This window comes from Malus domestica, chromosome 12 (assembly GCF_042453785.1).
Source record: "Malus domestica chromosome 12, GDT2T_hap1".
In the NCBI taxonomy this organism is placed as follows: domain Eukaryota; kingdom Viridiplantae; phylum Streptophyta; class Magnoliopsida; order Rosales; family Rosaceae; genus Malus; species Malus domestica.
In genome coordinates, this window is record NC_091672.1 from 26,905,079 (window position 1) to 27,026,974 (window position 121,896).

Sequence of the window (121,896 nt, forward strand, 5' to 3'; positions counted from 1 at the left end):
TGTTGGGCACGGGCCGGCCGGGCCAGGCCCAATTTTAGAGGAACCATACCTTACTTGTTTTAAATAGTAACAAGGCGGGGCGGGCTAAGTAGAGAGATTTTGAGTTTTGGAATTGGACTTAACCCGGCCCGTTTGAAACTAGCATATTCGGGGCAGGTCCACAGGTCCAACCTTTTTTTTTTAATACATCATTTTATAAAATGGCGTTACAATGTGCCACTGCACTACAGTGCACAACAACACAGATTACACTTACACTTATAGAAGTATTAAAGCACAGATTGTTGAAGCATAAATGTGCACATCAGCACATATTAATATAATCCCAAATCACTTACACTCGAGTTGTTAATATAATTCCACATCAGCACATATTAATATAATCCCACATCAGCACATATTAACAATGGTTAAATTCCCAAACTGATACTAGTTGATGCTTAATCCCAGATTTCGACCCCTTCCACCCAAATCATTTGAACAAAAGATTTAAAATTGGAACATAACAAGATTTCAAAACCCAACAAAATCTTTAAATCTAGAAAACCTTAATTTAATTTTAAATCCTAAATCCCTAAAACATAATACCTTAAAACTGAAAAGGACTGTTAGTAGAGCTCGACTGCGCTGCAAATATGAGTCTGAGTCAGATGGAGGAGATGATTGATTCGTCATTTCGAGTTGTTCGACTTCGTCGTTCGTCCCTTAGAGTTGACAGAGATAGAGACTGATTTCGAGAGAGTGAGTGAGAGAAAGACATAATAGCAACGATTTAAGGTTACATTAGAAATCAATGAGCTCCAGATCATCGATCATGATTGCATTCCCTATCCCAATTCCTTGCATGCATTCAAAAATTGAAGCCACATAAAACAAAGAAATTCGCTATAAATTGAATGAAAAAAAAAGGAGAAAGGATTTTAGTTTCCCTAGATCGAGGTCTGATGATGGCGGCGAGGAACGAAGCTGATGATGACGGCAGCAGATGAAGCTGGGACAGTGAGAACGAGTCGGGATGAGAGATCGAGTTGGGAAAAAGGAAAACTGAGTGACTCTTTTCTGAGTATATGAAAACTAAGAAGACTGAAATGAGGATAAAACCAATTATTCCTTGCTAGAAATGGGCAGGGCCGGGGGCCCGTTCCCTCCTATTTCTAGAACCGCCCCGCCCCATTTTGGGTTTCAAATTTAGGATCTGCCCCTTACCCTCCCCGACCTGCGAGTCTAGGATCAGTTTGCCCACCCCTACACTTCACCATCAGGGTGAGAAGATGATTGGTGGGAACGTGAGTGGGGTGAGGGAGGGTGGGTCGCGGGGGGTAGGTGGGTTTTGGTTTTTTTTTCTTTAATTAATTATTTTTAAACTTGTAAAATTTTTTTTGCCACGTGGCACAATTTTGATAGCTACGTTAGCTCTTAATGGATCAATGAATGGAAAATGTAACAGATGTATTATATTGAAATAAAATAGTAGGTGAGATATGAGAGTGAAAGTGTTTGAAGGTATTATATGAGATTGCAATATATCTCAAATAGTTAAAGTAATCATGTCGGCACATACAACACACCAGACGCACATATGAAACCAACACGTGTCATCTTACCCATTTTTAAAACGTAGCTGTATAATCCATTTTCCTTTATTCGGAAACAAAAATAATTATATTGTATGTGCACCCAATGGTTAGCCTCCACGTGGTTCCTTCAGCAGCAGAAGTTGCACCTCTTTATATATCCTTTGCAGTTTCCGTCAAAGCAATCGGATACTTCTTAGTTCTTGTTGTATAACCTCTCTCTGCCCTTTGTAGTTTTCTTTCTTTTGTAGTTTTCTTTCTCTTATCAAACTTGATAAGTATGGGTAGAGCAACCTTTCTCGAAATCGTCCTCGCCATCCTCTTGCCACCTCTTGGTGTCTTCCTACAGTATGAGTGTCGTGTGAGTGTTAATTTCTCTTTCGAGTCCGTACTTTATGGATGTTGTCTATCATACAAACATGTATTACATACTAAAACTGCTTGATTGTTGATAATCTGTCATATAAACACGTATTACGTACTAACACTGCTCGAATCATCATGTCAGCGAAATTCTATAGATATAACAGTCATACAGTACTCGTATAACATCGTTACCCTAATTTGTATCTTGTCTGTGTGTATGTGTGTTTTGGAACCGAATTTTAATGCAGTTATTTTTTATGAGGAATTTTGATGTTTATATGTGGTGGATTGATGATTTCAGGAGGAATTTTGGATCTGTTTGGTGCTGACACTGTTTGGTTACCTCCCTGGTATTATATACGCCATCTATATCCTCACCAAGTGATCCTTTCAATTTATGTAAGCACCAACTTTTCTCTATCGCTCAAATATTTCTTGTTTATTTTTTTGTTGTAAAAGTGTGATATAGTAGAAATAGGATAAGAGTGCTTTTGGATATGAAAATGAAAGAATACGTAGAAAGATAATAAAGTGCTTTAAAATGAAGCATCGATAATAATCTTGTTAGAGATTTCAACCGGATTTGTTTTGAATTTAGATATTTCATAAAATAAAGTATCCTGCTTAGTGATTAAGCAAATATGCCTTTCTAATTGGTTTATCAACCCTACTATGATTTAGTTCGACAAAGAAAAAGATGTGGGTCCACTTGAAAATGACCCGCAATAACTTTATATATGCCATCTATTAGTAATTTGTTATAAAGAAAAATAATGAAAATGATTTGAAAATTTTGAATTTTAATGATAAGAATAAAATAAAGGATAAAATGAATAGTATCAAAATTAAATTTTTAATGTAATAATATAATTTTTTTGTTAAAATAAAAAGTACTGGAAATTTTTTATTAAAATTCTTTCTGTTATATTCTTAACAAAGAAGGATTAATGACTCATATTAGTTTCTGATCCTTTTTATCTTTCTTATTGAGCAGGTGGTAAAGGATGTGTTCGAAGGGCGGCTATGTCTTTTTGTTTAGATATCGAGGGTTTATTTTCAACCGTTTGATGGATTGTCCTTATCTGGTGTATTCAAATGGATGGTTGATACTCCATTATGCAGTGTGTATCTACTGTCGTTGTTCATTGTTTTTTGCCTTTTTATCCTTTCATTCGATTTGAATAAATGCCTCATATTTGACTATTTCCAGCACTTGCACAATGCATTGCATTTGTTCAAAGTAAATTGCAAGCACCATCAAATAAATTGCAAACCATTAGCATTACGAAGCCAATGCTTGTTGCAAACTAAGACCTCAAAAGGTTAACTTCGATAGGACTGGTCACATTCTTCCGACGAAGTACGAAACACCATAATTTGGCTCCGTGGATTTTAATTAAGGAAAATCATCTTCGCTCTTCCCTTTTCCCCCTTCATCCATCCCTCGGTAGTAGTACAACAGAATTTATCAAAACAAAAACAATGACAAAACGTTGAAAGAGAAATAACGAATGTAAAAATCATTGTCCTTTATTTAACGCCAGCTTTAAAAACGAGATATTTTCAACACCATCTTTGAAAATGAGATATTTTGCATACATATCATATCATATCAGCTAATGCAAGCCAACAAAAACGTCGGTTTCCTGTATTGAAACCCATGTGACAATGACAATTTGACATTGTATGCTTACAACTAGAAGAGGTGTGGTTTGGTCCGGTTGCAACTTTGATGAAGATTTCCATAGTGTTCATGATGGTAAAGTTTACAGGGGTGTATTCTTTTTCATTTGTTTTTCTTGATTAATTAGACGCTAAAGAGGAACTTTCTATGGATTCTCTGATACCTTCTGCTTTTGACACAATATTTTATAATGTTGATACGAAAATTGACTTTAAACTGCGAGGTGATTGAGAGTTTATGGAGAGTTCTCTACTTTGAGAGAGTCCTCTTAACATTTCTCTTTAATGTTGGCAGAGATGTTATCCCTAAATGGATTTCAATCAATGTAATTCTCTCGCACGAAGTGCACCGCGATAAGGAAAGGCCAATTTCTACACGCATAACTGCGTAAGCGCGCTACAAGTGGCTAATGAGAATAATATTTAAGGACACAAGATACCATACTGTATCAATCAGCTGGTCTAATAAAAGTCTGTTTCATTTTTGTTTTTAATTGGGGCATGTTTCTACGTCAAATTCATTACCCCATAAATAAGATCCCATGTGTTAGCATGTGGGAAGAAGAGAGGGTCAAGTACATCCTCTCCATGAAGATTATGGTTTGGACTTTAGGATTGAAAATTCAGAGGACGGCTACATCACGTGCATAGTATGTGCATTCGGATAAGTCCCTATTGGTCGCTACACACTTAAAGCCTTCACCACCGCCGTTGTTTCAGCATGCCGCGGTATCCTACGAGCCGTTAGATTTTCATTACAGCCTGGAGGCTGGTCGGGACTCGATTTCATCCCAATGCTCGTGGGTGGCAATCAAAGTGAAAGTTTGTGTTCAAATTGTGTTCCTCCTGTTGATGCACAAAATCAGCGAAGACTTTGGTACAACAGAAAGTGTCAGGTTTTGTGACCTTCGCTTGGTTGCTTCGGTCACTAGTGAGGATAAGTACGTAAATGAATAGAGACAGAGAAGCAAACACAGGATGTACGTGGTTCACCCAGATTGGCTACGTCCACGGAGTAGAGGAGTTCTTATTAGTAGTGAAGGGCTTACACAAGTACAAAGGATCAAGCTCTCAATTTAGTGAGTTCTTGTGAATGATTTAACACAAATGGCATTAGGCAATATTGTGGGGGGATGACCCCTATTTATAGAAAAACTTGTAGCTTTGTCACATTGACATGTGTCATGTTATGATTGGTTCTTGATGTTGACACGTGCTGCGCTCTGATTGGCTTCTAATCTTGACACGTGTCGAGTAGTGATTGGCCTCCTGGTCGGAGGGGAACTCTTCTGGGTCCTTGACAGTATAGCGTTGGCCGGTGCTCGGTAGTTTCGGGATTGGTCAAGTATGGTACAAACAGTGCTCCCCTAAGTTCCCGAGTGAGGGAAACTCCTCGGTTGGGGACTTGCAAGATCCAATCCCTTGAGTAATCACGAAACTTCTAAGTACCGAAGTGTGGTCTGATCTTCATCTGCCCTTCTCTGGAAGTACCTTTCCTCCATCCGGGAATGGTGTATTTAGCTGATGTTGACGCACAAGGTAATGTATCAATTTCACTTGAAGCTTAGTTGTAGTTTCGGGCTTAGTCAAGTGTGATACAAACCCTATAGTAGGAGTCCCCCAAGTCGCCGAGCTAGGAGATCTGCCGAAAGAGGTGACAGACAAGGTAAGCAGTCAAACTTCCAAGTAAGCAACCCAGGATCAGAGGTTTGACTTCGGCTTCCGGTTGATTGTTCTCCTTCTCCTTGTCTCTCATTCAACTGCCAGGATAAGGAGAAGCAAATGGATAAGAGATGATATGAGATACTTTTGCTTTTGAAGAAGTAACTTTCCACAGGCTTATTCTTGAACTGTGCTGGAGGGTTTTCTGGTGCCCTTCAGAGTATAAGGCCGACTCAAAAATTTGAGGGTCAAAACAAGTCCATCAAATCTAGAGTATGTTCGACCTTGATGATATGGGATACTTTTGCTGTTGACGGAATAATGAATGTGGTATGGAAAGGTGTCGTGCTGTAGTGATCTGTTTCAGCTCACCGTTGAACCTTCTGCTTCAATCTTTTGCATGGCAGAAGTGGTGTGCAACCTTTGCATTTAAATGGTCCTTCAGAACATTCCTTCATAGTGACTCATCCACGCTTGGCAGCTTCAGTGTAAAGAGCCAATATCTGATCAACTGTCATGAGGTATTTGCCGGTGGAATTCGTGACCTTGACAGCAGTTGAGGATGAGTACTCGAGAGCAATGCTAAGTAAGCAACCAGGCAAAGGCTCCAGGCAGTCAGTTCCAAATTGGAGGTTTGATTTCAGGTTCCGACTGACTGCTCTCTTTCTCCTTGTCCTGCAGGTGTGGACAAGGACAAAGACAAAGACAGGGAGAAAGCATGATATGGGATACTCTTGCTTTCGACCCTGATGATATGAGATACTCTTGTTCTTGGTGTGGCTTATTTGCTGAGGCATTATCGGGGGGAAATAAAGCTGAGTATTTCGAGAGGTTATGTTGAGGGTGCCTTTTCGAATGCGAGAAAGGGTTGAGCATTTTTGCAGGTTTTTTTGTCCGTTGAGGAGGGAGGTCAATGTATATAGGGATTTCCCAATAACAAGTAGTAATGCTATTCCTTTACCCTTCTTGGTCACAGCAATGTAGTGGGAGCTGCCAGCTTCACGTGTTTTAATTTTGTCAGAGCACTTTGAAAAAGTGGTATGTGGTATCTGGAAAGCTGATGTTACGTGTGAAGATTACAGACAAGCTTTATCTAAGGAAATCTGGCTCTCGAAGTTCTGAGAGTTGTGCCTCTTCGGTTTTCGAACAAGCAATCCCGTCGAGGATCTGACTCTCGAGATTCGGAAAGCGGTGCTACTCCGGTTTTTTAGAAAGTAATTATGTTGGGAGTCTTTTCTCGAATGTGAGTAAAGGTTGGACGTTCTTGCCAACCTGTCTTGCCACAAAACACGGAGGTCGACACACATAGGGACTTTCCAGTTGTCAAGCAGTGGTGCTGTTCCTTTACCCTTATGGGTAATAGTAGGGTAGCTGGAACTTCGAAATTCTCGTGCCTAAACTTTGTCAGAGATCTTTGACAAAGTTATATGTGGTACCCGAGGAGTTGATGGTGCATATGGAGAGCGGTGATTGAACAGTAAGATTCACGTGCTTTCTACTTCACCAGAAATCTTCGACAGAGTGCCCGTAATTTCCGCAAAGCTGATTGTGCATGTGACAGGTGCTGACGAGGCTGAAAAAGCAGGTGCTTCTTCGATTTCTGAGATCGGCCCTCGTGGTCTCTGAGCAGCCCAGCTTTTGAGAAAGCAAACGCCTCTTCGATTTCTGAAGCTCCGTCCAGTGCAGATTTTTATAGAGGCTGACATTAAGTTCCACAGCACACTTGAATCTCTACCAGTAGAAGCTCATTTCTTGCACTTCTAAGATCTTGATTTGTCTGACCTCTTCCCTCTTCAACACATTTGAAAATGTCTGGACCCTCCGACCGTCGTTTTGACTTGAACCTTGGAGAAGAGACAGCCACGCCTTCTCCAGACAACATATGGCGCCCATCCTTCATATCCCCTACCGGTCCTCTTACCGTTGGGGATTCTGTGATGAAGAATGATATGACCGCTGCAGTGGTGGCCAGGAACCTTCTCACTCCCAAAGATAACAGACTACTTTCCAAACGGTCTGATGAGTTGGCTGTTAAGGACTCTTTGGCTCTTAGTGTTCAGTGTGCAGGTTCTGTGTCTAATATGGCCCAACGCCTATTTGCTAGAACCCGCCAAGTTGAATCATTGGCTGCTGAAGTGATGAGTCTCAAACAGGAGATTAGAGGGCTCAAGCATGAGAATAAGCAGTTGCACCGGCTCGCCCATGACTATGCTACAAACATGAAGAGGAAGCTTGACCAGATGAAGGAATCTGATGGTAAGGTTTTACTTGATCATCAGCGGTTTGTGGGTTTGTTCCAAAGGCATTTATTGCCTTCGTCCTCTAGGGTTGTACCTGGTAATGAAGCTTCAAATGATGAACCTCCAATGCCTCCTCCTTCTGGGGTTTTGTCAAGTACTGAGGCTCCGGATAACCACCCTCCGGTGCTTTCTCTTTCTGGGGCTCTACCGACTGCTGAGACTTCCCCTAAGCAACCTTTGTGAAGGCTCCCTTTTGTTTGTTTATTTTGACTCATGTATATGTACATATTTGTGGCTTATCGAAAATATTAATAAATAAGCTTTGCTTCATTTCAACATATTGTGTTAAATACACCAAAGCCTTCTTCATAAAGTTCTTTGAATTTTTGCTTTTGTTGAAACCTGTATTATTGAAGCTTTGTGAGTGAAGCATGTAGTTTGAGGTAATGTTCCCTTAATTTCACGAGTGAGGAAAACTTCTCGGTTGGAGACTTGAAAAATCCAAGTCACTGAGTGGTTGTGAGACTGCCGAGTATCAAGGTGCAGTAGCATATGGTGGGAGTCCCCCAAGTCTTCAGGCGAAGAGAGTTGCCGAATGAGGTGTCTCGCGTGTTACTAATTTGTCAAAGTAACGAATCCTTGTTTCGATGTCACACATTCGTATATGCTTTATCTAAAAATATTTCCAACTTTTGTGTGTTTGATGCTGCATGCTATTGACTAGACAAGATCAAGTGCAATTAGTAGCTTTTCTCTCTTTTTCATCTTTTCTTTGGTGGAATTGCTTTTCGTTTCCACTAATCAGCCTGAGTGGATGCAAGATAACACCTTTCTCTATAGCTCAGATTGCAAAGTCGTCTTCATGAAAGTTTTTCCTTATCTTGTGAACTACAACATATCCAAATTTGAGATCCATCGGAGTAGTACAACTTCAGAAATTCAAGTATGATGAGTAACTGTTCATCAATGTTCTGTTAATCCGTCAGACTTGTTGTGAGCTTCGAAACTCCATTTTCTCTTGTTCAGATCAACATACTTTCTTCATCGAAGTTGTTCCTCAGCTTGTGAACTACAACATATCCAAATTTGAGATCCCTCGGAGCAGTATAACTCCAGAAATCCAGGTATGATGAATGACTGGTTATTATTTTTCTGTCAACCCGTCAGATTTGTTGTGAGCTTCGAAACTCCATTTTATCTTGTTCAGATCGGTATGCTTTCTTCATTGAAGTTGTTCCTCAGCTCGTGAACTACAACATATCCAAATTTGAGATCCCTCGGAGCAGTATAACTCCAGAAATCCAGGTATGATGAATGACTGGTTATTATTTTTCTGTCAACCCGTTAGATTTGTTGTGAGCTTCGAAACTCCATTTTCTATTGTTCAGATCGGCATGCTTTCTTCATTGAAGTTGTTCCTCATCGTCTCTTTCATAACATATCAAAAATTCAGAATGAACTAATGGTTAAATATTTCCAGATCTTCGAAACATCACAGCAGCTTCGAAATCTGCAAGAATCCGACTGTCATGTTTGGAGCTTCAACACTTTAATTTCCGTCGCTCAAACAGAAATGGTTCCTTCTTGAAAGTTGTTCATATGCTCAAGAACTATAGGGTGTCCAAAATTCAGCTCCATTGGAGAAGAGCAGAGGTTGCAGAAATTTGATAGATGAAAGGAGGCGGAAGAGGGAGAGAGAGAAAAAGTCTCTTGGGTTGGATTTCTATTTTGGGGCAGATTCCAATTTTTGTAGCACCTTCATTATTGATGAATTGCTTGTACTTTTGTCCATTATGAAACTTGGGACTTTGGCTTGTTGTTGGATCTATTATAATATGTTTGGGAACATATATAAGTGAATAAATAAGAAGGAAAATTTTGGGCCCTTGTGGGTGTAAAACAAAAAATGTTTATGTTTACCCAAGTGTTTTTGTACAAGTTCAAGGGCATCTTGGGTTTTGTGAACAAAATTTGTTTATTTGGAGCAAGGTTTTGTGTTGAAGCTTTGTAGGTGAAGCTTTGGTGTTGAAGCTTTGTAGATGAAGCTTTCGAGGTGAAGCTTTGATGGTGAAGCTTTGTAGATGAAGCTTTCTGGGTGAAGCTTTGATGGTGAAGCTTTGTAGATGAAAGTATGTAGAGGGAGCTTTCTAGGTGAAGATTTTTTAGGTGAAGCTTTGTAGGTGAAGCTTTTTTAAGTGAAGCTTTTCGGGTGAAGTTTTTTTTTGGGTGAAGCTTTGTGGGTGAAGCTTTTTAGGTGAAGCTTTGTGGGTGAAGCTTTGGAGGTGAAGCTTTTCGGGTGAAGCTTTTTGGGTGAAGCTTTTTAGGTGAAGCTTTGTGGGTGAAGCTTTGTGGGTGAAGCTTTTCGGGTGAAGCTTTTTGGATGAAGCTGTTTTTTTTTTTTTTTTTTTTTTTTTTTGGCGCTTGACACGTTCTTCATTTGCTTGTTTTGTAATGACTGTGGAAGACGGATTGCTTTCTGATTGAGAAGGGTTCCGGCATCGCTTGCTATGAATGTAAAAGAGTGAGGGCTGAGTTGGCTAAATTACCTCTTTATTGAATTCATTGCCAAATGGCCTTCATTACATAGGATGCCGAACGGCTATAGCTCAACACTTGTACATCGTGAGTCTATTTGTAGTAGTACTTCAAGTGATCAGCGTTCCATGGATGGCCAAGGGTCTTGCCATCAGAGCTTCTAAGTGTGTAAGAGCCAGGGCGACTGATGCCAATGACTTCATACGGTCCATCCCAGTTTGGACTAAGTGTGCCTTCACTCGGGACTCTGTCGCAGAGTAATCTTTTCTTTAAGACCCAGTCTCCTATTTTGAAAGAACGAGGCTTGACCTTAGAGTCATAATAGTTGGAGATGCGCTGCTTGTAGGCGACATTCCTCAAGTGAGCTTGGTTTCTGTGTTCCTCGACTAAATCCAAGTTGAGGGTGAGTTGTTTGTCATTTTCACTTTGAATGTAGTTCTGGACTCGGAATGTTGCTTGCTCGAGCTCAACAGGGACAACCGCCTCTGTGCCAAAGGCAAGTGAGAATGGAGTTTCTCCTGTTGAAGTCCGATATGAAGTGCGATATGACCAAAGAACTTGGGGTACAAATTCTGGCCAACAGCCTTTAGCTTTGTCCAAGCTGGTTTTCAAAGTGCGCTTGATTATTTTGTTGATGGCCTCAACTTGTCCATTAGACTGGGGATGAGCTGGAGAGGCAAAGCATAAGTTGATGTTGAACTTAGAGCAGAACAACCTGAACTTCTTGTTGTCAAATTGTCGCCCATTGTCAGTGACTATCGCATTGGGAATGCCGAATCTACAAAGGATGTTCTTCCACACGAAGTCTTCTATCTTTGCCTCAGTAATGGTTGCCAAGGGTTCTACTTCGGCCCACTTTGTGAAGTAGTCCACTGCAACGACTACGTAACAGACTTTGCCCTTCCCTGCCGGCATTGGGCCGATCAAATCAAGTCCCCACTGGGCGAAGGGCCAATGGCTGATCATAGGAGTAAGAGGCTCTGGAGGGGAATGAGGAATAGTTGCATATCGTTGACATTTGTCACATGAGCGGGATACTTTGATGGCATCCTGGTGGAGTGTTGGCCAGTAATATCCTTGGCGAAAAGTCTTGTGTGCTAGGGACCGAGATCCAGCATGATCTCCACAGACTCCCTCATGTATTTCCCGAAGGACGATTTCCGCCTCGGCAGGCGTAAGACACCTTAAGTATGGCAGGCTAAAACCTCGCTTATAGAGTTGATCATTGATGATCAGGTAGCGGGTAGACTTGTATCGAATTTGCTTAGCCTGGACTTTATCATTTGGGAGGGTGCCATGAGCAAGGAAATTATAGATCGGGGTGATCCAACTATCCCCCTGTTGTAAGTTGCATACTTCTGCGGCCATGGTGCTTGGTGTTGCCAACAGTTCGACATGAATTTTTCTTCCAATCTTGTCTTCCACAGCTGAGGCGAGGCGAGCCAGGGCGTCTGCATGACTGTTTGCCGCTCGAGGAACTTGGGTGATCTGGTAGTGGAAGTGCTTGAGCAAAAGTTGTGTTTGCGCAAGATATGCTGCCATGGAGCTGTCCTTAGCATCAAAGTTGTTGGTAACCTGGTTGACCACTAATTGGGAGTCACTGAAAATATCAATTTGTTTAACCCCGAGGTGTTTGGCCAAACGTAATCCTGCTAGAAGGGCTTCATACTCGGCCTCATTGTTTGATGCCTTGAATTTGAAACGAAAAGCATACTCCATTGCTACTTTGTCGGGCGTAGTCAAGACTAGTCCCGCTCCACAGCCCTGTTGGTTGGATGAGCCATCAACATACAGACTCCATGCTGAGGTCGTTGATTCTACCTTCTGAGCTTCCGGGGGTAATGAAGCCACTGCTTCAGGTGTAGAAGCAATGTCAACCGGATATGTGAAGTCGGCAATGAAGTCTGCCACTGCTTGGCCCTTCTCAGCTGGCTTTGGTTGGTAGGAGATGTCAAACTCACCCAATGCTATCGCCCATTTGATCATTCGCCCAGACGTGTCAGGACTCTGGAGTATATGTCGAAGAGGGTGATTGGTAAGCACGATGATGGCGTGTGCTTGGAAATAAGGGCGAAGTTTCCGAGCAGACATGACCAATGCTAGAGCTAATTTCTCAATGTTGGAGTATCGTGTCTCCGCATCTTGTAGGGCCTTGCTAGCGTAGTAGACGGGCCGTTCGACACCACTGTCCATTCGAATAAGAACAGAACTGACTGCTGAAGCCGAAACCGATAGATAGATGATGAGAGTGTCACCAACTTCTGGTTTGGAGAGCAGAGGGGCTTTACTCATGTACTCTTTGAGGTTCCTGAATGCCTTGGCACATTCCTCCGTCCATGTAATGTACTTCTTATTTCCCTTGAGTGCTTTGAAGAAAGGAGCACATCTGTCTGTGGCCTTAGAAATGAACCTGGTTAAGGCTGCCACCTTGCCAGTAAGGCTCTGGATGTCCTTTGAAGTTACCGGTTCCTTCATGTCGAGGATTGCTTTGATCTTCTCAGGATTAGCTTCAATGCCTCGTTGGCTAATCATGAAACCTAAGAATTTGCCAGAGCCTACGCCGAAGGCACATTTGTTGGGGTTTAACCTCATTCGATACCTCTTCAAAATAGTGAAAGTTTCAGATAGGTTGGTGATGTGTTGGTCAGCATGTTTGCTCTTGACTAACATATCATCAACGTAAACTTCCATGCTCTTCCCAATCTGCTCGGCGAACATTGAGTTGACTAGTCTCTGATAAGTCGCTCCTGCATTCTTTAGGCCGAAAGGCATGACTTTATAGCAGTATAGTCCTCTGTCGGTAGTGAAGGCTGTGTGTTCTTGATCCGAAGGGTTCATGAGGATTTGGTTGTATCCTGAGTAAGCATCCATGAAGCTCAGGAGTTCACACCCGGCCGTAGAGTCTATAAGTCTGTCAATAAGAGGAAGAGGGAAGCTATCTTTCGGACACCCTTTGTTTAGGTCGGTGTAGTCAACACACATTCTCCACAAGACCTTTTGAAGCAAAAGACTTTCTTTGGTCGGATTTTTCTTAACAAGGACCACATTTGCTACCCATGTCGGGTAATTGACTTCGCGGACAAAGCCTATGCCTTTGAGTTTTTCAACTTCTGCTTTCATTGCCTCGTATCGTTCAGCGTCATAAGATCTTCGCTTCTGTCTCACCGGCTTGATCTTGGGGTCAATACTCAAACGATGACAGATGACATCGGGAGAGATGCCTGGCATGTCCTCGTATGACCAGGCGAAGACTTCAGTGTTCTCTTTCAAAAAAGATATCAATGCTAACCGAATGGGTGGTGACAATGTGGTGCCAATCTTCACCATGCGATCTGGATAATCTCTTGAGATAGGTACCTTCTCCAACTCTTCAGCAGGTTGGGCTTGCTGGGTAAAAGAGTCATCTCGAGGATCATCGGGTTGATTGTTGCTATCAGGAAGATCCAAGTTCGCTTCATCTAGGCTGGTCTTTGTGACTTGGTCATGTACAGACAGGGTTTCCTTGGGTCCGGGCAAGTGTTGTTGCTTAACTGAAGTGTTGTAACATGATCGTGCACTAAGCTGATCTCCTCTGATGTAGCCGTTGCCATGGGGGGTTGGAAATTTCATCAACAGCATATGCGTGGATACCATAGCCTTGAGATCATTGATGCCTGTGCGCCCAAAGATGACATTGTATGCCGTTGGGCAGTCAACCACTAGGAAGTTAGTGGTAATGGTAGCCGTGTAAGGGCCTGTACCAATAGTAAAGGGTAAATGTATGCTCCCTAAGGGTTGCACGATATCACCGGAGAAGCTTATTAGAGGAGAAATCGAGCGATCGAGCAAGTGTTCAGCTACACTGAGTGCCCTGAAAGCTTCGGCAAACATGATATTGACCGAAGCCCCTGTGTCTACGAGGATTCGTCGAACATCAAAGTTGGCTATGTGAGCCTCCACGATCAATGGGTCGTTATGAGGGTAGATGATGCCTCTTTCTTCCTCAGGGTAGAAACATATCGGATCCCAGTTAGGCTTTTGATACTTCCCTCCCCTGATGTCTTCCACGTGAAACACTTGGTGACCAGGCCTCAGAATTCGTTCACTGTTTTTCATGGCCCTATTGGAAGATTCAGATATGGGTGTGCCGCCGCTTATGGAATATATGACATTCACCTGGCGTTGGTTACGGTTATCCCTTTGAGGGTGAAGGAGGAATTGATCAATTTTTCCTTCTCGTGCCAAAACTTCAATACGATCACGGAGGATGATACATTTCTCGCTATCATGGCCGTTATGCTCATGGTAGCAACAAAACATGCCCGCGTTATTCGGGGGCGTGTAATCTGGGTGCCTCGGCTTTGGCTTTGGTATCAGGTGAGCTATGCTGGGGTAAATGGCCGCGCATGTGGCATTCAAGGGCGTGTATGTCTCATACCTTGGGGTAGGGGGTATCTTGACGCGGGTTTGACCCACTGCATTGACTGCCTGGGGGCGAGCGTTATTGTGGCGATACCTTTGGTTATCGGGATAGTGTCCCTTACTCTTTTTACTGAAATGAGAGTGGTGAGGATGGAAATCCTTCCTCTTGCCTTGAAATTGATATGTCTGTTGATTCGGCGAAGCATTATGCAAGGCATGGGGAGGTGCCACTGCTGTTTGGAAAGTCGAGGTCTTCTCATTTAGGTGAGTCTGGCTTCCACCTCCCACTTGTTGATAAATGATGGTTGTAGGGGGTTTCTCCTGATATGTCTTTGCCTCGGCGGAGGCATGGTTATAAGCCTGCGCCATCACCTCAGAGTAAGTCTTCCAAGTATTGGCATTGATCATGTATTTAAAGAAACAATCACGTAGGCCTGCCGTGAAGGCTTTGAGGGCAGTCTTGTCGTCTGCCTCGGCACACCGGGAGTATTCATGGCTGAAGCGGCCAGCATACATACGTAATGACTCGTCTGGCTTCTGGCGGATAGTGTACAGGTCATCTGCAGAGTGCAAGCGATCGGTTTGGAAAATGTGTTGGGAAACAAATAGTTTCCTCAATTCCTCAAATGAGTCTACCGTCTCAGGTGTAAGACGACAATACCAATTTAGAGCTCCGCCAGAGAGGGTGGAGGGGAAGAGAAGACATCGCTCTTCGTCGGTGTGCATCCGGTATGCCATGGTGGACTCAAAGAGGTTAAGGTGCTCAATCGGGTCCTCTTTTCCAGTATAAAGTTGCAAGCCAAGCTTTTGCTTTGTCTTTGCTTGAAGGGGGGTGTTGAGGATCCTCCTTGTAAGAGGGCCAGGCCTGGGTTGGTTCCAGTCAGGTATTTCAGCCTGACGTTCAGCCTTCAACTTGTTTACTTCCTCAAGAAGTTGTAGGACAAGGGGGTCCTGAGCGGAGTTATGTGCCACTGGAGCTTTCTTTCGTAAATCTCCATCTCCTCTTGGAATTAGGAAGGTTTGATCAAGGGCATGTGATTTTTCCCTGGACTCGCTGTACTGGCTTCCAGGGTATGTCTGTCGGAACACCTCTGAGTCCCCTGTACCCTCATGTCTCTCTAGGACTTGTTGCCCCTTCCCCAAATTGGTGGCCGGCTCGGGCCGTGGCAGGGGACCGAGTCTCTCAGAAATCCTTGGGTCATTGATCTTTGAGCTTATATGGATGGAATTCTCTCGACGTTGCTTCAGGAAATCCCGACAATCGCGAAAGACGGCTTTCGATCCTTCTGCCCCTTCAGCAAAGAGGTGTCTCCCTCCACTTCTCATGGTTCGGGTCGAAGCAACTGGGTTAAGAGAAGCCTCATGTTGATTATCAAGTCGAGGGGTAATCTGTTCCCTATCAGGGATATCTATGTCGAATGCATGTGACCCTCCATGTTGGAGGGCACCCAGTTGATGGTTGACTTCCACGGGGGCAACAAGCACGCGTGTCTGAGCTTGCCTAGCTTCGTGGAGTGTCTCGAAGAGCTTCTCATATTGCTCCTGGAGGACCTCATTCCTCATTGCTATCTTGTTGTTCTGAGCTTCCAACTCATCGACTTTAGCTTGAAGAAGAACTCGTTTTCCTTCCTTCTTTCGTTGCTTCGCACTATGTGCAAGGGGGTGTCATTCTGTGTGTTGTGGCTTCCTTCGCTTCCCATGTTGGAGAGGGATGCCTGGTCAAAAGAAAGTGTACGAATGATAGAAACCAGCTTGACACAGCTGAAGAGAGTAGGAATAAGTGTCGTTCCCACAGACGGCGCCAAATGTTGATGCACAAAATCAGCGAAGACTTTGGTACAACAGAAAGTGTCAGGTTTTGTGACCTTCGCTTGGTTGCTTCGGTCACTAGTGAGGATAAGTACGTAAATGAATAGAGACAGAGAAGCAAACACAGGATGTACGTGGTTCACCCAGATTGGCTACGTCCACGGAGTAGAGGAGTTCTTATTAGTAGTGAAGGGCTTACACAAGTACAAAGGATCAAGCTTTCAATTTAGTGAGTTCTTGTGAATGATTTAACACAAATGGCATTAGGCAATATTGTGGGGGGATGACCCCTATTTATAGAAAAACTTGTAGCTTTGTCACATTGACATGTGTCATGTTATGATTGGTTCTTGATGTTGACACGTGCTGCGCTCTAATTGGCTTCTAATCTTGACACGTGTCGAGTAGTGATTGGCCTCCTGGTCGGAGGGGAATTCTTCTGGGTCCTTGACAGTATAGCGTTGGCCGGTGCTCGGTAGTTTCGGGATTGGTCAAGTATGGTACAAACACCTCCAAATTCAATTAGACTTGAAAAAAAATTGAGTCGTGCAAAAAATTATTTTAAATTAAATTGCAACATAGTGATAAATCTTCAATTACGTGAACTAATTTATATTTTCTTTGAAACAAGCAATATTTTGGGAGGTGGACTTTTATTTTGGGACCTCCAATAAAAGAGAAAACATTCTTAACCAACTAAACTACATGCTACTTGCACCCGCACCAAATTTTAGTAGTTCAATAACGTGTTTTTTTGTCATTTATTTAAATACGGCTGCATTTGGACTTTTTTTTTTTTTTTTTCCTTTCCCAAAGGCAATTACATTCATAATTCGATCTTAATAGTCTCAAGGGCAATACAAATAAGACTCTAACATGTCGACAAATACATCATTAGGTGAATAAATTTGACAAATCTAGCACTATTGAAACAAAATATGAGTTTAAACTTAACTGTAAAGGTTAACACGTTTTACACCTCTTGGCTCGTGGTGATTTTCAAAATGGGGCATGAAGTGTCTATTTTCTCATATTACACCATAAAGTATTGAAATTATATCAATTTGTGTCTTCGATCTAATTCATTGTACGATTATTTATTAAATAGATGATGTGATGAGCTAATGATTTTTATGTGGTACCATGTAAGTCACATCTCAACCATATTGAAAAGAAACTCATCAATTTAATTGATGATTGGATATTCAAAGATATAAAACGGTGTAAGCTGATGTAATTTCAAAACCTTATAATACACAATATGAGAAACTTGGAATCTCATGGCCATTACCTCAAACGTGCTGTTAGCTCTAACTAACGGAGTAGCTAGGATTATCTATTCTCTAAATCTCATCCTTTTAGGGCTGGTTTGGTATTGATGTGCTTTGAAAAAAAGCTGCTTCTGCTGTGCTGTGAGAATAAGTAGTTGTAAAATAAAGCTGTAGAGTGTTTGGTATACTTTTTTTGTAAAAATGCTTTTGAAAAAAAAAAAAGTATTATAGTGTTTGGTAAACTTTTATGTAAAATAGATGTGAAAAAAAAGCCGATTTTTCAAAGCTGGGTTTTGCAGCTTCTTGTTTTTGGCTTTTTTTCACCCAAAACTGTGAAAAAAAAACTGAAGCTGAATGTTTACCAAACACAAAAAAGCTCCCAGCTTTTTTCAAAATCACCTCAGTACCAAACCAGGCCTTAATCTCCTTCTATTTGAAATGTCACGACTAAATCAAGTCAGCATCTTGTGTAGTTATTTATAAAGAGAAAAAGAAAAAAGTAAGATAGGAGAGGACTAGATGGATGGAATTTCCAGCTGAGAAAATCTTACGCCCTAACTATAATACACAAGAAGCACATGGGAGATTCGCACGTGCCATGTACACCCATTCCATGAATAAACTGAGCTGTATGATTCTTGCTTCTTTATTCGGATACGGATTCTACAGCAGCCCTACCGTGCTGTATGATTCTTATGGAACCCCAAAAGTAAGATTTACTTCTCTAGAAAGTTCACGTGGTTAAGGAACCGCGTAGTAAATTGTATCGCTGTGTCTCCACCAAATCTCCACGTGTCCCATCAGCACACGGAGGAGCTGTATATATATAAACCACTCACGGTTTCTGTCAATCCCACCACACACCTCCACCAGTTGCCCTACTTCTTCTTCTACCAAAACTCTCTCAATTTTCCTGCAAAAAATTGTCAGCAAATATGGCGAGCGAAGGAACATTAAACTGCGTTGACATTCTCATCGCCATCCTCTTGCCTCCTCTTGGAGTCTTCCTCAAGTTTGGTTGCCATGTTAGTGTTCTTTCTTCTGCGTCCGTTTAGTTTGTAGAGATTATACGTCACACGAACACGCACATGGTAACGCTGTTTGAATCGTTAGACCAGTAGAATTCTACGGATTTAACGGTTCGACAGTCATATTCAAGGGTTCATGGTTCTAATATACGGTGCATGTGATGTTTTTTCAGGCGGAATTCTGGATCTGTTTGTTGCTGACCATCTTTGGTTACCTCCCTGGGATTATTTATGCCATTTATGTCATCACCAAGTGATATCCAATTTCTGTAAGCACTCACTTCTCTTAATTCGCTGATAATATATCTTGTTTCGGTAGCTATTCGAGCGCTCCGTTTTTAGCCGTCTGCACTTTAAATTGATTATCTCGTATATTGTGTTATTAGTTTTCGTCCACTACTGTTTATATTCAGATTTAAATTAAAAAATTTATAATAATTTCTAACTGTACGATGTACAGAGATCCTCAAGATTCTTACAAAGAGAATCGGATCCTCGCTCAAAATCCATGAGATTAAGAGAAGGAGCGTTGTAATCCCTGACGTTTTATTCAACCGTTTGAATTTCAATAAAACAAAATTTTCTTTTAGTTTTGTTAAATAAAAAATAAATAAAAAGGAGGATAAAAGTTTAAAGAAGTATTCATCAATTTCCCCCTGAACTTGTGACTATTGGCCAATTTCCCCCTTCAATTTTAATTTTGGCCAATTTCCCTCCTTAACTCTCATAATTAGTCAATTCCCCCTCAACTCTCATAATTAGTCAATTTGCACCATACTGTTAATTTTTTAATTTGATCATAATTAAACAAGTGTGTGTAAGAAACTAAATAAGATGTATGTTAATCATTTTCCTATGTCTTTATCCTATTACAAATAGATTAAAATTTAGAATTTTACAATTTATCATGGATAGTATTATTAGTCGTAATAAATCAGTATGGGGTAATTTTATTTGATTTTTTACTATACAAAATTGATAACGAAAAGGATTCATGTGTACATTTTTGTATGTGAATACAATTTTCTTTATAAAAGTGAAAGCTAAGTTCAAGTAAATTGAGGAGAATCGAGCTTTAGTGCAAAAAATGGTTAGTCAATTCATAATTTTCGACTCCTTATTAAGAATAACCCATTTTATTGAAATAGGTCTGATCCATGAGTTTAGGATTATTATTTCTTTTTCTACATGCTTTAAACTCGATTCATAACTTTTTCTTATAATCAACCCATATCACATACTAATTGTATTATGTTTTTGTACATTTTACCCTATATTATGCATGTGAGTTTATGTTAATTTTAGTACTTTGTTGGAAGTTATTAGAAAGATTGAAAGAAAAAAAAAAGAATAGATGGAAAATTAAAAAAAATTAACAGTAGGGTGAAAATTGACTAATTATGAGAGTTGAGGGGAGAAATTGGTCAAAATTAAAGTTAAGGGGGGAAATTAGCCAATAGTCACAAGTTCAGGGAGGAATTGATGAATACCTCAAGTTTAAATGATATGATTAGGCAAACGTTCCTTTCAGTGGGCCACCGGCCCAACTATAACGGTGGGTATGGGTCCACGTGACATGACCTGCACCAACTTATTAATGCCACGTTTTTTTCCTTTGCTGGACAGGTATTAGAGATGTGAAGGACACATGTGTCATTTTGTGTTTGCAGTATTGGATTGTTTTCAGCCGTTTGATTATCTGGTGCAGCCAAGTGGATGGTTGATGTTTTCATGTAGTGATTGTTCATTTTTTGTTTTTTATTTTAATTTAATTTTCCTTCCACCTATTATCTGTCTATTGTAAAGATAGACTAATGCTATTCACATGCTCAGTCTTACTCATTTGTCAGTGTAATTTGTTTTTTATTTCGATGGTAATGTAATTTGGTTTTTCATTTCACCCAATTGGGTTACAAAGTATCTTACAGCCTGTTTGGTATCTTATTTGAAATTTTTTATTATTTCTTAAAACATTTATTAAGAATATTTCTTGAAAACAATTTTATTTAAGACTAAAAAACTTGATTGGTTTGCGATTTAAAATTTTTAAATCTTACAACTTAAACTAGACAAAGAGATCTAAAAAGAAGGGGTCGCATGAGAGGGAGAACATGAGAGGAGAAAAGAAAGTAAGAGATGATTGAAGGAAAGAGAAAGAAGAGAGGATCAGACAAGATAGGGAAGAAGAAGAGTGAGAAAAAATCGAGAGAATGAAGAGAGCGGATTTGAGAAGAGATGAAAAAGGTTTAAAAAAAAAAGGAGAGAGAAAGAAGAAAATATAGAAAGATAGATTTGGAGTGAGAGGGGAGGAGGAAGAGAAAAGAAAGAAGTGAGTTTAAGTTTAAAAACTCTAAAAATTCACTTTTTATGTTTTTAGATAATAGACTATATTTTTTTAGTTAGTTTTGAGTTCAGTTTTTGAAAATAGTCCTACCAAACAAATTTTTAAGGCCTAAAACTTGAAAATTGTTTTTGAGCTTAAAAAGTTAGATTCAAGTAAAATACAAAACAGACTCTTAGATTTCCGTATAAAATATACTTAAATTTTCCTAATTTATGGGAGTGAAATTCGAAGTTGAATTTCAGAGGGCATGCACGAGACTCTCGCTAACCGACGTAATTCACTTTTGCATTATTGGTTCATATATATTGTTTGTAGCGTCCTTGTTAAGCAAAAGGAAAGAGCCCCTACCCATCATAGCCAGGCGACATATTCTTTTAGGATGTGAAATTTGGATTTGGATCCCATTCAGATCTAAATTGTGAGTATTCTAGGAATCTTCACATCTTAATCATTTATCGTATATCGTATGGTCAGAAATTATTTGACTTTTTTATTTAAAATTAAACACAAATAATACCTAACGAAAACTGATCGCACGATGTACACTGAACAGATAAAATATAGAGATCCGTAGGATTTCCATAAAGTAGATCTGGAAAAGATCCTCTTATGTGAAATTTGTCTCTCAAATATATTTATAAATTTCGACCAAAAAAATAGATAATATAATTTATAAAAAAAATGACTTTAAAAACAAAAAACATTTTGGCCAGTGGTTCTGTTCAAGAGGAGCGTGAAGGAAGCTACCTAGCATGCAACCAATTGCATCAACACGGTGCTGATGGTCCGACCCTTATGTTTTCATTTGTACACGGACGCCACTGTGGCAATGTATACGCGTCATAAAAACTCTTCACTAATAGCGGAGGGAGAATAAAACTACAGATGCAAGTAAACGGTTTTAACAAACTGAACTACAAGCGCACTGCAACCCAAGTGTTCAATTAACTTTAATCTCCGTTTCTCCAAAATTGATTACGAGCAAAGGGATTTAACCAGTTGTATTTTCTTTTTGTATCTATCTCATCTCATCATTGGTTGAATTAAATTGAGGCAAGGAAACAAACCATGATGGATAACTAAGAATCGGATAACTAAGAATCTATCCTACTAAAGCTACTTTATATGTCACTTTCTGAGAATCCTCGGTCAAATATTACTTTGTCTAAAATCGTATTAAGAAAGACATATATGGTAAGAGCAAGGCACATGTGGTGTCTAATCCAGGAGGTTGCGTTAAAGGGGAACTTTAACAAAAAACTCTCGGTACTGTTCATTTTAACGAAAAACCACATTTTTACACTAAAAAGTCAATCCTGGTACTATTCACTTTACCCTTTATTTTGTCCTTATCGTTAAAACTCAAAGTTTTCAAGCCATTTTCATTAGTTTTCCTAAAGCAGTGAGAATCCATCAAAACTTCAACCCAACTCTTTCTCTTTTCCAAATTGACAAGTACCCTTTGTGAGAATCCAATTCCAAATTAAGATTAACAAGGCATTAACTAGTTTATTAAATCCACCAAGATAAGAAGATTACGAGCAGCAAAACAAAGTCAGCGGTTCTACACGGCCGCTAACACTGGAAAATTCCTCGCTGCATGTTTCAGCAGAGATCCTGAAAACCGCTAAAGATGGAATTTTTTTTCACGCTGTCTCTGCTTCCCGAATCTTAATTGATAAACAAACATATAAAACATGGTTCAAGTTCACTTTTAGGATCTCTAGATTAAGAGAGCGGATTTATGAAGGGAATACAATGAATGATTGAGAAGTAACGCCGCACGACGGAGTTACTTCAGCTCATATAAGCCAATACACAGCAGATATAGGGTGGTTTCAATTTACATCAACCAGTATACAATCAAACATTTGCAAACCTGCAGTTGAAGAGGGAGAGAGTACGCAAGAATACTTTAAAAGTGATTCCAATCTGTCTATCATCCTTTGAATTGCCACTCCCTACGGCACATGGGGCAATGTGCCTGAGACGTCTGTGAATTTACCCATTTTAAGATGCAATGAAGATGGAACGCATGGTTGCATGCACCCCAAACTGCGAATAGAAGATAATTTGTCGTCAAATTATATCAATAGAAATCACACGACTAACACAAAATGTGAAATGTCACAATCTGGTTGGTTCAATGCAAAAAATAACAATTCAGTTGGCCAGCTTGATACTATAATCAGGAATACAGAGGTTGACCATTAGCTTGGGAGCATATCATGGTAGTTGTGTGCTTTGCAAACCATGTGTAACATGATGTTCTATGAAACCATGTGTTAATGATGTTCTAAGGTGTCGGCACAAGATCTGATGTTAGGCATTTGAATCATATTTGGGAAGTTCAGAGTATAAAAAGAAAGAATATCCAAATGTCGATGCCTGTAAATTATCAATGAACTGTATATTCCATAATATTTTGCAACAAAGCATTGCTATGAATCGATGCCATTATATATGGAAGAATAGCAAGACCCGCATAAATCATGATAGGAAAGTGAAAAAAGGCACAACCATGTGGACACAGGCACCATGAGCTTCACTTTTCAACCAGGGCATGTTTATAGGTCAATATGAAAATCAATTTCTGGACGTGGACCTTAATAATAGAAGAAATGTAAGAATTTGGTGAAACATAAAACATGGTGCAAGGCATAAAGACGGTAATGTTAGTGACTTACTTAGTGGGCAATCATCCCCAGGGAGTTTACAATCGGGACAACAACCATCAAATGCCATCCTACAAATCCCACATGTTTCGTCTTGTGCATCCCATGTCCATGAAGCAACAGCATGCCATCTGAAGGTCCAAAAGGATAAGAATTAGAGCTCCAAAGTAGACGAAATAAACCATATCCCAGAAAAAAGGGCACATCAATGTTAGAGACAGATTCACACATGCAGGAATTGATTAATGAACAGAACAGATAGAGACGAGGTAAACAGGACATACTCTGTTTAAAACCCACAGCAGATATTTGCAAAGGTAGTTGGGTCAAGAGAAAACTGTTTCAATAAAATGCATAATGCGTCCAACGATTTCACAACAAAGATGTTTCAAGTTATAACAAGACCACACGAGCAAATGGGATTCTCAAGTTATTACGATTATTGTTATCAAAATACTCGCACCGAATAATTAAAGGGGGAACATATGCTTGAGATTCATGGCTAACTTATAAGATACTGATCTAGTGATCGACATTCGTAACATTAGACTACAATCAAGGTAGTAAAACTCTAGAGCTCATTAACTATTCGTAATTCACGACAAAAAGACAGATCATAGAAATTCAACACTGTCAAGCGGAAATTCGTTCCACCATGATTAACTGCAAAATTTTAACACCATAGAAGTGAAAGAACAAAACACTACACAAGCTGTTTCTAAAATGTATAAACTAGTAGATTTGAAAGAAACAACAGAATCGAAATTGTACCAATTCGACACTATCAAGCTGAAATTTAATCTACCATATGATTAAATGCAATAAAGTTAACAACTTGGAATAAAAAGTAGAGGAAAATAAAAAAATCCAGTTACAAATGGTATAAAGTAGTGTATTTTGAAAGAACGAACAGACAAACACAGTGAGAAGGATACGCAAAATGTTGACTTTCATCTTCTTCTCCTGCAACTGCAAAACCCCAAAACCCTATATTTCAGAGCAGTGAATTAGAATAAATCCCAAACATCCCAAATGTTCCCAGAATTTCAGGAATTTCATATTCCAAAATGTACTCACCGAACAAACTCCTCGATTCAAGCTCAACGGAGATCGCAAGCCTGAACCCTCTCGAGAATGAAATATATGGCTAATCACTGCAGAAATCGGACTCTAATCCGATTCCAGTTCCGGTTCCGGTACCCCTCTCGATATCTCTGAGTCTGAAAAACCCTAATTGGAAAAGTGAAAAGCCGCGGTCCAGTTTTGGGCGGGTTGAGAGACCAGAACTCAATTGGGCTGAATTTGAATTCATAATGTTTAACATTTTGCAAGTGGGCCCAATAGTAGAAAGGGAAGTTTTTCGAGAATACGTCATACTGGCATGTGATATTATTTGTCCAACTTTATAATACATTTGATATTAGAAAGTAGAAATTGAAATACATTATCGCATCAGAGCGATAGGTGAGCATTCATTCAAATGAGGGATGAATTTGCCACAAAGTACTACGGTCTGGTGGTATTCCTATTCACTTGGAAGTGAGAGGTCTTATGTTCGAATCTCGTGGATGACGAATTCGATACCAAATTAGATTGCCCATTGTGTGACTTAACCGAACTTCTCCTCCCCTTAGTGTAAAAATATCTATGTACTAAAAAAAATGAGGGATGAATTTTTCTTAAGATTTTTTTTTTTCATTTTTAAATGCGGAAAGGTAAAATTAGAAATTGAAACTGCCTGATATATATATAGCATATCCGTATGCATGCCAGAAAAGAGAGAGAAACAAAAATTTCTTAAAGAAGAATGAATTTTACCTTATATGTAATAATTGTCTTTTAATGAATGAATGAACCGTACAGAAAATTTTACCTTGTATGTAATAATTGTCTTTTAATAAATGAATTTCAAGATAAACTTCCATAAACCAAATGGTGGATAATATCAAATAAAAATCCAAGAAACCTATGTAAATAAACTTCTATTATGCTAATAAATCCCCGGCCTAGATTTTCACTGTAAATTTGTTAGTCACAGAAATATTAAAGGAGGTGATTTTTGCACACCTTTCTTTATTCATGACCATTAAATAAATAAATCAAATGGAAATAATGGTCATAATTAAACAGAAGTATGTGTGAGTCGAAAAAAAATGTGTACTTATCGTTTTAAAAGTATTAAATTTTTATTGAGGACAAAATCTTTCATAATTGCTTGAGTAGGCCTTGCAAAATACTATAAATAGGGTAAAGCACACCGGCTAATAGTCTAAAACCTAAATCTGCCTCTTCCTTTCATTTCCCTAGTTTCCATTTCTCTTTCTTTTGAGAAACTATGACTAGAAGGAAGCCAAAACTAGCCTTCATCGAGAACGACTCGTCGCGAAAAGCGACATTCAGGAAAAGGAGGACGGGCTTCATGAAGAAGATGTATGAAATCAATAAACTTTGTGACGTCCCAACATGTGCTATCATGTATAGTCCAGATATGCCTCAACCTGATGTCTGGCCTGATCCTTCGGAGGTGCGACGCCTCATCGAGCTGCTTAAGAACGTGCCTGAGAAGGAGCGAAACAAAAAGATGGTGACCCATGGGATGTTTCTGAAGCAGAGGATCGAAAAGGTGCAGGAGAAGCTGAACAAGTTGAAGAAAGAAAACCGAGAGAAAGAACTTCGGATGGCCATGAGCCAATGCCTCGCGGGGAAACCCTTAAATGGCTTGGACTTCACCAATTTACATGAAATGGGGTGGATGATCGACGAGAAGTTGAAGGACATTGCCGTGACTAAAAGCCGAAAGGAGAACGAGCTGGCAGATATAAATCAGCCCTTAGTTGGACAACCACCAGCGCATGCAGCATCAGCTAATGAGAACACTCAAGACGCCATACAACTGGCTCCATGGTCTGTGGGGGACGTGCTGACCTCAAAATTTGGTGATGTGGATGATCAGATAATGCCGCTTGGGGATTAGGACTACATGTTTGGTGGTGCTAGGTGGTCTAAGAACCCTTTTAATTTCTCTTAAGCTATTTAAGTAGTTTTTGTTGTTTGTTATTTCTGTTGTTTTGCTTCAGCGTTGTTTTAAGTTATTTCTAGTTTGATGCTTGCTTACCTTGGCATCAAAACCACAGGGTTCTCTTAATTTCTTGATTTTATGTACTAAAATTAATATTTTATATATGAGAGTAGTTTGGTACCTTTGGTTTGCATTATATGATTTCTCATTTCTTGTATATGAAAGATCTTAGATTTGAATATCATAGTTAACGAGTTTGAAAGCAATTTATTCCCCCCTGAATGTAAAAATTTTGTTCCCTCAAAGCTACTAAAAATCACCAAAATCTGAAATCATATGACTGTTGGATTAAATGGTAGTCATTTTTTTTATTCTTTGAAAAGCTGTATTCGTTGATTTTATTCACTACAATTAGTTGTCTTAGTTGTTTTGAGTTTCTAATTTTTTGCAAGAATAATTTATGAATGACAAATTAAAGGATAATGCTAGAGAGACTAAATTTTAAACCAAATTTGCAAACTAAATGATGTGTCACCAATAGAAAATAAGTGCGTCAATCAACACGTTAGTAATTATTCAATCATTAACAACCACATCATTTGATTTACAAAATTTGGTTTAAAAATTTGATCTCCCTAGTATTACCCTAAATTAAATATTGACGGTTTGGATCATTGAAAAAGGTTGGAAATAAATACTAAATTGTTTACCATTTAATCCACTAGTTATATGATTTTGAATTTGTGTGATTTTTTGTGGAAAGTGATCTTTGACGAAAGACTCAAAAGATTGAAATTCACTATGAAGTGGATTAAATAAGTGTGTCAAAATGTATGTATAACATATATTTCAATAAATTACATTTTGTCAAGATTATGTTCTCATACCTTGTCTTTAAAATATTGTTTCTCATGTTAGACTTTCAATAGTTAATCGGCCACATTAATTGTTGAGTGATGATGTGATAAATACATGTTACGCATATGCTAGATAATATCACATGGGTACAAAATATAATTAAAATTAGGGAGTTTTAACGAAACATTCCTGATACTGTTCATTTTTAACGAAATACCACATTTTTACCTTTCCCTGGTACTATTCACTACACATTTATTTGTCATTTTTTATTAAAACTAAAGTTTTTTTTGGACTTTTCGTTAGTTTTCCTTTAAAATTATAGTTAGGGGAACTATTATTGAAACTCCAAGAATCTAATTGTATAGAAAGTTTTTTTTTTTTTTAACAAACAATATTATCTATTTTTCATTAAAACTAAAATTTTTTTTTGGACTTTTCGTTATTTTTCCTTTAAAATTATAGTTAGGGGAACTATTATTGAAACTCCAAGAATCTAATTGTATAGAAAGTTTTTTTTTTTTTAACAAACAATATTATCTATTTTTCATTAAAACTAAAATTTTTTTTTGACTTTTCGTTAGTTTTCCTTTAAAATTATAGTTATGGGAACTATTATTGACACTCCAAGAATCTAATTGTATAGAAAGTTTTTTTTTTTTTTTGAATAAACAATATTATCTACACTACATCTGTGGGGGAGTGGGCTACGCCTCACAATAGGCTAGCAATAATGTGGTTCAAATTCTTCTTTGGCAAGCATTGAACGTAAGACCTCTCACTTACAACTGAAGAAGAATAATACTAGACTATAGTACTAATTACATAGCAAGTTGAGTGCACAATTTCCACTTAAGCTGTGTTAAAATAACAAGGAAAGAATTTAAAAACTAGAACTACAACTACCATGGACTGACCTAGTGGTTAAGAACAAATTCTAAACTCGTATTCCACACGGCACGTCTTGAATTTGATTTTTGATGAATCACACTATATTGAGAACCACGGCACCCATCCTCCAACAACAAAATCCAAGAATTAAAAATCAGAAAATAAAAAATGAAACCCACTCGCGCAGTCGTCAACGTCATCACCAACTTGAGTGGCTTCATTGTTGTTTCCCTGTCCATTTCATATTCAAATCCTGAAGCCGCCGTAGTGTTTTTGTCAGGGGTCTCCGTCTCCGTGATTAAATCCAACAAGGTTAACGCCATTGAAGAAATGAGAAGAGGAACAAAAGCTATATAATTGGTATAAATTAATTAGTGCACTCGAAACAAAGAACAGAATAACACAGTTAAAGGTCACGCAAGAAATTAGTTAAAGGTCACGCAAGAATGTTAACTTTCATCCTCTTTGTCCTGCAACTGCAAAACCCAAAACCCTACATTTCGTAGCAGTGAATTAGAATAAACTCTTCCTGGACCTTGGCACCTTACTCCAACTCAGAATGTGCCCAAAACCAGGAATTCAATTTCGAAATTGCGATTAGGTGATTCTAAAACCCTAAATCTACTTACCCGAGATGAACACCTTGTTTTGACAGGGATCGGAAGCCTGAACCCTTTCAAGACTCAAAGGTGTGGCTAATCACTGCAAAGGTCCGATCCCGTTTCCAATTCCAGTTCTAGAGACGAGTCCTAATTGTGAAATGGAAGCGCAAACACTAATTGTAAAAAGGAAGTGTTGCAAAGCACAATACTCAAATTGGGCCAGTTTCAAATTCCTTAGTTTAAATTTTGCAAGTGAGCGCAGACTCAAAACACCCCCAATGGCTGTAAGCAATTTGAATAATGTACTCAATAATATTTATGGATGAAATATTTTTGCGGGTAATACTATTACGTGGTGTTACTTAATCACTTTATGTTATGACATGTTTTAATTATTAAAAACTTTGCCTAGGTTTCTATAAAACGATTTACTGTCATATAATTTCTGTTTCTAACATAGGGACAAGTAATGTTTTTGTGACTTTGTTAGAACCCCAAATTTGTTGTGAAGCAAACGGTAACTCATCGACTTGCCAAATTTTCTTAAATGAGGAATGATTTTTTTTTCTTTCTTTTGGCATGATCGAGGTGCGCTCTAATTTAATTCAAGACACCATGTTAGATGGTTATTGTATTTGGTGTCAGGCTTCCGCCGCCTTCGGAAGTTTTTTCGATCATTAACAATTCCCCTCTCGTACCGCTTAGGTTCTTCAAAATTCAAAGCAAGCAAAAGTTACTCCTAATATTTTTTCTAGCCATGGCGAAAACTCAAGTAGCTAGGCCATTGCATTCGGAGTGGTGGTTGAGGAGAGCTCGATGGCCTACAGGTATTGTTTGGTATGCAGATGGGACGGGAAGAAACGGAGAGGGAACAAAGATGCCCTCGGATGGAAACAAGGAGGAAGAAGAATGATACGGATATGTTATAATTTTGTGTTCCACAGTTGTGGAATGAGTCATTCTAGGGGGTGAGGCGGAACAAAAATTCATCAAAAATTCGTCCCGTGGAACAGCGCGTTCCACCCGTTTTAGGCGCACAAAATGTGGGACGGAATGCCTTGTCCTACTCCGTTCCGTCCCGTCTCACGTACCAAACGGTACCATAGGTCCTGCCGCTCAAGAGTTTTTATTTTTATTTTTTACCTTAAGATGTTTTGATTTTTTACCTTGAAATACGGAAAAAGTAAAATTAGAAATTTAAGGGCTCGTTTGGATGTGCTTTTAAAATGACTGAAAGTGTTTTTAGAGAAAATATTTTTTTATTCCAAAAGCACTTAAAGTGATTTCTACAAGAAGCACCATCTATATGCTTATTCCAGGAAGTACTTTAAATGTTTTTCCAGAATTTACTTGCATTTTTATTAAGAATTGGTTCCAAAAACATTTTCACCAAAAGTGTTTTCAGTCATTTTAAAAGCACATCCAAACAAGCTCTAAGTTGTCTTGATGTATATGGTATATTCATAATATATGCCAGAAAAGAGTGACAAACAAAAAATTTCTGAAAGAAGAATGGATTAAACCTTATTAGTAAGTAATTACAAAAGATATAGAGATATAATAACTCTATTTTAACTAATGAATAAGTCATACAGGATAATCTGTGTTTTCATACATGCATCTATGTATTCAAAATTCCAGACAAACTTCCATAAAAACCAAAGGTTGGATAATATCAAACAAAAATTCATCAAAATCATGTAAATAAACTTCTATTTTGCTAATAAATCCCCAGCCTAGATTTCATATTGTGAATTTGTTAGTGGCATAAATATTAAACCCAATGTACATATATGCCAAAATAGTCTACATTAATTATTGTATATCTCATTGTAAAAGTAATAAATTTCTTTTGAGGACAAAATCTTTCATGATTGATTAAGGTTAGCCCTTGCAAAATACTATAAATAGCATATGTTGTATAGGGTTAAAGCACACCAACTAGAACCCTAAAGTCACTAAGGCTCTCCTCTTCTTTTTCCCTAGTTTCCATTTCTCTCAAATTTTTCTCTATTTTATTGGGAAAATCATGGCTGGGAGGAAGAAGGTGAAACTAGCCTACATCATCAACGACGCGTGTCGAAAAGCATCATACAATAAAAGGAAGAAGGGCTTCGTGAAGAAGATGAAGGAAATTAGTATTCTTTGTGATGTTCCAGTATGTGGTATTCTGTACAGTCAATATGAGTCTCGACCTATTGTTTGGCCCAATCCTTTAGAAGTGCAACGCCTCATCACGCAGTTCAGGAACATGCCTGAGGACGAGCGGAATAAGAAAATGGTGAACCATGAGATGTTTCTGAAGCAGAGGATCGAAAAGGAGCAAGAGAAGCTGAACAAGCTGAAGAAAGAGAACCGAGAGAAGCAAATCCGGATGCTCATGAACCAGTGCCTCGCTGGGAGACCCCTTACTGGCTTGAACTTAGACGGTTTGAATGATATGGACTGTATGATCAAGGGGAGCTTGACAGAGATTGTCACACAGATCAAGAGCCGGAAGGAGAAGGAACTGGCGGAGATGAACCAACCCCAAGTCGCACCACCACAAGTGCTTGCAGCCACAACTGATCAGAACATGCATGCAGCAATGGAAACGCAGGTGTTTGATCAAAGCAACATATACACAAAGCAGACGGTTCCATGGTTCCTTGGGGACGTGCCAAACCAACAATTCGGTTTTGTTGATGATCAGATCCCACCCCTTTGATTTCCCTCCAACTATTTATTGAGTAGTTTTTGTAATTTGTTTTGCTGTTTCTACAGTGTTTTAAGTTGTTTCCAATTTGATGCATGCTTACCTTGACATCAAAACCACAGTGTTATTATGTCTTTTAATTTCTTGAATTTTATGTAGTAAAAATTTAATTATATAAGACTCTTTTTGTATTCATATTTTTTTTAATTAGGTGTTATCCTCTAATATTTTTAATATATACTTGATAGGTTTTAAAGATTTATATATATATATATATATATATATATATATATATATATATATATATAAACATGTATGGAAGGGGGAAGATCAATGAGAAAATCAAAGAAATAACGACCAATCAACAAGCAAACAAAATTATAGGACCTATCAACCATAAGAGAAATTTTTGTAGGTACCCGACACATATACTTACATGGAGTTCCCCACTAATAAATGTTTGACACCTGTGCTACTACTCTTTAAGTGACAGGTAGGGTTATGATTTTATTAAAATACCTATTTTATCCTTATAATTTGTTGGTACCATATATTGGGCCTCGTCTTTGGGTCTCATCTTTAAGCCCATGATTTGTGTAAAAGGGAAGGGAGCCCTTATTCTATAAAAGGGACTCTCCCTCACCCTCATAAACAAGGTCTCACATCCAGAAGATCCAAAGAGTCTCATACTCAACCCTCACAACAATATAGAGGGCAGTACTCTCTCAGCCAAACAGAGAGCAAAATGGCAAGGGCTGCATCCACAGAGAGCTCCCTTGCCGATCTATTGTAATCCATACATTCATATAGTAAATGGAATCAACATCAGTGTGGACGTAGCCCAAACATTGAGGTGAACCACGATACATCTTTGTGTTCTTGTGCGTTTGTGTGATTCATGGCCGGATTTACGTTGGTCCAAGATCCTCCAGATTTTGTGCATCAACATTTGGCGCCGTATGTGGGAAACAACACAAAAATCTATGTCGGTTCTCTTTCATTTTTTCATCTCACCACCATGAAACCTTCCCAACCTTACCACTGTCCACTGTGAATCTGCACAACCCAAGAACACAGCAGCAGCATTGGAAACATGATAGGATTTGTTGGTGCAAAAGTCAATAGTCCGATCACCAAGCCCATACTATCCTAATTAGCACCGCCGTCACCAACACAAGAGGTAATCGCCAGAATGCAGGCCCTCACGTGACCCATGTGACCTGGAGCCACAGCCGCCTCATCGTCCTCCAAAGAGGAAATCTGAGCAGCACCACCACGACAGGGAACACGAGCGGGACTGAGATCGAGAACGTGAGAGGGAGCACGACCACCATGACCATGAGGAGGATCATCACTGCCAGAAACAACACCGTTCTGAGTCCTCATCGGCCAAACCTTCCGCCCAAACGACAGCATCGGCGAAACCTGCCTCCTCTACAGCATCAGCTGTTATGGCAGAAGCGGCGGCTGTAGCGGAGGATACTAAATCGTCGGCTTATCACCATCACAAGGTGTCGTCGTCAGCGCCACCCTGGAGTTCCCGTCTACCGCTACGTCTTGTCGGCGAGAAACTTATTTTTCAAGAACGTGTTCTCGGTAAATGACAGAGGATCATCGTTAGCGGCTACTCGGTTTGAATTAAATGAGCTCGCGAAGGAATACGACGTTGAATTGGACGATGTCCTTACCGTTTTGGGGTATGTGTACAGCGGGAAGCTTAGGTTATTGCCTAAGGCATTTACATCGGCGTGGACGACGCTTGCGCTCATGTCGCTTGTCGACCGGTGGTTGATTTCATGGTGGAGATTCTGTATGCTTCTGCAACTTTTCAAATCTCCAAATTGGTCTCACTTTACAGGTTTATGTTACCACGTTCGGTTAACACTTGTTACCGCGGCTCAAATGGTCCAATCAGCCAGCTGAACTCCGGCGATGGGAGAGAATCTCCGGGAGAATGCTCCTCTTCCAGATTCGGATCCCGAGTTGACTCTCATCGTCTCCAAGTCACCGTCATCCTTCCCCATTACTCTCGACGTTTCTAAGGAGCTTCAGCTTCGTTGTTTGCATGCAGCTTTGTTTTGATGCTCTTTTGATGTTGTTGATGCTCCCGAGGTTGCTGCAATATAAAAAAATATATAAAAGAAAACAGCCATTTGTAGGTGGAGAAAAAGGAAAAAGATGTCTGTAGGTGGAGAAAAAGGAAAAGGATGTCTGGAGTTGGAGAAAAAGAAAAAGGATGTCTGGAGGTGGAGAAAAGGGAAGAGAAGGAAGCGGAAAACACGATTACGACTGGTCACATGCGCTGCTATCTTCACTGTCTGGCGGAAAACCAGGAAGAAGATAAGTTTTCTATTATTAATTATATTATTATTCCTATATTGTCTGTCAAAAATAAAAAAATAAAGAAAACTTTACTTTTCCTTTTCAGAAAACATCATTATGTTTTCATCATTTATTTAATATTTTATTGTTATTATATTATGATATTTGTTAACATATTGCCTAGTGACATATATTTAACCAAATTACTTATACAATATTTATTCATGGCCTAGAGTATTATGAATGCCATTAAACTATGTCACTTATACAACATGTGATTTACCACACAACAGAATAAATTATTTATTTATAGAAGGCACGTAGTACAATATTTTACCTTGACAAACTTTGTCAATTTGATTTATTCGTTATACGGTCATACTTATACTGTCATTTATTGTCAGGAATTATTAAGCAACTAGATCCACTGATCAACATTGTTGCTGATTAAAAGAACCCAATATGCAAACCTGACAAGCGGACCCGAATCATGTTGAGAATTAACTTATACTGAGTGCATGTCGACATAAAGTAAATACTTGCAATGAGGAATACCACGAGCCGAGCTGCCTCGCAGCGAGCATAGCCTCTAGTCGAGCAGCCTCGCAACGAGCATCGCCTCCAGCTGAGCAACTGCCTCGCCGCGAGCATAGCCTCTAGCCGAGCAGCCTCGCAACGAGCATCGCCTCCAGCCGAGCAGTCTCGTAACGTGTGATACATCTAGCCGAGCATTGCTTTATGTTGAGCATTGCCTTGTGTTGAGTATTGGTTCAAGACATCTAGTCACTTCAACCCACACATGGATTGGATTTGAAGTCTCCAGCCAAAAGACTCTCTTGACTGAAGACTTGGAGGATTCCTGTTGGTACCATATATTGGGCCTCATCCCTAAGCCCATGATTTGTGTTAAAGGGGAGGGGGCCCTTATTCTATAAAAGGGACTCTCCTTCACCCTTATGAACAAGGTCTCACATCCAGAAGATCCAAAGAGTCTCATACTCAACCCTCACAACAATATAGAGGGCAATACTCTCTCAGCCAAACAGAGAGCAAAATGGCAAGGGCTGCATCCACAGAGAGCTCCATTGTCGATCTATTGTAATCCATATATTCATATAGTAAATGGAATCAACATCAGTGTGAATGTAGCATAAATGTTAGGGTGAACCACGATACATCTTTGTGTTCTTGTGCGTTTGTGTGATTCACGGCCGGATTTACGTTGGTCGAAGATCCTCCGGATTTTGTGCATCAACATATTTATTTTTAGAAAATAATTAAAAAAGAAATAAGAGGATGAGATTCTTCTGTTCCATTCGCCGTCACGTCCATCCCCCGACCCATCCCCTACATCCCCTCACCTCTCTCTCTTTCTCTCTCCCTTTCTTTCTTTCTCCTTCTCTCTCTCTCTCTTCCCTTTTTATTTCTTATGCGGCAGAAAAAGAAATAAGAGGATGAGATTCTTCCATTCCGTCTGCCGTCACGTTTATCCCCACCATCCCCCTGATCCATCCCCTCACATCTCTCCCTACCCCTCTTTCTTTCTTTCTCTCTCTCTCTCTTCCCTTTTTATTTATTCTGTGCTAGAAAAAGAACACAAAGAATGTCAGCGACCTCCGCGGCTGATAGATCTGAGTTGGAGTCGCCGCCGACAATTCTTGGGTTCCATGTAGAAGTAAGAGTGAGAGAGAAAAATTGGAAGTAAAAAAGGAGAAATTCGAAGAGAGAGAAGGGATGGATGAAGCTAGTAAAATCGCCGGCCGGTGATGGATGCACTGGGTGGTTGATCGATGTCGTAAGATTGAGGGTAGTAGTGAGTTTCTGATTTTTTTTTTTTTTTTTTTTTTTTGAGGTTATTTTGAAAGAGCTGGCATTCTTTTAGATTTAAAAGAATAAAAATATAAAGGTGTTAAGTGATTATTGGTGGAACTCCATGTCAGCATAGGTGCTAGGTACTTAGAAAAATTTCTCCAACCATAAATCTCCATGGAGTTGGATGAATAACTTATGACTTGACGAGCAATTCTTTATGTGTGTTTATACCATATTTTATTGACTAATAATGTTTATAAAATTAAAGGGCAAACTTCCACCCCTTTAGTTAACTCTAGTTATCTGGAGTAATAAAGAATGTAAGAAACAAGAAGGAAAGTACATTAAACGACAAATTTACTAAATGTAAATACAAACAAAAGAGACTCGGACAAGATTTAACCTAGTTGGGCGAGGTTCAATTTCTTGCAACCACTTATCTTTATGTTTACAAGGGTTTGTATGCAGTGAGGGATGAAAAGTAAATAGGTTTCACTAGAGGGGATCGATACTACAACACTAAGGGAAGGTAGCAGAGCTTATAATCTCGACAAAAGATGACTTTCTATGAGGGAACTATAGCTAAAAATGACTGGATCTAGACAAAATTCAGCTTTCTGGGTACGAACTGGCTTGAGAGCAGAGTTTGGTTGGTTGAGTGTCCTTATCTCTGGTGCCCTTCTTAGCTTTTATAGACAATTTGGCCCAACCGTCTCAACTCTGCCTTTAGCTGATAACTTTCGGAGGGCAGTGAGTCATCACTTATTTACTTGTCATGCCCTTGAAAAGTGTTTTTTGGCTGGTGGTGAGTTATTCTCTGTCACCATCACTTCAATCATAGGCATGTGGCCTATGCTTTGGCTGAAATGACTTTCAATTTACCTCGGGCCTATCGACTGGGCTCAGACATGTCTTAATTTGCTATTGTACCTTTGGGCCTTTATTACCACAAAGCCCAATGTCAAATATAAACTCAAATAATAATAACTTAATAGTTAGACAAATCTTTCAATTTAATAGTCGAAGAAGATTACATTTATGCTTGGATGCTAACCACATTTGACACATGTAAACAAATATATTTCTTCTGGTAACTTTAATACTTTATAAAGCTGTTTCTTAAGTTTCTACATGCTTCAGAGGGTGATTTGCAAGAAGAAGAGTAACAAAAGAAGAAACGTTGTTCATGTGGTTTTTAGTTTTTATTAATCAATTTTTTTATAGTAAAATTGAGGTTTTAAAAATACCATTTATTTGATATAACCCATGGTTGTACAGTAGGAATTTAACTAATTGTTTGTCATATAACCCACTTATAGGTACATCCTTCAAGTATTAATTATCCGATGCGGAGAGAGTACGTAGCTACCATATATCTTGTTACTCAATAATATGATATAATCACTTGTTTCATTCATCTTACATTATTACCTAGAAAGCTTTATGATTCAAATACGAAGAATTTTGAATAGGAGTTCATACTCAATGTTAAATAGTCAAGCATTATTCTATTGTTTTACTTTACATTTTGCACGTGAGCCCAGTAGTATGAGGAAAATGTTTCGATAAGGCATCATACTAACACGTACGTGATAGTATTCATCTAATTTTATATTACTTTTAATTATTAGAAACTGTAAAGTTATTATCCTATCGGAGTGGCAGGTGAGAATTCAAAAGAGGGATTGATGGATAGCGGGTCCGGCTTGCTCAAGTTTTTTTTCTTAAGATGTTTTTATTCCGTAAATTGGTAAAATTAAAAATTTAAATTGTCATCATATAGAGTACATCCACATGTATAGTGAGGCGTCGAACTGTAAGTTCTTTATCCAATAAGAGTTGTAGGTGAGCATTCCAAAAAGGGATGGATGTTGGTGGGTAACGCCCGCTAAAGAGTTATTTTTTTTCTTTCTTAAATGCGGGAAGATAAAATTAGAAATTTAAACTGTCTTGATATATTTAGTATGTACATATGTATGCTAGAAAAGAAAGAAACAAAAATTTCCTAAAGAAGAATGGATTTACCTAATAAGTGATAACTTCTAAAGACAATTATTTATAATATTAATAATTCTCTTTTAATGAATGAATGAACCATACGAAAAAAATCTGTGTCTTAGTGCATGCATCTGATGAAAGTTTCAAGATAAACTTCCATATAAAACCAAATGGTGGATAATATCAAACAAAAATCCAACAAACTAATGTGTATAAACTTATATATGGTAATAAATCCCCGTCCTAGATTTCATATTGTGAATATGCATGATAGTCGCATAAATATTGAGAATGTGATTTTTACACACTCTTATTTATTTCTGACCATCGGATTAAATAAATCAAACAAAAATAATGAACATGATTAAACAGATAATGTAAGAGGTTACAAAGAATGTGTTTATCATTGTAAAAGTATAAAATTTCTATTGAGGAAAAAATCTTTCATAATTAATCAAAATAGGCCTTCGCAAAATACTATGAATAGCATATGCTGGTTAGGGTTAAAACACACCGATTAAAAGTCTGAAACCCTAGAGCCGTCCTTTCCCCTTTTTCCCCTAGTTTCCATTTCTCTTTCTTTTGAGAAACCATGAATATAAGAAAGGTGAAACTAGCCTTCATCATAAACAATGTATCGCGAAAAGCGACATTAAGGAAAATGAAGAGGGGCTTCATGAAGAAGATGTATGAGATCAATAAGCTTTGCGATGTTCCAACATGTGCTATAATGTACAGTCCAGATGAGTCTCAACCTGAAGTCTGGCCTGATTCTTCAGGAGTGCAACGCCTTATCGAGCAGTTCGCACTACTACAATATTAGCTTTAGGTGGCGAATGATGGTGGCGGATTTAGAAAAATACTGTCGGATAAATTATATCCGACACATTATTTAATTAGTGGCGGATATTAGAAAAATCATGTCGGTTATATCCGACATAAATTCCTGGCGGATATTATAAAACTATTTTTGATATATTCCTGCGGGTTTTAAGTTAATGGTGGCAGCTATAACCGACATAAATTGATTATTTTATTATTTTAGTATTTTGGCAGTTATTATTTTAGTATTGTGTCGGTTATAACCGACATAAATTCACTTTATGCCAACCGCTTTTCAATTTGTTGTTCTTTCAGATTTCTTTTTCTGCCTCATCTTCATTTTACTCGATTTCTCTTCATCTTCAATCTTTCTCTTCTCTTCCCCTCAATTTGTAAGTTTTTCAATTATTTTGCTCATATTTTAAAATGTTATATTGATTAAAAATAAATAAATAAATAAACAAATGGTTTAAATATTTTTTTTTCACTCACGGTCCCGTTACCTAATCTTTGAATGTTTTTTTTTTTGTGATTTTTTACACATGCTATCTTGGAGTATATACAAACATATTTGACGGTTAGATCATTGAAACTAGTTTCGTAGAATGCATATCCTAAACCCTAAACATGCCCGAGGGGGAGCAAAATAAGAAAATGGTAACCCATGAGATGCTTTTGAAGCAGAGGATAAAAAAAGAGCAGGAGAAGCTCAACAAGCTGAAGAAACAGAACCGGGAGAAACAAATTCAGATGCTCATGAACCAGTGCCTCACTGGGAAGCCCCTGACTGGCTTGGACTTCAATGATTTAGAGGATATGGGGTCAATGATCAACGAGACATTGAAGGACATTGTCGCGAAGATCAAGAGCCGAAAGGAGGAAGAGCTGGTAGAGATGGATCAACCCTCAGTTGCACAACCACCGATGCATGCATCAGTAACTGATGAGAACTTTCATGACACCACTTAGAGGGCTCCAAGTTCCACTGGGGACATGCTGACCCCCCAATTTGGTGATGTGGATGATCAGGCCCTACCGCTTAAGGGTTAGGACCACCATGTTAGGTGGTCTAAGAACCCCTTTAATTTAGCTTGAATTGTTTAAGTAATTTTTGTTATTTTGCTTCAGGGGTGTTTTAAGTTATTTCTATTTTGATGCCTGTTTACCTTGACATTAAACCCGCAAGGCTTGTCTCTTAATTTCTTGGGTTTTATGTACTAAAAATTAATTATATAAGCGTTGCTTGCTTGGTAACTTTTGTTTGTACTCTACTTTATTTAGGCTACTTAGTACTATGCTATAGTTAGTATATTTTTTTCATAATGAGAAATCTTAAAGTCCGAATTCTATAGATGGTGAGTTTGAGACCAATTTATTTCCTCTTATTTTCTGGTATACATATAGGGGGTTAGAATCCAAGGACACATTTTGTGACACACAGTTTGTAGGGCTCACTCTGTGATATATTTCAACGATCTATCTTTTACGTCATCTCTCAACGATCATATCTACTACAAATCACCCAAATCCAAAGCATATGACTATTGAATTAAATTTAGTGGTTTTTTTTATAGAACCGTATTTGTTCATTTTCTTCACTACAAAATGCCTTAATGATTTTGAATTTATCTCAATTTTTGCAAGGATGATTTATGAATGATGAATTGAAATATAGACGGTTTTGATTTTTTAAAAAGGTTTTGGAATGGGACCCACAAAATGTGTGTTATGTGTCTAAATGCAAGATAATAAAAGACACTAAACGCTAGTCGAATGGTGAGCTGGGGCTTAGCGCCCAGATGCTTAGGTATGGCCTAAACAGATTTCAGTATGTTAGATTTAAATATATGTAATATATACCTAATATGTTTTTTTTAAAAATAACATATATGTAATGTTAGAGTTAATACATAATAATATAAATGGTCTTAAAAGGAAAATGATAATAAAACAATACAAAAAATAGATTAAAAAATAAATAAAAGTGATGATTGATTTAGGTGAGAGAAGAAATAAAATAATATAAAAATTAGTAAAAAGATATAAGTGGCAGATGTGGGTTTGGTTCCTGTCACAGCCCGTCCCAAATATATATTTATCGACGTCGTGAATTGACGAAAATACCCTTGGATGTTAGTTGTGTAATGTGGTTTAAGTGTAGCTTTGGGTTAATATTCTTAAATCCTAATTGTTTGGAACCAATTAGGATTAAGTTATGGTACATTTTGGTGGTTGACCAATCCTAGGCCACACACACACAATCTCTCTCTTCTCTCTCCCGTACCCTTTCATCTCTCTCAGACTCTCACTCTCTTTCTCCTTCAAACTCGCACGGACGTCAACCAAAACCTTAGCAAATGTGACGGATCGAAGTGGAAAATGGCACCATTGTGTTCATGAAGCTCAGATGAACACATCCATACCATTTACAGGTAAGAATTACTTCGAAATCACATGAAAACCCTAACCCCGAATGAGGTACTGTTCATGCAAAAACTTATGGCTTGTTTTTATGGAATTTGAAGCTTATAGGAAGCTTTGTGAGGTCCCTAAGAGGCTAGGGATAATTCGTTTGAGGATTTTGGACGTCGAAAAGTGGAGATCGACACGTTTTACATTTGGCCGGAAAGTCAAGGTAATTTTCGACGTGTTCTCATGAATTTCAAGGACCCAAATTGTTATATCGTGTTTCTACTTGTCCTTAGCTTCATTTTGGTTTAAATTTCATAAGTTTTGGTGAAGAAATGAGTGAGAACAAGGGTTTTAAAGTTTTACCCAGTTTTCCGGCGACCGGCGACTCGTCGGAGAAGATGATGGCATATTCCGTCAGTTTGGAAGGAATATGCTGACGCTGGCATTCAATTTTAATGGAATCTGTTAGGCTTAACGGAATATTCCCTAACGGTGGTTAGGGAATCCGTCAAGTTTGGTTGCGCGTGGGGGCGCGTTTTGCCGTGCCCTTGCCGGCGCGTGGGAGGTCCAAAATTATTTCTAAAAAATATGGGGATGATCCTGAGGTTGTGTAGATCACTGTGGTATATTCATATACCCATTTTGAGCAATGTATGAGAAGTTATTAGCTAGTTTTGCCTATGTGCTTTAAAAATAACGTTTTTATAGTTAATTCACATATAGGTGAGACTTATCCTGATGACGAGTGTATCCAGGGGTGACTCGGGGGTTACGACCAGTCGATATATCAGTGATTGGGCTTTTGTTTTCAGTATATACTTATATACTTGATATATTTCTCAGAAATGCATTTTAAAGAAAGTATGCTTTGAAATAAAATGCCAAATGCTTTTCTATTTTGAATATGCATTCATGGTTGCACCCAATTATGAGATAATAAAATGCCTAACTATTATGAGATAATATAGTTGAGCATAATTATATTACACCCAATCTTGTTGTACAGACCCTGTCTAGGGGTTCCGACTTATGCGTAGTATATTGCCGTATAGGTCATAGTAGTGACTTTGACTAAATTGAGTTTGAGCTATGAATTCAGCCGTGCAGATTATCACAGAAGTTCCGGCTAACATATCATATTTCTATGAAATTATTATTACCTGGATTGTTTACTTTGTTACATTTTGGCATGGCATACATATGATTCATATGAATATGATTATGTGAAGCATGAACTGAATTGATATGATTTCAGATATATATATGTATATGCTTATATCTTGATTCTAGGAAAATTATACATGTTTTACAGCGAGGGGTTAGTTATGTTGATAAATGAAATGATTTTGTAAAACATTTGTTTTTGCCCACTCACGTTTTCTGTTTTGCGCCCCTCCAGGTTCTAAGTAAGCTTGTTGTCGGTGGCTCGAGATCGTCGGCAGTTCTGACCTATTTAAATAATAGTAGGACATTCCTGGTACTGTGTAACTAGTACTTGTCCTACTGGACTGCACCTAGACTTTATGCTCTGATTATGAGTGTTCACTGTTGTAACTAACTCCTCTCACTTTCTGTTTAGTAGTGCACTCTAGTAATTTGGTTTTTAATTATTCATATATTCTTATCTTTATTGCTTCCACACTGTGCACATGGCTACGTCACCCTCACGTGATGGCCAGAATGCCTTGATCTCGGTCGTGGTGTGTCAGTTCCAATCGGTTTGATTTAGTTTGGTTCCTTTTTTTTCGATTTTTATTCAGTTTGGTATAAATTCGGTTCAGTTCGATTTTTTTATAAAACCTTTTTTTTTTAATCTGAAAAGTGGTCTAACCTCTAACTTTGCTTCCAGTTTTTCATTTCCGCGAATGTAAAGGAATAAATTAAAGAAGAGAAAGAGAAAGAAGATGCAGGAAGAAACAAAGAGAAAGAATACGCATGGGAGAAAAAAAAAAGGAAGAAAGAAGAGAGTCAAGGTGGGGAGAAAATAATGGTAGAAGGAAGAGGGTTGGATGGGGAGAAAAAAAAACGGAGGACTTGGATTATAGGTTAATGGTTGGCCTTAAATAAAAGCTTAAAACTTGCGTCTAAATTAAAAATTGGGCTTGGAATATAAACACCCAATAGTAAATAAACAAATAAAATTAATTATATTTAATTCAGTTCAGTTTGGTTCCATTTTTGAATCATTGAAACCGAAACCGAACCAATAACTTTTGGTTCGGTTTTCTTAATTCGATTTGGTATTCAGTTTGATATTTTTTGGTTTTTGATTTTCAAACCCACCCCTAATAAGTGGAACCAAGAAACGTGCAACCAAAATAGGGATGGTGGGACCATAAACAAATCGTCCATTCCATTCAAATTGAAAAGAAGATGGTGGTCCCCACCAGTCCATCTTCTTCCTCCCTACCATATACCTCAATTTTTTCCATATTCATAAAAAATTTAGACTCCGACGTCTTTAAATATAGCCGCCTATGCCTGCCTAGCCTCCATCTAGCTCTGCCTAGTTCTGCATAATGCCGCCTAGTCCCGCCTAATCTCGCCCAAGTGTCCACCTAATGTGTTTTCCCATTTTACCACCGACTAAGAGTTAATCGCGACGGTCGGCCACCGTCCAGCCCCAGGTAATTTTGAAGTGGTCGGTGACCCATTTAAGGGAAAGTATTGACTAGGGACTTTGCTCAACGAAAAATTCATCACACAAAGGTCCACGATTTATTTAAAACCACAGATTCACTCTCCCTTTTTCTCACATACTTTTTCTGAAACTCTAAAGTTCCCCCTGTTTTCTTCTTCCCTAAACCTCTCATATCCAATTTTTGTTTTAATTTTCTGTACAATGTCTAATTCCGTTGCTCCTCCAACTAAAGGTTGTGAGGGAAAATGATCTCGTAAAGGTAATACTTAATTTTATATGGATTTAATAGTTTTTTTTTTTTTTGAAAAAAATTATTGGATGAATTACTTAGTTTGATTATGAAATTTATATTTTTTTCGTAGACAAAAAAACCAAGAGAATATCGGTGGGCCCAAAAGGTGATTGATGGCCGACTTAAACGAATCATCTATGATGATTTCAGAGGATCTAAGACTGAGGCACATGCCATGCTTGGGCACAACATTGGGGTGCTAGTGTAAAACAATTGTTCTACGGAGTGGGCTTCTTGGAAAAAGGTGCTGGAAGAACTGAAGAAGTTTATGTTGGATGACTTATCAGTAAGTGTGAATTAGTAAATTAATAAATAAAAAATTGTTAAACAGTATATTATAATGTTTAATAATTAATTTTTTTTTACATAACTGGGTAATTATATTATTGAAAAGAACCCAAACCTGATGAAGTTCATCGATAACATCTTCGAGGGGTTTGCGGAAGTGGAAGTATGACGTCGAGCGATATGACAGTGAAATCCTTTAGGACCAACGCAGTAGAAGTGTTATTTAATTGTTATGGACGAATAATATTCTTTTTCAAGTATGTATTTGTGGACCGTATTTTTAAATATTTCTTTAATTTATATTTGGATTAAATTTTAATTTTTAGTAGTTATTTGGTTACTATAATTTAACAAGTTTTATTATTTTAATAAATATTGAATTTAAGTATTTGTTTGGAATTGTGAAGTTTATGTAAATAGAGAGTATTCTCTAATTGTTCTTCTATCAAAGTCTAATGAAATCTGGAATAAACTTTGACAGAACAATTGTAGAATACTCTATGTTTACATAAACTTCAAAATTCCAAACAAATACTTTGTTGATGCACAAAATCAGTGAGGACTTTGGTACAACAGAAAGTGTTAAGTTTGTGACCTTTGCTAGATTGCTTCGGTCACTAGTGTGGATAAGTATGTAAATGGATAGAGACAGGGAATCAAACACAAGATGTACGTGGTTCACCCAGATTGGCTACGTCCACGGAGTAAGGGAGTTCTCATTAATTGTGAAGGGTTTACACAAGTACATAGGTTCAAGGTCTCCTTTTGTGAGTACTAGTGAATGATTTAGTACAAATGACATTAGGAAATATTGTGGGAGAATGATCTCCTTTTATAGAAGAGAGTTTCTAGTTTTGTTCCGACATTGACACGTGTTATGTTGTGATTGGCTTATGATGTTGACACGTAGCTATGATTGGCTTCTGATGTCGACACGTGTTGCACTGTGATTGGCCTCTTGGTTGGAGGGAAACTCTTCTGGGTCCTGGACGGTATAACGTTGACCGGTGCTCAATAGTTTCGGGATTGGTCAAGTATGGTACAAACAATGCTCCCCTAAGTTCCCGAGTGAGGGAAGCTCCTCGGTTGGGGACTTGCAAGATCCAAGCCGCTGAGTAATCACAAAACTTCTAAGTACCGAAATGTGGTATCATTTTCACTTGCCTTATCTGTCTCATAGGTAGATGTGGCATATTCTCTGGAAGTATTTTTCCTCCATCCAGGGGTGGTATCTTTAACCGATAGAGATGCACAAAGTAATGTATCAATTTCACTTGAAGCTTACTTGTAGTTTCAGGCTTGGTCAAGCGCGATACAAACCATGTAGTAGGAGTCCCCCAAGTCACCGAGCTAGCAAAAGAGAATGTACGAATGGTGGAAACCAACTTGACAAAGCTGAAGAGAATGGGAATAAGTGTTGATTCCCACAGACGGCGCCAAATGTTGATGCACAAAATTAGTGAGGACTTTGGTACAACAGAAAGTGTTAAGTTTGTAACCTTCGCTAGATTGTTCCGGTCACTAGTGTGGATAAGTATGTAAATGGATAGAGACAGGGACGCAAACACAAGATGTACGTGGTTCACCCAGATTGGCTACGTCCACAGAGTAGGGGAGTTCTCATTAATTGTGAAGGTTTACACAAGTACATAGGTTCAAGCTCTCATTTTGTGAGTACTAGTGAATGATTTAGTACAAATGACATTAGGAAATATTGTGGGAGAATGATCTCCTTTTATAGAAGAGAGTTTCTAGCTTTGTTCTGACATTGACACGTGTCGTGTTGTGATTGGCTTCTGATGTTGACATGTGTCGCACTATGATTGACTTCTGATGTCGACATGTGTTGCACTGTGATTGACCTCCTGGTTGGAGGGAAACTCTTCTGGGTCCTTGACGGTATAACGTTGACAGTTGCTTAGTAGTTTTGGGATTGGTCAAGTATGGTACAAACATACTTAAATTCAAAGTCCTTCGTTGTGCAATTATTTAGGCAAGGTGAAAGTCAATTCATCCCACGAAGTTCTTTTATACGACTCAATCTTCGTGGCACAAAGGCTGAGAAAAAACGTGGGTAGTCTTGGTGCCCATATCTGGCTTGACCAACATTATTCCGCCATAAGAACCTTATGTGATGAGAGGATTTGTCGCGCAAAGAGCATTAGTGGGACTAATGTTATATTTGTCGTGGAAATTTGTGACACTATATGTTTTGTGCCACGAAACCTTTGTCGCGCAAATGTTTCATGTTTATAATCAGATTGCTCAACAGTAGAGGCAGAAACTGCAAAATATTTTGTGGCAGCTGCCTCTACACCACCTCCCCCATCAGCTTCCAAGGACAAAATAACAGTGAAATAGTTACTCAAGATATCACTTTTTTTTTCATTCATCTTGCAAACTAAAAATTGTCCACGTATCATCTTTTGTTAAAGGAAAGGGCTAAACAAAAATTCCTCTAATAGAAAGTAGATTTTTTTTTTCCACTTTGTAGATGTACTTTGAAGTGTTATTAGAATCTGAGATTATTCTCTCTAGAACGTACTTTGCAAAATGTAAAGAACGCTCTACTAAAAAAATTCTATGTGGGACTTTGAAGGGTTAATTCTGAACAATAAATTATTCAATGGAAATAAAACAACAAAAGGAACTCACAAGGGATCTTAGAATTAAAAGTGGAACTTTACAGAGTTAGAAAGATCACAATTTCATACAGCTATAACTTTAGGCTGGAATCACTAGTTACTTGTCACTACACCACTACACCAATATCTTTAGGCTGGAATCACTAGTTACTTGTCACACTTTATGTTTTTAATTATGTCTCGAATGTAGACGTTAACGGAGGCGGAGCCATTCAGGATCGAAAGAAAGTTGGAAGACCAGGGAAATAAGCAGGCTTATTTTTAGCTACTCCTCATGAAACTTCATTTTGATTTCACTTTACTTCTTGTAACTCAAAATACGTCATTTACTCTCTGAAACTTAAAATTCATTTCACTTTGAATTGTGAACTCTCTTTTTTCCTTGAAACTTATGGGTTGCCTCCTAAAACATACGTAGGCCCAACACCTAATAAGATTATAACACGTGTGCAATAATTTGATAATAAATCTCTATTATGCATTAACATTAACAATCAGAGAATATTAAGGTTAAAATAAATTGAAGAAATGAAAAAAAAAATTGATTAGTGTGGCTTACCCAAATTAAAATCACATAAGAAGTTAACAGATTTTAGGTAATGTGGAGCAAATTTTGAGTTTTATAGAGACGATTTTCAAGTTTCAGGAGGCAAAATGAGATCAAAATCGAGTTCCAAGGGGCAAAGTGGAGCGAACTATATATAGGTTTTAGAGAGTAAAGTGACAACTTTTGAGTTGCAAGAAGCAAATGAGATTAAAATCAAATTCCAGGAGGCATAGCTAAAAATAAGCCAAATAATAATCCCTCCGAATAAAAGTTGTGATCAGCAAAGTTGCCAATGGTTTTTTCTTGTTGCTTAAAAAAAATAATCCCTTCGAATATTGCTAAAATATAGTACATTCCCAAACCAACGGCGAATGAACGAAAGGTTAGTAATCCGAGCCAACAGCAAATTAATGAACAAGAATTAGTACAATCTGCACCGAGTTTAATATGAGACCTTATATTACTTCGCCAAGCCTGTAACCAACTTGATAGTATTTAATTAGCAGACATATTAGTGAAGAATGTTGAAAAACAACTCGCTCCGGTTGTTTGATTAGCTGATTTGAGTTATGATTCTCTGCAACAGGGTAAAGATTTAGGGTTTTGGGTAAAGATGTTATTACGTGACACAAGATGCATAGTTGTAGACACCAAAACAACAGCCGGATGAACGAAAATTAGTATATTCTCCACCCACTTTAACACGAGACCGTAGATTAGTTCACCGAACGTGTAATTTCATGATTGTAGACAACGAAACAACTAATATCATTAGTGAAGAACGTTTGAGAAACAAGTTGCTTGCCATGATTTGAGTTTCGATTCAATGCCATGGGGTGAAGATTTTGTTATGTGACACTCGACATGCAAACATGCTTTGATTCTGGTTCAAATTGATGTTAATTATGTGTTTCCTACTATTTTGGAGGGTTGGTCTGGTTTTTTTTTTCTCCACCATTGCTTTTGTTTCTGCTAGCTGTACTTACTGTCTGTGGAAAGAAAATCCTATGCCTAGCTACACTTGCATGTTGCAGTAGCCTTTAAAAACAAGCATCTAAAGTAAAATGCTCACTGTTATAAAAATCTCCGTCTAGCACCGCTTAGGCTGGTCACCGCCCCGATTAATCCCTAAGCATTTGACAATTAAAAAAAGGCGCCTAAGCTAAGCAATCTAAAGTAAAATGCTCACTGTTTTTAAAAAATATCTGCCTAGACTGGTCACTGCCCCAATTAATCCTTAGGTGTTTCACAATTAAGAAAATGCCGCTTAGACCTGCTTAGGCGCCCGTCTAGACCCGCCTAGGCACCAACCTAGGTCACGAGTCTCACTTAAACAGAAAGTAGATAACTTATAATTTGCATTTTATTTTTTCAATATATTTAAGATACTTGTTGAATACTTGGATGAACACTCATTATATGCTTGGTCCAATGTTTTCTATATGTTCTAATACTTTATAATCTATATGTCATTCTATTTTGCAATTTATGTATCCCCATACAATTATGTATTTTTTTAACTATAAGCAAACACTTATTTATAAGATATATAATATATTTGCTTAAATCTGTCTAGTCCACCTAAGCTCCCACCTAGCCACCTAGGCGCTAGGCCCCATTCCGACACGACTAACGTTTAGCGTCTTTTAAAACCTCAAAGATTTGAGAACAAAATTAAAGAATGAATTAGCTACAAAAGTAAAATGATGTACAATAATTTGTGCGGAGGAAGCCACAACCCCTAATCGTGGAACTGTGTTAGATTCCAAATAGTTATAGGCACTTAACTTTGAATCAGTATATTGCCAGAAAAGTAACTTAGTAAATTGCTTGCATTACGAAGCTAGAGTCCGGTTCTCGTCTTTCCTAACCCTAAGATATTTAGAAAATTTAGAGAACTCTTCACGCATCCGCCCGTTGTACGCTATAATTTTTTAAAGCAATAGGCCTTGAGGAGACAGCTGCTTTATAATACATCTGAAATTTGGTTAAGAATATCATGTGAATCACGTTGAAGGTTAAAATCTAAGGGACTCCATGTGCTCGTTAAATTTTTCTTAATCTTGCAAATTTGCAATTATACAATTAAATCATGAACATCAAGCTCAACAACAAAGTTGCTGTACGAAGCGACATGCTGGTTTGGTATTGCTGTGTTTCGAAAAAAAAATTGTTTCTGTTGTTCTGTGAGAATAAGCTCATTTTTGTTGTTTCACGTTTTCAGCTTTTTTTCATCCAAAACTGTGAAAATAAGCTGTTTTTAAATGTTTACCAAACACCTTTTTGAACTCATCTTTATTTTATACCCACTTTTTATAAAAGGACCTCAGTACCAAACTAGTACTACAAAGACTTATTATTGAGTTGTTGCATATATAATGCAAATCAAAAAGCAAACTGAAATTTATTTTAAGGAAAACTAATGAAAATGGATTGAAAACTTTGAGTTTTAACGATAATAACAAAATAAAAGGTAAAATGAATAGTATCATGATTGACTTTTTAGTGTAAAAATATGATTTTTCGTTAAAGTAAACAGTACCTTTATTTAAACCACAAATGATTGATCGCAGACATGGAAAAGAAATGATGGAAGCAACATAATTCAGTGTCTGGTGGTACGAAATTGTATAATTCAGTGTTTGGTGGTACGAAATTGTTCAAAATTCTGGGAAATATCTGATTGTTTCTGGAAGTGCCAAAAACGTTTTATGACAACCAAAAACACTTACATTATTTGGCAAAAAATTAAAAATTGTTTCGTAGTAAAAATGTGCTTTTTCAGAAAGCATTTGGATGTCTACTAAAATAACTTTTGGCAAAAATGTTCATGAGGATAAGTGCTTCTTGTAGAAACAATCATGCTGAAACTTCTGATTATTTCATCTCTCTTCTAATGTGTTTTAAAAAAATATATACACCAGAAAACTTCGACACGGATTTTACCTCTCAGTAACAACTTCAGCTAGCTCATGCTGCTTATAATTATGTTTATGGCAATATGCTACTGGAGTAATGAAGAATGGTACAATATATATGAAAAGTATTCTAAAGTTTTCACATATATTAAATTTTCTAGGAAACTGATCAATAGCCATTAGTATTCTACTTAAAATTTTTGACAACCAAGATGGAAGAATAAAACAAATAGGCACAATAATAGTTGTATAAACTATGTACTTGCGATATATTACACAAAATGCAACAGAAACAAATACTACTACATGTATTATTGTGATTCACAAACCAAATACAACTCGTTAATTTGAATAAATTAACTTACATATTATATAGTATACTAAGTAATGCAGGCGTGCATAGTTTTTTTTCTTTTCTGTTTAGGCCTTTCCAGCTGGGTTTACAGTTAAGGTTTGGCAATCATATTCTGAGACAATGTTCTTGTGGATTCTGTCTATGAAAGCAGCAGCTTTGTTGTCAATTCCGGGCTCAGCCACCCACCGACCTCTGTCCTCCTCGCTCGGCCAAACCCTCCTTGCACTCAAGTAGGAATCCTCCATCATGTCGTCCCCTCTGCGATTGTGTGGCCTCCTCGATTTGAACATACTGAAGAATGAGAAGGCGGATTTCTTCTGCCTGTTGCCTGCCATAAATCTTTTTCGACACGAAAAAGGAACAAAACACAAAGGTTTAAGTGAGATGAAGATAGTTCAAATAATGAGTTTTTGTACTCTCTTTGGTTTGTAGTGACTATTAGGAGGCTGTTGTGTATTTATAGCAGGAGGTGATCCTTGTGGTGGAGAAAAAAGGTAAATAAGACCAGAGGAAAAAAAAAAGGTAAAAAGCATATTTTCTATGGTCCTCTACTTTCTCAATTGACCAAAACAGACTCAGAATTATTGTCGCTTTCTTCTTCTAAGAACTGCTACGTAAACTCCATATATGGCTCCCCAATGCACTTGTGTTTAAATCCTCCTTTTCATTAAAAGAAAAAGAAATACCGTCATTGAAATTTGCATTAAAATTTACAGATAAATATTTTGAATAATGATATTGCACCTAAATTTCATGGTTATTTTTTCGAGTAATGCTGGAGAGAATAAATTTAGAGACTAAAATTGTAAACTAAATGATGTGTCATCAATAGAAATGCATGTCTATCAATGCTTAAATAATAAATCAACCATCAACTTATATGTCCTTTAGTTTTCAAATTTTAATCTCCAAATTTAGTCTCTCTAGCATTACTCTATTTTTTCCACATTTTTCATCGTCCAAATCATTTAATTACCAATTATAAGCAGCCAAATCTTACCCGTTCTGGGGAAGTGGCCTAGCTTCTTTGCTCCGAGATGTATATTTTTATTTGATTAGCTGTGGACTGTACATTTCACGGCGTATTTAATTAACAGATACCACAAGCATATGATCCTCTCACCAGAACAATAAAATTGGCATGTTAAATGGGGTTTTGTTTAAGAAGAAAGTTATTATTTGGCCTTCACCTTTATGGAATAATAAATACAGGAAACTTAATAAAGATGTAGAAGAATGCACAGGGTATAACAATAAAAAAGTTCCCCCCTGTCTCTTTTTTATTTTGTAAAAGCGATAAAGTATTTCGTTACCCAAAAAAACAAAGACAAAAGGTGTCAAATGGGTACCTATACTTTAATAATCAATTTCATGATCTGAGATGATTTGCCCAGATCATCAACGATTTTAATCCCCTATACGTTTACCACAAGAACTAAATGAGCGTCGGAGCAAATTTGTCCCAAAAGGCAATAAACACGACAAACCTACTGACAAGACCCTTGCAAAGACCATCGCAAATGGAGTGAGATCATCTCCTTTTTTTTTTACTCTTTTCTTTCTTCTCATTCTATTTGAACGATCATGATTAAGAAATGTCAACATCTTATATTAATTTTTTTATAAAAAGAGAAAGATAAAATAAAAAATATGAAAAGAACGGATGGAAGGGATGAAAAAAGAAAATAAGAGAATCCTAGATCATTGCAAACATCGTGATCACCACAGATCGCCTAACCGACACAAACCCAAACTAGTGGTACAAAGGCGAAACATAAAAACTAAACTAAAAAACCAAGCTAAAGTTGATGACGTGTTTGTGGACGAGACCATCGGTACTTATTTTCGTGGGCAGCAGCAGGGGAACGTGGGTTGCCAATTTTAACAAAGACAACGCACAAGAAGAAGGGGTGGGTCGCAAATTTAATTTAGTTTTGATAATCAAAGGTTTGTTTCCCTCCCTTTTTTTTTCTTACAGATAAATAATAGTTTGACACATGTGTAAATTTTTTTTTTTTTTTTTTTTTGCTGGTTTTATAAATCACTTTAGTATCTATGTCAGTCTGTGAATTGCAGATAAAAATGAATGACAACAATCTTGTGATCATAGCAATCAAATAGTTTGCACAGTGCACAGAAGTTTCCATTTTTGTAGCAGAGTATGCAAGCTGTCTAACATTTTGGTATCTGAGATTCTTACTTACAAAAGCCAGAGTTTGGCGTCCTCCACCAACGTATACTATATTATTAAAGCACAGAAGCCCTTTATTCCATGCAGCTGCTTCTTTAGCATGCTTCTCAAGTCATTAAAATTGTAATGGTTTCTTTGCAAGCTGTAATCATTTTGGTTGATAAAGTTGACACAATTTTAACTCTTTATATGGAGAGAATGATGCTTGATTTTCGAAGTGCCAAATTGTTTGATTATCGATGTTGATTGTTAAGTTATTACATTGTCGACACGTTGGTTAATTCTTGATTAATTAAGCAAACAAAATAGTTGATTTGGCAAATATATGAACGGCGCAGCACACAAGTTAGGCAGGATACGCTAGAAATTTACGATTACTTGCTTGTTAGACTAATCCTAGAGAGTAGAAATAGAACAAAGTTCTCTTATATTTTCAGAGTATCTTGATTCTTTCATTCACTTGAATAATTTTTATTTCAGTCGAGTACTTTTACATTATGTTTGGATGAAGAAATTTAAGATTACTAAGGAATTTAAAATGATGGAAATTGAAATGACGAGATTTTATTTTTTAGAATTTTAGAATTTTCTTGTTTGGTTAACCTAATAGAACAATGAAATTGAATACAGAATTTGTTATTTTTAAACTCTCAATCATATAAATTTGGAAATGACACCTATTTACATTGAATTTAAACTTGGAATTGGAGGTCCCAAATTCCAAGTTTTTTTTCCACTTGGAAATTCTAAATTTCTATGTTTATGAATCTAAACAAGGGAATTTGTGCATGTCAATTTATAAATTTTAACAACCAAATTCCAAGTTTATTTCCCTCATCTAAACATAGTGTTAATGACTAATTGAATTCTTTCTAATATATATAGGATTAGGATCTGGTGATACATTATTTTGACACACATTTTGTGGGACCTACTTCGTAGCTTATTTCAACAATCCAAGTCTATCTTTTATATCTTACCTCAAAGATTACATCTACCAAAAATCACCGAAACCGAAGTCATATGACCATTGTGTTATATTTATTGTTTATTTGCATAACTGTGTTCGTCTATTTTTTCTATTACGAATGAATGTCTTATTGACTTTGAATTTGTCTAATTTTTTTACAAGGATAGTCTATGAATGATGTACTAAAATATAGACAGTTCAGATGATTGAAATACGTTACGAAGCGAACTCTACAAGACTACAAAATGTGTATCAAAAGCTCTGTGTATATATATGTAAAGATAAATTGCAAGGAGAAGCCCCTAGGGCTAACACCAGCTAATGCGCTAATGATTTGGTTTGTTACAACTTTTCTTAGCTAAGTGACAACTTTTCTCGTTCATCACAGCCATAGCCCTTTTTTGATATAAATATTGGGGTTTCTAAGTTTGACAAAATCTTGTAAGTACTCAGTTTTGTTTATTGGTATTTTATTTTTGATAAACAATATGATCTACACTAAGGTGATGGGAAGTGGGTTAAGCCTTAATGAGCGACTAATAATTTGGTTCAAATTCGCTTCTATCAAGAATCGAACTTGAAACCTCTCACTTACCAGTGAAGAGGAATATCGTTATACCATTGTACTAAATGACTTGTTTATTGGTATTTTGAATAAGTGGAATTAATTTGATCTCACGCCTCTTTTCATCTCCATTATCTCCATTATTGGATTGAAAGGGATAACTTATTATAGTAAACTCATGTTAAAGAAAGAAACGAAAAAATATATATATCTAATTTGAAAGTTGAAGATGAATTATGAAAGAAAATAATTCATTCTAATTCTCATCCAATACCCTTTGAAATGAAAAACCATCCATCTACCTTCAATATGTCCTCTAAATTATGGATTATCCATTTAAATTCAATCATATGGAGCTTTGTTGATAGATTAAATTGGAGCAATCAAATGAAGAAGAAAGTCTTTGGTCCGGAAATGAAAGGTTAGGTTTGGGTGAAATGATTTTGTATGAGATCGTAAGAGTGAGGTGGTCTGTGCATGAGGATGCCAGAATTTCTCCTTAAAGGAAAGTGTTATTCATACACTAGTTTTTCATCTTTCACACACTCTTATTAATTTTTTGCCATTGATTTTCTTCAATTTATTTGATCTGACATCCAAAAATTGAGAAGGGTGTGTAAAAAGTAAAAATTAGTGTGTGGATAACACTATCCTATAAATAAATAATAATAATAATAATAATAATAAAACCCCTGTCACAAAAGTCTGCGTGGGCTCTTACTAAAACCCAACCACTAAATCAACAGACAGTTCAGCCCATTGGGTTGACCCAACTTTAGTTGGGCTATCTAACCCCAATCTCACTAATTATAATTACTTGTTTGTTAAACCAAATCGAAGAGGGTCAGAAAACAGAGCCGGTTCAAGATCCGGAGAGCATCTTTGGTTCTTTCATTCGCCAGCAATTTTTGCTTTCTGCGTCAATCCAGGTACTCTATGCCTAATTGAATTGTTCATATCTGCTAATGATTTGATTTGTTTCTTTTTTGTCGAAATTTATTTGATTTGTTAACTAATTGCCTACTTTGTTCGTTCATCCGGCTTTTTGTTTTTTTTATATATTTAATTTGGAGTTTCATCTTTTATTGTGATTTGAACTATTCGAAATTATTTACCTTTGCCAGATTTTTGAATTGGGGTTTCGACCAATTTGTAGAAAGCACTCGCTTTTGTGTATTGTTTCTTCAATTTTGGCTTTAATTTTCGTCATTCTAAGATGATAGAGACTCTTTTGCTTTCTTGGAATTTGATTTTTCTGAAATTTATTTCCCCGAATTGGTAAGAAACTTATGGGATTTACTGAAATTACCCAATTACCAGTTGTTTTTGTTTTAGTGTAGTTGGCAATGCTTTGTGAGCTTATGGTGTATTGAAAATATGGGGTAATGTTTGAATTTTGTTGGTAATTTTGTATTTGTTAGAGTTATGTTTGTTGCTAGGGAAAGGTAAGATCAGATCAGAAAGTTCGATTTGTATATAGAATCTTAAAAATCTTCATTGCCTGAACTTATTGAGATAAATTTTAGTTTCTGCTCTTACCGGCTCAATCTAAGTGTTGCAATCCAACTTTAAGTAAGAAGAAAGAGCTTTACCTTTTAATGTTTATATATATAGACAAACGGCTATTGTTAAGGTATCTTTTTGGTTACAATTGTGGGTCAACACGCTGAATTGGTGTTTGGTGCTTTCTTTCGTTATGCAGTTTTGATGTTAGAATCTTTCAAATAAGTTCACCCAGCGCCTTGAAATTGTACGTTAACATTTTTGTTGGTTCATGATTGCTTAGGTAACATCATGGCCTACCGGTATAACGGTAGACAGGAAACAGGCACCCGAGGCAACCCGCAACATCAGAAAGAGCAGGTAACTAATCGATTTCTGGGATCTTTATTTGTATATATGTTGGATCCTAGCTCCTTCACTTTGGAACTCTAAAGTGGTTTCTGAGTTTTAAGGTTCTTGAATAACTACATGTGGTTCCTCATAAATGTCGTTGTTTTAATTTTAGTTTACTTTAATGCATACATGCCAATTTTGCATTGATATTATTATTTGTTTGCCAATGAGTCTGTATGTTTGTAATTCCCGCTTTATTATGGTGTATGATTAGACCTTTATGGTACAGGCATATCAGAGTTCACTAGTTGATGATCTAGCAGACGAATTTCGATTGCCGATTAATCAAAGGCCCACAGAAAATGTTGATCTGGAGAATGTGGAACAAGCATCATTGGACACACACATAGCATCATCTAATGTTGGTTTTAGGCTTCTCCAAAAGATGGGGTGGAAGGGGAAGGGGCTTGGGAAGGATGAGCAAGGTTCGTTACTAGTGAAATATTTATGATTGTTTAATACTCATGTTCTGTGGTAGCTATTAATTATCTGTAGAGTAACTGGCCACCTCTTTTAATTTTAATCAATAAATTCTTTGACAACTTGTTTCAGTGCCTTCAAATTATATGACACTACATATTTTTTTTTTTTATGTTATTTATTCTTTATTGGTGCGTTCCATGTGCAGGAATTACTGAGCCAATAAAATCTGGGATTAGAGACCCAAAATTAGGAGTTGGAAAACAAGAGGAAGATGATTATTATACAGCAGAAGAAAATATCCAGAGAAGAAAACTCGATGTGGAATTAGAAGAGACCGAGGAAAGTGCAAAGAAGCGGGAGGTAGGTCTTTGATCTTGGTTGCTATAAGTGTTAAGTTATAGATAGTATTGAGGTTGATGCTTTACTTTTTCTGAAACCTAAACTTAATAGCAGAAGGCAGCATATAGCATATATGCGTGTCTTTTGACGGGAATAGGACCATCAACTTTCGAAGGTCTTGAGAATTTCCTGCAGTTTTTATTACCTGGTGGCTTCTACTGCCTGCTTCGTGCCCATTATGAAAATCCAGGTATTAGCAGAACGTGAGCAGAAAATCCAAACCGAGGTGAAAGAAATACGCAAGGTGTTCTACTGTGAACTCTGCAGCAAACAATACAAGTTGGCCGTGGAATTTGAAGCTCACTTAAGCTCATATGATCACAATCACAGAAAGGTAAATGACTGTGTTAATCTACATTTCTTTGACTTAATTGTGTTTGTGGGGGGTGTTTTCCAATATGGTCTGAATTCGCAAAACCCTTAAATGAGTGTTGCAGCGTTTTAAAGAAATGAAAGAAATGCACGGTTCCAGTAGTCGGGATGATCGCCAAAAACGAGAGCAACAGCGTCAGGAGAAGGAAATGGCAAAGTTTGTTCAGATGTACACACTTATTTTCCCTTCCCTTATTCATACATGATTCATTTGCTATCTGTATCCTTATAACCTCTTTTTTGTAACATGTCTTTCTCTGTCTTCTTCAATTCCATGCAGTGCGGATGCTCGTAAGCAGCAGCAGCAGTTACAACAGCAACAAGAAGAATCTGGGCCTGCCCCAGTTTCCACTGAACTGAAAAGTGCTACTACACTTGCAGATCAGGATCAACGGAAGGCTTTGAAATTTGGGTTTTCTTCTAAAGGTGCAACCTCTAAGCCTAAGGTACGCGTATTGACTCTAACTGTTCATGTTAAAGATGAGTTTAATTAAATAGGAAGGTGATTTATGGTGGTGCATATGCCATACAACTTTTTTACGTGTGCAAATATTTTATCTATGAAGCATGGATATGTAGACTGAGAAATCTTGTGTTTCATGTTCTCTAATGCCTTGCTGATTATCTTTGTTCTCTCTGTCGAAGTGTATCTGGTTTGTCTACATGATACCTTTTCTTCTTAATTATTTCAAATATGTATAATATTACGCTTGACATATCTTTTGTTTGCTTTCATTGCTTGGTTCCAAAACTTAAAACTTTTACTGCCACCGTCAACGCTTTTCTTTCTAATCTATTAGACCGGGAACTCTGCATATTACACTCTGAACTTTGACAAAACAATTATATTGTCCCCATTTTATCGCACGGCAATTTGATTCTAGCATTTGTTATCAAGGCAATCAGCTCTAGTTGATAAAAATTATGTCCTCTTAACATATTGGTACTATTCTCCCATTTTACAGATCTCGTTTGGTAGTGCTGCAAAGAAGCCAAAAGTCGGCGTGGCCTCAGTATTCGGCAATGATAGCGATGAAGAATAGTGCGACAGTACTGGCCATCAGCTCTGTTGTACCTTATCAAGCTTCCATGGCCTCCGTATGTAGTTTTATGTGACCTACGACACCAGTTATACGCAATTGCGTTGCATGAGATGTAAGATCATTTTTATCGTTTTACCAATCGGAGTTATAAACATCGATGCACATGAACGATTGGTTTTGTAACAAACTATTGTTTGTGAAGACATCAGTTAGCTCCTCTTGTTTAAAATTATGCAGGGGCAAAATTATCGAATCAAAGCGTAAATATATCGAATCAAAGCGAAAAAAAAAGGATTCATGATACAATACATACATAAGTTGATAAAGCATAGGAGTCGGAATTTTATGAAAGTTTCTGAAGCTAGCAAGATACGCAGAACCAGAATGGTAGGGCTGTTAAGCAGCTTCGGCAAATATAACTCGAACGTTACCAAAGTCGAACACCGTGTGGTACGGCCCCATGAGTACGTTTCCGAGAATCCTGCAGGCACAATGTGTCAGCTAAGTGTTGTGCCTTGGCCCGTTCGTCAGTGCGGAAACGAGATTCAGATTACAACTTCACCAAAATCACACTCAGTTGAACAGAATAAAATACAAGAAATAAAGACACCGAGAAATTTACGAGGTTCGGCAAAAACCTGCCTACGTCCTCCGAGAGATATTGCTCTTCACTATGAGAATAACTAGTACAAGATACACTTGAGTTAAATCGACATAACCCAAACCCCAATCCCTTGTACCCTCACAGAATTTTACTAAGAGACTCACTCTCCCCAAGAGTTTCTCACTCTCACTCTATATTTTTCTCTCCTTTGTGTTCTCCTTCGGATGCTCTCTCTCACACTCTCTCCACTTCGGCTCTTTGCAGTTAAATGGAGAAGAAAAATGAATCAACCTCTCCTTTTTTGCACAGACATAATGATGATGCATCATGCTCCCTTTGCCTTTTACTCAAAACCCAAAGCCACTCACGTGGAATGCAAATGGGAAATCAAGAAAAAATGCCAAAACAAAAGAATCCCATGAAACATCATCATTGTCTTCCACTATTAGCCGAAATGAGATATGGACACATTTGGTCACTACTCCGAAAGCATAACACACAAAGTCACTTAATTGTTAACAGCTCAAAATATGAGCCAATCACAACAATCTCCACCTTGGCGAATATACTGTGCAAAAATCCTTGCACCCATCACCAAAGTCCATTGGCCTTACGTACCAGCATACACACCCTGAATCAACCTCTTTGGTCCTGTTCCGATTCAGTCACTGCCAATGCATGTGCAGCTGCTGCAAGCTAAAAATCACCATTTAGCTTCAGACGGGATCTCGACACATCCTTGTCTCCTCTAGCAGGTTTTTCCCCTTCTTTATTGTTTGCAACCTGGAAACTTGTCAGTGCACCCATTTCCAGCAACACCCTTCGAGCCAGACAAATATTCCTCACACTTCTCCTCCTTCAGGACCATCTCATCACCTGTGAATCCCATAGCTCCACCTGCTGCAAAACCCCTGCAACACTTGAGACTAAACATCACCAGGAGAAGTGTTGCTTCGAGTACCTAGAGGGCAAACTCGAAGTCTTCCGCCACAAAATTGTTACAAACCAGACCAAGATCATCCTTTCTTTTTCTCAAAGGACAATTTTTCTTTTTATGCCTGAATTCTTTGCAGTCGTAGCATTGTAGACCCTTGCCTCCGGAACCGGATCTGAACCTGTTGTCTCTTTCAGATCCTCCTCCCAATTTTCTTCCACGATTCCAACCTTGAACAGCTAAAGCAGTCTCGTGCCCACTATCAACAATGGTCTTCTTCTTTTGTGTATCATAAGACACCAAAGAAGCCTGCACTTGCACCAAACTTACTGTATCTTTTCCATGCAATAAGGTTGTCACAAGATTTTCATACGAATCTGGAAGTGAGGTAAGAAGTAAGAGAGCTTTGTCTTCTTCCTCAACCTTAACATCAACTTTCCGCAATTGATCCAAGTATCCGTTGAACACATTCATGTGGTCCATGAGATTCCCGCCTTCATCCATCTTTAGCTTGTACAGCTTCCGCTTCAGATGTAACTTGTTGGTCAAACTCTTAGCAATATAGAGTTTTTCCAACTTCTCCCAGAGTGCAGGCGCAGAATCTTCATCCATAACATTATTGATAATGTTGTCAGCTATACAGTGTCGAATTGTGCTAACACAACGCGACTCCAGCTCCTCCCACTGGTCATCTGTCATTTCTTTAGGCTTCCCATCTTTTCCCTTCAAAGCTCTAGCCAAGCCTTGTTGAGTCAAGACATCCTTTACTCTTATCTGCCAGAGAGTAAAATTGCCTTTCCCATTAAACTTCTCAACTGAAAATGACATGTTTGTAGTCATCATGGTGAATAACAAATCTGAACCGTCAATGAACCAAAGCTTCCAACAAAGCTCTGATACCAATTGTTGTGCCTTGGCCCATTCGTCAGTGCGGAAACGAGATTCAGATTACAACCTCATCAAAATCACACTCAGTTGAACAGAATAAAATACAAGAAATAAAGACACCGAGAAATTTACGAGGTTCGGCAAAAACCTGCCTACGTCCTCCGAGAGATATTGCTCTTCACTATGAGAATAACTAGTACAAGATACACTTGAGTTAAATCGACATAACCCAAACCCCAATCCCTTGTACCCTCATAGAATTTTACTAAGAGACTCACTCTCCCCAAGAGTTTCTCACTCTCACTCTATATTTTTCTCTCCTTTGTGTTCTCCTTCGGATGCTCTCTCTCCACTTCGGCTCTTTGCAGTTAAATGGAGAAGAAAAATGAATCAACTCTCGTTTTTTGCACAGACATAATGATGATGCATCATGCTCCCTTTGCCTTTTACTCAAAACCCAAAGCCACTCACGTGGCATGCAAATGGGAAATCAAGAAAAAAGGCCAAAACAAAAGAATCCCATGAAACATCATCATTGTCTTCCACTATTAGCCGAAATGAGATATGGACACATTTGGTCACTACTCCGAAAGCATAACACACAAAGTCACTTAATTGTTAACAGCTTAAAATATGAGCCAATCACAACACTAAGAACCTAAACCTTAATGAAAATGCCGCTTAATCTGGATAATTGGTAAAGGTATATGATAATGTACCATATAATGGACAACGATATATTTTTACATTAAGGGAAGGGGGTTCGGTTAAGCTACACAATGAACAATCTAATTTTGTATCGAATTCGCTATCTACGAGATTCAAACCTAAAACCTCTCACTTACAAGTGAAGAGAAATACCACTAGACCGTAGTAATGAATGACACCTGGTCCGGAGTTATGTTGTAGAGTTAAAACCAATAATTTGTTCTTGGAAAACAGCTCCGGTTCGTGATTATGTTACTGATGCAAGAAAGCATCAGCCACGAGAGGAAAATCTGTAGGATTGTCAAAATCTAACCTGGTCCGGAGTGAGAACGAAAAGTTTATCTCCGATGGGCTCGAAAGGCTATTGCAGTTGACTATCGATTCTCCTGCTGGACTTGGGGGGCTCTCACATAGCTGTTAAAATTGACACAAAAATGGGAGGACGGACCATGGATTAAGTACACTGTCACAGTGGGTGTCTTGGTTTATAACAAAATGTCATGTGGTATGAAACTAATGTGTGATATTGTATTATTGGATTAGAACACTATCGTGTTAGTGTACGCAATACATTTAAGTTGCTCTGCAGAAATGATGAACAATGAAATTGACATGCCAAATGGTATCTAATCATCTCCAAACTATATCTTATAACTTAGGTGGTATACTTAGACCATGTATCTAAACATAACGAAGTTGGCTAGAACATCATACTTAGAGATGACAACGGTTCGGTTTAGGGATGGAAATGCTATTGTGAACACGGAAAATTCCTGAAACGAAAGAGACAAGAACAACGCGCACAAACAAATATTTGGTATTTGATGATTTTGGGTTACAATCTCTCTCTATTTTGATCCTCTGATTCAATCTCTTTAAGGTGTTGATTTGTGGATGTGCGATTGATCCAAATGGCCGTTGGGCTTGATCTAAGGATGAACGTTCTTCAAGGGCCGTGGACTTGATCTTGAAGGTGGATTTGAGCGGATCTTCAAAGGGGCTTTTGGGCTTGATCTTTGAAGAACAGTGATGAACGGATCTCCAAGGGCTTTTGGGCTTGATCTTGAAGAACAGTGATGAACGGATCTTCAAGGGCTTTTGGGCTTAATCTTGAAGAACAGTTGGATGTGTGTGGATTTGTCGACGTTTGTTGATCCAAAGGGGCGTTGGGGCTTGATCTTGGATGAACGGATGATGAACGATGGTGCTTTCTTCAAGGGCCGTCGGGGCTTGATCTTGAAGGTGGATGATTGTTGATCCAAGGGCCGTCGGGGCTTGATCTTGGAAGAACGATGAACGAAGAACGAAGAAGGCTTTCTTCAAGGGCCGTCGGGGCTTGATCTTGAATTGGTGGATGATTGTTGATCCAAAGGGCCGTTGGGGCTTGATCTTGGAAGAACGATGAACGAAGAACACTTTCTTCAAGGGCCGTCAGGGCTTGATCTTGGAAGAACGATGAACGAAGAACAAAGAAGGCTTTCTTGATTCTTCGGGAACCTGGATGCTTGAGAGATTCGGAGTTTCAGAGCTTCAGAGCTTCAAGGTGTAATATGAATTGGTCCCCAAAAATGAATGAAATGGGCTTGTATTTATAGAATTTTCCAATGCCTAATTTTGAATATAATATCCCAGATGAAATAAGTCGTTTCTGCCAGGTGTTGACATGTGTCCTATTTGATGACTTTTCCAACTCATTTCAATTTTCGTTGAGTCACACGCTACGTGTAAAATTTATGTAATACATGAGCGTTGACACTTTGATTTATCGGTCAACATTTATTTACGAAATTTCGATGTCTACAAATGCCCCCACTTCAAGGCACGTCGTATACATGTGCTTGTCACGTGTAGGAGATGCGTTTTGAAGTCCCTTACTGTAGATGTCGATCCAAGGGCCGTCGAGGCTTGATCTTGAATTGTTGTTTGAAATTTCTTCAAGGGCCGTCGAGGCTTGATCTTGAAGGTTGAAATTAGACCACAAGGAGCTTCATGTGGTGGATGATCCTTGGCTTTGGTAGTGGATGAATCGGCACGTATTTTGTTGCGCTTTGTTGACTTTCCACAGCTTTGATCTTGAACTGGGTTGAAGGATTTTCTAGATTCCTCCAATTGTTGATTTTCCACAGCTTATTCTTGAACTAGGTTTTGATTCAAGGGTGGTAGACACTTAATCTTGAATCGGACTTGTGATTTCTTCCAGGGTCGTCGAGGCTTGATTTTGAATTTGGCTGGAAGCTTCTTCAAGGGCCGTTGAGGCTTGATTCTTGAAGGCTGACTCGAACACACGGCAAGCAGGCACGAGGTGAAGGTGACGACTTGTTGCTTTGTTCAATCTTTCTAATTCACACCTGAGTAGTTTGGTCAACGGTATGATCTTCGAGATTGATGGGCTCCTCTTCCAATTGGTGACTTGGTCTTTAAGGATTTGATTCAAGGGTGGTGAATCGGCACGTGCAGCCCACAACGCCTAGTAAGTCGACCCAAGAATTTGAGGGTCAAAACGAGTTCACCGTCCTCAGGCAGATGCGGCATCTTCTCGAGTTCTTCATCTCAGACTCTTTCTGCTGAGTTGACTGTGCATGCTGCATTCTTCTCTGCTTGTTTCTTTAGGCAGATGTGGCAGCTTCTCGAGTTCCTCAGTTCGGACTCCTTCTGCTGAGTTGATCGTGCAGACCGCATTCTTCTCTGCTTGTTCCTTCTGCACCTTGTCTCCACATGCTGCAAGGTATCATTTTCACTTGCCTTATCTGTCCTCCAAGCAGATGTGGCAGCTTCTTTGAAAGTACAGCAGCAGTGGAAGGCGAGTACTCGAGAGCAGTGCTAGGTAGGCAATCAGGGAAGGGTTCCAAGCAGTCGGTTCCTTACCCGAGTTTGAGTGGAAGTTCCGGCATATTGTTTTCTTTATCCTTGTCTTTGTAGGTAGGAACAAGGACAAAGGAAAGGACAGGGAGAGTGCATGATATGAGATACTCTTGCTTTCTACCCTGGTGATATGAGATACTTTTGCTTTGGAGTCATTGGCTTGCAGAGGTGCTCCAAGGAATAAGGAACACTGAATGACTCGAGAGGTTTCGTTGGGAAAACATTTTTTTTGAGATGAAGAGAGGCTCTGTGTGTCTGCCTTGCTATGGAAGGTGAAGGTGGACAGTTATAGGAGGTCCCTTAATACCTGTAGAGGTAGTATTCTTTCACTTGTGTCGGCAACTAACGCGTGATTGAACAGTAAACTTTCATGTGCTTTCTCCTTCACCGAAAATCTTCGACAAATTGCCCGTGATTTGCGCAAAGTTGAGTGTGCATATGACAGGTGATGACGCGGCCGAAAAAGACTGGTGCCTCTTCGATAACTGGGATCGGCGCTTCGACAAATTACCCGTGATTTCCTCAAAGCTGAGTTTGCGTGTGATGGGTGCTGACGTGGCTGAAAAATACTGGCGCCTCTTCGATATCTGGGATCGGCGCTTCGACAAATTGCCCGTGATTTTCGCAAAGCTGAGTTTGCGTGTGACGGGTGCCGACGCGTCTGGAAAAGCAAGATGCTTATCCGATTTCTGAGCTTGCCTCTTCGATTTTTGAATGGCCTCTTCGAATTCTGAGCTCGCCTATTCGATCTCTGAAATCCCGTCGAGTGCTGATTTTTTTTATAGAGGCATGTAGTTCGTTTCAAAGCACACTTGAATTTTCGCTTGTGAAAACTCCCCTCTTGTACTTCTAAGATCTTGATTTGTCCGATCTCTTCTTCCTTCAACACTTTGAAAATGTCTGGACCCTCTGACCGTCGTTTTGACTTGAATCTTGGTGAAGAGGCAGTCCCGCCTTCTCCAGACAATATATGGCGCCCATCCTTCATATCCCCTACTGGTCCTCTTACCGTTGGGGATTCGGTGGTGAAGAATGATATGACCGCTGCGGTGGTGGCCCGAAACCTTGTCACTCCCAGAGATAACAGACTACTTTCCAAACGGTCTGATGAGTTGGCTGTTAAGGATTCTCTGGCTCTCAGTGTGCAGTGTGCAGGTTCTGTGTCTAATATGGCCCAACGCCTATTTGCTCGAACCCGTCAAGTTGAATCGTTGGCGGCTGAAGTGATGAGTCTCAAACAGGAGATCAGAGGGCTCAAGCATGAGAATAAACTGTTGCACAAGCTTGCACACAACTATGCCACAAACATGAAGAGGAAAATTGACCAGATGCAGGAATCTGATGGTCAGATTTTACTTGATCATCGGAGGTTTGTGGGTTTGTTCCAGCAGCATTTACCTTCGTCTTCTGGGGCTGTATCGACTACTGAGGCTTCAAACAGCCAACCTCCGACGCCTTCTCTTCCTGGAGCTCTGCCGAGTTGTGAGGCGCCACCTGATCGTCCTTGAATATCCCCTCTTGTAAATTTGATTTGATTTGATTTTTTTTTTTAATTTATGTATAATGCAAATTTATGTAAAATTTCCAGAAAAATAAATAAAATGGACCTTCTATTTCTCTCTATGCATTTGTTTTTTTTTTTTTTTTTCTTTTTCTTTTGGTGCTGGATGCACCAAGTTCCATCATTTTTTTATTATTTATCAACACCAGAAACTTTTGATCTGCCATGGGGCTGTACCCCATCTTTGATCCACCATTCCTCTTTTTTCACGTGGTGCCAGATGCACCACCACCTCTTTTTTTTTTTTTTTTTTTTTTAATTGTATTTCTTTCTGTATAAATTAGGATGCTTGGCGGAGGGATTTGTAGGGAAGGAGCAAGGAGGACGGAGAAGATGAGCCACTGCAACCTGCAGTTCTTTCCGGTTCTTTTCAGACATGCGTACGAGCGAGGGAGTTCCACCACCGCATCTTCCAACTCTCCTGTAGTACTGAAGCTCCAGCAAGATCCGCAAGGCTCAGACAAGATCCACACAAGCCCTGATTTTTAACGGTGATGACAGCACCTTGCTCTCTCTCTAATCAAAATCCTCAGGCAAAGTCGAGAGACATGGAGCCTCGGTTACGTCGGCGGGCAGTTTCAAATGCTACTTTCTTTATATCTTCAAACTGACCACTGCTGCCATTCTCTTGTTTCGAGCCTCCTCAAATTTGATGATGGTCTGTACTGGCGCGCCCCACTGCATTGCCTGGTTCATTGCCTCGGGATCGCGGATTGCGCTGCCCTTGGGCCGGAGGATTGATGGAGACAACGGAATGAAGAAGACGAGGTGCTGACTGCTGAGTTCTTGTTGAGCAGAGAGAGAAGGTTGAGATCAAATATTCATCCATTGAACCCATTATATGCACCTGCCTTCCTTTTCGTCCCCCAAGTACCGATCTTTCCGTCCAGATGAGCGCGGCAGAGGAGGACGATGATGATCGAGGCGGCGTTGTCGCTGTCGCGTAGCAGGAGGTTGCACAGGCGTAAGGTTGGGCAAGGGATCAAGCGCCGGTGAGGGAAGTGACGGAGGTGAGGATTGCTTCGGCGAAGAGGTTGTAGCTGAGGTCGAGCGTTCTGAGTTTGCTGAACTGGTCCAGACTTGCCGGAATCTGACCGGAGATGAAGTTACGACTGACGACGAGGAACCGGAGGCTCTTTAGCTGGGAGATTGACTGGGGCAGAGCGCCGAAGATCCGACCCGGAACGATTGATAGCTCGGCCGGTGCAGAAAGCCTGCCGATTGTCTAGTTCCTTCACGGGCCATGATTGCTCTATGAGCAGGCTGCACATTATATTTAGATCTCACCTGTTCTGGTTCAAACTGAGATGGGTTATTGTCATTTTTTCTCATGGCGCATTCCGAGCGGTACTTCAATAGCCTTAGACAAAAAATCTGCAAGTCCTGCCAAGATGTGTGCATCCGAGTCCCATAGTCCAGGACCACATGATCTTTAGCAATACCAGTCACTCCGAGCTTCAGTCCACATTGTGGGTTTGTATGGTTTGTTGGGAGAAAAATAATCGCAATAAAAACCATTGCAAGTGTTTATCACTGGATCAGGGGCATCATCTTCCTTGCATTCATGTGTTTTGGGAACTATGTATCCCTTGCTATGTAAGCTGTGGTCCTCATGAGTTTCAGGTTCCAGACGATTGGTTGTCTCATGAAATGAAATTGTGCAATGATCATTATCAGAACTCTTGAACCTTATATCCAATTGCTTTGAAGTTTCTCCAGCGAAATCAACTGAACCACTCTGGTCAACAATAGTAACTTTCTCCTCTGCACGTTTGCTCCCCTCAAGTAGCAATGGCCTTGAATCATTAAAATTGGACAATCTTTTCCCCGCAAGTCCTTTAGAGCTTCAACCTTGATTCTCCCCACACTATTAAAGCACAATAGATGTTCATGTTCTATTTTCCTTTTGAGTGTGGAAACGGTGGCGTTGGGGTCGATGGTGACGGTGATGTGGGTGCCGAGGCTGGTGTCGACGAACACCGTGGCCTCCACCGCATCGGAGACCAAACTCGAGTTCTGCTTCCCCATTGGTTTCGACCCAGTAACTTCCTATGAGTTAAACTTTGAAAACGCAGGAAACCCACATACCAGTTTGTCTGCAGAGGTATTTCAATGGCGGCAACAGAAGGTGAGTGGAGGACATGGCAGCTTGGCTTTAGAGAGCAAATCAGGTGGGTAGTTCTGACGGAACTGTATCGTCGACGATGGAGACTCGGCGGCAGCTGCGGCCGCGGAAGCACCCATTGGGAAAAAGGACTTGATGGTGTCTGCAATGGCGTCCGAGTCGAGCGACGGTGGGAGGAAAGTCGAGTTGCTATTTGGGTTCTGAGCAAATTGCTGCTCCGAAACTCCACTCCCCACCATTGTTCTTCGATTAGCAGACCCAATTGCGTCCACTGCCGCGAAGCAGTGGATGTCGGTGGCGGACGGGTTCTGTGTCTCCATGGCTGGAGCAGCCGCGGTCGTTACAGCGACAGGTCTGTGGAGCGTATGGCAAAGGTTGCTGCTGAGCTGCAGTTGCGTCGCGGGGGAAGATGAGGGCTGACAAGAGAAGACGAAAGCAGATTTACCATTTTCTCTGAAGCTTTGCAAATCTATTTGATCCCAGCACCTTTGAACCCTAATCCTGAACCAGTGCATCTGAAGGCTTTGTGGAGCTCCGACCGAGAGAAGACGAGAGTAGGCGGCGAAACGGTGGAGAAGGAAGGACGATTGTCGAGACCATCGATTCGCTCGGTTTCACATTCCCCGCAGCCATTTTAGCAGAGAGAGTGAGACTTGTGAAGATGGGCTTTGAGAGCTGGGCCCGGTTTTGTAATTGGTGGACAAGGAAGGAGATGGGCCTGGTTTGATTTGGGTTTCTTCTTCTTGGGGCTGGATTTGGACAATAGGCTTTGGGCTTGGCCAACCTCCTTTTGATGGGCTTACTACTGCTAGATAGAAGACATATATATATATATGTATAAGGAATTTTTTTTTTTTTTTTTTTTGTAAATACATAAACATATGTATTCATCATTTTTTTTAAAAATAAAATTGACTTTCTTTAATAAAACATTTATTTATATTTTGATGTGACTGAACTCGAAATTTTGAATGCTCGAGCTGCCTACGTACCCTTCCAAAGAAAGAGATCAAGTCAAAACGTAGTTCAAATACATACATATTTTTTTTGTTATTTTCTTTTTGTGCCGTTTGTAGTTTCAACTCGTGCAGGCAAGGAGCGTTGGCGTCGTTTGCAGTTTCAACTCGTGCAGACAAGGAGCATTTGGTGCCGTGTTGCAGTTTCAGCTCGTGCAGGCAAGGAGCTTTGGGTTGTCGCATTTTATGCTCGTGCAGACCAGGAGCGTTTAGGGGTGGGCACTTAGAACCGAAAACCGAAACCGAAACACGAACCAAATCGAACCGCACCGACGGTTTGGTTTTGCGGTTTTGAAACGGTTTCGGTTTTGAAACCGAACCGCAACATAGAAAACGGTTTGGTTTCAGTTTTGGCTTTTGAAAACCGCACCGAAACCGAACCGCACCGCAAATATTAATAAACATTTAATTAAATGTCCATATTAGATTTCATGTTTTAATTGGTCGTTTGTTAAAATCCATACACTTAGTATGGACTCAACCATACTAGAATATCATCATTCATCACTTTCTTTTATTCATTAACTTGAAGGACCTTTGTTATTTTATACTATCACACACACACACATATATGTACAAGGGTGGACTAATCTTGTTATCAAGAGTCGAACAATAATCTACTAAAAGCCACTCATTTGAAGCATGATATCACATATTCTAGTATGAAAATTTCGCTCACGTTTAATGAATTCAAATTTATTCAACTTGTTTTATGAAAAATATTGTAAGGGACACCTTTTTGTTGCACAAACATGTTTTAACATCACAACTACATGCAACATGCTAATTGTTTACATAACAAATGTCATTTTCCTATTACTATTGGGAAATGCTTTTTAATATGTTAAATTGCAAATTGTACATTTTTTCTTAAAAACCAAACCGAAACCGTTTGAAACCGCACCGAACCGAACCAAACGGTTTGGTTTCATTTTGGTTTTGGCTTCAAAACCGCACCGAACCAAACCGCAAAAACTTGCGGTTTTGGTTTTGATTTCACTCAAAACCGCACCAAACCGAACCGCGCCCACCCCTAGGAGCGTTGGTGTTGCCTTTTATGCTCGTGCAGACCAGGAGCATTGTGCCATGCAGTTTAGGCTCGTGCAGGCGAGGAGCATTTGTGAATTTTGTCAAGCAATCCGGGAGAGGCGTTCCTCACAATTTTCATAGCAAGGAGCTTTAACCGCGTGATTGAAGAAGTCTTCGGGCAAGAAGTCCCGCATCGTGATGGCAACGGACGATTTTTGTGTCGCAATTTCATCATCTTCAACACGTTCACGTTGCTTTGAAGGTTGACAAGAGCTGCTTTGCCCCCTTTCCGATTGGCGGACTTGTGGAGGAGACGTATGCTTCTTGTGCAATTTCTTATGAGTGACTTGAGTCCATCCTTCTACTTTGCTTGTCTTGGAGGATGCCCCCAGCGGTTGAGGTGAAAACTTTGAGTCGGAAGAGCCAGAAGTGAAGGTGGTACAGTTTGACTCCCTCACATCGTCAAGATCTAGCTCGATGATTCCTTTCTGAGCCAGCTTCATGATGAGATCTTTCAGCACGAAACACTTTTCTGTCGGATGACTGATGAAGCGGTGGAATTTACAGTATCTTGGACTGTCAGTACGATTCATCTCTTCCGGCCGTCTGCACTCAGGCAAACTGATCACCTTCTTGTCCAACAGGTCATCTAGCATGGCAACCACATCAGAGTCGGGGAATGGATAAGTCTTCTCCTCAAGCTCCTTCAAAGTGCGTCTACGCGTCTCTTGATCACGAAAAGCTTCGGTTTGAATCGCCTTGCCTCGTGTGGATATTTTGACGGGAGATGTGTTGATCGTCATCGCTTCCTTGGTGGGTTTCCATGCAGCCTTTTCCACCTTTGTCCCAAGAGCTTTGTCGTTCTTGTAGTCGGCGATCGGTTCTTTCTTCCCATGATGGGTGATGCTCAACTCCATGTCATGGGCGCGAGTGGCCAATTCCTCGAAGGTCCGCGGTTTAATGCCTTGAAGGATGTATTGCAAACCCCATTGCATGCCTTGGATGCACATCTCGATTGAAGAGGTTTTCGAGAGCCTGTCTTTACAGTCGAGGCTTAGAGTGCGCCATCTGTTAATGTAGTCAATGACTGGCTCATCCTTCCACTGCTTTGTGCTCGTTAGCTCTAGCATGCTCACAGTGCGGCGGGTGCTGTAGAAGCGGTTGAGAAATTCCCGCTCCAATTGCTCCCAGCTGTTGATGGACTCAGGCTCTAGGTCCGTGTACCACTCAAAGGCGTTCCCTTTCAGCGAGCGCACAAACTGCTTGGCAAGGTAGTCCCCTTCGGTTCCTGCATTGTTGCAAGTTTCAACAAAGTGGGCAACGTGCTGTTTCGGGTTTCCCTTTCCATCGAATTGCATGAACTTTGGCGGTTGATAACCCATCGGCATCCTTAAGGCGTCGATCTTCTTTGAATACGGCTTTGAGTACAACCCGGAGGTATTTGAGCTCCCTTCGTACTGTGCCTTGATGGTGTTGGTGATCATCTCTTGCAGCTGCTGGATAGAAAGAGATCCCATGAGTGCCGCTGCTTGTTCTGGCTCCGGCTTCATATCGATATTCTCCACCGGAGGCTCATCTTCTGGGTTAGGGTTATCGCCGTCCTGTGGCTCCAGTCGGCTGACAAGTGCAGCGATTTGCAAGTCTTTTTCTTCCACAGTTCCGGTTAGCCTTGCGATTGCTTCATTCATTTGAGCCAGCTGCTCATCGATTGAAGTTGCTCCAATGGTCATGACTTGCATGGCTGAACTGTCGCTTGAATCGGCATCGGAGAGCATGGATTCAGAGTATTTCCTTGGGCTTTCCCCCCTTGGTGCCCTTAGTAAGGCTAAGGTGATCAAAGGCTAGTGCCTTGGGTGCTTTTGTTCCCTTGGCAGAGTTGATGCAGATGTGAAAGAGGCTGCAGAAGTAGCCCTTGCCATGCTTCGAGTCGTGATGCCCAAAGTGACACCAGTTGCGACGAGGACGCTTTGGTTCTTTGCGCCGGTTGCGGGAACAGTTTGAGCCCTCCTTGATGCCATTAATTTTTTGAAGTGCGCTTGAATTTCTTGAACGGAGAAAGAGATGAGAGGCAGAGATTGTCCCACTGGGCGTGCCAATTTGTGAACACGGAAAATTCCTGAAACGAAAGAGACAAGAACAACGCGCACAAACAAATATTTGGTATTTGATGATTTTGGGTTACAATCTCTCTCTATTTTGATCCTCTGATTCAATCTCCGTAAGGTGTTGATTTGTGGATGTGCGATTGATCCAAAGGGCCGTTAGGCTTGATCTAAGGATGAACGTTCTTCAAGGGCCGTGGACTTAATCTTGAAGGTGGATTTGAGCGGATCTTCAAAGGGGCTTTTGGGCTTGATCTTTGAAGAACAGTGATGAACGGATCTCCAAGGGCTTTTGGGCTTGATCTTGAAGAACAGTGATGAACAGATCTTCAAGGGCTTTTGGGCTTGATCTTGAAGAACAGTTGGATGTGTGTGGATTTGTCGACGTTTGTTGATCCAAAGGGGCGTTGGGGCTTGATCTTGGATGAACGGATGATGAACGATGGTGCTTTCTTCAAGGGCCGTCGGGGCTTGATCTTGAAGGTGGATGATTGTTGATCCAAGGGCCGTCGGGGCTTGATCTTGGAAGAATGATGAACGAAGAACGAAGAAGGCTTTCTTCAAGGGCCGTCGGGGCTTGATCTTGAATTGGTGGATGATTGTTGATCCAAAGGGCCGTTGGGGCTTGATCTTGGAAGAACGATGAACGAAGAACACTTTCTTCAAGGGCCGTCAGGGCTTGATCTTGGAAGAACGATGAACGAAGAACGAAGAAGGCTTTCTTGATTCTTCGGGAACCTGGATGCTTGAGAGCTTCGGAGTTTCAGAGCTTCAGAGCTTCGGAGTTTCAGAGCTTCAGAGCTTCAGAGCTTCAAGGTGTAATATGAATTGGTCCCCAAAAATGAATGAAATGGGCTTGTATTTATAGAATTTTCCAATGCCTAATTTTGAATATAATATCCCAGATGAAATAAGTCGTTTCTGCCAGGTGTTGACATGTGTCCTATTTGATGACTTTTCCAACTCATTTCAATTTTCGTTGAGTCACACGCTACGTGTAAAATTTATGTAATACATGAGCGTTGACACTTTGATTTATCGGTCAACATTTATTTACGAAATTTCGATGTCTACAGCTATATCCATCCTCATAATCACGAAAATTAATCATATCTATAACTGCAAATTAACCATCGGATATTATCCATAATCATACCCACCGGGTAACGGATTCCCCATCGGTTAACGGGTATATCCATATTTGTCAATACAAAAAATATATTCGTTTAGTTAAGACATTATAAGTTAATAGATATTAATTTCGTCATTAAATATTTGATGTATAAAATGATCCAATGAATGTATCTTTTTTAGTATAAAAATTAAAACACTGATGATGTTGGCTTGTCTTTGATATCTCACATAAGAACCATTGAGTTCACATTGATTTTGATTCAAAACTTTACTTTCCTACAAAATGCAACTTTTATATTCTCAAAGTAATGGCTCGATGAATAATGGATATACAAATGCATACATATATATTATACTATTATATTATATTATTTACTAATCGGATCGGATTCAGTTATGGATACGATTTGGAGACCTCTATAATCATATCCAAAATCATAACTGAATAATATAAACGGTTTTTCCCCATATCCAGAATATACCCAAACTTCCATACCCAAATCTATTCCATTCGGAAAATAATCCACGGTTATCGATTTTAACAGTTAGAATTGCCATCCCTATTTGTACTCAAAGTTCAAACTTTTTTTTTTCTTTTCCGAGATTGAATCATAATATCCCAGTTAAAAAAATGAAAAAAGGAAAGACAAATGAAAGAAAAGTACACTCCCCTCCCGGCCTAAGCCACTTCAAGCTGAGCCCATTTCCCAGCCCGGCCATGGCAGCACATCCATAAAGTGTGGACCTTCACACGCAGCCTCCTCTTCAGTTCTTCCTTTTTTTTGGTTTTTCGTCTCTCACATTCAGTACCAGACCGAGAGTCCCCCACTTTGTCGATCAATCTTCAGCCTTGTCTTCCTCCCGAAGGTCCAAAAAGGTAATTCCCTACACCACCTTCGCTGTAATGTCATCGGATTTGTGTTGTGTCAGTGTTATACAAGCTTTTTCCTAAACTGCCATGTGGGAAAGAGCGCACAGAAGGTGTTCGACAAATTGCCGCAATGAGATAATTTTTCAATTAGAGCGTACATTTGTTATATAGTTTAAAATTTTCAGATTATACTTAATTGGGTTAAACCCTTTTGTGCTTGTGACTGATGGGTATGCATAAAGTTAGAAGCTTTGTGTAATATACAAGTGGTTGAATTAAGATGGTATTTGTTATGGTTGCATTTAATTTGACCCTTTAGCTTACTTTTAATTTGTTTTTGAATTAGGCTGTTACAATTTTCAGTGGGTTAAGGCCAATAGCATTACTAGGTGTGAGAAAGAAGGTCTGAATTGTAGCATAAAGTTGTAGAACCGATGGCGTTGAGGCAGGTTTTAGGGTTCTCGGATGGCGAGTTGATGAGGTCGGATTGCAAACCTTGTTCCAGATTGATGAGACAGACTGCCGGTATTTTCACTGTTGGCGGATCATTGGGATTCTGGATCCTTTGCCGATTGCATTACGGTTTGTTCTATCAACACGCTTTCTCTATTCAACTCAATGTTATGTGCTTGATCATAATAATCCGATGCCAATTTTAAGCCTTAGACAAACTTGCTTTTTCGGATGGTTTTGTTTTTCCATGTTGAATACCTCGTTGTAGCTGTAAATACTATCCATTCTATTGTATTTACACAAAGTCAGGGCTTGTATGTTGTTGTTTCTGTGATTTGCAGGTCCGAGAATTACAGTTCCGAGGAGTCTTCGGTGGGCAGCTTGTGGAGCGGTATCTGTGAGCTCTTCCACTGCTTTGCTGGTTCGGTTGTTTAGTCCAGAGTGCGAGCCCCAAAACATAGCTACTTATGACAAGGGAAAGTAGCACTAGATTCATGAAGGTTGTATCGTCGTTCTAAGTAAGTTATGTCGGATTTGTTAATCGTTACAGAGGAGTGATTCCATGATGGATATTTCGATTGATGTAAGATATGCCTTGAAATGGACGTAAACATTTCGAGTATCGAATTAACAGGACTAAGAATCCTGCTTTTGTTGCATAAAAGTTTATCGTCTTTCTTATACGATGCGTCTAATGAGCAATTTCTCTTAGCAGGAGCCCTTGAATCTCCTGAATTTCGGACCTTGTTCCATTTTGCTCTGAACTTTCAATTTGATTTTGAGCATCCTAAACTTTCAATGTATGCTAATATTCCCCCAATAGTCAAGTCTTTCACAATTTTTGTCATTTCATCCTGTACATTATGCCTGGCCAACTTTTATGAGACATATACAACAACAACGACAAAGCCTTATTCTACTAGGTAAGGTAAGGTCGACTATATAAATCTTAGAACGCCACTGCATTCGGTTTTGTGCTATATCAGCGAAATGGTATATCGCAAAAAAATTGGTAATACTTAAATGCACACCATAGACCACACCGCACCACACCTCTAGCAATACAGACCGTAAAATTCATTGCCCAGTCCCACCAAATTCATCTTCCATTTCCGGCTTGCACACACTCTCTCCCTCTCGACCCTCCACCACCCATTCCTCTATCAGTTAGTCATCGACCACTTCTCTCTCTTCGTTTTAGCCGTCGACGTAGAGTTCCGTCAATTCTTAACCAATTCTCTCGATTCGACCGTTAATGTCCGGCTTTCTCTGCTCTCCATATCTCTTTGCAACTCACTCACTATCTCTTTCATGATTTAGGATTTTTTATTTTCAAACTGGGGAAAAATTTAGGGTTTTTTTTATTTTTGGTGGGGATGAATTTCAGAATTGAGGAATGATTTTCGAATTTGGCCTAAGCGATTTTGGTTTTCCAAGAAATCTGCTTTTTTGGATTACCGATTTTTGGTAAACCAAAATTTTCGGTTCGAGATTGGTTTAATTTTTCTTATTCCAATATTTTAGTTCGGTTTTCGGTAATCACTTTTCAGTTCAATCACCAAACTGAAACTAGCCCTAGATTCTGTACTACTAAATTGCTCCAAATTGATTTTCGTTTTTTAACTAAAAAAAACAAAACAAAACTAAAGCAGCATTTTTATTTTTTTTTTTGAGTGAAAAGGGAACAACCGGTGGCAAGCTGCAGTTATTTACCTGTAACGGAGGCCGGGAAAACTAAGCCATGGTTCAGCAATTGGGCCTAGTGTCCAAAACTTCCAGCCCAAAGTGCACGCAGCAGATTAGGATTGCTTCCATCCCAAGATAGAAACTATCCGTACAGTGTCACTCACGCTCTCCGCGTTGTAATACTAATAACATGCAAACAAAACCAAAGAATCCACAAAATCCCACCTTTGAAGCTTCAATCACGCTCTCAGGATCATAGGAATGGCGAGCGGCAAGTCAGTGGTGGCTCTGATCAAGGCCCTGAAGCCGGCATTCCGCTCCGGCAACGACAACGACAAAGTCGCCCTCGCCGTCCACGCCTACTTCTTGGCCTCCGGCTACGACCTCACCGCCACTGGTCCCCACGCCTTTTCCCCTGCCGCCCTCAACTCTTCTTCCACAGGTGCGTACATACATACTCAACCCCATCAAAGTTCTCTTCTTCCCAAAAATTAATGGATTAAAAAACAATATTGATTCTTGGATTTGTTGTTTTGGGTTTGTAGATGAAGTGGGTATTGATGGATGGAACGAACTCGAAGACCAGTACGCATTCGTGTACGTGAACCTGGAAGAGGGTTCGAAGAAGGTCCGGGTCAAGTGCCTTGTGATGGAGCATAAACTGCATGTGTTTTGCGCTGTGGCTGATGGGTCTTCTAAGCATGTCGAACTAGAGTTGAGTTTTTGTGCAACTGGGTTATCATCTATCATCAATTCTTGCTTGTTAATGGAGTTTGCGCGTTGAATTTTGTTCATTTGCAGCGTTGGGAATTATGTAGAGGAAACCGGGGGCGGAAATTACTCTAGACAGTTCAAGAATATGGAGTTGCTGGTGAAAATTCTCGACTCTTTGCACCCCTTGAGGTAAATGAGGTTTCTTGGGTTGCAATTGCATTTGGTTATGTTTGTGAAGTTTTTTGTGGATTCTTTTTGTTACCATGACACAAAATTATGCATACAAATTGGGCAGTGTTGCTTATTGTGGGTTTTTTTTCGCGGCGTTCTTGTTGTGCAGTTCAGAAACAAGTGAGAGTCGCTGTGAGACGAGCATCAGAACTGAGCCTGCTCCTCAGACACATCTTTCAGGGTCTGATCTCTTTCCCTCTCTCTGTTTCATTTACGATCGATTAACAAATGCAACCAATCATGTGAAAAAAAATTGTATAAACTGCAGTTTGTATGCAATACTAGTTCAATTTCAGTCGCCTGAGATGTTTATTAGTTTTCTGTTTGTTTAGAAAGTTCTTTTCAAGTGTATATATCTATCTATGTTTAGGTGTGTGTGTGTATGTTATATCCATAAATGTGAATCTAAGAGCTACCGGAATTTCACCTCTGATATCCTTTTTTTTTCCGCAAGATTAGATTAAATGCATCGCCGACGAAGAAAATGAAAAATGCAGGTCTGCCAAGGAACAATACAGGCCTGCAAGCCCTAGTATAAAACAGCTGGATCCTTGCACTTCCATATGTACCACTTAGTTTGTTTATATCTTTCTACAGTCGCAAAAGAAAGCAGCTCGATACGCTCTGGGAGGAGAACAAAATTCCTGTTAACGCCAACAGCATTGCCAGTGCCGGTTCTGTCAAAGTACTACTTTTATCATCTTTTCTACAATATCCATTTTATAATTCATCGTTGCAGCAATCCATTTGGTTTCTCAAAAGTTTCCGAAAAGACGAGTAATCTTGGAAATCTGAATTTTCCGTAATCTCACACAACGATCTTGCAAATTAATGTGTCAGGTCGGAAAACTTGAAGAGGAGAAAGTTTCTGTGCGGAATGTGTATAGCACAAGGCGAGTGAAGCAGAAGATGGGTTCGGGATCAGATGAAGCAGTTGGTCTCGGCATATTGCTTGAAGATCAAGCAATGCATGATAAGAGTAAGCATATATAAATCATTTGTGCCCAAGAAGCTCATAACCTTATTTTTAAGGGAACTTTAACGAAAAGTACTGTTTACTTTAACGAAAAACCATATTTTTACACTAAAAAGTCAATTCTGGTACTATTCACTTTATCTTTTATTTTGTTCCTTATCATTAAAACTCAAAGTTTTCAAGCCATTTTCATTAGTTTTCCTTATTTTTAATGATTCCAAATTCAATTTTTGTGGTTGCATTTCATCAAACTTCTTTGAATTTGATATTTGTTGACGCAGAACCTCAAGATTTCCCTAAAACTGCTGCAAACGTCCCCATCCCCATCCCCAAGTCCCAGCCCACCCCAGCTTCTCAGTCTGATTCTGTCCCTGTAACGGATCAGATTCTACCAACACCGGTTAAAAAAATGAGTCCGCGCCATCTGCAAGACGGAGAAGTGTACCAAGGTGAGGCTTAGAACTATTCTTGTGCATGGTGCGGTTTGATAACCATTTCGATTTCTGTTTAGTAATGCGTCGGCATATTTGGTTTCGTTTCTAAATGGATTCGTTGTGTGGTGAAGGGAGGCTGCGAGGCTACGATAGAAAATAATGAAGGAAGCTTGCACAAAAGTTGGCATCAAAGGGACAGGTTTAAAGCAAGGAGTTAGAAGTCCATATGAATTGTTACCAACACTACTCTTAGCTTAATATGCATTCAGAAATAAATAGTTGGAATCTTCTTCACACTGTAAAATGATTGATTTGAACCCGTAATTCGATTGAAACACGATGCAAGTTTCATTTTAATTCTATGATGCTATACTTTTAAACTTTTTAACCGTTAGATCTTGATTTTTGTGTTTTTGACCACAGATCTAATGATTAAAAAACTCTCTAGAATATCGGATATGAGCAACATAGAAAATCCCTACTAGCGTTTCTAAACACGGAAACGAAACTCTTCTATTTTCATCTCCTATAGGAGTAGACATTGGAGTTTGATTGTTAAAGTCTTTAGGGCTCGTTCTACAGGAAATACTTATGCTTATTAGGACTTTTGTTAGAAGAATGAACTTTTTGGTCAAAAGTTCAATGGCATCATGAAGCAAGTATCGAGACTATGTAGGATTCGATCGGGATAGATAACCCTCTAAATTTAAAGCATGTCGAAGGATGAAGGTATAGAAGAATTATTATTTATTTTAATCGGATTAGAAGAGAATTGTATGTGAAAAAAACTTCTCTCTCCTAATCCTATCATTTCAAAGAAAATTATAATATATTATTGAGTAACTCACCTTCTATCTCCAAATTAATCATATTTTTTTGCATTTCGAACGTATCCTTTATACCTAATGATGTCTAAGTCTCCACGTGAAGAGATTTTTCAGTGAGCCCAGAACATGGCGTGGTACACTACATGTAATTATAAGTGGTGAGATAATATTTTTTTTTAATGGGGGACAACTAGTGGCAAGTCACGATTATTCACCTATTTCGGGGGACGAGAAGACTCACAGAGGTATTTCAGTAGTGAGATACTTGAGTTAACAAATTAACAACATATAAAAATAAAACTTTCCTTCAATTGTACTAGTATATGCCCACACATAAAGTGTGTATGCCATTTTTTACTTTTGTTTTTTAAATTAAATAAGAGAGGAAGAGAGTGAGAGAGAATGTGGGAGTGGGGAGAAAGGCAGTGAGGTTTTTTTTTTTTTAAATTTTTAAAATTACAGATGATAAAATTACATGTAGGTAAGACTTAAACAAAACAAAAACAAAAACAAAACTTTGTTTATTGTCCTTAACTTTTTTGGTGTGATAGAAGACAAAAATGTATTTTCACTCTTTTTTGATTGACAAATAGAGTTCTATTAATATGTAATTAAACAAGAGAACTTCTACCCCTCTCAAATCCCCTAGGTAATAATGGATTAAATCATCTCCCTCCCCTCAAAACTCCTCCACTAGGCTAAAATTGACTAGGCTCTGGGGGAGCTTAGTTGCTCACCTAGGCTAAAATCGACTAGCCTAGCTCCTAGGCCATGTGATGTAAGGCTAACATTAGTTACAATAAAATATGAATAAAAAATAATTCAAAATACAAAATATAAAAAAAATTCAAAAAAATAATTAAAAATAAAACAAATATGAAAAAAACAATATATTTTTTTTCAAGAAATACCTAATCATGTTCTTCCACCTTACACCACATTTCAATATGTTCAAATACTTTCAACCAATCTTTTATTATCATCCAAAATTAAATATAAAATTACCTTTTGTTATTTGATTAAAAAAATTAATATTTTAATGCGAATTGTTTGGGCTATTCAGTTTAGAGGTGGAGATGCACTCAGACAATTACTATTCACTAACGGTAGTTACTATTCACTTGGAGGATTGAATTGCCTATTGTTCGGGGGACTTTTTAAGGGTAAAAATGCTCTAATGATACGTGGTATACTATCCGTGTTTCGAGTACAATTAAAAATCTTCCCTCCTCACGAAGAAAAAGAGCCCAAAAGAACTCAATTCAAGGAGAAATAAGAGACCTCGGAACTTGTATGGACTGCATGCAAGCATAAATTTAAGCCCACAAATTTTTACTTTGGGTCAGTAGCCCATAGTATGTCATATCGTAATAATTTGACACACGGTACACATCGCTGTGGTTGGTTTCAACATCCCATATATAAATCGTCAGTTTTGAAAGAGATTTGGGACCCAACCCGAACCAAATGCAACCCAATTTACTTGTCCCACTTTGTAATGCAGATCCTCCACTAGAAGGTAAAACCGAATAAAGACATTATCGTTTCATGTCTCTCTTACGTGTCCCACCTTGTATTCCATGTCATGTTGTATGTCTCTCTTATTATGCAACATGTGCATACCTTAGGCCATACATTCGAATACATGAGAAACACTTAAGTACGAGTGTTCGACGTATGCATATTTTTTCCAATGTATTTCGGTTAAATCCAAAAAAATATGACATTTTTATAATTTGGTATCATCCGACTTTACGTAATAACATTCATGAGAACTATCCTAATTAGTTGAAATAATGTAACCAATTTTTTACACAGCCGTCGGTCTTAACCTTTGACTCTAGGGTAGGTGGCATCCTCCTGATATCTCTGCTTTCTTCTTCCTTCCTTCCTTCCTTATTTCTTTATCTATGCCTCCTCCTGAGCTTTGTCTCAACCATTTGAGCATTGGTCTTAATTTTCTCCCTTCTCCCCACTCAATTTCCCACTCAACGCCAGTCCCATTTCCTCGCCCCATCGCACCCTGCTTTCCTACCTCTCCTTTGCTCCCCCTTATCTTTTCCAACCCATAATCATGAATTATCTAAGAGCGTCGGGCCTTATCTTGAAACTGGACAAAACACTCAAAGTCCACTACCAAACTGGCTTGCCGAAAATATTGGGTGAAGTGTGGATACACACCCCCTTTGCCCCTCCCTCTTCTACTATTACGTTTTGTGACCTTCCTTGCAGGTGTGGCCGTGGATGTTGTGGTTCTTGGTGCATTGATTATGCGCAACACTCTCAAATCTAGTTTTTGGTTCGGGTGCTCTTTCCAGTTCGGAGCCACGTCTTCCTTCGTCGAGGAAGCAGCGGCTGGTGTTTTGGTGTTTGAGATTAGGATTTTTTTGATGTGTTTGGCCTTCCTTTATACATTTATAAGTTACATGCAGATTAGTTAATTCATAATTATTGTATGATTGTAAGTGTCCTTTCCTTTACCCAAGAGTTTTTGAAAAGGACTTGGATTGTCTGCCCTCCCATTTCAGTGCCTTCCTCGTGCCCTTTTGTTTGTGTAGTCACGGTTAAGTCACGTCAACATTTTATATTACTATTTCTTTTTGTTTTATTATTTTTATAAAAAAAATAATATAAAATGTTGACGTGGCTTAACCATGACCACACAAAATAGGAGGGCACGGACACCAAAATGGGAGGGCAGACAATCCAAGTCCTTTTGAAAAAGGAGATGGAATGTCTGCCCTCCCTTCCCATACCTTCCTCTTACTCTCTTGTTTTGTATGGCCACGGTTAAATCACGTCAATATTTTATACTAATTTTTTTTTATAAAAATAATAAGATAAAAAATAAATATTAACGTGACTTAACCGTAACCGTACAAAACAGAAGGATATGAGAAGGGTATGAGGATGGAAGTGCAGACAATCCATTTCCTTTAAAAAGTGTCATCTCCTTTACCCAAGAGTTGTATTGTACGACCAAAAAGGTGTATGAATCACGTGCGTGTCACGTGAGTGAAAACAAACAAACCGGAAATGGTCAGTCGAGTCATCGAGCGAGCGAAGTGCGTCTGGTTTGGTGCCACCTGATTAGTTAATTCGGTTAATGGCACATCTAATGGGAAATGCAGCCCCACTTGTCCCATTTTTTAAATTTCACGCCAAAGTAAATTACAATTTACCCACTCAAGTTTTACTTAATTTCTCTTTTGCCCCTTTGTCTCTCCCAAAGACTCAGAGTAACCGCTCTTCTCTCTCTCTTTCTGTCTCTCAAACATTTCATGCTCTTCCTCGGCTCCATCATCAACTTCCCCAAACCCTAATCGCCAAATGGCCTCCTCGCCGGACCACCATCTCAACGGTGACCCCAAAACCCACATCTCAAAAAAACCCAAACTTTCCCTCAATTTCATCACCGCCGCCGAAATCGCCGCTGAATTTTCCCACCACGACCAGAACGTCGCCCGGATCAACAACGGCAGCTTCGGCTCCTGCCCGGCCTCCGTCATCGAAGCCCAGCAGCGGTGGCAGCTCAAATACCTCGCCCAGCCCGACCATTTCTACTTCAACGAGCTCCAGAAGGGCATCCACCAATCCAGAACCATAATCAAGGAGCTCATCAATGCAGACCACGTCGACGAGGTCTCAATCGTCGACAATGCCACCACCGCCGCCGCCATCGTGCTTCAGCAGACGGCCTGGGGGTTTTCTGAGAGCAAATTCGACAAAGGGGATGCTGTGGTGATGCTTCATTACGCTTATGGCGCCGTGAAGAAGTCGATTGAGGCGTACGTTACACGTGCCGGCGGGTATGTGATTGAAGTCCCTTTGCCTTTTCCTTTGAAATCAAATGATGAAATTATCGCTGAATTTAAGAAAGCTTTGGAGAGAGGGAAGGCTAATGGTAGGAGGGTTAGGCTAGCTGTGATTGATCATATTACTTCAATGCCATGTGTGGTTATACCTGTTGAAGAACTAGTTAAGATTTGTAGGGAAGAGGGTGTTGACCAGATTTTCGTAGATGCTGCTCATAGTATCGGGTGTACTGATGTCGATATGAAGCGAATTGGGGCGGATTATTATACTAGTAATTTGCATAAGTGGTTCTTTTGCCCGCCATCTATTGCGTTTTTGTACTGTAGGAAGTCCCCCAAGTGTCCAGAGTTGCACCATCCTGTTGTTTCTCATGAGTATGGTAATGGGTTGGCTATAGAAAGCGCTTGGATTGGGACTCGGGATTATAGCCCTCAATTGGTAGTGCCTTCGGTTTTGGAATTCATCAATAGGTTTGAAGGCGGTATTGAGGGCATCAAGAAGAGGAATCATGAGACCGTTGTTGAGATGGGGCAGATGTTGGCCAAGGCATGGGGAACGCATCTCGGGTGCCCTCCGGAGATGTGCGCCAGCATGATCATGATTGGGTTACCTGCTTGTTTGGGGATCTTGAGTGAGAAGGATACTCAAGAGTTAAGGACACATTTGAGGGAGAAATTTGGTGTTGAAGTTCCGATATATTTCCGACCACCCAAGAATGGGGAGGTTGAGTCAATAAATGGGTATTGTCGAATTTCTCATCAAGTGTACAACAAAGTTGACGACTATTACAAGTTCAGAGATGCAATTAATCAACTTGTTTCTGAGGGGTTCACTTGTGCCCAACTTTCTAGCTGATGAGGTATGCTGTGCTTTCGTCCATTCTAATCGTTTTTTAAGTTAGAAATGTATGATAATCAGGTTTTCTTGTCTTCCCATTTTGTGATTGAAATGCTAGTTAAATCTTGTGATGAATCCAAGTGCTCCTACAACCATTTCCAGAAGTTTAATTATGGTTAGCTGGCGTTTCTTGATTCGGTGGTCAAGATATTTGCTTCAACTTGTAGTGGCTGTGGAAGTTGGTTACTCCTCCCACCTGCCCCCTTTAGAATGTGGTGATAGAACATGTTTACATCCATGGAAAAACTCAATGTAGTATGAATCTTGTAGATTAACAGTTCTGTTGTGTATATGCCCGATGCATATGCAGTTTATGATATGCAAGGAGGGGGCCTTATTTTGTATTATTTGGTACCATGTTTTAATTATTAATAAATTGTTTTTTGACATGTACTTTCTGCACATTGTAGTCCAATGAAGAACCGAAGAAGCTCTTCTGATGAATAACATCCATGGCTATATCTGCATCGCCTGCATGCCTCAGTAGTAGCAAATGGTTTCGGTACCATTAATCCCTAAACTAGTAGAAAAATAAACTGCTAAGTGCATGTGTCGAATCAGAAACAAATTTCTTCATGGTTTTTGGTGTTTTTGGTTTCCTGGACATGTTAGCTGTCTGTTGAATGCTGTCGGAATTGTTGCTGTTGTAAATGTTTAATGGCTGTGTCGATTTCATGCTTAATTATCTCCTAAAATTTAAAACATAAAACTTGAATCGAAATAAGACTCTTTAGAAACGGTTGAGCCTGACCATGACTTAGGGCATGCTGTATGTAGTGAAAATTTTGCAGCTTGAGAAAGAGTCTTGGATGGAGGGTTTCCTCATGGACCACAATATGCTGTGGATCCGGAAGGTAACTTGTCTTAGAATGTTGAAATATTAGAAGGTAAGGCAAAGAGATTGGTCTCCAAATTCTCCACTATTCTGCTTTCTGTTTTTCGGTTATGCTGATTTTGTTCCGATTTTGTGTTCGTTTTTGGTTCCATCATATTATTCATATTCCTCTGGATTCCTCTTCTTCATATTCCCGTTCTCTTCAAGGGGTTTTGAGCTTGAAATGTTATTCTTGTTCCCCCACATTTTGTTTTCTCTCCAATTGGCGGCTGGCGCAGTTATGCCTATGTTTTCTCAATAGTTTGCACTCTGTTCTTACATTTGAAGTAGGAATTCTTTGTAGAAACCTTTGATGCAAACCCGGGCGTAGTCAAGTTAGCTAGAGTTGTGTGCTCTCCTCTGCAAGGTTGAATTCTCTTCGATGTAGTTTAGAATAGTAGAGTTGTGTGGTCCTCGACTTATGACTCAAGTGGTTAAAAGTATATACTTGTTCCGATACGGATTTGAAATATAGGATCATTATTACGTACGATCAAGATGATTCTCAGGTGAGTCATTTTGCATTTCATGTTTAGAAAAGAAAAAGTTGAGAGTGATGGGAGGTCAAAGTGGAATAAGAATAGGTGTAAGCTTGAAATATTATTGGCAATACCTAAAGCAAATGGAAACGTTGTATCTGTCAAAACAAGCACCACGAATATCAGAAAACGTCGACCCTTGCGTCAAAGGTTCTGTGTTCGAATCTATCTCCGTAGTTTAATGTAGATATTCTATCGTTTGTCAATAAAACAAAAATATCAGAAAATGTTGTATCTATCGGTATAATATCTACAAATGTACATTTATTATTTGAATAAAATCTAACATGTTTTGTTAGTCACTTGTTCTCAAATGTTATGCCAATTTTCGGTCAACGGGGTTAGAACCGACTTGGCCTGTGTCCACGGTCGTTGGTTTCGTTCGACTCTTTGAGTTTATTCTCAATTTAGTGGACGTTTTGGCCTAGTAAACCTCATGTCCAAATTATTCATATAATAATATGTTATCGTGGGTTAGATGCGTGAGTTTTTTTTTTTATTATTATTTTTTAATAAACGATATTATCTACATTAATGAGAAGGGGATGGGCTTAGCCTCACAATGGGCTAGCAATAATGTGGTTCAAATTCGTCCTTGGCGAGAATCAAACCTAAGACATTTCACTTACAAGTGAAGAGGAATATCATTAGACTGTAGTACTAAGTGGCAGATGTGTTAGTTAGAACAGCGTGCGCATCCTCCTATTTTGAAGTCTGAATCTTCTTCTTTGTAGATTAAAGAAGTTTAGATCATCGCCTTGCCAAAAGTCAATGTAATAATATGTTAGTTTCTATCTTTTTTAAACCTACCAAGGTCCAAAATTTCAAGCGAAACACACAAGTTTGGTACACATGCTAATAAAACAAGTGAGTTTGGTCGTTAGTCACTGTCAAGAGAGTCATGACAACCATTGAGACAGCATGAGCACAGCCACAGGAATCTACACGTATCTAACTACGTTGAGAATAAGATGACCGAGTAGGAAATAGTTACGTATTTTTGCTCATAAGCGTTTGTGTTGAAAATGCTCTTGGTAAAAGTATAAGTTCTGCTAAAAGTCTAGTGTTTTCTGAGTGCTTCAAGTTGAACTTCTTATAAGAACATTAGGAAGTACTTTAACCACGCTCCAGTTTTTTTCCTCAACGTTGTGACTCGTCAGAAGTGCTTTTGATTATCAGAAAACGAGTTTAGCCAACGAGCCCTGAGATTTAAACATCCCATCGATGTCATACATAAAACAACTGATGATTTGGTTGATGATTTGGTTGTAGCTCTTGTCATGTGTGTAGTCATTAGTCAAGACAAGCAATAAGACAACAAGCGTCCCAAGGATATTACAAATTAATAAGTAGGAAAATGACCAAGAGTGGGAGATCATCGACCGAAAAAAAAGAAAGAAAAAAAAACACTTTCGACAGCAGTTTAAGGAGCCTTAATCGTGTTTAGTTTCTTGCTTAAACATTTGTTAGCGGTTTTTTAGTGGTTAAGAGAGTTTACTCCTAGAGGTCATGGCGGAGAAGATTATCATGTTTTTCCGTTACTGTGTTCCTCAATTCCTCTGGCCCAACCTTTCCTTTCGAGTTTCGAGACCCTCTAATCGCCATTACCATAACCTTAATCATAATGACCCCCAAACCCAAGTCTCCGTTAAGCCGAAACCCTCTTCCTTCATCACAGACACCGAAATCCAATCCGAATTCTCCCACCACGCTGCCGGCGTTGCCAGGATCAACAATGGCAGCTTCGGTTGCTGCCCTGCCTCCGTCATCTCTTCCTTGCACCAATGGCAGCTCAAATTGCTCCGCCAGCCCGACGACTTCTACTTGAACGAGCTTCCAAATAGGATACTTGAATCGAGAACAGTAATCAAAGACCTCATCAGTGCAGAAGATGTGGAGGAAGTCTCCATTGTGGATAATGTCAGCACTGCTGTTGCTATGGTCCTGCAGCAGACGGCATGGTCTTTCGTGGAAGGGAAATTTGACAAAGGAGATGCTGTCATCATGTTTCGCTGCACTTATGGGGCGGTGAAGAACTCAATCAAGGCCTATTTTTTGCGCGCTGGTGGGTGTGCGATCGAAGTTCCATTTAATTTTCCGGTGACTTCAAACGAGGAAATCGTGAGTGAATTCAAGACAGCTTTGGGGAGAGAAAAGGGTATGGGGAGGAGAGTGAGACTGGCGGTGATAGATCACGTTACTTGCATGCCAAGCTTTGTAATGCCGGTTAAGGAATTGGTTAAAATTTGCAAGGAAGAAGGTGTTGAGCAAGTTTTAGTTGATGCAGCTCACGCTGTTGGCTGCGTAGATGTGGACATGAACGAAATCAGAGCCGATTTTTATACAGGTAATTTGTATAAGTGGTTTTTCTGCCCGCCCGCGGTTGCATTCGTGTACTGCAGGAAATCAGTTATGACACATTTAGATTTGCATCATCCTGTTGTGTCTCATGACTATGGAAACGGATTGGTCAAAGAAACCGGTTGGGTTGGGACGAGGGATTATAGTCCCTATCTCGTTCTTCCTTCGGTTATGGAGTTTGTCAACAGATTCGAAGGCGGTGCAGAGGGAATCAGGAACCGGAATCATGATGCTGTGGTTGAGATGGGGAAGATGCTTGCAGAAGCTTGGGGAACCAATCTAGGGTGTCCGCCGCAAATGTGTTCGAGCATGCTGATGGTTGGATTGCCGGCCAGTTTGGGGGTTCTGAGTGATGAAGATGCTATGAAGTTGTGGGAACTTCTGTGCAAGAAATTTGGTGTGGAAGTGAAAATACATTATCAAAACCCGAAAGATGGAGAGCTTGCACCTATAACTGGGTACGTTCGAATCTGCCACCAAATTTACAACAAATTTGAGGATTATTGCAGGCTCAGAGATGCAATCAACCAGCTCGTTCGCGATGACTTCAATTGCGGTAATCTTGAGGTATGTATGTTCTTGCCTTCATCCACTTTCTTGGTTTGCAGGCTACCGGTTATTTTTAGTTTCTCTCCTAGAACTCGATTTTGATTTCACTTGGTTCTTTGTAAGTCAAAAGTCATCGCTTCCCAACTTGAAACTTAAAATTCGTTCAACTTTGGCTTGTAGACTCCCCTCTATCTTCTCCCTGAAACTCAAAAGCCGCCCTTGAAATATATGTGGGACCCACCAGCCAATAAGACTATGCTACATGTGCCAATGAATTTGATTATAAATCTCCACTATATGTTAACATTCAACTTTCAATAGTTAGAAAATATTAAGTTTAAAAGAAGTTATTAAGAATTGGAATTTTTTTTGGGTTTATGTGCTTGAGTTGCAGAGATGGAAAAAATAAAAAAGAAATTGATTAGCATGGTGCACCTAAATCAAATCCACATAACGGAATTAATAGAATCAAGCCACTGTGGAGCGAGTTTTCATTTTTATAGAGTAAAATGATGACTTTCCAGTTTCACGAAAAAAATGGGATCAAAATCGAGTTCGGGAGGGGAAAGTGGAACGAATTTTGAGTTTCAAATAGTAGAGTAAAGACTTTTGAGTTACATGAGACAGATTAAAATCGAGTTCCGGGGTCGTAGTGTATTGGATTTTTATAGATTTTGATCCAAGTAGTGAAAACCCTGTGCAATATTTTATTAATCTTATTTTTGCTTACTTGCCACTGACATGGGGTTTTATGTTAATCTGCAGATCATGAGGCCTGAAGAAGTCGGTCCGACGAATGACAGGTGATATGATTCTATGTCTCCTGCATTCTTACCTTGTTGCAATGGATGGATATGGTTCATTGAACAAGGGTTGTGGAACATGAAGGTTCAAGATTGTGCCGTTTCGTTGTAACCACCACCTCGTCAAGTGTTGTTATCAATCCATGTTATAACACACGTTTCTATCAACTATAATGTCCATTAATATTAACATTTGAGTTATAACACTGCGTGATAATGTGACTGTATTATTTGCTTGTGCATGAAGACATCAGTAATTTGGGTTATGTCGTGTGTTCGTTGATTCTTGATAGCATAAATGGCACATGATTTCATCTGCAATGGGGACCCTAAATGGAGTCGCTATAACCTTACAAAAGAGATCCTCAAATGTGAGAACTGTATATAGAGATCCAAAGAGTGCGCCCACTGTTGATCTTGAGTGGGAAATTGACCAAACCTTCCTTGATTTTTCTACCCTTCATTTTGAATAGCTTGGAAATGGCAACATAGCAAGTGCAAGGGGCTTGCCGACAATAAGAAGACATGCAAAGATTGTAGCATTGTTTTAGGAACATTGTTAAATTAGGGTGTTTGAGCTTTCAACCTCTGTATATTTTTTTGACAATTTTTATTGGCAGTTTAGGGTTGTGTTTTTCCCAAGCTTTGAGGTGGAGTTTTAGGATCCTTTTTTTTCTTAATTTACTTGCAGAACAAGGATAATGCCTTTCCTGTCGCACCATTTTCATAAATTTGATCCGGTGCTATACCTTTTGACTTGCTCCTATGGCCTCTCTCTCTCCTCATATGCTAGACTCCATCTCTCTCTCCTTCTCTTGGATGTTGAAAAGCTTAAAGGCGCCCCACTGTGTTAGTTACATTTTTTTTAAGGGATTGGAAGCAGCAGCTCTTCGATGAGTCTTCCGCCGCCGCCTACTCCGCCTTGCCCCCTCTTCCTAGGCTCAAAGCCATCTACAGTGAAGCCCCAATTTTTCAAATTGGTGGGGCTATGAAGAAGGAATCGAAAGCTGCTGTGAAGAAGGAATTGAAATCTGCAATTTGCTGGCTCCTTTTTGTGGTCAGATGAGGTTTGAGTTTTTTTACAATTCTAGATAGCCAGATGGAGCACAAAATTTCATTGTGAATTGCTTCTGTCCTTTCGCAGGATAGGACAGAACGCGAACGGAGAAGCAGCCTTTCTTCTTCTTAGATCTTTAAAGGGACATGTTTGGAAACGAAATTCAACCCAGAATGGGGGCGGTTTGGAGGAGACTGCGGTGGTGATAGCTGGCGGCTTCGGCGGTAGCGCAGGTGAGCTGGACCAAGGATAACAGGGATATGAGCAGCTTGCTTAGGGTTGCTCTGGTGCAATAAGAGGCGGTGGAGAATCACAGAGTTGGGTTTAAGTTTATGAGGGAGTTGGGAGCAATGAGCAGCAGCCATTGGTGAGTTCAGGGGATATGATTGATTCAATTGGTTGACTGGTAAATTGATTGGATGGTGGTGGAGGTAATATTGGATATGGCTGGTGGGTAGTGATGTTGGGTCTGGGTTGAGATAGGTAGAAGACTCTTTGAATTTGAGTTGTGGTATGTTATTTAAAAAATAATTTGGGTTAAGGGTTAGGGCATAGGGTCTAGGGTCTAGGGTATAGGGTATAAGATATAGGGTTAGGGTCTAGGGTTTAGGGTATAAGATATAGGGTTAGGGTTTAGGTTTAGGGTAAGGTTTAAGGTATAAGGTTTAAGGTGTAAGGTGTAGCGTATAGGTTATAGGGTTTAGGGTTTATGGTTGAGGGTTTAGGGTATAGAGTTTAGGGTTTAGGGTGTAGAGTTTAGCGTTTAGGGTTGGGGATTAGGGTTTAGGATTGGGGTTTAGGGTATAGGGTTTGGGGTTTAGGGTTTAGGGTTTAAGTTTAGGGTTTAGGGTGTAGGATGTAAGATTTAGAGTTTAGGGTTTAGGGTTTAGGGTTTAGCTTTAAGCCATAGGGCGTAGTATTAGGGGTTTAGGGTATCCAAATTGACCCAACTTTCGTTTCCAACATGACTACCTGATTTGGACCCGACTACCTTTTTCTCACCCGATCTCTCCACCCAACCTATTTCCAATCCGGATCACAATATTCTTTAAGGTGATCGAAATCTTCAAGATTCCGGCTCAATCAACAACCATCAAAATTTTCAGTGCCTGGGATTTTGTTCATTTCTTTCTTTGTCGGAGAACTTAAAGTCATCTCCAACCGAATGGTCCAGAGAGTCAGAGAGTCGAAAATAGCCCTAAAACCGTCTCTAACCGAGGGTTAGGCCAAATGGCTCATAGGCCCCATTGGACAAAAAATGGCCAAAGGGCCAAATGAGCTAGCCAGCAGGCCTCGGGCTGGGCTAAAAAATTTGAATCTCAACAGATAGCTGACGTCAGCTAGCTGTTATTTTTATTTTTTTACAGTTCTTTTTTGGGCCAAAATTTTAAAAATAATATTTAATTAAGGCCCAGAAAGGTGATTGGTTTGGTTCTATGTGGGGATGTTGTTTTTATAAGCATGTTTGATTGCTCAAACCTCTTCCACAACCGATGTGGGACAAATATAATGGGTGCCACACATGCAAGCTTTTGCTTGCTCAATGTGCATTTATACATGTAACCATCTCAAACTAAGTTGTACTAGTAATTGGACACTTAAATTAAAAAATTAATTTAACATACAACTGTTAACCACCGCAAGGAGACTTGAAAGCGGCGCCAATTACTATGATGAAGTAAGTGTTTTCACAATTTATCTTAAATATTTAATTATATTAATAAATTATATTTGGTCGATGGCCCTTGGTTGGAGATGATTTTTTGTGACAGTGCTAAAACAAGCCATATGACCCTTTGGTTCTCGATTGGAGATGGTAAGAAATATAGCCGTGTATTGTTCATTAAAATATTAATTTCTTGAAGGATTAGAGGATTAAAACGAACTCTCTAGCCAACATTCGTTTGAAAATGGCCTAAGAATGGTTGTTGGGCCTCACCAACTCTCACTGCTGCTGAAGAAAAGTTTTGGTGTGACTTTTGGGATTGTGATTTTTAATTAATTATTTTTTAAATAGTAAAGTTTGATTTTGGGGTTTGCATTTAGGTACTTTTAATATGTTGAATATCCATGCTTGATTTTAATTAAAATATGAAAATGTTGGTTAGGGCAGTTGGTAAATTAACTTTTTTATTTTTTTTGACAAGAACTCGAAGCTTTTATAAAAACTCAGGGCAAAAGCCAACAGAACACAGAAAGCCCACAAAAGGGCAAACACAGCAAAACAGACAAAGGGCAGTTGGTAAATTAATTTGTTAGCCTTTGTACACTTGAGTTTGAATTTTTCTCTATATATTTGAATAGTTTATTATAAAATACCATCTTGTTACAAAAATATGAGTTAGAAATGAAATTAACTTCTGACACAAAGGCTAATTCTCTTGATTTCTATTTATGGTATACATGCACGAAGCTTGTCACATAACTAAAGTCTTGTTTGGAAATGCTTTTAAAATGACTGAAAACGTTTTTAGAGAAACAAATTTTGGGTTTCAAAAAAGCACTTGAAGTACTTTCTGCAAAAAAATATCAATTATGTGCTTCTTCCAGGAATTACTTTAAGTGTTTTTTTTCAAGATTTACTTGCACTTTTACTAAGGATTGACTTTTAAAATGACTGAAAATGTTTTTAGAGAAACAAATTTTGGGTTTCAAAAAAGCACTTAAAGTGCTTTCTGCAAGAACCATCAGTTATGTGCTTCTTCTAGAAAGTACTTTTAAGTGTTTTTTCAAGATTTACTTGTATTTTTACTAAGGATTGATTTTAACAATATTTTCCCCAAAAAGCTTTCAGTCATTTTAAAAGTAATTCCAAACATGCTTTAAAATTCCCCAAAATAATCCTCCTCCACTTATATTTTACATATTTATAGGGACTTGTTATTTGCACTCCAAAAATCTTATTTGGCACTCAAAACTTTTTACAATTAGAAAGAAAAATACACTTATGAGAAGTGTAGAATGAGATTTTTGGAGTGTTAATAACAATTCCCTATTTATATTATACTAGTTTAAATCAATAAATCTTCTTTTGAGAGAAATTCGACGATACCAACGATACGAGAAAAGACTGTACAATAATCTTTATGCTTAAAAAAAATGTCGTTTTCGGATGTGGGCTCTAAACAAGTGACATTGAGGTTAGGCTGGAATAAGAGGTATAAAATCCAAACCTTGTTGTAAATAGATATAAACAAAACAAAGGAAAATTAATGAAAATGTTTGCAAATTTTGAGTTTTAATGATAAGAACAAAATAAAGGGTAAAATAAATAGTACCAGTATTGATTTTTAGTGTAAAAATGTAATTTTTTGTTAAAATGAACAGTACTAGGAATTTTTCGTTAAAGTTCTCTATCTAAACAAAGTTGAGAGTTTCTTCACAATGTGAAATTTTCTAATTTTTATTTTAAAAAAAATGTAAAAAAAAAAAAAAAAAAAAAACTGGGTTGTGATTGTGAAGGAAAAGAGGGGTATGGTGGGAAAGCCACATACCCGTCTGCGGCTCTGCCCTTCCCACTCCCTCACCTACCTGTAACGTAAACACTATTCCAACACAAACTCTACCTTCCAAAATTCTCCCATATCCTTAACTGTATTAACCACCACTCTCTTGTCTCTCTGTCTCTCTCCCTCTCCTGGGTTGGATTGTTTAGTTTCAGACGTATGCGTGAACATCCCCAAATTTCAGAGCTGCGAGCCAAATTTCACTGTCAAAATCCCAAATTTGAATTGGGCATTGGAGACTAAGACGACAATCTCAGTTCTCAGAGGTAATTTTCTCAATTTCCGATTGTTTTACCGCGATTTGATGTGTCGGTATTGGGGAAATTAGGGTTTTTAGAGTGCCCTTTCTGGGGAATTGAATTTTTTTTTTTGCTTAAAGTTTGAATTTTTGGTGTTTTGTTACTTTGTTTTGATCGAAATTTTGGTACCCATTTGCTTACTTTTTTCGTTTATTGTTGAACCCTTTGAGGGTGTCTGAAAGTCGCTGACTTTCTTAGTTTGCATATGCAACAAGGTTTAATCCTTTGCGCGGTTAGGACCTCAAATATTAGAGTCAACAATTTTTGTGTGTGTATATATGTCATGTATGTGTTTCTCTTTTGATTTATGTGCACTCCAGCTGAAAAATACTTGCATTTGGAGCAATTGGGGCTGACAATTTTACTTTGCGCATTTGTCAGTAACCAGAAACCCTACCATAGCTAGAATTAACTCCGCCAGGTTGTGTTTAGTATGCAATTAGTTTAAGCTTAAATTTAACCTGGTAATTCTCCCCTATTGTTGTAATGTGAAGTGAATTGAGGTCTGGTGAGAGGGTCTATGCTGTTTATGTGTACAGTTGACAGATAAAGTGTACAGTATATGACATATGCCGCTTACTGTATTTGCTATGAGGATTTGAAACGGATGTGTTTTGCTCTGTTTGACTGAGGCAGATCATGGAGGTGAAGAGAGTCATAGCAATTTGTCAGTCAGGGGGTGAATTCCTTACAGAGAAAGATGGTACATTGTCATATAGGGGCCTCAACGCTCATGCTATTGACATTGATGACCAGATGAAGTTTGATGAGTTTAAATTGGAGGTGACAGAAATGTTTGGTTGCAACAATAACATGGTCTTCAAGTACTTCCTCCCTGGCAACAAGAAGACCCTGATTACTGTTTCCAATGACAAGGATCTTCATCGCATGATCAAGTTCCATGGTGATTTTGCAACCATTGATGTTTATATTATGGAGGAAGTAGCTCCTCCTGATGTCTCGAACATGCCTGCCAGTAGGTAGTTCTCTTAATATGTAAGCTAGTAAGTTTAGATACCACTTTGAAAAATTTCCTTTTTTGTGAAATTTATGAATTTCATGGATTTTTTAGGTCAAGCAGAACAACTCTGTCAGAAACTGTGGTTCCAGTTGATGCATCTCTCGATGTTGTGGACTTTGTGGGTGATACCACCCAGCCTGATATCCCACTCAATGCCTCGCTTGATGTTATCGATGATGCCAGCCCTATTGATGCACATATTGATATACCCACTGAAATATCACCCGTTTTCCCTCTTGTTGGCCCGAATGATGAGAAGCATGCTAAAGGTGCACAGCAGTGGCAGAATGCAATTACGGGTGTGGGCCAAAGATTCAGCAGCGTTCATGAATTTCGTGAATCGTTGCGCAAGTATGCCATTGCGCGTCAGTTCGCCTTTAGGTATAAGAAGAATGATAGTCATCGTGTGACTGTCAAGTGTAAGGCTGAAGGCTGCCCTTGGAGAATTCATGCATCAAGGTTGTCGACAACGCAGTTAATATGTATTAAGAAGATGAATCCAACGCATTCCTGCGAAGGCGCTGCTGCAACTACAGGGCATCAGGCGACAAGGAGTTGGGTGGCTAGTATAATTAAGGAGAAGTTAAAATATATGCCCAACTATAAGCCCAAGGATATTGTGAACGATATCAAGCAGGAATATGGAATACAGCTAAACTACTTCCAGGCCTGGCGTGGGAAAGAAATAGCAAAGGAGCAGCTTCAGGGTTCGTACAAAGAGGCATATAATCAGTTACCATTTTTCTGTGACAGGATAATGGAGACAAACCCTGGTAGTCTTGCTACTTTTACCACCAAGGAAGACTCCAGTTTCCATCGTCTCTTTGTCTCTTTCCATGCCTCATTGTATGGGTTCCAGCAAGGTTGCAGGCCTCTCCTTTTCCTGGATAGCATTCCCTTAAAATCAAAATATCAAGGCACATTGTTGGCTGCAACAGCTGCGGATGGGGATGATGAGGTTTTCCCTGTTGCGTTCACAGTGGTGGATGCAGAAACTGATGATAACTGGCATTGGTTTTTACTACAATTGAAATCTGCATTCTCAATATCTTGTCCCGTGACATTTGTGGCAGACAGACAGAAGGGATTGAAAGAATCAATTGCGGAAATATTTAAAGACTCATACCATGGCTATTGCCTGCGATATTTGACCGAGCAACTTATCAGGGACTTGAAAGGGCAGTTTTCTCATGAGGTCAAACGGCTCATGATTGAGGATTTTTATGGTGCTGCTTATGCACCTAGGCCCGAAAACTTTCAAAGTTGTCTTGAAAGCATAAAAAGCATCTCACTGGAGGCTTACAATTGGATCATACAAACTGAGCCCCAGAAGTGGGCGAATTCATTCTTTCAAGGGGCTAGATATAACCACATGACATCAAACTTTGGAGAGCTGTTCTATTGTTGGGCATCGGATGCACACGAGTTACCAATAACACAGATGGTTGATGTGATCAGGGGTAAGATTATGGAGTTGATCTACTCAAGAAGGGAAGGATCTAATGAATGGTTGACGAGGCTTGCTCCATCCATGGAGGAAAAGCTAGAAAAGGAAACTCAGAAAATCAGAAACCTCCAAGTTCTACTGTTGGCTGGTGGTAGCAGATTTGAGGTTCATGGTGACACCACTGAAGTTGTAGATGTTGATCGCTGGGACTGTAGTTGTAGAGGGTGGCAGATAACTGGTTTGCCATGCTGTCATGCAATTGCTGTCATTCGTTGCTTGGGCAGGAGCCCATATGATTATTGTTCAAGATACTTTACCACCGAGAGCTATAGATTGACATACTCAGAACCAATACTTCCTGTTCCAAATGTAGACATACCTGTGATGAAGGCTTCTTCTCAAGTACTAGTGACCGTAACCCCTCCTCCCACCCGACGTCCACCAGGCAGGCCTACTACTAAGAAATATGGATCACAAGATATGGCTAAGCGTCAACTCCAGTGCAGCAGATGCAAGGGTCTTGGGCACAACAAGTCCACTTGCAAAGAGTCGTTGTAAAGCATTAGACGTTATGTAAGTTTCATCCATTTTTTGTGCATAACGATCAGTGTTTTACCCATTTTGTGCCTCAATTTGATAGGTGTTGGTAGAAACCCCCATTGCCATTGTTTCATTGCATCTGTGTTTTCACTCGTTTATTGGTGAGTATACCTGTGGATCAGTATTCAAGTTCAAGTGCATTGTAGGTTAGGTATGGCTTCATTGTATAGTCTTGTCATCTGTATGAACCTGCCTAGCACCACGTTTGGTTTCAATAAAATAGAGTTCCCTGGATGCCGATGAGATTTTAAGGATTACATTCAACATCTCTCCCCTTGCATCTTTTTATTTGTTTTGTCAATGTATTTTTGGCAGACGTGTTGCATTATTTTCTTGATCATACCTTAATAATTGATGTGCCATTTTTATTGGTTCTGTGAATAGGATTGCATCCGATAGGGCGAGGGCGAGGGCGAGGGCATCATCTGTACTAGTAGAAGCTCAAATAGACAGCGGGGGATGTGTTCCCGAATGTATGTTGTAGTAGAAGCGGGTATGTAAATTATTCTTTGTTTTCGTAGTTGTACCACTAACCTGGGTATTTGGTAGTTTGACTTGGTAAATGAGTGTAATTACCTTAAGTTACTACGGTAATGGGAGGCAGATGTTGTTAGAGTCGCTTGAAGTTGAAGGTCCATGGAAGTTGGATTTGGAATTTGAGATCTGTAGGTTTGGTCCTTTTTCTCTTGTAAATTATCCTTTTGGTCAGCTGGCCAATGTTTAATTCATTTATATAAATACGTTGAGCGTTTAGCTTGAAGATATTCCCTTTTACTTGTCGTTGCACCGCCAAGACCGCCGCCTCCTTCCATGTCCAAAGCCGTGACTGTCACGGGTCGAAAGCTGAGCGTCAGTCCCAGAGACTGCCTTTGTATGGTATGCCAACCCTTGGGGGTGAACGGCATTGATGGTAACCCGTTACAAGAGGGTCGGAATAGCGAAGAGCGGCTACTAGCTGAAGTTCAGCCGCACTTGTCACCTCAAGAAGGAGGAAAGGTACCTATAACCACTTCGATCCAAACCTTCACTCCTCCTCTCATTACATCCTTGTACCCTTTTCCTTCAAGATAAGTACTGCATGAGTGAGGTCCGAAGATGTCTCAGGGAAAAACTTCAGTACCGGTGTCTTGTTCTGACATGGGATTCTTATATATTCAAACTGGCTTCAACGTATGATTACACAGAGCTTCCCCAGGAGCTAGTTCAAATAGGACAGCACTGCTCTGCCTTCTGCCTTTCCTCTTGCTCGAACGATTTGGCTGAAACACGTCACTTGTAAAGTTAATTCTGAGACATATTGGTGTAAGTAACAAAGCACCTTTCTTGGCGTTGGTTAGGGTTTGAACATGTAGAAGAGATCCATGAACCTCAGTGGTGAAGGTGAAGAAAACTATCATACACGGCAGGCAACGGCTCCCGGATCCATTGCACAAAATATGAACCATAGCTGCAAACGGCTCAGGTGACTGATTATGGAGACAAAATCTTCAGCAGTGAACATCTGGACCAGATCACACTTCACCAAAAGAAGTCGAGCGACCAACAGGTCATAAGTTGATTACCGCGATGGAAGTTTCCATCATGTTGCATCTAAGCCCTCTGCAAGGATGTTGCTAACGGTATCTACAGAAGAATTGTCACAGTCCGGCCTGTTACTATCAGAAGTAAGTTTATTTATTGAACACGAAATCATGTGCAACTGAGAATAGTTGGCTATACAAGAGAGTAGATTAAATAGTCTCTCAGAATCAGGTATAAGACCCTCATCGACCATCATATTGAAAAGCAATAAGCATTCTTTCATTCGATTCTGCACACTCATGCTTTGTATGAGCACGCAGTACGCATCCAAATCAAGACTGCAACCCTCCACCAGCATTTTTGAGAGGACTATCAGCAGATCTTTTACCTTGTCTAATTTTGACAATCCAAGCATAATAGTTGAGTAAGTTGAACTGGTAGAAGAAGTACCGGAATAATAGGCCAATTGTTGTATCCTTGCTGCTTCGTCAACCTTTCCTGTCTCACACAAATCCTTGATCAACATATTGAACGAGGAAGGCTCGATCGAACATCTATTACTAGACATGTAACAGAACACTTCAGTAGCCTCATGAGTCATTTCCCCTAGGCAAAGGCCTTTGACAAGCTCAGAGTAAGATGTATGATCCAAAACCCAGCTTTTGGCACGAATATGATCAAATATATCCATAGCATTTCTGTAGTTGCTCATTTTGCAGTGGCAAACGACTAGAGCCGAGTATGTGTCACAGTCGGGAAGAGAACAAGAAACCACCATTCTACCAAGAAGTTCACGCACTTCCCTAATCCTTGCGTGCTCGGAGAGCCATCTGATAACAATATTCCAAGAATTACAATCAGCCACATTTCTTTCAGACATTTCCACAAGTAAATCTTCTGCCTTAAGAAATTTTCCAGTACTGCAGCAAACTTCAAGCAGTACGTTGCAGGCAGAAGTTTCCATGATTTGCTTATCTTCCAAGAACTTCATCGCGTCGTCTACCTTCCCCAATTTACAAAACACATATACTACAATTGCAAAGACATTATTTGGCGGCGTCAACCCAGTTTCCATCATCTCTTCTAAAACCTTTATCGCATCATCCAATCTAAGGTTCTTGCATAAAGACTGCAACAGAACCTCATAAACCAATGAATCTGCCGTAAAATTAGAAGTTCTCATCATTTCAAACAATCTAATTCCCTCCTCCAGTTTATTTTCCTGACAAAACAAAGGTATTATGCAGGAATAAAAACTCAAATCAGGCTGACAACCAAGATCAAGCATTTCATCGAAAACAATAACAGCTTCATCAACTCGGTCCTTTACAATAAAGGATCCCATGAGAATCTCAAAAGTCCTACTGTTAGGACTACACCCTTTCTTCTTCATTCTTCTATACTGATCAACAGCAGACTCAATGCGGCCGCTCTCCAACAATGCCTCTAACAAATAATTCAAAGTATCAATACTTGGCATGATTCCTGCCGTCACAATCTCCTTATAGACGAACAAAACATCTCGAAAATCTCTCTTATCCTTCACAAGGGCACCCAATACACCATTAAATGTCTCAATTGAAGGCCTAAAGCCACCTGCTTTCAAATTCACAAGCACCCTCATTGCCTCACTTAATCTGCAATGCCTAACAAACACATCAATCGGTGCCAAAAGCGCCTCTTCGACATCGGGACACCCATCTTTCACCATATTTTGACAAAACCCCTCCATCTCCTCAACATTTCCAGCCAAACCCAGTTTCAAAGCAATCCGAAAATACGTATCGGCGGTGTGATTAAACCGTTTTTGCAGGGAAGCCCATTTCGACACCTTCACTGCTGAGCTCAAATCATCAGTGTTATCCAGAACCCGGATTAAGTTATCCGGTACAAGCTGATTCCTCAAAGACTGGATATTTTGTTCAAAGTCGGATGAATTTTCTGGGTCCTGATTGTTTCCCGATAACATTTCAATGGTTTTAGTGCAGGAAAGTGCAGAAAAGCATGCATTCGAACAGACCCAGAAGGGGAATCTCTTGGAAAATGTTAAAGACTGGAGCTTTATGAGCATTGCAAGAGTTCATGAAACAGATTTTACTCTTCACTGCGGTAAAAACAAAAATTGTTCAAATGGGTAAACGAGAATTCAGGAAAGATTGATCACTGACCTGAGGAGAAAGAGCTACATGAAGCAGCTTGACATCATAGGATTTAGGAGAAGACTAGGAACAAGAGATTGTGTCGAATGCGAGTGTCCGGGTTCTGCCGTGAAGAAAAAACGCAGAGGTGTTTGCTTCTGTCTTTGTGCTCACTTGTTGACCGTTGGATTCCATTGAACGGTCGAGATTAGACTGAAACTAAAACGAAAGATGGACCCGACTCTGAGTCGGGTCAAATCAACATCTCGAACGGGTTTGCGCTAAATTCGCTACCTACGTTTGGAAATCACTTCTGCCACCGCTTCTATTAGAAGCGCTTTCAGTGGCACGAAATTTTTAATAAAAATATAAATATTATATGATATAAGAACATGACACGTATTTTTTTTTATAAAGCATTTCAAGTGATTTTATTAACACATAAACGCTTCCGATCAGACCCTCAAAGAACTCTAATATAAAGAGAAAATATGAAACTTGGGTGCAAAAAAATAAAAAACCAGTTGACCTAAAACATGTGCTTCATTTTCATGATTTTCTCTGGAATGTGATATCCACACATCCCATTTTACTTCTCACACACCTTTTTAATTTTCGGCTGTCGAATCAGATGAATTGAAGAAGATTACGGACAGAAATTATTAAAGGGTGTGTGAGAAGTAAAATGGGATGTGTGGATAGCACACCCCTTTCCTCTTTGCCCATGCTCAAAGTTGACCTTGTAGAAACACCTAAGCTTATTAGCTGCCATCAATTTGGTTATCACTAACCAAGATCATTTAATTTACTAGAGCAATAATTCTAACCAAAGTATACATGTTATGTGGATCAATTTATCTAAACAAATCAGATTTGGCAGAAGCAATTTTTTTATATTAAAAAAACTTATCTAATCTTTACTATAAAAATAGAAATTAAACCTAATTGCAAAAACGAACTCATTAGTATAATGACTCATTTGTAAGTACTTTTAAAACGGCGGAAAACGTTTTTGGTAAAAATGTCTTTGGAACCAATCCTTAGTAAAAATGCAATTGGATCTTGTAAAAGCACTTCAAGTGCTTCATGCAAAAAGCTTATAACTGGTGTTTCTTACAGGAAACACATAATTTGGTGTGTCTTGCAATAAGCAGTTCAAGTGCTTTTGAAACCAAAGAAATATTTTCTAAAAAGTTTTTTTTTCAGTTATTTTAAAAGTACTTTTAAACAAACCATAAAAATAAGACTATACCTTTCGGGTTTTAAAAAAAAAAAAAAAAAAAACTATAACCACTAGAGTAGACCTAGCATTTTGGACCCGACCCGTTAACCTGACCTAACTCCATTAATATTAGTATTTGGGTGGATGATTAATGGGTCGTGTCGTTACAGGTGAACCCGTTAACAACCCGTTAAATAATATTAGTATTTGGGTAAATGCTTAATGGGTCGGGTCGTTACGGGTGAACCTGTTAACAACCCGTTAAATAATATTAATATTTGGGTAGATGCTTAATGGGTCGGGTCGTTACGGGTGAACCCGTTAAATAATGGGTCACTTTGGATCAACCCATTAGCACCTGTTAGTTTATGATGTTTTAGTAATTTCAGTAAAATCTTAACAACAAAAAATAAATTATATGCAAAACAAAAAAAAAAAATAATAATTGTTAATGAATGAAACAGGTGATCCGTTAGCTTAACGAGTCGGGTTTGAGTAACCCGTTAAGCTAACGGGTTGGATTCGAATGACCCGTTAACTTAATGAATCAGATTAAACCCGACCCAAAACCGATAAACGTAACCCGTTTACAGGTCTACTAGAGTAATCCATACCTTTACTATGCCCTTTTGTTGAATTAACCAAATGTTGGTGATCCGTATTGATTAAAAAATCAGTAAAACCTACTAGTCAACCGTGAAAGAAAAGTAGATAGAGCCCAAAAGATCATGGGCCGTTAGTATCCGAACCGAGCCCATCATTATTCAATACAATAGCAAGATCCAAAAGGTCCCAAGATCCCCCACGTGGCGAGAACCCATTCGCCGTGGCCAAAATTTTGATTTGCCGCGCTATGAGTCAAAACTCAAAACCCGCGAGGACCAAGCGATAGGTTCGGGAATCGTCATATTTATGAACCCGAGGCCCGGATACTCCGAACCAGAGGCTCGGGAGATCCGAACCAAACCAGCCTCCTTCCGGACGTCGACATATCGCTCAAAACGCAGCAACTCCCGCTGAATAAAGACAAAAAATTTATAGTTAAGCAACCCTAATTTTGCGGGATGATTGGTGCTTAATTTCGCTTCCATATCCTGCCGTCGGATGGTTCTCAGAAGACGAATCGTGACCGTCCGTAGGATTCCTTCTCTGTTCATTGGATGAAACAGAGTACTCGGTCTTGTCTCTGTCTGTATCTGTCATTTGTTTGGGAAGAAGACAGAGAGATTCCCAAGTGGGCTTTTGTTCACTCAAATTTGGTCTGACTCAGCCACCTGGTATCCCCCTCTCCTCTCTCTCTCTCTCTCTCTCTCTAGAAAAACACGTTCTTTGTGAACTCTTATGTTGTTGACGTTTTCTGAGATTGTTGGATCTGTTTTGGGGATTTTTAGGGTGTGTTTTGGAGACCCATTTGCATGCAGAGGTTAGGAAGTGGTTAAATTATTTGTTAATTATAAAAAAGATTAGAACTTTTTCATGGTTTTGATTTAAAGTTGATTTTTTTTTTGGGAAATTGGATTTGTGGGTCAGTCATGAACTCAAATTTGCTTCAACCTTTTGAATTTCGGGTTAATTTTTTTATTAATTAATTAATTATTTATTTCTGAAGAAATTTAGAGATGAAGGTATTCAAGTTGGAGACTTTGAGTTCAGATTTCTTCAAATTCAGTAGACCCATTTGTTGCCCCTCTCTCTCCTCTCTTTCTCTCTCTTAATCTCAATACTATTTCTCTCTCTTTAAATTCAATATTATTTATTAGTTGAAGTTGACGCATCTTATGCATGATTAATTCGGTGGTGAGAGGAGGTGTATTATTTGCATGATTAAATTGTTTTTTTTTAGAAAAATTATGTGCAGTTTTCTTGGACTTGATTAGCTTAAGAAAATGATGCTGGTAGAACTCTCTTATTTTAATTCAACTTTCATTTTTCCGTGAAACCATTTATGGTGTTTTTAAAGCTACAATTTTTTTTAATTTAATCAGTTTTTTAAATTCTAAATTTCTTGGAGGCCATAAAAATTTAATGCACAACTGCTTCTTTCACATGCAGCCTTGAAGAAGAAGATAACTTCTTTCACTGCAAGGACTTTAGGCTTCTGATCTTCTGGCCTTCACGCAATCTAGATCTTCACCGTCAATCTCACTCGGGTGAGATTGTTTTTCGAATTTATGGCGTCGATTTCGGAGAAATCACTGCCTTTGTCACCTTCCTCATCACTGTCATCGATGTCGGTCCACGAATTTGATCCGTTGCTAAAAGATTTGGATGAGAGGAAGCAGAGTTTTCGCCGGAATGTGGTGTCGTTGGCATCGGAGTTAAAGGATGTCCGGAGCCGGTTAGCTTCTCAGGAGCGATCATTTGTTAAAGAAACCCTCACAAGACAGGCATGTTGTTGTTGTTTTTGTTGATTTTAAGGTTCTTTTTGTGTTTTATATGACATGTTTTGAGTCTTGAAATAAGTCATATTTTATCGGGAAGTGATTATCGCACTCACTTTTTTCTCTTTCTACACGCCCTTGTTTATTTTTGGCCTTTGGATTGGATAAATCAAACGAGAATTAATTTTCGGAAATAAAAGAGTCGGAAATAAACAGGGCTTGCAGAAAGAGAAAAAGAGTGCGGAAATCATTTCCCTTTTTGTTTCGGTGTTTTCGAATTGTGGGGTCATTCGGGTTTGTTTGTAATAATTACAGGAAGCAGAGACAAGGGCTAAAATCTTGGAAGAGGAGATTAGCGTAATGCAGAAGAGATTGCATCAGCAGCTTGAGGCCTCATCATCTATGGCCGAGAAGGTCCCACTCACTTCCTAGTTCTTGATAATGCATAATTTTGGATTAGCTTTTAATTGTTTGGCTAATTAAGGACATGATTGACTAAATATTGTTGTTATATTGTCTTTCCTGAGTTGATTATTTCGTTTCTACTGCATCTTGTTGTTTTGAAGTCGTCAAATAAGCCGGACATGCTATCATTGAGGATGCCTTTTGGCTTTGCCTCTTTGTTTTTGGCGGAGCCCTTAGGAGAAAAGGACACCTTAGTTTGGTGACCATTTCGTTTTTAGTCTTCTTTAGCTGATTTCCTTACTGTTTTTCCAATAGAAGTCTTCAGTTTCCATGCCAACACATTAAGTAATTCAGCCTGCGTAAAACGATAGAATTTCATTCAGTACTTAGTAAATCGGCTAATTTCTTTTTCGAGTCTCTTCATATATACGTGTAGGCGGGCGCATAATGGTTGCACTTATAAACAGAACACATCGACATAACATGTAACTGTTGTTCCGAAAGCAGAAATCCAAACTCAACTTTTTTTATTTAATTTCTGACTAAGCTTGTTTGCATCTGACTATCTTTGTTTTGTGAAGTTTGGAGTTGGCTTGTCACCGATGTTTATTAGCTATAAAGAGCTTCGTCAAACATATTTGGAAAATGGTTGGAGTATGAAAATTTATAAGTTTACCTCGATGATTCTGTAACCGATAGCTGAGTCATATATCTGTTTCTTGGAACATATCCGTTGGTTTTTTGTCTTTGAAGAGCGCATCAATTTATTAGCTATCAAGATAACTACTTGCATATCATAGTTTTTGGTAGTTAGGGATGTGAACTTTACTGTTGTACACATTTCCCTGACAATAATGTTATTAACGGAATGCAGTACCTTACGGAAGTGGATGGTCCGAGATCGCAGCTTTCGGCCACTCAAGCAACTGCCGATATTAGTGCTGCATCAGCTCAATTGGCACAGCTTCAGTGTTTAGCGCTTTTGAAGGAAATAGATGAAAAGAACTGCTCGTTAAAAGAGCAAGATGATCGTGTAATTAAACTAGGAGAGCAATTAGATAATCTGCAGAAGGATATTAAGGCAAGAGAGTTTTCCCAGAAGCAACTGAAAGATGAAGTTTTGAGAGTTGAGAATGACATTATGCAAGCTGTTGCGAAAGCAGGGGTGAACAGGGATTGCGAGCTGAGGAAAATATTAGATGAGGTTTCTCCGAAGAATATTGAGAAGATTAATAAGCTTTTAGTTGTTAAGGATGAAGAAATAGCAAAACTGAAAGATGAAATCAGGGTAATGTTAGCTCATTGGAAGCTCAAAACTAAGGAGTTTGAATCACAGGTACATTCATCATATCCTTCTTTTTCTCTGTTTTTTGTATAAAGTCCTCGTCAGTAGATTTCTAATGAACGTCATCCTTTTTTCTGGAACAGTTGGAGAAACAACGGCGAGTTGATCAGGAACTGAAAAAGAGGGTATTGAAATTAGAGTTTTGTCTCCAGGAAGCTCGTGCTCAAACACGAAAGCTTCAAAGGGTAATCATTAGTTTTTTTCTTGCTACTCTGTCAACTTCAAATAAAATTCTCAATTGGTGGTTAATTGCTCTTGCCATTATATTTGGGACTAGCTTGACCTTCAAAACATATTTGTTGTGGCAGATGGGTGAACGAAGAGACAAGGCTCTGAAAGAGCTCAGAGATCAGTTACAACGGGGTGGCGGTGGAGCTGCAGCTGCTGAAAGACAAAATTTTTGGGAAACCTCCGGTTTCAAAATCATGATGTCTATGTCCATGTTAGTCTTGGTGGCATTCGCGAAGAGATAAATAGTTGCAGTATCAAGTCCTGCTGTTATGTAAAAAGAACATGAACGGAACTTTAGTTTTAGTCATGGAATTAGGAATAGCTGCATAGGCCACAGTTGTAGAGGTTATCGTTATGTAGCATAGCAGAGAATGCAATTTTGTTGTTCGCGTTAAAACCACATTACTTTATGAATATCGAATTTGAATCTATGTATGGCATTGTGGCTACCATACCCGCCGATGTTGTATTGGATTTGTTATATCCTTGTTCTCTCAACTCTACGGAGTTCAACCTTCACCTGCTAACCATGCCTGGGCAGATGCTCACGTTTGGTTTTTGAGAATTTGAACACCGTAATATGATGGTTCAGTCATATCAAAATGTACAGGTAGGTTCTGTGAATTTGAATGCCTTAAATGGGGGTAAGGCTAGCCGACATTCACCTCTCCCAGACCCTGCGTAAAGCGGGAGCCTTGTGCACTGGGTACGACCTTTTTTTTTTTAAATTTTACTCCTCTTGTAAGTTACAACTGTGCTATTTTAAAATCTAATGTTGTGTAAGTCCAACAGGTGCTTTGATGTTCATAGCTTTCCGTCTTTGAGGCGAAAACTTGAGAGCTTTCTGTGATGTTACGATCAAGATTCAGGTAAATGATAATGTAATGAAATGTAAAACACAGATTAGTGAATTTTACTCCAATAAATAGCAGAATTTTCTGTTCGTGCAACTTTACTATTAATATCTGAAGCAATCTGAAGTTTAATTCTATTAGGAAGAGCTCAGCACGCAGAACTACAATACCCAACTAAAAGATACAGAATCACAAATCTCTACTGCACTCTCCACCTCAGACTCAGAGTAAAATTGTTGTTTCTAACATCCCGGGTTTACATGTCGAAAAGCTTACCTCCACTTCACCCAGAACAACTCTGCATCCCCAACCTAATGCAAGACAGTACCTATCATGTTTCCTCTAGCTTCTTAGCTTGCATATGTAGTTATGTACAACCGCAATTAGTGATGAGAAAACGAGTTTATGAGGAATCTGATCACCCAAGGAGAAGTTCCATTTTCACATGTTAAGAAAAAAAATTCTTGTAACTAAGGTTGCTACGAAAAAGATGCAACCAAAAGACGGTTGCAAGCTAGCTGAAGTGGATGTTGTTGTGTTGAAACCGGGAGGGGTGTAGGGCCCAAGTTCTGGCATGGTTCCTGAATTAGCCGGGTTGCTTGAGTTCAAAACTGAAGGCGGAGTACCAGAGCTGCAAGTAGAGATGAGATTAGTAATGGACTTGGAAATGTAGTATATGGAGTCTTGAGATAGAACATTATACATACCCTGATACACCTTCCCCAGGTGGTGGAAATGTTGTGATTGCTGGCGGAGTTGTTGACGTTGGTGGTGGAATTGTTGACGTTGGTGGTGGAATTGTTGATGTTGGTGGTGGATTTGTTGATGCCGGATTCGGAGTTGGTGTTGTTGATGATGATGATGCATAAATGCAGGAACCAGTGCCTGTTCAAAAATTCGTTAGTCTCACATGTAGATATTCTAAACTACGATAATTTATGGGAGGGAATTTGAATTAGGGTATAAGAGGTCGGACACACTGCCTTAATCAACTGGCCTAACTCATATCTGCAAAGTATAAGGCCTCTTTGAGATTGCTTCGGATAACCAAACTGAATCTTACTCGTTTGGCACAAAAAACTTAAAAGCAAATCTTTGTCGTGGAACCGCATTCTGCACAAGCACTTGCATGTGCTCCTTTAGGAAGCATCGCCAAGTACGTTTCTAGGAAACACTTCCAAGTACTTTTATTTTTTAATAAAAATTTATATATACTTGTAATAAAAATATTAAAATTGCTTCCTACATAAGCAATTCCTAATGAGCCTAAGTGTATGTCTAGCATATATAAAATCACATGGAAGAAACAAAAGTACTAATGAATGAAATACTTTCTTACTTGGATTAGCACTAACTATTGTGGCAACCCCTCCAAAGTCACAGCTAGTTGACACAGGATTCTTCTGATAGTAGCTGTTGAAGGCAAAGGAGGCATGATTTTGCAGAGAAATTGGATTGTAGCAGCTCCCACCCTGCTGGATCTGTGAGCAATCTGCGCTTCCCATTCCACATGCATAATCCAAAGCTGCCTGAAGTGCTGCTTGTGGTGCTCCACTCTTTGCCACACACCAACTCTGCCCTGGAACTGCAGGAGCGTTAGTTGTTGAAGGAGGTGTGACCGGATTCGTGACAGGTGTTGTTGTGGAGGGAACACCTCCAGTTGGCGGCGGGTAAGTTGTCGCAGGGTTAGTTATTGTTGGAGTTGTGGCTGGATTGGTGACTGGCACTGATGAACTCACAGGGTTTGAGGGGGGAAGAATGATGGGTGTGGTGGAGGGAACTTCCACAGGCGCAGCGGGGTTAACCGGAGTTACTGTTACCGGGTTTGTAGCCGGGACAGTGACAGTGGTTGGGGAAGAGGTGTATGGAGAAGTTGTAGGTACTGCTGGTGTTGTTGGATTTGTAGGGAAGATTGTTGGTGAGCCATATACATCATGTGAAGTTGTTTTCGGGTGGGGATCGCTTAGGATTTCTCTTCTAGAAGAAGGAAGGATCTGTTCCTCTTCCCTCTTGAGCTCTTTTTGCGCAAAATCTTCCATGGAATCTACTTCTGCGTATAACCCTACTAGCCTACTTGTAATCCGAGTCTCGCTTTCTAAAGCTTTTGAAACCTTATCTGTGAACTCAGCCACTTCAGTTGCGCTGGGAGCTGCTGGACTCTTGATTGTCAAAACCATGGGGACAGCATTACAAGGAAGAACAGAATGAGCAAGGCCGGCTTTTTCGATCACTGACTGAACAAACCTATCTCCCATGTTCAATTCTCCGTCGACATTGGCTTCTACTATGACAGAAGATCTCACTTCATTAATAAAACTACAGATCCTGTGCAGGTCTTTTCCATTTCCTCTTCTCAAATTCTCAAGAAATGGCAGAGAAAATGCTACCGAGACCTTAATTCTTCGGTCGAAAGGAAGACTAGTGAGGACCTTGTGTAGGGTTTTGAGGTTGGATAAAACCCTAGGTAGCTTAGATTTTCTTGTATGATCACTGCCACCAATTGCTATGATGCTTTTGATATCTGCTTTTGAGAAGAAGGGCATTGTGTGGGTTTTGAGCCATGATTTTGAGGAAGATTTGGAGCTCATCAGATTTTCAACCTGCCTCTCATTCAAGTAGAGATCAACAGCTACGCCGGTTTTGGACAGAGTGCTTAAAACCCTAGGATCTTCGACAAAGACTCGAATCTGAGACAGGTTGATCTTGTTCTGCTTCAGGAATGATATTGTTCTGACTGGTGATGAAGTTGTAGTGTTTCCACTTGCATGATATGAAAACCCCACCAGAGTTCCTGTATTTTGTGAGGGGAAAAAAAATGACAAACTTCAAACTACTTGTAACCGATAGTTTTAGCTGTAACTAGTTAAAACCCAGTTTTAAATACACAAGAACTAATCAGAAGATGCAATGCAATTCCAAATTCAAATATGTTACTATGAAGTTCGTCGAAACGGAATCTGATAAGTGATATTTCGAGTAAGTCTGTACACAATCTTCTTACGTTTTAAGAAATGATATATTGAAACGAGTCAAAAAGTAAAAATTTATTACTTACCTGATGAACAACAAGAGAGGAGAGAAAGGAAGAAAAGGAAGAGGCACTTAGAAGCTGCAATTGCCATGGTTTTGCGAGGTGTTTATGAGATTCAAGCGAAAGAGCAAGCCAGATTTTTAACGTGATTCATAAACGTCCTTACTGAAAGTGCCAACGAGCGAGAAAACAGATGCACTAACGAGCTACGGAAGATGCGGATGCTTTTAAAAACATTGCACATAAAATTGTAGTGAATTTAAACTACTTGGAGAGAGCAGAGTGTTTGAAGATAAAGGAGTGAGGAGAGAAAAAGTGGCTAAAAAGGAAAGTGGCAAAAAAGAAAGGGTGAGGAGTGAGTTGTAACGGTAAAGAAAATAAGTTTGCTTTGTGACTAAGTGTTGTGAGATGAGGAGAATGATATGGTGGGGTTGGAAAACATTGTGTCTGCAAAAACAGTAGAAAGAATCCAAGGGTGATGCTTTGTGCTTCTTTTTCTTTCCCAAAGAGAAGATATGAGACGTGAGGAGATCCGGATATAAAGTTGGTATTAACAAGTAGCAAAAACATATGCACTATGCACATGCCATGGAGAAATTTTTCAGTATGATCGGCACACGAGGTGGTACACCACGTGTTATTATACAAATGGTGGGATATGTATGTTAAAAAGTTAATAACTTAAAAAATAAAATTTCTCATCACTTACATAAAAACACATGGTGTACCATCTGTGTTCCCGTCACAATGAAAAATTTCTTCATGCATGCATGTAAAATACACACACATCCTAAGCATAGAATACTATACCTATAGATTATGACATAATATTCCCACTAGGAATTCAATCTTTCTTTTTATTTAGGGGGATGAAATTAAGATTAAGATTAAGATTAATTAATATCACCATGATGATTAAGGTTGTTGGCAATAATAAGAAACTTTAATGGAAATGCTCTCGAGATAGCACTATTACTGTAGTATTAAGTGGTATTTCTGAAAATCAAACTTAAAACCTCTCAATTGCAAGTGAAAATGAATATTGTTAGACTAGACTGTATTACCAAGTGATGTTTATATATAGCTTTGAATTGAATAACCAAGGTTGCAATAAGAGAGAAAAGGTGTGTGAAAATCATCATTCCCTTTTGTGTCAATATTGTCCCGTTATATCGACAACAAATGACTCGAAATTGTCTTTATATGACCTAAAAACAGTATCAATGTTTTTATTTATTATTATTAAGGGAAGATGAGAGCGAAAAACTAATTAAAGGAAGGGGAGTTTCGGACTTGGGAGCACATGAGTGGAAACCCAAAATCATATTTACTAAAATATTGAACCGCATAAAAAACCAGTATCATTATGTTGCTAATACTATTGATATTGTCGCTCCACTACATTTGTAGTGTTATTTGAGAACATAGCTATCTTTACTATTGTTATTTGAAAGCTATTCCAAAATTCAAACGATGTGATTTGATGAATTAAAAAATGCTAGTACTAGATCAGCATCAAACAGCCAGCCTGTACTAAAGGAGTGTAAAAGATTTCAGATTTGTTTTGGTTGGACCATGTTAAAGTAGAGATGCACAAAAGTCAATTTTGCTTAGATAAGTGAAACCCAAAAATAAAAAAATATCGAATATTAGTTAAGATCGTCTCTCAAATAAGCATAACTCCTTATTTTGATCTATGACAATGAAAATTGATAGAAGTGGTCCCCAAGTTTGTCTTTGGTCATTCTCAAAAAAATTTGTCAATATCCTTGTTAAATTGTTACGTGAGCAACTATGTGACCATGGGCGGATGCATTGAGGGGCAAGGGGAGTCAGCTGACCCCCTGAACTTCAGTGAATGTCTAGAAATAACTTGAGTGCTGACCTTCCGAATTTCGGTGAATGTTCATGGATAACTTGGGTGTTGCCCCTTTAAAGATTGGAGTTGCCCTTCATATATGCCCTTCAACTACTTAATAAAATGCATTAGAGAGGTGTTGCCCCTTTACAGTATAGTCCTAATATTATTTACTTCTGCCTTGTTTATTGGTTGTGATTACAATTGTACACAGAAAAAAAGAACCAAGTAAAAAACTATCCAAGAATGCAAAGTAAATGAAATGGTGATCTCAGAGAATAACAAAGCATCATCATTCTTGGACAAACATATTAATGGGATGCAATGATATCAAACATTGTTAATGTGTTCAAGTTAAGTGTATTTCTTTGTTAAGCGTTCATATGGGAGCAGCCTTGGAACATGTTAGTTACCCATGCAAATGAAGCATTAACATGTGTGCAGTATGCCTTTCCAAATGACTTTAGGCTTACAAAGACTCGATGAAATGACTATACGCATGCTATTTCTGTTAAAAAAAAATTGCGCGTTGCGCGCGCTATTCTTACTAAGCCCCCTAATATTATTTTCTGAATCCACCACTGCATGTGACCACCCTTTTTCAGGATATTTTTGTCAAACCAACCCCTAACAAGGATATTGAGAAATTTTTACGAAATGACCAAAATGATTTGCGATGGACAAACTCAGAAATCTTGTCAGAGACCAAAGTAAAGAATTATGTCAATCTTATAGACTATTTTTGCTAAAAAACCAAATAAAAAAATGGAGTAATTAGGTTTTCATCCTTATTTTTACTACTCTATTGATTAAAACCTTATTACTTTTCAATTTTTAATCAAGGTCCTTTGTATTAATAATATCATTAATTATTTCAATAATAAAATATTTTTTATTTCTAAATATATTCATTTAATATTAAAAATGTTACAATTAGTATATTTATATTTATGGCTAAATTTTTTATCATATATTTTTATTTTTAGTTTGTACCCATTTTTAATTTGCAACCCTTTTTTAATTTGTACCAATTTTCCTTTCAATTTTAATTTGTACCCATATATTAATTTCTTTTTGTGCCCATATTTTTTAAAGTTTTATTTGTATTGTACCCATATTTTTTTTTATTTATTTGTACCCATTTTTATTTTTGCTAAATGTACCCATTTTGAAGAATGTACCCATGTTTTGATACAATAATTTTTTGGTTATTTTTTATGAATGTACCCATGTTTACACACACACACACACAATAGTATATTTATATTTTAATATTTTTAATCCCACAAATTATGTTTTTTATTTAAAATCTCATTACTATAAACAACTATAAATTTTAATTTTTAATTTAAAAAATATAGTAACGTACATAGAAATAAATTATCAATTAATTTTAGGGACTTGGATCAAAAATTGAAAACCAACAAAGTTTCAATCAAAGATTATTCATAACTAGGGACCGCATCCAAAGTCTCCCTAAAAAAATTTATGCATAAATATCAGTAAAAGGTGAAGAAAAGCTATTGGAGAGGAAAGTATTCGGGAGATTAGGCCTAGAGTCCCACGTTTAGGTGTTGGCCTTTTCTTCTTGGATAATTGTTTCTGGCTTTCTTGCATGTGATCTTGTACTTGGTTAGCAAGCATGACGTGGAGCGAAATCTCGAGTGGAGTCGGTGTTTTTTAGTCTCTATCTCTCGCATCATGTAAAAATCAAGTGATAAATCACCGGTTAGATGGTAAAATTCTTCTTAACTGAGAACTAAGCATTCCACATTAGGACGTAAAAAAAAGTGTATACTTTGATGCAACATGACCACAATTTTGTACCTGTAACAGCCTGTTGAGGATAAGTGAAGGTTACCAAAAAAGATGCAGGGTATCATATTCTCAAATCCATGATAAAGACACAAGATTCCACTGCCTTGCATAGATTCATTAGGTAAAAATCACAAATGGCCTTGTCATTATGTATATTTACCTTCCACGAGGCGGATTCAAGAAATTTTTCTTTCGAGGGCAAGATGGAGTCCAAGCATGCACTGCTGTTCCCCTTCTTCCCTTACCGATAACCATTTTAGGAGACTTTTGTTAAACAGCTTACCCTCGTAGCAGTTATATTGCGTTCATAAAAGCTTCGGAACAACATAAGTAGCAAAAAGGGCGAGTGAAGGAGAAATTTTTGGGAGTGACGGGAACATACAACTCAGCAAGGCGGTGGTGTTCCCAACCTATTAAATTTTGACAGTTGTATTTTGTCATTTGCTCACTTAATCATACCTGAAGAAGTTGAAAAGTCAAAAATAAAAGGATGTCCTTTTTAACTCTGTTATATCTTCCGTTATACTGCCGTTTGTTGCCACTATTCCACTAATTAATCATGCATTTTCCTTTCCACCCAATTGAAAAGCTCTTGCACCTTTTCCTTCACTTAAGCACATTTTGGAGGAAGTCTCAAACAATTGAAAGCTTTTTCACACTTTACTTGTCGTCGGGTGATCACAACAAGGCTACTGCCAAATTTTTTTGTTTTTCCAAATTCTGGATGGAGACTTAGCCTCATCACAACAGGGCTGCCATATCGTATGAAGGAGAGAAAAGGGAGGAAAATTGCCCAGCTAGAAAAGGGAAAAAAAAGGGGAAAAATAACCTTTCCATCTCGTTTGCTGAATCACAGTGCTCCTGCAACCCACAACCCCAAGTACCGGTGGTGCCAAGCAAAGCTTGAGTCACCAGAACAATTTTCGTCAGGGAAACCAAAGCTCGAGGCTTTTCACAATTCCATCTTCTTCTTCGCCCCTAAACCTATGGAAGCTTTGTACCTTGATTAGTTTAGTTTTAGTTTTTGGGGTTTTCAATTTCCTTGTCTAGATGTAGAATTTAATTGAAAATTTCAGTAGTTTTTTATTGTCCCTGTGGAGGAGCCGTGCAATAATAGATTCCATTGATGAAGTAATTTCTGTGCAACTTCCCTCAATTTTCAAGATGGACAACAATGTAAAGGTGACAGAGTTAAAAAGGCATCTTTTTGTTTTTTGACTTTTCAGCTTCTTCAGGTATGATTAAGTGAGCAAATGACAAAATCCAACTGTCAAAGAACACCACCTGCCTTGCTAAGGTGTATGTTCCCATCACTCCTAAAAATTTATCCGGGCGAAGGCAATAGCCTTCACTGGCCCTTATGCGGATCTGCCACCATACGGCACGCTCATGGACGTCAAGCTTTACAAAAGGACGAAACTTAGAATATTTGTGTTCTGAAATTAATTACAAAAGTAAAACACACTGCTAAAATCGATGAAAAATACCTAAAGTGAGAAATTGTGGTAAATTACACGAGTGATTTGTGACCTTTCACCAAACCAAAGATCACGAACGAAATAGGAACAGTGTAAAAAAGTAGCCACAACCTTTATGATATGATTATCTGCTGCTACTAATTAGGGTTTTGAATTCAACAAATACCATTGGAGCCACAACCTTTCTGCGGGATAGAATATGCAATGTGAGTGGGGGCAAGCTCCCATGTGGAATAATCTATAGTGCTTTTCTTAGCAGCGCTTAGTCTTCAAAGTAGTGAATCAAAAAGCAGCTTCTCTGACTAGGTCATCCGCCGAAAGCAGAGAGAGAGAGAGAGAGAGAGTGTGTGTGTGTGTCATACTATCATCTGTATTAATTTCAGGGAGAAAAGGAGTCTGTACATAATATTTTCTTTGTGGGTTTGTCTCGTTGCTCATAAAGTTTGCTCAAAAAACTATTGCAATTTGAAAGGATGATATTCTACATTTAATTCAATCTAAACTATGGAGTTAGGGGTTCAAACTCGGGTGCAAAACGAAGCACATCCACTCAAATCAATGTGGCTACGTCCACATCTGCAAAAATTATTGCGTTGATGTTATCTGAACCCTACAGCTTCACTACATATTTACAACATTTCTACTCACTAGAAGCATAAATATTCAGTTTCGAACCTACACTATAGCATCTTGTCATTCCTAGTTGTAACTTAAATGCCAGGAGGATCAACAAACAAGTGACCGAAAGAGGGATCAAGAAGTGCTTCTCTGGCTGACTGATACTTGCCAAGATGCTTCTTCAACGAGCGCAAATCCCTCTCGTCCTTTGAACGACTTTCCTATCACAGGATGAATCATAAACCAAAGTCATTTCTTTTCAGGATGCATAGTTTTGATAAGGATTTGAACTAAAATCGATCACTGTTAGCGGTTTTACCCCATTGGAGTTGTCATTATCGCAAGCGTTAACTACAGCAGTAAGAAGTTTCCTAAAAGTGATTGAGAAAAACTTACAAATGATTTCTTTAGCCGTAATATATCCACCAGGTATATCAACCATATTACATTTGTTCTGGGGAAACTGTAAAAAAAAAACAATTAATAATGATTCAGCACTAATAAAAAGCTTAAGCAAACAAGTTTTCTTACCACAATTATCAGTCTGTCAAAATTACAGAAAAAAATGGACGATCAAATTTCAATCTTCACAAGAAGATATTCAAGCGGGTATCAAAGCATTCTTCTTCGCTTTTCAATTTTCACCGTGTTCTCTCAGATGCTCCATGTGATATTATATTCGATATCAACCACACCTTCCCTCCCAGCAGTCCTCTGTTACCTTCTTCATCTTTCGGTATGTTTCTGACTGCAAATGATTAACGATCTATTATTTTGTACAAGAAAACATATATTTGCTGATATAACTCTAGATTCAACTCCGTGCTTCATCAATGTTCAGAAGTACAAAGCTTTCAAGATGTTCGCCACCATTTTCTAAAACAAACACGACATAGCACTGTATGCAAAATTGTGAGTTGCAATATAAACCTAGGTAAGTAACATTAACCTCATAATATAAAATTTATTTTTACTCTAGAAGATCACCAAATCTTATGAAAAATTACTCCGACGATTTATAGATAATACCAAAAAGGAATCTTTGGATTAGATAATCATGTTTAAATGACATGTGTGCAGCATATGTGGGAACTGGAAGTGAAGAGATTATAGATATTAGACGAATCAAAGTAGAGAAGGAAAAACCTGGTTATCTGGAAATGCCTTGGGGTGATCATTTTCCGAACCACACTTTTCATCCCAGTCCTCCCATGCTTTGATCAAGGCAGCATCGTAAGAACCTTGGCACACTCTCACACTAGGGGAGATTCAGAATCAGATCACAGAAAGACAACAAAATAAAAACCTTGCAACTGAAAGATCATTCAAGTAATCTAATAATAATTTCAATTTTCAAACCAAATCGCATTGTTCAATGTGTTCAAATGTTTGTCGTTTCAAGAAAAGTATATAGAGTTTACTGCATAATACAAATTCAATAGTCTTAAGCAGTTGTGAAAAGAAAGAATTTTAGAGGAAATACGCACTCTATTGTTTCGATAAATGTAGTGCAAGCATTCGGAACATCACTATCATGTCCTCTTAAGCAGTTAAGAGTGCGGGAAAGGATAAGTTGGATAACCTCTTCTAGCATTTTTTTAGATGTCTGGAGCACTGTAACCACATTACGGTATCATTCAACAAAGCGACAGATCCCTTCACTAGAAAGCATATTATTGAACAAGTACCTTTTGCACCTCCCCATTCACCAGTAAGTTGCCTTCAATTGGGACTATTTTGCAAACATGGCTTCACCAATTTTGTTAATCTTTTCTAGGTCACTGTTTCAAGAAATGATCATCTTTTGTCAGCTTATGAGAGCAGAATCAAATTAAACATTATTAACAAAAATTCAAATTATAAATACATACACATTCCAAATAGGGAACTTACCAGTATGTAAAGAACATAACCCCAAATTTTAACGGAGCCGACTGGCCACATAATCTTAATAGTGCACCAAATGGATCCAACTGTTTACTATCGGATGAAGATGATCCCAGAGAGAGTTTCTTTACAGAAGCTTCTATATCTTCACAACCATCATTGCCTGCATCGGCCATTGATTTTATGGTTCCACTCTCACAAACACAAAATTCAGCTGAACTGAAGTCAAATATGCTTTGTGTATAGGGCAAGCGAGAACTGAATTTAGAATAGTTTTGCCAGGTTTTCAAACTTGAAGATGTGAAATTCCTACCCAACGGGTTCCAAAGACAAAGGTCGAATGGCTGAAGTTTGTAGTATCTTAGACAATGTGCTAGAAGGGGCAAAAGTGAAATTGAACTTCTTGAATAACCATTTATCTAAAAGAAAACTAATGAAAAAGGCTTGAAAACTTTAAGTTTTAACGATAAGGACAGAATAAAAGGTAAAGTGAATAGTACCAAAATTGACTTTTTAGTGTTAAAATGTGGTTTTTCGTTAAAGTGAACAGTACCGGGAGCTTTTCGTTAAAGTTCCCTTTATCTAATGGTGAGCACAATTTGGGTAATGCAGCAGCATCTGCCTGGTTGCCGGCAACCCATGTAGTAGGTTTGGGAGAGGGGCTTTCCACCAACAAATCAAAGGCATCAACCTCTTGAAAATACACCTTCTCTTCTTCGAATTTGTAATTTCCCTAGACATTCGGAACATTAAAAACAGCATAAACAAATCAACGTGAAAATGCACTGATAGAGTAAATACAATTGAGGCATTGCAGTACCAGCAACACAATGTTTTAGTAAGCAAGATGAGGTGTTTCATGAATAGCCTCGCCTAGGCAGACGCCTTGAGGCGTGAGACCCTAAATCTTTTAATATATTATATATATATATAATATATATAATACTTTGTAAAACAAATATTCATTATCATCCAAAAGTGCATTTAACTCGCATCAAAAACAAGTTTAACCAAGCAATCAGATTAATCAACAATCAAACAAATAGAGCCAGACATCTAGATTCTTAAGTAAGTGCATATTAATATGTTTATGAGAGTTTTGAGTGATATTTGAGTGGGATAGGTAGTCTTAAAAGGAGAAATAAAGATAATAAAATGTTTCAGAAAAAAAAAATATAACGCTTAAAGAACAATAAAAATAAAAAGATGTTTATCTTCTTTTTTTCCTACTAGGCTGTCATGAGAAAATAACAAAAAGATTATCTACCTTTTAAAAATATCGTCACGTATTATGTGTGGAGCCAAAAATATTCACAAGGCGACACGTGGGTTTTTTGGACAAAAAGGAAAAAAATACCCTTGCAGTACAACGAGGTTCCTACGCGCAAGCAGCGGGCAACCCTCTTTCAACCAAGACAGAAGTGCCCAAAATAGGTAACAATTCAAAGTCCATCTCATCAAATCCTTTCTACAAGGTAATTCCCAAACACATTCCTTTTAAATTATGTTAATTGGCTAATTAATGGGTTTATTGCCTAATTAACCCATTAATTCTCAATTAAACCATCCATTATATCCAAATAACCACAAAATACAACCAATTCAACCCTAAAACATCACATGGCCGGCCATCCCCTTAAGCTTTCAACCTTCCCTATCTTTTCCCACTTTACTACCCCAATTAAGCTAGCTAATTGATTCTATAACCATCCATTTATTCCCTTTATGTTTAATTAGCAAATTTATCATAATAAATTGGCTAATTAAACCTAAATTAAACCTAAAAATCCTAGCCACCTCCTATCCCTATAAATATACTCCCATTCTCACCAAAAAGCTAATTCCAACACTTTGGCAAAAATCCCAAAATTCTCTAAACACTCTTTCTCTCTAAATTTTAACTTTGGCATCGGAGGTTCTTCGGCCAAAGCCCCCCCCATTCATTGTGGGCGCGTGAGGCTCTTGGCCTTAACCTAAGGTGTTAATTGTTTTGTAGGTGCAAAATCGTCCAAGATCGAGGAGGAAGAAATTTGCATCCACAAATTGGTGCTTTCATTGAGAGTTGAAATCCATACTCGTAGAAGACTCTCGCACAAAAAGGTTTTTTCTTTATTTTTTAGTCCATTTGAATATTTTTCATACGTTCTTATTATTAGAATTTTTTACTTGCAAAGGTTCTTTAATAAAACGTATAAGCAAAATATAATGGCTAGAAATTTAGAAAATTCCACAAATGAAAATTCTAATATACAAGAAATGGGATTGCGGAGATCCATGAGGCAAAATGCGACAATAAGGGGAGCGGCATCACCACCACGAGTTTCCACCATGGGAACCACCGCGGTGGCTACCTCGGTAGCCACCCACGGCGAGGTCCATGGTGCCTTCACCACGACCACCATGGGAACCACCGCGGTGGCTACTTCGGTAGCCATTCGTGGCGAGGTCCATGGAGCTTTCACCACGGCCCGAGCCCTGCCATCCAAGGCTCACGGTACCAAGACCACGACCCAAGCCGTGCCATCCAAGTTTACGTGGACCCAAGCCCAAGCCTCGCATTCACATGCACCGCGCATTGAGCAGCCTGCTTTCGTTGAGCAGCCCACTCCCGTGGCCCAGCCTGCTCTCGTGACCCAGCCTGCTCCCGACGAGTAGCCCACTCCCGTGGTCCAGCCTGCTCCCGACGAGCAGCCCACTCTCGTGGTCCAGCCTGCTTCCGTCGAGCAGCCCAATCCCGTGGCCCAGCCTACTTCCGCCAAGCAACTTGCTCTCGCGGCCCAGCCTGCTCCTGCCAAGCAGCTTGCTCTCGTGACCCAGCCTGCTCCCGACGAGCAGCCCACTCCCGTGGTCCAGCCTGCTTCCATCAAGCAGCCCACTCCCGTGGCCCAGCCTGCTCCTGCCAAGCAGCCTGTTCTCGTGACCCAACCTGCTCCCGACGAGCAGCCCACTCTCGTGGTCCAGCCTGCTTCCGTCAAGCAGCCGACTCCCGTGGCCCAACCTGCTTCCGTCGAGCAGCCTATTCCCGTGGCCCAGCCTGCTCCTGCCAAGCAGCCTGCTTTCATGACCCAGCCTGGTCCCGACGAGCAGCCCACTCTCACTGTCTATCCTGCTCCAGTGGCTTTCCAAGCAGCCCAAGTCGGCCCAAGACTATCTCAACCATCCGGACCTACCATCGAACCGGGGGCATTCTCACCACATTTTTTCGCGGATTTGACATTTCCCAACTCAAATCTCGCGCCCGAAGTCTACCACCCTTTCACTGCCCAAGGAAGCGCATTCCTTCCAAGCTCTTCCAATCCAAATGGCGAACAACACTTGTCTCGACAAGTCATAGAGTTGACGAGCGCCCTTGCACAACAGACAACCTTGGTGAATCAACTTTTGCAACACATTGGGATCCAACGTGCCCCGGACGAGGTATCCCGAAGTAGGACAAGGGCAGACGGACATTTCCAGCAGTGTCCCGGCAAGCAGCCACGAGCCGAACGTTTGGGCAGTGTACATTCCCGTCTTAGAGCGCGAAGGAGCATGCACTCTCGACTAGGCCCACAGATGAGCATACATTCACGGTTGGGGTTATACTCCGATAGTCAACATGAACAACCTTCCAGGCAAAGTGTC

The 121,896-nt window shown here is 39.0% G+C and overlaps 13 protein-coding genes and 2 long non-coding RNA genes across 22 annotated transcripts; 11 read left to right on the top strand and 4 right to left on the bottom strand.

Moving 5' to 3' along the window:
* The first annotated feature begins 1,747 nt into the window (after positions 1-1,747).
* On the top strand, positions 1,748-3,143 carry LOC103413933 (hydrophobic protein RCI2B-like). The gene is made up of 3 exons (XM_029089778.2): positions 1,748-1,935; positions 2,242-2,339; positions 2,935-3,143. The coding sequence occupies exons 1-2, from the start codon at positions 1,855-1,857 to the stop codon at positions 2,323-2,325; spliced, it is 165 nt and encodes a 54-aa protein (XP_028945611.1). The 5' UTR covers positions 1,748-1,854; the 3' UTR covers positions 2,326-2,339; positions 2,935-3,143.
* Positions 3,144-8,235: 5,092 nt separating this feature from the next.
* LOC139190190 (uncharacterized) lies at positions 8,236-9,410 on the top strand. The gene is made up of 3 exons (XR_011574254.1): positions 8,236-8,649; positions 8,733-8,830; positions 9,006-9,410. It is a non-coding gene; the product is annotated as an uncharacterized lncRNA (long non-coding RNA).
* A 13,161-nt stretch (positions 9,411-22,571) lies between these two features.
* Positions 22,572-25,033, bottom strand: LOC103451269 (anaphase-promoting complex subunit 11). The gene is made up of 5 exons (XM_070809182.1): positions 25,001-25,033; positions 24,666-24,735; positions 24,500-24,575; positions 23,601-23,719; positions 22,572-22,968 (listed from the first exon to the last, which is right to left on the bottom strand). Exons 1-5 carry the CDS (start codon positions 25,031-25,033, stop codon positions 22,853-22,855), a joined length of 414 nt encoding a protein of 137 aa, XP_070665283.1. The 3' UTR covers positions 22,572-22,852.
* An 890-nt stretch (positions 25,034-25,923) lies between these two features.
* On the top strand, positions 25,924-26,562 carry LOC103451270 (agamous-like MADS-box protein AGL80). Its single transcript, XM_008390693.3, has one exon. It carries the CDS (start codon positions 25,924-25,926, stop codon positions 26,560-26,562), a length of 639 nt encoding a protein of 212 aa, XP_008388915.1.
* Positions 26,563-30,987: 4,425 nt separating this feature from the next.
* On the top strand, positions 30,988-31,665 carry LOC103451271 (agamous-like MADS-box protein AGL80). The gene has a single exon (XM_008390694.1). The coding sequence runs from the start codon at positions 30,988-30,990 to the stop codon at positions 31,663-31,665; it is 678 nt and encodes a 225-aa protein (XP_008388916.1).
* A 23,600-nt stretch (positions 31,666-55,265) lies between these two features.
* Positions 55,266-58,793, top strand: LOC103450810 (uncharacterized). 2 transcript variants are annotated; one of them, XM_029089780.2, is made up of 8 exons: positions 55,266-55,363; positions 56,220-56,294; positions 56,557-56,752; positions 56,956-57,110; positions 57,340-57,483; positions 57,587-57,690; positions 57,802-57,967; positions 58,487-58,793. In XM_029089780.2, exons 2-8 carry the CDS (start codon positions 56,226-56,228, stop codon positions 58,562-58,564), a joined length of 912 nt encoding a protein of 303 aa, XP_028945613.1. In that variant the 5' UTR covers positions 55,266-55,363; positions 56,220-56,225; the 3' UTR covers positions 58,565-58,793. The 2 variants fall into 2 exon arrangements, with proteins under 2 accessions (XP_028945613.1, XP_008388422.1); XM_008390200.4 differs by having other exon boundaries at positions 55,266-55,360; positions 56,218-56,294.
* Positions 58,794-74,120: 15,327 nt separating this feature from the next.
* LOC103450811 (uncharacterized) lies at positions 74,121-75,532 on the top strand. 2 transcript variants are annotated; one of them, XM_008390202.4, is made up of 3 exons: positions 74,121-74,404; positions 74,745-74,980; positions 75,193-75,532. In XM_008390202.4, exons 2-3 carry the CDS (start codon positions 74,833-74,835, stop codon positions 75,333-75,335), a joined length of 291 nt encoding a protein of 96 aa, XP_008388424.1. In that variant the 5' UTR covers positions 74,121-74,404; positions 74,745-74,832; the 3' UTR covers positions 75,336-75,532. The 2 variants fall into 2 exon arrangements, with proteins under 2 accessions (XP_008388424.1, XP_008388425.1); XM_008390203.4 differs by having other exon boundaries at positions 74,139-74,404; positions 74,762-74,980.
* A 1,236-nt stretch (positions 75,533-76,768) lies between these two features.
* LOC103451273 (probable proteasome inhibitor) lies at positions 76,769-79,249 on the top strand. The gene is made up of 8 exons (XM_008390696.4): positions 76,769-76,979; positions 77,083-77,251; positions 77,339-77,440; positions 77,592-77,663; positions 78,080-78,167; positions 78,323-78,461; positions 78,740-78,907; positions 79,024-79,249. The coding sequence occupies exons 1-8, from the start codon at positions 76,799-76,801 to the stop codon at positions 79,050-79,052; spliced, it is 948 nt and encodes a 315-aa protein (XP_008388918.3). The 5' UTR covers positions 76,769-76,798; the 3' UTR covers positions 79,053-79,249.
* A 3,650-nt stretch (positions 79,250-82,899) lies between these two features.
* On the top strand, positions 82,900-85,114 carry LOC103450812 (probable L-cysteine desulfhydrase, chloroplastic). 2 transcript variants are annotated; one of them, XM_008390204.4, is made up of 2 exons: positions 82,900-84,394; positions 84,491-84,825. In XM_008390204.4, the coding sequence occupies exon 1, from the start codon at positions 83,050-83,052 to the stop codon at positions 84,388-84,390; it is 1,341 nt and encodes a 446-aa protein (XP_008388426.2). In that variant the 5' UTR covers positions 82,900-83,049; the 3' UTR covers positions 84,391-84,394; positions 84,491-84,825. The 2 variants fall into 2 exon arrangements, with proteins under 2 accessions (XP_008388426.2, XP_008388427.2); XM_008390205.4 differs by lacking the exon at positions 84,491-84,825 and adding an exon at positions 84,843-85,114 and having other exon boundaries at positions 82,935-84,394.
* Positions 85,115-86,896: 1,782 nt separating this feature from the next.
* LOC103450813 (probable L-cysteine desulfhydrase, chloroplastic) lies at positions 86,897-89,824 on the top strand. The gene is made up of 2 exons (XM_008390206.4): positions 86,897-88,773; positions 89,521-89,824. The coding sequence occupies exons 1-2, from the start codon at positions 87,355-87,357 to the stop codon at positions 89,560-89,562; spliced, it is 1,461 nt and encodes a 486-aa protein (XP_008388428.2). The 5' UTR covers positions 86,897-87,354; the 3' UTR covers positions 89,563-89,824.
* A 4,177-nt stretch (positions 89,825-94,001) lies between these two features.
* Positions 94,002-98,248, top strand: LOC103450814 (uncharacterized). The gene is made up of 4 exons (XM_070809532.1): positions 94,002-94,387; positions 95,057-95,400; positions 95,493-97,461; positions 97,873-98,248. Exons 2-3 carry the CDS (start codon positions 95,060-95,062, stop codon positions 97,444-97,446), a joined length of 2,295 nt encoding a protein of 764 aa, XP_070665633.1. The 5' UTR covers positions 94,002-94,387; positions 95,057-95,059; the 3' UTR covers positions 97,447-97,461; positions 97,873-98,248.
* On the bottom strand, positions 98,137-101,295 carry LOC103450815 (pentatricopeptide repeat-containing protein At1g63080, mitochondrial-like). The gene is made up of 2 exons (XM_070809533.1): positions 101,178-101,295; positions 98,137-100,957 (listed from the first exon to the last, which is right to left on the bottom strand). The coding sequence occupies exon 2, from the start codon at positions 100,739-100,741 to the stop codon at positions 99,068-99,070; it is 1,674 nt and encodes a 557-aa protein (XP_070665634.1). The 5' UTR covers positions 100,742-100,957; positions 101,178-101,295; the 3' UTR covers positions 98,137-99,067.
* A 1,971-nt stretch (positions 101,296-103,266) lies between these two features.
* LOC103450818 (nuclear envelope-associated protein 2-like) lies at positions 103,267-107,162 on the top strand. 4 transcript variants are annotated; one of them, XM_008390210.4, is made up of 6 exons: positions 103,267-103,646; positions 104,422-104,756; positions 105,066-105,164; positions 106,030-106,491; positions 106,584-106,685; positions 106,809-107,162. In XM_008390210.4, exons 2-6 carry the CDS (start codon positions 104,541-104,543, stop codon positions 106,971-106,973), a joined length of 1,044 nt encoding a protein of 347 aa, XP_008388432.2. In that variant the 5' UTR covers positions 103,267-103,646; positions 104,422-104,540; the 3' UTR covers positions 106,974-107,162. The 4 variants fall into 4 exon arrangements, with proteins under 4 accessions (XP_008388432.2, XP_070665863.1, XP_070665864.1 ...); XM_070809762.1 differs by having other exon boundaries at positions 103,411-103,646; positions 104,422-104,760; positions 105,070-105,164; XM_070809763.1 differs by having other exon boundaries at positions 103,618-103,792.
* Positions 107,163-107,657: 495 nt separating this feature from the next.
* Positions 107,658-111,120, bottom strand: LOC103450817 (glucan endo-1,3-beta-glucosidase 3). The gene is made up of 4 exons (XM_008390209.4): positions 110,641-111,120; positions 108,925-110,376; positions 108,293-108,470; positions 107,658-108,216 (listed from the first exon to the last, which is right to left on the bottom strand). Exons 1-4 carry the CDS (start codon positions 110,705-110,707, stop codon positions 108,027-108,029), a joined length of 1,887 nt encoding a protein of 628 aa, XP_008388431.1. The 5' UTR covers positions 110,708-111,120; the 3' UTR covers positions 107,658-108,026.
* A 5,092-nt stretch (positions 111,121-116,212) lies between these two features.
* On the bottom strand, positions 116,213-118,657 carry LOC114819973 (uncharacterized). 2 transcript variants are annotated; one of them, XR_003767326.2, is made up of 6 exons: positions 118,282-118,657; positions 117,876-118,169; positions 117,535-117,646; positions 116,920-117,136; positions 116,785-116,851; positions 116,213-116,609 (listed from the first exon to the last, which is right to left on the bottom strand). It is a non-coding gene; the product is annotated as an uncharacterized lncRNA (long non-coding RNA). The 2 variants fall into 2 exon arrangements; XR_011574035.1 differs by lacking the exon at positions 118,282-118,657 and having other exon boundaries at positions 117,971-118,108.
* Positions 118,658-121,896: the final 3,239 nt, after the last annotated feature.

Coding starts and splice junctions, on each gene's coding strand:
- LOC103451273 (XM_008390696.4), top strand. CDS start 76,799: ATGGCGAGCGGCAAGTCAGTGGTGGCTCTGATCAAGGCCCTGAAGCCG. Junction 78,462..78,739: donor TCAAGCAATGCATGATAAGA/GTAAGCATATAT, acceptor TTGTTGACGCAG/AACCTCAAGATTTCCCTAAA. Junction 78,908..79,023: donor AGACGGAGAAGTGTACCAAG/GTGAGGCTTAGA, acceptor TGTGTGGTGAAG/GGAGGCTGCGAGGCTACGAT.
- LOC103450818 (XM_008390210.4), top strand. CDS start 104,541: ATGGCGTCGATTTCGGAGAAATCACTGCCTTTGTCACCTTCCTCATCA. Junction 104,757..105,065: donor AAGAAACCCTCACAAGACAG/GCATGTTGTTGT, acceptor TAATAATTACAG/GAAGCAGAGACAAGGGCTAA. Junction 105,165..106,029: donor CATCATCTATGGCCGAGAAG/GTCCCACTCACT, acceptor AACGGAATGCAG/TACCTTACGGAAGTGGATGG.
- LOC103451269 (XM_070809182.1), bottom strand. CDS start 25,033: ATGTATTTCAATTTCTACTTTCTAATATCAAAT. Junction 24,736..25,000: donor TCTACTTTCTAATATCAAAT/GTATTATAAAGT, acceptor TGCAGTGATTAG/CCATATATTTCATTCTCGAG. Junction 23,720..24,499: donor CCTTCTCACTGTGTTTGTCT/GTTCGTTCTTTC, acceptor TTGGACCTTCAG/ATGGCATGCTGTTGCTTCAT.
- LOC103450817 (XM_008390209.4), bottom strand. CDS start 110,707: ATGGCAATTGCAGCTTCTAAGTGCCTCTTCCTTTTCTTCCTTTCTCTC. Junction 110,377..110,640: donor CCTCTCTTGTTGTTCATCAG/GTAAGTAATAAA, acceptor CACAAAATACAG/GAACTCTGGTGGGGTTTTCA. Junction 108,471..108,924: donor AATAGTTAGTGCTAATCCAA/GTAAGAAAGTAT, acceptor ATTTTTGAACAG/GCACTGGTTCCTGCATTTAT.
- LOC103450812 (XM_008390204.4), top strand. CDS start 83,050: ATGGCCTCCTCGCCGGACCACCATCTCAACGGTGACCCCAAAACCCAC.
- LOC103451271 (XM_008390694.1), top strand. CDS start 30,988: ATGGCTGGGAGGAAGAAGGTGAAACTAGCCTACATCATCAACGACGCG.
- LOC103450811 (XM_008390202.4), top strand. CDS start 74,833: ATGGCGTTGAGGCAGGTTTTAGGGTTCTCGGATGGCGAGTTGATGAGG. Junction 74,981..75,192: donor CCTTTGCCGATTGCATTACG/GTTTGTTCTATC, acceptor TGTGATTTGCAG/GTCCGAGAATTACAGTTCCG.
- LOC103413933 (XM_029089778.2), top strand. CDS start 1,855: ATGGGTAGAGCAACCTTTCTCGAAATCGTCCTCGCCATCCTCTTGCCA. Junction 1,936..2,241: donor TCCTACAGTATGAGTGTCGT/GTGAGTGTTAAT, acceptor TGATGATTTCAG/GAGGAATTTTGGATCTGTTT.
- LOC103450815 (XM_070809533.1), bottom strand. CDS start 100,741: ATGGAGGGGTTTTGTCAAAATATGGTGAAAGATGGGTGTCCCGATGTC.
- LOC103450814 (XM_070809532.1), top strand. CDS start 95,060: ATGGAGGTGAAGAGAGTCATAGCAATTTGTCAGTCAGGGGGTGAATTC. Junction 95,401..95,492: donor TCGAACATGCCTGCCAGTAG/GTAGTTCTCTTA, acceptor TGGATTTTTTAG/GTCAAGCAGAACAACTCTGT.
- LOC103450810 (XM_029089780.2), top strand. CDS start 56,226: ATGGCCTACCGGTATAACGGTAGACAGGAAACAGGCACCCGAGGCAAC. Junction 56,295..56,556: donor CGCAACATCAGAAAGAGCAG/GTAACTAATCGA, acceptor TTTATGGTACAG/GCATATCAGAGTTCACTAGT. Junction 57,691..57,801: donor ATGGCAAAGTTTGTTCAGAT/GTACACACTTAT, acceptor AATTCCATGCAG/TGCGGATGCTCGTAAGCAGC.
- LOC103450813 (XM_008390206.4), top strand. CDS start 87,355: ATGGCGGAGAAGATTATCATGTTTTTCCGTTACTGTGTTCCTCAATTC. Junction 88,774..89,520: donor TCAATTGCGGTAATCTTGAG/GTATGTATGTTC, acceptor GTTAATCTGCAG/ATCATGAGGCCTGAAGAAGT.
- LOC103451270 (XM_008390693.3), top strand. CDS start 25,924: ATGACTAGAAGGAAGCCAAAACTAGCCTTCATCGAGAACGACTCGTCG.